This window comes from Halichoerus grypus, chromosome 11 (genome assembly GCF_964656455.1).
Source record: "Halichoerus grypus chromosome 11, mHalGry1.hap1.1, whole genome shotgun sequence".
NCBI classification, from domain to species: Eukaryota; Metazoa; Chordata; class Mammalia; order Carnivora; family Phocidae; genus Halichoerus; species Halichoerus grypus.
The window spans coordinates 101457558-101601736 of record NC_135722.1 but is presented as its reverse complement, the minus strand read 5'-3'; the positions used below and the strand labels follow the sequence as shown (position 1 = coordinate 101601736).

Here is a 144179-nt window from a genome sequence, read left to right as displayed (position 1 = left end):
ATGTATGATGACAGCCAGCAGGCTCATTCAGTGGTGGTGGAAGTGTAAATTAGTGTAACTCCTATGGAATTTAGCAATAGCTAACAAAATTAAAAATGCATGCACCCTTTTGATCCAGAAATTCTACTTCCAGAAATGTATCCTTATCCACTCCAGCATGAGTACAATAATGTTTGTAACATTACACTGTAACAGCAAAAGCCTGCACAGTAGGACAGTAGAAAAGACTTTAAAGAAAGTGCTTCTCTACTCATGAAAAATTGTAGCCAAAAAGTGAGGGTAGAAGCGCAATATAATGTTATAAAGTATATCTCCACTTACATAATAAAGAGATGGAGGGTATATGTGTTTTCTTGGACATACATAAGCTGTCTTAATAGAATGCCCAAGAAGCCAGTAACACTGGTCCCTGCCAGGAGAAAACCTAGCTACTTAAAGAGCAGTGGTTAAAAAAAAAAAAAAAAGACTTTTCCTTGTACCCGTTATCTTATATGTTCTGAATTTTGAACCATTTGAAGGCTGTACCTATTCCATAAATAGACTAAAACTGTTAATAATTATCCCACTTGTATTCATCCAGTGCTTTCTATGTGCAGTGCCCTTCAAAGATGTTGCAAGCCTTATCCCATATCACTCTCACGATAACCCTATAAAGTATCCCTCTTTCCACAGATGAGGGGTTCGAGGCATAGAGAGTTTAGATATCTTACCAAAAATCACAGAGCTGGAAAGCACCCAGCATCTGAGGCAGGACAGAATATCAGTATTTCTACTCGGGGAAACTCAGGAGTCCCAGCTGTTCGTCACTCAGAGACACATCCTGTTTGGACCACATCTATTTGTGGAGTGCCTGCCTACAAGGTGGATGGTGTATTAATATAGATGAACCGTGTCCACTCCAAGAAGTCCCCCCTTTCAGAAACACGTTCTATCTGGGCACCCACACTACAAAGCAATTCCCCGGGTTGGTGCTATACGTTTGTGCCCCCTGTGGACAGGTGCATGAATGGGGCTAGGGGAAGGAGGCATTAAGCCTCTTCCTCTTTGGCCCTCCTACTCCCCCTGCACCAAATCTCCCATCTGTGACTTCCTAAGCGCCTCTCCTATGTCTCCCTTGCTCCACATTCCAACTGCCTTGGACTCTGTCAGGCTGCCATCAAATCCTAACTGTGTTTTGGCACCTATCTCCTTATTCAGTGGGTAGCAGCCAGAATAATGTTTTCCCCTTTGTATTATATTCTACACAAGTAAATGTATTTATTACAGGAAATGATTTAAATGCCATTATGCAAAAAGAAGATGTCTTTCTAATGCTCTCCTTTGGTGTCAAAGGATTGGGGCTTGATAAAGTACATGAACTTTCACGTTCTAAGTTTTCTTGGCTCATTTCTTCCTTTTAGACGTGTCCCATAGACCCGACTATGTCCCATTTTCTGGTGGTGTCAAGGCATTTCTTACCCGTAGGCCTTGACATGCTCTATCTCCTCTTCAATTTTCTAGACTTGCCACATCAAATCCTATGTTACTTTCTTGAGCAGCTGACAACTGCTCTTCCAAAGGCCACATGGTAGACTGACATGGGTGGTCCCCGCTGGGCCACACTTCCTTAACGACTGAGCCACCTAGGCGCCCTTGGGCCACACTTCCTGATAGTTACCCCCTGGTGCAGTCCCCCCCCTCAGTGATGCTGGACTCAGTCATGCGACTTGCTAATGTCCCACTGGGGACATTAGCAAACATGATGCAAACAGAGGCTGGATTAGTGCTTGTACCCTGGGGCTTGTCCTCTTGGCACACCCCCTCTTGGAAGCTGCCTGCCATGCTGTAGAGAAGCTTGGAGTATACTATTGAAAGATGAGAGACCACGTAGATGAAGAATGACAGGTCATCTTGGACGTTCCAGCCCTATCCAGCTCCCAGCTGAATGCAGCCTCAGGAGCGATCTCAGCTACGTCTTGTAGAAGAGAGAAGAACCTCCCAGCTGAGCCCAGTCAACACATGGAACCACGAGAAGTAAGAAGGCACTGTTCATTTCAGCCACAACTTGTTCTGATAGCATTGGGGTGATTTTTCGAGCAGCAACAGGCCCATATGGAAACTCCCAGGCTCCCGACTCCAGGGATATAGCAATACAGCCTCCCTGGCAACCCTGGCAGGCCACGGCAGCTGCCCTCTATGCCAAGGTCATTGGCTGGAACCATTTGCTGGGTCATTCGCAGGCTGCCAGGACCCAAGTGAGAGAATTGGAGCCCCCGAATCAAAGCACAACCATCCAATAGAAACATGGAGAAGAACTGCATCTGTGTCTGAGTGTAAGCAGCCTTTTTCACAGAGGACAAAAGATTTGGCCTTGCTTGGTTGTGGCCTTCCTCTGGAACTTCCCCACAAGGACACCTGGCAGTGAAAATGCATGAAACTACAGCCTTCCAGGGCTCTCGATATTAGAAAAAACAAAGTTGTGTTCAGCACGACACCCTTCCGTGCAGAGACCCAAGGGGAACCCTGGGCTCTGGCCCCCTTCTCCCTTTGTCCAGCAGCCCTGTGTGCCGGGCACTGTGTAGAGACCCAGGATTTCAGCTTCTGGGCAAAAGGAGATGAACAGCCAACACAGAAAGAAGATAGCAAAGCAGGGAGTCCTGAAAAACAAGGAGCCTCAAGGGAAGGGGTGTCTCCTATGGATTTATATGCAGTATCCTCTCCTCCAAGACTAAGCTACATTCCTTTTTTATGCTTTGTGGCTCTTATTTCAATTATAATTAAATCATGATTAGTGCATCTTTCTTCCCCAATAGAAAGACAGATCCTTGAGAGCACAGATCATGTCTGTCTTACTCCACATGGTAACTACTTTGCCCAGCACACAGCACGGTGCACGGTAGGTACTCAGTAAGTGGCTGTGGGGCCAATGAACGAACAAACCCAGCGCTGTGCATACAGGGTTCTTAACCATGATGCCGACGACTGGGTCTCCCACCTCTGTGCCTCTGTACGGCTGTTTTAGTGCTGGAATTCCCTTTCTCTCCTTGTCCATCTGGCCTTTTTGCTAGCTCTGGAGAGATGAGCTAGTTCTAAGTCTCTGATCCTCAGTTTGCTCCTCCATGTATGGGGAAAAGCACCGTGTCTTGTGGAGAGGGTATAGGATGAGGTCAGACGACGCCTAAAAGTTCCTGACACCCAGTCAGGGCTCAGCGATGCTGGTTGGTTCTGACTTCAAGCCAAGATGCCCATGACCATTTCTCTGTGCCATGTTCTCCCCCCCCTGGTGCTGAGTAGCCAGAAGTTATCTTGAGAGTTACCCTTACCGGAAAGGAGCTGGGCAGTGATGAGAGCCCATAGGTGAGCAGAGGTATGTTTCTCAGACGTTAATGTGCATACATATTCCCTGGGGATCTTGTTAGAATGCATTCTAACTCAGTATGTCTGTGGAGGGAGGAGAGCTGAGATTTTGCATTTTCTAACAAGCACTCTGGTGTCAGGATGCTACTGATCCAGGGAGCACTCTTTGAGGGGCAAGAGGCTACAGTGCCAGTTACGGGAAGAGTGCAGAGAGAACCATGGGGCAGGGGGGTGGTCACTGGAAGTGGGGTAGCCATGGTTGAAGCTGCTCAGAGGAACCCGTCCCCCTTGCCAGTGGGTAGAGATCTGACATGAGTAGCTCTAGGGCGCCACTCTAGAGGCCAAACAACTGAACTGCAGAGAACGCCCTGAGCATTTCATTTCCCCCTGGCGGAAGGTGGGAGGGAGCTGGGAACCTTCTCCTGGGGAGTTTGCACATTTTCCCAGCTACAAGTCTCTGAGCCTCCACTCCTTGGCCCAGTACTACAGGGCAGTGGAGAAGAGCCCTAATCACAGATGGAGGCCAAAGGGCAAACGTTATTCTGATGAACTGGAAGTCCTCCCCAAGTCATGCCCTAGTTGGGAGCTGGTATTCTAGAAAAGGAACGGGAAACATGCCAGACTTTTCAAGGAGCTCAGTCAAGCCTGCTAGGACCTGTCAGTGGGTGTGTGGTACATTATTTGCTACCCAGCAGCCTGGGAGGAGAGAAATCAGAGGCCAACCCGGGCCAGAGGGGAGGAGGACTCCTCCTCTGGGCTCAGGAGAGGGGGAGCAAGCACTTTCCACGCATTATCCCCTTGCTTCCCAACCTTCCTGGGGGCCTCTGAGGACTCTCATCGCAGAGCAAACACATCCACAGACCTCCGCAGGAGAGAGCTGGTGCTTTGTGTCTGTTGATTAAAAAAATCATCACAGAGCCTACCAGGCATTCCAGGATGCTTTTCCCTGGATTCACGTCTTATTTGTGGTAAGAGCACCAATGTACATGGGAACAATGGTTGAACACATGGTTCAGTGTGTGGACAATGGACTCACTGTGCCCCTGGATACCAAGTGACCCTTTGCCACGCCCCTCCCACCCTGGTCTGCACGATCTCATTTAATTCTACTTGATCTCTTCTAGTTTTCGTAACTAGTCTTCGCAGGAGGTACTGCTGCCCCCACTTTATAGATGAGGAAGCTGAAGCTCTGAATGGTGAAATGAGTTGTCCAAGGTCACATGTCCAACAGAATCGCGGGCATATATATATATATTTATTTATTTATTTATTTATTTTTTACTTATTCACTTTTCAGATTCAAGTATCGTTAACTTAGAGGGTTCTACTAGTTTCAGGTAGAATCAGCTTTTAACCGGCGTCTTTGTGCCAAAAGCCCTACCTCCTTCCGCTATGACAAAGGTCGCCTTTAGCAGCAACTTCACACTGAATCACTCTGGCGCCCTCTGGAGGTCATTCCTCCATCCTGCCCCCTCGCAGAGGTCAGTTAGCTCAGACTGACACCCGCTGCTTTCCTTTTCTTTGGCGCAACGTCTGGCTCGGGGAGAAGACGCTTGGCTGAGTCTTATAAAAATCTGTCCAAGAATGGAAACACGTGGAGGGCTTCTCAGCGCCCTCCCACAGCAGCAAGAGAAAGGGAGGAGGTGACAGCCCCCTCCACCCCCACCCCGCCCCCTCGCGGGGCCCCAGCTGTCTGTCTACGTCAAATGTTCTGAGCAGAGGTTGGGGGCTTCAGCTCCCCACACAAAGAGAGTTCAGAGCTGTCAGTACCTTTCCCACAATACACTAGATGCTGAGGAGCAGGTGATAATTGTAGCCCTGTCACCCTTGTCACCTCTGAGCTGGCTGGGTTTTTTTTTTTTTTTTCCTTTCTTTCTAAAAACAAATGTTGTGCTGCTGGGAAATCAAAGTTGGAGTTTCAGTTGAGGAAATACCCATATGCAGACCGCTGCTCTTTCCGCAGTAACCCAGATAGCAAAACACTTCCTCCGAGATTTCTGGCTTGGCCTCCCCATCAGGGGAGAGAGGCCCAGCCTCTACCTGAGCGCTTCCCAGGGGATGAGCCAGTCCCACAGCCACCTGGGGTGTCAGAGCAACCCCCCCCCCCCCCCCGCAATGGAAAACTACCTTCACCTACTGATCTTCCTTCCGTGCTTTGGAGAAAACACACAAGAACTCTCCACCTTCCTCCCCACTGAGACCCTTCTCATCTCTGAGGGACTCTTTCATGCTCTGACCCTGTGCTCTCCTCTCCAACTTGGATGCTCCCTGCTCTTCTGACCCTTGCTGTGGAAGGACTCCACTGCTATTCCTCCCTGTCCTCAGGACACACTGCGGCGTAACTGTGAATGTCTGTGTTAAATGAGACTCAAACATCCCAGAAGCACGTACTCAGATTTTCACATTCAGATTCACACACACGAATGCAAACCGAAACAATCTCCCATAAGGAGCAGATGCAGGTGTCCGTAGTAATAAGATCCCAAGGTAATGGGGCATTTTACTTCGTGTCATGCACTGTGTGAAGTGTTTACCTGCATTATTTCATTTAGTCCTCGTACACCCTATGAGATGCCATCCCACCACTTTACAGGTAAGAAAAATACAGCTGAAAGATGATAGGGATCTATCTGAGTCTCAGAGCTAATGAAGTCTTGAGAAAACACTGGACTCCATGTCTGTTTATCTCCAAAACCAATGCGCTCACTACTCCTCTATATTGTTTTACGTAAAATTGCACATAAACTCCAATATAGTTCTTCTTAGAACCACACAGATTTGAATTATATAAACACGCACAGGTAGAGATCCAAGGGAGTTCCTTGCAAGTTGTCATATAGACAAATCAAAATTCCTGACCCAAAACATTCCCCACGGAAATATCATTTCCCAGCCTCAATTGCTTAATCAATCTTCTTTACAACTACATTTCATTGCAGGAACTATCCTTGCAGGAAAAAGCAGCAAACATTCAATACCTTCGTGGTTTGCCTCAGCAATTTAACCTCTTAGAAAGCAGGGGTTGGGGCCTGGGTGCAGCATCTATTTTGAACCTAATTCTGCTCCAACGAGGGTGAACTGCCTGGTGAAGGAACAGGGAGGAAAACCCTGAGCCATAATAGCCGGATCATCTCACAGGTCATGCTATTCATGCGGGGGAAGCTGGGCATGGTCTGACATGTACCTCAGACTTGATGAAGGCAGATTGCAAAAACCTTTGCAGGAAAGAGGCTGGTCCCATGACTTCACACGCTCCGGGAAGACAGCTCTGGAGGGATGACTTTCAAAAATGAAATTCTGACAATCCAATTGCAAATGACTCTGAATGGGAGAAATGCAGTTGTGCAGGATGAATACAAAGGAGTGACACAAACCCTTAAGTATAATGTCGGCAAGGCGCAAGCCAGCAGGAGCCAAGGATGATGGCAGAAAAGGCCTTCCTGGGTAGAGTCAGAGCCGTGAGAACAGAGAAGGGCTAGATCCACCTCTCAAGTGCTGGCTCTATGACCTTGGGGAATTTTCCGAACCTCAGTTTCCAGGCCCGTAAGATGGGAATAATAGTTCTTCTGCTGCAGGTGTGTTGTGAGGATTACAGGGAAAGGTGCATTAGAATCAGACAGACAAACAAAACCTAGCACCGAGGAAAGTTCTCAGAAAGAATCTGTTGTCAGGTCCCTCCTGTTGTCCTCGAACTAGTGGTTTAAAATGAACAAACGCAGCACTCTTCAGCCTGCACTGCCTCCGTCTTCTGTCCAGGACACGAGCCCTCAGCTTAGAACACCGAGGATGAATCCACGCAGCATGCAGATTGTTGAAATGAGGTCATGCCTCTTGACCCAGAATTCTATTCCATGGCTTGAGGATGACATGCACAGTGTTCCTTTGTTGTTGGGAACCCTCCAAGAGTCCCCTAGGATAAGGGACAAAAGGCATGCCTACCTGCCACATAGCAAGCACGCGACTGAAATTTGTTAATGTTGTTGCAAGGGGCAAGAAACAAGCAAATGCCTCGATCTTTCTAAAGGGCTGGAAGATGTGCCTGAGGTCCATGCCAGGATAAACTCCTGATATGCTCATCAAACAGGTGGCTTTCGTGTCTTCAGGAAAAGCTGCTGTGATCCCCAGCATGGGTCCATCAAGAACCAGTCACGCCTGACACACCTTGTTTTCTTTCCTGATAGTTGTTAGATGAACAGCCGGAAAGGGCAGTATCTTTGAGTGGGACTTGGATGATAATGCAGTCAGGGCCTTAGTAACTGATGGAGTGACCGCGTCCAAAGACAGCAGATTAGCTGGGTCAGTGCCAACCTGGAGTCCTGTTCTCACTGGCCAGGGAGAACACAGAGAGACGCTGATCAGGGCCAGTCCATGTGTCGGTGAGCAGCAGGGATCCAGCCCCATTGCACCAGCTGAATCCCGGGTCAAAAAAACCAGCATTGTTTCCATAAAATCTTTTCTTTCGTCAGACTCCAGAGTCACCTGAGCCAGAAGCTTCTCCCCCTCACTCATTCCCTGAATCCATCCACTTGCCAAATTCACAGGTTTTAACTCCTAAATCGTTCCCAGAATTTTTCTCTACTTTCAATCCCACTATCCTTGACCAAATGCAGGCCCTTGTCAGCCGAGGGTTTGGAATCTGGTCGGAGAGAGCCATGTTCAAATCCCAGGTGATGCGGGTGCCTATGTGATCTTGGGCAAGTTATTTCACCATTCAAAATTTCGGTTTCCTTGTAGGTAACACGAGGTTAATAATAATACCCACCTCAAGGGTTGTTGCAAGATTTCTGAGATGACCGCTTGCAGAGCGCCCAGCACTGTGCCTGGCATAGACTCGGCAAACCTCAGTTAATATTGCTGGACAGTTGTGATGACCTCCCAGCCGGTCTGTCTGTCACCAGCCCCACCTCCCCTGCATCATCTGTCTCTTATCAGAGGGGTGATCAGATCCAGAACCCGTCAGTGATTCTGCCCAGAGTAAACACCGTTATACACACGTGCACGCACACATGCTCAGGCACACACGGGCATGTCACACTCACACACACCACTCACACACTCATTGCCCCAGGACAAAGTCCCTGTCTGGTACATAAGCACCTTCTTGACTTTTCTAAGCTGCAATTATAACTGCCCACTGTTTTCCCCAGCACAGGAGGATGTTTCCCACCTTGAAGCTTTTGAGAAAGCCTTTCCCTCTGCCAGGAATACCCTTGCCCTCTGATCTATCCAGTGACCTTCAACTTGCCCATGAAAATCCAGGCAGGTGTCTGCCCTCTGTGGAGCCCTCCGGGACCCTTCGAGGTGCCCTACACTTTACACGCCTAGTAGAGACATCTAGGAGCCTTCCCACCCTCCCCTGCAAAATGCTGCTTAAAATAGCAACTCCTGGGGGTGTCTTCAAGAGAACTGAGGGAGACATAATACTGAGCACGCCCAGGAGAGTGGACCGCAAGGAGAATGCTGACAGGGCTCGAACCTTCCCCTTGAAGGTGGTGGGCGGAAGTGAGATGCTCACTGTCTGAGGGGAGAGAACGGGGACTTAGAACGTGAGCCCTAATAATGATAAATAACCAAGGAAGTGAGCAAGTCAGTTATTCTCTCCAGGCCCCTTCTTCCCGCAATGCATGTGGGCACCGTTTGGCCAGGAGTTATACCAATAGTCACACATCGTTTCTGGCAAGGGAGGAAGTCACTTTCTCGATCTCATGGATGCCCCGCATTCCAATAAGACAAAGATGATCACCCCACTCCTATCCCCAGCTCATGGGGGGGAGGAGAGAATGGGGCATGGCGGTTAGATGCTCCGATGGTGTCCCAGCCTGTCACCCACAGCACCTGCTTTCACTGAGGCTTAACCCACTTGCGTACTCTGCTTCCTGAGGACCCCGACAGCCGCATGGACCAGCCAGAGATGTGTGCTCACTGCTTGCCATGGCAGAGGGACACCCACCGGAGAGCCTGGGCCATCCCCAGCAGAGAAGCCTGGCCTCTCTCCTGCATGCCCAGGGAACATTCCATAGCTGTCTCTGCCCCAGGCTGCCAGGGCTTCTGCCTCCTTCATGCCCACGGACAAGACCAGGGCTTTGAAAACCACAGAAGGAATGAACGTCTTTCATTTCAGGGCCATGAGACCCAGTGCTGCCAGGCCAGGCACCAGCTTAGGCAAGGTAGGAAAAGAAATCAGACTTCATTCGAATGAAAAGCAGGGAAAGTCACCCGTTAACCCAGAGAGCGGACATACTGCAGACAGGGAGCACAGAGGCACGAGAGTGAGAGACTCCTCCAGAATAAACCATGGACACGTCTGCTGCTCAGGGCAGGACACCTGGGAGCCCGAGACTTGTTTCTGTAAAGCTACTATGCCCAGAGCAAAAGCCTGGGTATACCAGAGAGGCCAGGACAGCTCCAGAGGTGCCCGTGGCCGCCCAGAGCCAGGAGGCTCGTCCTGGGTCCTAACCCAGATCGGGGGCGGGGCAGCCGGCCAGACCCTCGGAATCTAGCAGTGAGCAGGGCCTACTGGCCTAACACCGCCTCCACGTGAGATCAGCCTGGGTGGGGGGGGTCAGCCAAGCCCACGAGGCTTTAGGTAACCTTGGGATACCTATTTGATGAACTTGACAGCTTTTGAAATATACTGAGTTTTCCATCTTTGCTCCGTCATTTTTCTTTGCAAACGTGTCAGCCCATATAGGCCAAGCTAAGGATAAAAACGTTTCTCCCTCTGGGTGAGCAAAGCCCCCATAGAGCCAGGTGAGGTCACGAAAGTCCAGCCAGAGATTGGTTCAATCGATGCTTCCTGAGCACCCACTGTTTGCCAAGCCCTGTTCCACGCACAAAGGAGAACCCGTAAGCAAAGCAGAAAGGGCCCCCGCTCTCACAGACCTAACGTCCGGAGGGAGGGAAGCAAACAGTACAGTGCTAAACAAATACTATAAAGTGAATTCAGAGTAATCAGGGCATCCAAGGGTGGCCGTGGGCACCTCTCTAAGGCGGGAAGGGGGTGCCTTTGAGCTGCGAGAATAGAAGAAGCCAGTGTTGTAAAGCCCTAGGGCGAAGGAACAGCAAACACAAAAGCCCCGAAATGGGCCCAGGCTTGGCCAGCTGGAGGAACAGTCAGAGGTGAGCGCGGTTGCACCTGGGGAACATGGGGCGCAGGGGCAGGATGCGAGGTGGGCAGGCCGGCTCGGCTGGCAAGCTGAGCCAGGGGGACCTCACCTCTCCGGTGTGCCCCAGTGCCTCGCTGGGTTTGTGGCTCGGAATGCGTGTGTAACAAACACTTGCCGAACGAGCAACCACGTGAGAGCCTGCTCCCGTCAATGATGAACAGAGCGAGGCAGATGAAAGTGATCGCAGGGGGCTTTCCCATGGTGGACCCCCTCCCACCCTCCAGGTCCACCCGTGCTCCCCCACATGGTTCTCCTGGCAGGGACCCACCACCAAAGAGGAAAGGGACAGACTAAAATGAGGGTCTTTGGGTTGGGAGGTCCTACAGCTGACTTCCGTCCCTCTTCTTTGCAGAAAACATGAGCGTCTGGGATGTGAAGACCAACCCCTATGTGGAAAAATGGGAATTTTCCATTTAAGCTACCAACCGGACCTACTTCCCCATAAAGTTGCATCTGGCACCCAGGGACTCCCAAGCCCTGTCGTTGTCTGGAACTTGTGATGAGTTTACCCCAAGGACCCAGGCTGGGCCTCGGGGCTTCTGGACTGCTGTTGCTGGTGACCAGTAGCTCCGCTGTGCGGAGGATTTTATTTTTTAAGGAGAGGTTTTTAAGCCTTGTTTCCATTTGTCTGGTGGCAGGACGGAGCTGAAGAGTTCAACTGGGATCGATAAACGTGTATCAGCCTGGCTAGCTAGTGCCAGCCACTGGCCTGGCCCGGGGATTTGAGGCCAAATGAGGAGCAATCTAGAGCAGAAGAGCCACATCAACAGGACACAAAAGCCCCATTAACACTATCTCACACTGATCGATAAATGCCTGGGGCTCTTCTCCTGCAGAGCCACGGAGTGGGATGTGAGTGAGGATTTCACTCCTGCTCTCCCACCCTGGCTTCTTGATCTTTTGTTTGTTTTCTTCCATGGCCAGAACACACAGACACTGAAGTCTGGAATTCTGGAAGCTTGTGGTTCCCAACAGGAGGATGGACCGAGGAAGCATTATGCTTGTTAATAACACCCTCCAAATCTCTGGTGCCTGTAAGACGGCGGGCCTCTGGGAGGTCAGTCTGTTCAAGCCAAATGCTTTTCAGGGACCAACCCAGCATCCATGATGATGCTTTTGGAAGAACGGAAATGGCCTGTTTCCCCCAAAGACTTAATGCAGGCGTGAGGGAGAGTGTAATTTGCTCAGCCTGTCTTCAACCATTGATGAAGCCTCAAGCAGATTCGTACAAACTCAAGGGGACTCACCCAGCTTTAGGGGTCTCAGCCATCTGTTCCTGCCTCCCGTGGTCCCATACAGTCTGTGATCCCAGAATTGGATCATCCAGCCAAACCTCACAAGCCTGCACCCACCATATGAAGGCCCCGGGGAAGCGCCCAGCCTCTCTTGGGATGACCATGGCATTCGGCACCCAGGGCTCCACCCTGGAACTCTCTCCCCCCTCCCCTTTCTGGCTCCCATAGATAGTGAACTTTTCTAGACCTCTGCTCCCCGCACTTGAACTGAAGTTTTCCTGATTTAAAAGCACCGCAAGTACAATAAATTCAATAATTCAACAATCAGCAGTTATTCATTCTCTGTCTGCCAAGGGCATTCTTCTAGGCACTTGGACTGATTTGAATAAATTAGACAAACTTTAGAGCGTGTGGAAATTACTGAAACTTACAAAGAAGAAAAAAATTAAAATATGATCCATTCGGCAATGATCTAGGAACAATGCGGTTAACATCTTGTAGCATATTCTTTTCCAGACATTTTTCTATATATTTTTAATACGGTTGAGATCGTAGTGTAAACCTAATTTTGTGTCATGACTAACTCAGTCCATTTGGACTGATAGGACAAAACACCATAGAAATACAGTTCTGGAGGCTGGAAGTCCTAGATCAAGGCACCAGTAGATTCAGGGTCAGGTGACAGCCCGCTTCCTGGTCTTCTTGCTGTGTCCTCACGTAGCAGGAGGGGCAAGGGGGCTCTGTGAGGTATAAGGCACTAATCTCATTCCTGAGGGCCCCACCCTCAGAACCTAATCACTCCCAAAGACCCCACCTCCTAATAGCAACACATTGGACACTAGGATTTCTTTTTTTTTTTTTTTAAGATTTTATTTATTTATTTGACAGAGACAGAGATAGCGAGAGCAGGAACACAAGCAGTGGGAGTGGGAGAGGGAGAAGCAGGCTTCCCCTTGAGGAGGGAGCCCGATGTGGGGCTCGATCCCAGGACCCTGGGATCGTGACCTGAGCCGAAGGCAGACGCTTAATGACTGAGCCACCCAGGCGCCCGACGCTAGGATTTCAACAAGTGAATTTAGGGGGAGGGAGACACAAATATTCAGTCCATCCTAGTGATTTTTAAATATAACGCTACGTCATGACCATTTTTTCTCTGTTAGGGTTGCCAAATTCAGCAAACAAAAAGCCAGGACATCCAGTTAAAATTAAACTGGAGACATAATGAATAAAGTTTTAGTATAAGTATGTCCCAAATACTGCATGGGACATGCTTAAACTACACAGTTATTATTCATTGTGTTTCTGAAATTAACATTTAACTGCTGTCCTGTATTTTTATCTGGCAACACTCTGTTTAAAAATTCACAAAACACTTTTTTTTTCTTTTGGCCTCATTTTTGCCATTAGCCTCCTTCCCTCCTTCTGCTCAGAATGTACCAATCTTGAACAGGTCACCTGCACCTGCCACAGAACCTGCTCCTGCCTAGACACCCATGCCCCATATTTGAGTGACTTCTTACTCACTGATCAAGAGGCCTCGCATCCACCCTATCTAAACACTCTCCGTCTCTTCCCATCCCTCTTATCCTGACTAGTTTTCTTCATGGTATTTATCCCCCACATAACATTATGTATTTGTTTATCACCTGGCTCCATCTATGAAGGTAAAAGATGCTTGAGAACAGGGACTTCATCTGTTTTGTTGGTTTTTCTTTCGTTTTCCTGCCATACCCCAGTGTGTAGAACAACACCCACTCAATAAATATATGTTAAGTGGATGGATACATGTGTATACGTGTGTGTATCTGGTTATGGATTCCATTCTATTGAACAATGGTTAACTCTTGAACCATTACCATATTGATTTAATTATTCTAGCTTCAGGAGTTTTTTGTTGTGATGGTTTTGGTTTTTAATATCTGATAGAGAGGCACCTGGATGGCTCAGTCATTAAGCGTCTGCCTTCGGCTCAGGTCATGATCCCAGGGTTCTGGGATCGAGCCCCGCATCGGGCTCCCCTGCTTCTCCCTCTCCCACTCCCCCTGCTTGTGTTCTCTCTCTTGCTATGTCTCTCTCTCTGTCAAATAAATAAGTAAAATCTTAAAAAAAAAAAAAAAATCTGATAGAGCCAGCCCTCTCACTAACCTTATTTTACACTTTTTATCCTTGGTCATTTTCAACTGATCGTTCTTCTATCTAAATTTAGAGGCATGAAAATGGCAAACGATTATAGAGCACTCGTTCTGTGCGTGATAAATGAGTAAGAAGTCACCTGAATATCAGGCTTGAGTATCCAGGCAAGAGGAGGCTCTGTGGCAGTTGCAGGTGACTTGTGTAAGCAACTAACCCCTGAGGCAGGTACTGTATTTATCCCCACTTTGCAGATGAGTAAACTGAGGCATAAGGAACTACTTCAAGGTCAGCAGACCTGATATTTGAAGCCAGGCTGGCTCCAGAGGCCATTCTCTGAACCACCATTCTGTGCCACCACAATGAATTGTTATTGTTCAGGTACAGTTAAGTCCAACAGATCTAGTTGTCTGATACCTGGTGCTGGGTGGTTAGGGCAGGGAGTTAGAGGCCCAGGTGTGATAAAGGAGGGGACTGGGGCTGTGGGCTCTGGGCTGGCTGGTTTGCATTGGAAAGACAGACTCACAAGCAATCTGTAGGAATAGGCTAACCCTGGGAGAGGCAGTCCCTCCCAGCTGGGCTCAGCAAGGCCCCAGATGTCAAAGCATCAGAATACAGAAAAGATGTGGTGAATACACACAGATGCCCCATTTGGTCAAATTCCACTCCTTTCCCCGTCTCTCACCACCTCCCCCAGAAGAAAACAACTCTTTGTCCTTCTGATTCACATTGTTTTAAATTTGCTTGGCACTTTAGGAAGAATGGCCTCTTTATGACAGTCTTCCTATCCAGGAACATAGTATACCTCTCCATTTATTCAAGTTCTTTTTATAAACTTTCAGTAAAGTTTTGTACTGTTATTTATATGAATCCTCACTCTTTTGTTATGGGTTCCAGATATTTTATGGGTCTTGTTGCTATAACAAACAGGATTTGTCTCTATATTTCCTAATTTGTTTTTACAGATATCTAGGAGCTACATGTTTTTACAGCTTTATTGAGAGGTAATTGAGATCTAATAAACTGCACATATTAAGGTGAGAATTTAATATGTTTGACCAATGTAGACACCCATGAAATGATCTCCACAATTAGGACAATGAACATATCTATTATCCCCCAAATTTCCTGATGCCTTTTTGCAATCTCTCCCTCCCAGCCCTCCACCCCACGAACAGGCAACCACTAGTCTGCTCGCTGTCCATTTTTGTACTGTATTTTCAGCTACTGAATTGTCATACTACTTTTCATAGTTTTTCAACTTATTCTGTAGAGTTTTCTAGTACACAAACAGATCACCGATACATGATAACAATTTTATTTCCTACTTTCCACGTTTACATCACCTAATTCTAGCCCCGGCATAGTATATCAGCAATTCCCAAAACAATGCCAAACCCCATCAGGGACTCTTGTCATTTCCGACTTTCATTGGAATGACTACAGTGTTGCGTCATTGTTGCAATGGTAAATCCATTGCAACCCGGAACCAGGCATCAAAACACAGACAGTGAGCTCTGTGACCAGGTGGCATCATCTTTCTAAGCCAGGATCCGTCCACACACTAGCCCTGTCTCCTGCCTGGTCAAGTCCAACCCACTTTAATGACTCCCTCCTCTGCAGCTGGTAGCATCTTGCTCACACTAGAGCAGGATCACTCTACCTGTCTTTCTCCACTACCAGACTGAAAACTAAAGCAGAAATTGTGTCTTTTTCGTCTTATTAAGCAAAAAGCCTCACAGATAGTAGATATTCACAAATGCTTATTAAATTAAACTGAAATACAGTAATGTTTACTTAAAAGCATGGCTCCCAAACCTGGGTCTACATTAGAATCACCTTAGCAAATTAGTGGAGGGGAAAGCAAAAAATATATATAAATATATATATTTTAAAACAGATTTTTTAAATTAGTAAATGAATAATTTTTTTAAAAGAATGTATTTTCCCATGTCCCATCCCATACCCCATAAATTGGAATCTCTCGCCTGGTCCTAAAACCCTGGAATTGTATTTTTAATAAGCTCCCTGATGATTCTTACCCAGCTAGCCTTGCACGGGCTGATGATCAGTTTGGAGAACCATTATCTTTAAGTAATAAAAACAAGCTGGGAGCAAAGATCCTTTATATTATAGTATGTTGATGCTAAAGGAATTCTAAAGAGCTAGTCCACTCCTGCATTGTGAAGTGGGCAAAACCTCCAAAAAGTAAAGTGCTTTGCCTAGCACGTTTTTGGTCACTCTGGCTCATCTCAGACAAAAGCTGGGACCCAGAGGGTCTGTCTCCACCTTCTCCCTTGACCTCCCCAGAATTCCATCTGGTCCTTGGCAGAAACGAATGTCTCGCCCCAGCCTATGTAGCAGTGAGCAGCAGGGACAACCAGGGAAAGCATGTTGAGAATAATTACTTGGGGAGGGATATGAGGACTATAAACCAAACCAAAATTTTCAGCCAAATGCTTGGATCTGAGTTCTGAAATAATTCAAACTCTTTAGATAGTTATAAACAAACACGAAGCCAGACAGCAGGCAATAATCCTCCGGGTCACCTCTGTTGGATGTATTATTTATAAGGTGGGAAATAAATTTTGTGCATTTTTTTCCTTCGTAGACATTCAATAAAAACTGCAAGGCAAACAAAGCAGTTCCTACCACTTGCTCTTCCAACACCATCAGGCGCCCATCACCCACTGACTCAGGTCCCTGGGTCCTCCCCGGGGAAGACATCTCCCAGGTCTGACCTCCACAGAAAGTGTGCCTGAGTACTGCTCAGCGGCAAAGCCCTCAGGCCAGGAGAGGATGTTGTGGACCATCTGGTGCAGCCCGGGGACTTTACAGAGAAGAAAAGTGAAGCTCAGAGAGGGAAAGCAATGTGCCAGCAGCCACCAGCATGGCGGGGCGAAGCTGAGACCAGGACAGTCTTGGGCTTCAGGTAGTGCTCTTGCCACTTTGAAAACTGCGTGGTAAATTTTGTGCACCTTATTCCTGGGGAAAAGTCTTTGTGTCTCATCAGATTTACAAAGAGGTCCATGCCCCTCACCTTCTGGAAGTGTCCAAGTCCCCACCGCCCCATGACCGCCCTCTCCTCTCTCACTGCTTCTATTCAGCCTCCATCGCCTATCTCCTGCCTTCGTGCAGCACCTTCCTGTATGTTGGCTGCCTCTGGCTGTGATCTGGGCTCTTTCTCCCATGCAAACCTACATCACTGCCCTGCCTATAGGACCACAGTATATCCCGGGAGGTCCTCCATAACCTGGCCCTTTTCTGGCTCCCCAGCCTCAAAACTCACTATTTTGCTGCTTTGCCCCTCCCCCCGACCCCACAGTTGAGGACGGGGGCCTCAGCAGGGAGATTTGAACTCCCATATCTTTGGCATGAAAGCATCATCTCTGGATGACAAAACAGTGTCCCACACCAGTGAGGAAGGTCCCTTCATCTCTGTCTTGACCCTCAATAGATACTTCTTAGGTGCTTCCTTAAACCCATGGAAGACCCACCCGCTCCTGCCGTAGACGCACGCTCCCTCTAGCAATGGGAGTCTGTTGGGATTCATCCTAGTACTTAGAATTCAACTCTCGTGTGTTAAGCATCAATTTTGCCCCAGCGAATGTGCCAAGTGCTCAGATAGGAGCAGAAATCAAACACAGCACCCAATTATTAGCTATCAGGGAAATGCAAATGAAAACAGTGGAAGACTCTTCACACCCACTGGGATGGCTGTAATAAAAAGGACAGTAAGTGTTGGTGAGGATGTAGACAAATCGGAGCCCTAATACACCTCTGTGAGGATGTAAAATGCTTTGGAAAACAGTCCGACAGTTCCTCAAATGATTAAATACAGTTACTCTCCGACCCAACAATCCCACTTCTGGGCATCTACTGAAGAAGAATGAAAACTCATGTCCACATAAACATGTGCACGTCACTGTTCTTAGCAGCATGATTCCTAATAACTGAAAAGCAGAAACAACCCAACGCCCAACAACCGACAAATCCACAAATAGATGGGCTGTTATCCACACAATGTAATGTTATTCAGCAATAAAAAAGGTGCGAAGCGTCGATACATGTGATAACATGAATGAAAAACATTACGCTGAGTGAAAGCAGCCAGACCCAAAGGGCACATATTGTGTCGTTCCATTGATATGAAATGTCTAGAATAGACGACTTTAAAGAAACGGGAAGTAGATGAACAGTGACCCAAGGCTGGGGGCTTGGGGTGGGTGGAAGTTTGTTGGGCAGAAATGAGTGGCTGCTTGCTAATAGGCTCGGGATTTCTTTGAGGGGAGTGATGAAAATATTCTAAAATTGGTTGTAATGATGGTTACACACCGTGAATGTACTAAAAACTCCCAAACTGTACACCTTAAATGGGTCAATGGGTGGCATGTAATTACTCTCCATAAAGTGGTTATAAAAACAGCCAAACACAGCTTCTGCTCTTCACATGAGACTTCTAGAGTAACCAACTTGCCCTGGTTTGCCTGGGACTTGTCCAGTTTTAGGACGGAAAGGCCCACATCCAGGGAAACCCCTCGGTCCCAGACAAACCAGGACGATAGGTCCCCCCCACCCCGGGATTGCCCCTACCCACCCGCCGTGGGGACGCCGGGGCAGAAGACAGGGCAAAGGCCCCACCTCCAGGTGCCGGTGCTCCAAAGTCAGATGTCGAAATGACACCTACATGGAAGGAGTTGGGAGGCTGAGCAGGTGCTCCTGAGCAGGGTGGGGGTGAATCCCAACAGACTCCCATTGCTAGAGGGAGCGTGCGTCTATGGCAGGAGCGGGTGGGTCTTCCATGGGTTTAAGGAAGCACCTAAGAAGTATCTATTGAGGGTCAAGACAGAGATGAAGGGACCTGGGCTGACAGAGCAGACCCCACAGGACACCGGTCACCCAAAGTGCTGTCAGCCCTTCCGAAGTGGCTCGGCACCTCTAACAGCTCAGCCAAGCTGCCTGTAAGGGAGGCTTTCCAGACAGCAGATCTGAGAGGCTTCACGGCGTTTGGTCTTTCTAAAGCACTCGTCATCAGCTCCCGTTTTTATGGCCCAATTTCAAATATGGCAAAGAGTCCAGCAACCCGAGTGCCTCTAACTGGGGCTGAAGGCTGATGAGGACAAGTGGACAGCCTCAGCCGGGAGAGAAGGCGTGGGCCAGAGGTCAGGGTAGGACGGACCTGAGCATGAACCCCAACCTGCTAGGATGGGAATCATTTTGCCAAGGGGAGGTTGCTCGCCTGTCACCCCTCAGCAAACAGACTGTTTCTCCGGCTAACCTCACACTGTCTTGCCGCGAGGAGCAAGCCGTTATCACAAGCACTTAAAAAACAGCTTGCAGTTTACTCTGCACACACGACAGCCAGAATTGTTTTAAAACGTAAGTCGGTGAATTTCACAGCCCTGCTCAAAACCTTCCTTAGGCTTCCTACCGCCTTTAGAATAGAACCTCAAGTCCTCCCCATGGCCCCTCGCGGCGCTGAAGGATCCAAACCCTGACTGCTCCTCCAACATCATGTCTGAGGCCCTCTCCTCCCTCCTTCTGCCCCCGACACCCTGGCCCATGTGCTCTCCTTCAAACAGCAAGCTTTTGCCTCAGGGCCTTTGCACATGCTGCCTCTTTGACTCAGGATATGATTCCCCCAGATATGCCTGTGTCTCTCTCCCTCACTCCCTTCAGGTCTTACTCCAATGTCACCCCCTTAAAGAGGACTTCCCGGAACATCCTATTAAATAAATAGCACCCTTCTGTTACTCTCTCTCTCTCTTTCCCCTGCATTATTTTTCTTCATTGCGTTTGTCATTACATTAAATACCTGTTTGGTTATCTGTCTCCCTCCCTCCGAAAGAGCTAAGGTCTATGAGAGCAGGGACGCTGTCTGTTTTTTTTACTGCTGTAACCCCAGGACCCAGAATAATGCCTGCGATGTGACAGGTGCTCAAATAACACTTATCGAATGACCAGTGTTACTCACTCTCCTTTATGAGGTGCTAATCAATCCACCTCCACTTCCCAGAGGAGGCAACAGAGCTGGAGAAAGATTATGGGACTAGTCCACAGTCATGGAACTAGTAAATGGCAGATCTAGAACATGAACCACAATCTCTCTGAAGCCAACCCTATGTTCTTTCAATGATACCGCGTTGCCTCGCTTCTGAAACAGTCCTTTGTGGAACTGCGTGGGCAGGGAGCTTAAAAAGAGCAGAGACTCCTCGGAGAAATAAGGAGCCTGCTGCCCTCGTGCCCCGCCCCCAGCTCGCAGCTGATGTTTCGTGAAACTGAGGCTGGGGCAACACCAGCTAGAAACATTTATCGATTCCAAAGCCAAGCGTGCACTAAGTGCGGTTATTAAGGCAATTGCATCCGAGAATCAAAGTCGCTGATGACAAGAAAAAGTTACAACAAATCTCAAGGTGACAGCGATTATCCTATGTGGGGCTTAAATCCTTCTGGGGACAAGGCTGGAAAGTAATGGAGAAATGACCAGACCATTAGTTTAAGTTCCACAGCCAAAGTCGATTCATGGCCTCACATGAAACTTGAAAGAAGTTCCAGAAAATCAGTGAGCTGTTTGTTACTAAATAGGGCCGTGAACATGGTGTGAGTGTTCCACAGAAGATTCAGAGCATCAGGAGTGTAAAGGTCTCAGAGTTCAGCCAGGCAAGAAAGGGCAAACTTGTTCTATGAAGGGGCAGGTAGTAACTATTTCAGGCTTGCGAGCTATATGTCTCAGCAGTTGCTCACCTGCCCTGGTGTAGCCCAAAAAGCAGGCACAGACAACATGTAAACAAAGGAGCATGGCTGGGTTCCAATAAAACTTTATTCACAAAAACAACGGTGGGCCAAATCTGGCCCTCAGGCTGTGCCGTTCGCCAAGTGCCAATCTAGACCAATTGGCTTCCGTGACAAATGCAGAAACTAAAACATGGAGAGACGAGGTGACTCTCACAGCCCTTTATGAATCAAGGAAAAGAGTTAGAAAGTCATTCCAGGGGCGCCTGGGTGGCTCAGTCGGTTAAGCATCCAACTCTTGGTTTCAGCTCAGGTCATGATCTCAGGGTCGTGAGATCGAGCCCCACGTCGGGCTCCATGCTCAGCATGGAGTCTACTTAAGATTCTCTCCCTCTCCCCTCCTTCCCCCTCTGCCTCTCGCCCCACCCTTGCTCACTCTTGCTCTCTCTAAAATAAATGAATAAATAAAATCTTTAAAAAAAGAAAGTCATTCCACATTCATTCAACAAATATTTATTGAGCATGTATTACATATCAGGCTATGTTAAACCTAGGAGAAGAAATGGTGAGGAAAACAGCAGAAGAGCTCCCTGCACCCCCTCCCCCAGACCTCACATTCCGATACAGGAGCAGACAGTAAAACAGATGCCTGGATGAGATCGTGTGGGACCACGACGAGGGTATGAACACGATAAACACAGCGTAATACGTCAGCAGACAGCTTGGCGCGTGGGGGTAGTTGAGGGAAAGGCAACTAAATTGGTCTCAAGGAAGACAGTTGAGCCCAGACCTAATAAATGGCCGCCCCTGGGAAGACCGCATCTATTAAGCCACCACCTTATATACACTCATTTCCTTCTTACAGCCCTGTGGTTACGGATGGGCAAACCGAGGCGAACGGGGCTGAGGAGCTTGCTCAGAGCGGCGTGCAAGGATTTCCAAGCCAGACCTGTCTGGCACCAAAGGCTGGACTCTTCCTTTCACAGAGGATGACTTAGGAATCCCGTAAGGAATCTTTAAGACATCCCAGTCTCACATGTGCGGTTTGGGGCCCGACTGTGTATTAAACGCAGATTTAATGTTAACACGTATTACGGCATCACAACCTGCTTGGATGACTTAATGCTGGAAATGACCATATTTTGCACTTGAACAATTAAACTGGCTCATTTTTAAAAACTTTTTTTCACGCTTTGTTTCTAAACAGGATAGAAGAGGTTTCTCGAGCTCTGCAAACAAAATCTTCTTGAATAATATGTATTCCCAACAAATGAAAAGCCAGAATGAAATGCATGCTTTCTTCTTCCTACTGGTTCCCGAAGTACTGGAGACGCTCAAAGTGCTCTGACGGAATTTTGATTAGCTCCATGCGGCTTGCTGACTTGATCAAGGAGGCCACAAGGCAAGTAATTCTCATGGTCTTCTGCAATTCCTGCTCGAGTGTTCCTTAGGCAGCCGTCTTCAGCCAGTGGTCCTGTTGGAGTCCACGCTACAAAGCATGACCACTGGTGGGATGGTTTCTCCGTGGGGGCGTGGGGGTGCTCATGCCCACCCGAGCAGCTGAAGGACGGGCCACTGCACATGCTCACTCCATCTGGACCCCACGCACCAACTGTTCCTTCTAGAGGGAAAAGGATGTTTAAGTCGTCATTCTGTTCGTTGACTGTCGTGAGCCAGAAATGGACACCGGGGCCTTTAATGCCCCCTCACCCAGGTGCGGGCCCAGACCCAGGGGGAGGCAAGTGAGGGAAGGGGGTCCCCGCCCTTGGGGCCCACCCTGTACTTGCAGGATCCTGGCAGTAGGGACCTCCTCCCATTTTGCACCCTACCCGCCTCACACCCTTCATCCTACTGCCTGCAAGCACACGTGCACACTCACACACACACACTCTCGTATGCACACACCCGTACACACTAACTCAACCTTGCCCCAAGTTAGGAAATACTGCACCTCACCCACCAGCTCCTGGAACCGCCCAAAGCAGACCTGCATTTCATCTGCCGCCCCGGGGGGTGGTTTTTGCCAAAGCTGCTGCTCAGCTTGTGGACCCCCCCATTCTGTGTCTTTCTGATATTGGGTCTGAGGTCCCTGCTTTTATGATACCTTGGGTTATAACAAAAAATGTTTTTCTTTTTCATGAAATTCTGGGGTTTTTTTTTTCTTTCTTCTTGCAGAAAGAAAAGGACGTTCGGAGGAAAACACAAACGGCAGACATCACTGATTGCTGAAACCCCCAAAGGCTGCAACCAGTTTCTGAGTTCTGGAGCCTGTAAGCCAGAAGGGATTCCCAGGGGTCCAGCGGTCCAGCCGGTCATGGCCGTGCAGGGGCCTCACCGGGCTGAGTGCGAGAAGACCCTCAGGCAGACGGAGCCAGACGACCTGGGGCTGCTGCCCACTTGTCACGGGATCCTGGCAAGTGTGGCCAATGTGCAGGAACTCATATCTACCCTCTGTCCTGTACAGGGGGCTCGGAAGACCTAAATAGAGTAATTTATGCAGCAGTACTTAAAAAAAAAGTCTTGGGGCACCAGGGTGGCTCAGTCAGTTAAGCATCCGACTCTTGATTTTGGCTCCGGTCATGATCTCAGGGTCGTGAGATTGAGCCCCACATCGGGCTCCTCGCTGGGCATGGAGCCTGCTTAAGATTGTCTCTCCCTTTCCCTCTGCCCACCTCCCCCCACTTCTCTCTCCCTCTCTAAATAAATAAATAAACAAACAAACAAATAAATAATTTAAAAAGTCTTGAATGACACAAAATGAAAGAAATAATTGAACATCTCTAGGAGTAGTAAAACTTTAGAAGCCCTTCACTACCATCCCAACATATAGCCAACCATGTGGAGAAAGTTTATCCTCACTCCTAATTAGCTTCTCCTACTGCACATTTTTTTTGTCTTCTGGAAGCAGATAAAACCATATTCCAATCCTGATATCACTGTTATTAGCTTTGTGACCTTAGACGAGTCACCTAACCTCTCTGAGCACCCGCATCCTTATCTGTAGAATAAGGATGTGATATCTACCTCGATGGGCGGTACCAGGGCTGAGTGAATCAGCGCAGGGTGCCCTGGATGTCTCAAGAAATCGTATCATTAAGAAACAGTTTTATTACAAAAACGAAACTTCAGAGTTACTAAAATCCATTTCATCCTCTTGTTCTTCTCTGGAATCAACACCCCTGTTGCTTCTAATTGTTCCCAATTCTCCAATCCCTGTCTTTTACACTAGGGATTCTTAAGCTCTTTGGGGGTTCTTGGCCTTATTGAGAATCTGATAAAAATTTCAGACCCTCTCCACCAAAAATTTGCACACAATTTCAAGAAGTTTAGGAACCTTCTGAAACCCATCCACATGCCCTCCCCCAGCCAGAAAGTCCATGGATCCTAGCTGGAAACCTCAGGTTTAAGAATTCCCTTACTGTACGCCTCCCCACTAACTTGTAGGCAGTGCTCCAGTGCTCTGGCAGGCTCTGGTTTCTGTGAGGGGCCTGCCTGCCCTCAGATACACATTTTCGGCAGGCCCCGGGATCTGGAGGAGCCTGGGCTTTGGGCAGAAATTACCAAGCTGAGGAGAAATGCACCTCAGCACAACCTGAGTCTGGCAGAACAAAGGCCCAATTACCAATCTCAGACTTTCAAAACGTCAGGCCAGCTTATAGAAAATCTTTCACAGTTAAGAGCACCAAAGGGACAAAGCTGAGTCAGAAGCAGGAAACACCGGGGCTGGCAAGAAGGCGCCCAGGGGCTCGCCATTACGGATCCCCTGACAAAATTGCAAATACCCGCATGGGCAGGTCTGGGAGCCCTCTTCATGTGCCAACGCTGCCCCCCCAACCCTTAATGGTAAGGTCCACGCCCCTTCTGCACACACGGCTCGAGGGCAGGCTCCTACCATCTCTGGCCATGACCACCGCAAACCTCGGTCACCTGGAGCCCCCAGTTAGCCATATTGTGAGTCCAGAGAGGGGCCCAGCGGAAGGGTCCCCTAGAACGACCCAGGAGAGGCGTCTGAAAGCAGACAGAGGCCTGGGTGGGCATCCAGCGTCTGCACTGCTTCCTTCACAAGCCTCGGAAGGTCGCTTCACCTTTCTGAGTCCGTATCCTCATCTATGGAGGCTGGATAATTCCCACCTCTGGGGGCTGTGTGCACATTTGGTGAGGGAGATTCTAGGAAGCCCTCCGTGCATGGTGTTATTCACTGGTATTTTTGCTCCTGTTAATACTGCCCACAGGCAAAGGGATTGCAGCAATCCTGCCATGGCACCAAACACGTGGTAAGAGCCCTACTGTGTGTAGTTGCAATAGGCAGTAAGACGCACGCAGGATCGAAAGGAGAAGAAACCACTTTCAGACCATTAGAATCTCTATTTACCACCAACTGTGGTGATGCTATTTGTCTTTGCAGATCTCCAAGGAACTCAGTCTTGCAGGGAATATTTGGCTGGTTGCTCTGTGGTTGGGAGAATACAACCAGCTTGGAGGGAAAATTCCACAGTTAGACTTTATGTTCATTCACACTGGCCTTTGCCCTAGTGAATACCAATTAGTGAGATTTGTCTCTAAGGGAAGAAACCCAATTGACTTACTGCCTGTGAGCCAGAAGCTTTAACAGCTGCTTTATTTAAGCTTTGCAATCCTGCTAGGTAGATGTCATGATCCTCTTCTATGAGAGGAGACATTTCGGCTTAAGGGAGGTCCAGGGAACATTCTTTTTGTTTACAAGGAGACTTCTGGGCTTTCAACACAAGCCACCACGATGCTCCACACAGCACTGCCTCAATCCACCTTCAGCCTGCAAAGCACTAGTGAGAACTGGGGTGAGCTCAGGCCGGTTCGAAGCAGCCTAGTGAGGGGACGGAGAGGAAGGAAGAGGGGGACACTCCTCTACCTCAGGGGTCCTGTTAAAGAGAAATTACATCAGACACTTCCTAAACATGGAAAGAAAGACTTGAATCTAGTTACTGCATGAGAGGGGAGAGGCTGAGCACCATTCCGAATCCGACAGGGCCTTCTGGGGACTTGTGACCAACAGGCAGGGCAAGAAGGAGGGTGGACAGTCACTAACAGGAATTTGGTGAGGTATCAAAGATGGAGGTGGTCGGGAGGAACTTGAGCACACATCAAGGGTCAGGGCCGGGGTAGGGGGTGGTGGTGGGGGGTTCCTCCCTGAACTGGCTAGGCAGGGTTCTTGCTAAAATTGCACTCAGCAGGCCAAAGACAGAGCCAAAAACAAGGCCTAGTTGAAAGAAGGCTTAGGAGAGCCCGGCTAGAGCTTGGTTGAGGAGAGAGTCCTTGTCGGTCCAATATGGCAGCCTGCAAAAATGGCCACCCTTCTCCATGCCTTCTCGGGTCTGGGCCTTCTGTAACGGGACTCTACAGCAACTCCCTTTAGGACATTGGCATCAATTGCCCCATCCTTTGAATCTGGGCTGGCCTTACGACCCGTTTCAGCCAAAAGATAATAGTGGAAGCCACAGAATGCCAGTTCTGAGGCTAGATCCTTCTTTCTCCTCTACAGAGCTGCCATGTGAACAAGCGTAGGTTGGACTTCCGGATAGCCGAGGAAATAAGGCCCAGCCCCCCACACACCCCGCTCCTTGCCCTGCAACATCCCCCAGAGGCCGAGCCACTCTCCTGGCCCTTGGCTGCCTGGAGACCCCAGCCCAAAGTGCTAACCCGGAGAATCATGAACTAAATCAATGATTATTGTTTTAAGCCACGAATTTGGGGGCTGTTATGAGGCAATAGATAATTGGTACAACTTCAAACATATCCACAAATTGGAATCATTTGAGGAGCTTTAAAAAATATAGTGGCCTGGGCTTACCCCTGCTCCCTGCAGAGCTTCTCGTTTCTTTGGCCCAGAGTTGACCTCAGCATGAAGAGCCTTACAGGCTCCCCAGGGGATCTCAGTGTGTGGCTCGGATTGAGCAGCACTGCCCTGGGTCCTCCGGCCTGGGCCGTCCAGGGGTGTGGAGGATACAAGGGAGGGACACAGGTCGCTAATGACTGGAGCCAGCACGAGAGCCAAAGGGCTATGGATCAGAAGCAGTGCTTCTCAAACCTTACTGTGCATACGAATCCCCGGAGGCTCGTGTGAAAATAGAGAGTCTGATTCAACAGATGTGGGGCAGGGCCTGAGAGTCTGCATTTCTAACCCACTCCCCGATGACGCCGACACTACTGTCCGTGAGCCATGCTTTAGCTGGTCTGGGAGAGCCTGCTGGGACTCGCTCCTTCCGATCACTCTTCAGATGCTTGGCAGCCACCTCTGAGCTGAGCCTTCTCACAGGTACTGCTGTGGTCTGGAGGAGAGCAACCTCCAAATAATGAGATTTGGGGCAGGCTGCCCCTCCCTGAGGCGCATAGGCAGGCCCTAGGGCTCTTCTTGGTTCTGTCAGACTCCCATGGAATCAATTCTAGGGTACAGGCCTCTGTCACATCCAAAGAAGGGCCCTGTATTCATCTGCTGGGGCTGCCATAACCCAGTACCACAGGCTGGATGGCTTACACAACAGAAATGTATTTCCCTGCAACAGCAGAGGCTGGAAGTCCAGGATCGAGGCGTCCGCAGGGCTGGCTTCTTCTGAGGCCTCTCCCCTTGGCTCACAGTGGCTGTTTTCTCTCTGTGTCCTCACCTGGTCTTCCCTCTGTACGTGTCTGTGTTCTGATCTCTTCTTACAAGGACACCAGTCATATTGTATTAGGACCCACACCAGTGACCTCATTGCAATTTAATTACCTCTTTAAAGACCCTATCTTCAAATATAGTCACAATTCTAGGGGTTAGGATTTCAACATATGAATTTGGGGGGGGAACCAAAATTCAGCCTCTAAGAGGTACCTAACTTTTCTCTTCCCTCCTGTGTGGAACCAGCAACATGGGCATCTTTAGCTGGCTCCAGTCCTGCCCGGCAGAGCCTAGGATGGGCGGCAGGTATGGGTTCTGAAGACTTTCAAGGGCAAATCAAGCCATGTTTGAAAGTGGGAGAAAGGCCAGTGTGGCCAGAGTGTGTATAAAATACCTGGAGAAAAATGGCATTTTCTTTCAGAACCACCATACGATAACGTGGATCTATAGTATGGAAATCTCAGTCTAAGCAAACCAAATGCCTGATGTCCTCAACTTGAACTGGGAAAATGGTCAAGGGATGATCAGAAAGCACCTGGGACCATACCAGGAAACCACAGAACAGTTTGGATCAGGACTCCTGGACAAACTTGGGGCTCTGCCTCCAAACATCTTACCGACCTGGTTAACCTCTGAGCCTCATCTCCTCCCATATAACATGAGGTTGGTTCCATCTCCTTCACAGGGTTTGGTGAAGATTAAGTGATGGGATGTATGTGACTAGAACCAGATTTATCGGCGTGTCAGTGGGCCAGTATTCCCAGGCTCCGTCCTTCTTTCTCCACCTCCTTGGCCCCCATCTACCTTGGAGAATTTTGCTCAGCGTTTCCTCAGCCCTGATCTTTCAGGAGAGCTGTTTCTGCCCACCCATGGTCTGGATTTTTGCACAGCCGTTAGGACAAACGGAGGGAGAGAGAGACTGCACCAGAGAGGGAGAAGGCAGGGCGACAGGTTCTCGCCCGTTGGGTCAGCCCCAGGCCTGTCCTCCACCACGGAGACCCGGCATACCGGGCAGAGGAGAAGTAAAACCCAATGTGAGAGAGGTTAAATCTATCTGCCTGGTAAAGATCTCAGGCCGAGGAGAGGCAAGGCAGGGGAAAGCAGCAGCAAAAACACTGACGTCTCGGGGAACATTCTGGAATATTTGCCAAGTGAGAGCTTCTAAGGGAGGCCACAGAGTGCGGGTGAAGGAAAGGGGAACATTGGCAGATTTTACTGTGGCTTGATTCTATCATTTGATGCTGTTTGAGAGATGCCAGTAAAGATTGGGATTCCTGTTTAATTACTTTTGCCTGCTAGAATTTGCTTTTTACAACGTGACTCAATGCAGAGACTGGAGAACATGAAGCCCTGGGTTTTATAGGGGAGAGATCTGTCCATATCGATATCCTATCCACCTGAACGTCTTCTCCTCTCCTTGTGCTCAGTTTATGCTACTTCATAAATAGCAGTTTATAACTGTTATAATTAGCCACTTGCCACATGCCCTGGGCCCAACATCCACATCCTTCTGAGAAATGACCCAATATTCTGGAAATCTCCCATCCCCCCATCTCCCCAGTCCTGGTCCTCCTCCAGACTCACCGATAGGAAGTCTGTTTCAGGATGACTGGAGGAAAGACCACCAGGGCTGGTTACCACCTGTCTGAACCTCCTGAAGAAACCAGGAACTATAGACTCGAGGACAGAGGATCACTCTAGCGCAGTAACTCTAAAGGATACGCCCCTGAGGACAGTGGAGCTGTTGGCGAATCCACAGATCCAAAGGCACGCCAAGCATGGCCCGTGGGCTAAAAAATATGTTATCACAAAGATAAGCTATTTTTGAAATGTATGTGCTGTACTAGATTCACAGTACTTTCTGCTATTCTTTTTTTTTTTAATATTTTTTTGGTTTATTTATTTATTTTAGAGGGAGAGAGAGAGTGCAAGCAGGGGGAGGGGCAGAGAGAGAGAGAGAATCCTCAAGCAGACTCCATGCCGAGCAGGGAGCCCCATGCAGGGCTCCATCCAGGCCCCTGAGATAATGACCTGAGCAGAAATCAAGAGTTGGCCGCTCAACCAACTAAGCCACCCAGGCACCCCTCTGCTATTGTTTATCTTCTCCATTAACGTCCACTTTCACACAACTTCTGTTGTGTGAAGAGAAGACCCTAAATATTTTTTTGATGTAAAATAGTTCTTATAACCAAAAAATGTTAGCAATCTCTGATTTAGAATCCTTTAAGGAAGGAGATGTGCCTTCTGTGGGTTCTGGAACTTTCCAGCCCTCACCTGGCAAATAGCACCTGAATTTTGTTCTGTGAGTTAATAACAAGCGTCTCTCCAGAGACTTACAGCACATTGAGGCCAAGTGGCGAAGCAGTGATGTCCCGAGGGAAGGAGACATCCCTGCCCGACCACCTTGCCGCGTCTCTGGGCATTTCCTCAGGGCTGGCCTCGTTCTAGTTCCAGCCCTGCCACCAACTAATATTGGTGTTGCCATGCACAGCTCATCTCTCCAGTCAGGGACTCAGTCTTGCGACTGAATCGTGAGGGGGTGTCCTTAGATGGTCTCAGAGGCCCCTTCCCGCATCGAGGTTCTTGTCAGCTCTGCACGGGTGGGCATGAGGAGGACAGGGCACTTTTCCAGGCTCAAGCCCACAAGGAAAGCACTCTCAAAGCAAAGTGTGAACAAGTGCAAAGTGGTGACCCAACCCTGATACGGGGCAAGCGTACTGAGGGGAGGCACTAAGAGAGCAGAGAGCGTGGGTGGTGGTGTCGCCAAGGAGGGCTTCCTGCGGGCAACGCCCTGGGTCCTAGAGCACTTGTCTGCTGAGGAGCAGGACAGAGAACTCTCTTGGTGCCAGACGGGCTCAGATTACATACGACGCACGTGAATTTAAGTTTTCACCCCAAAAGCCACATTATAAAAAATTCCTTCTTCTTTGCCATTATGCAAATCATCTTGGTACCTAGTGATTGCATTTGCATGTGAAGAGGGATGCTGTGTTTGTACCTAATGTATTTGCATGTGCATTTTAATTAATCCACTTGCTGGCGCTGGTGATTAGAGAGGTAGGTATGGAAGCAGGACTCTCTCCTGCTAATAGAATTTGGCACCTCCAGAGGAGGCTGAGTGCCGTCTGCCGGGGCTGTCTGGCCCCACCTGAGGATGGGGCAGAGCTGCAGAGAGCAGGTGAGCTCTTGGGGAGCTACCTTCTGTGCGGAGAAGAGCTCCCTCGCCTTCACACCACCGTGTTTTCACTTCCATCCGGTTTGGCCGAGGCCACGAGAAGCCATCACGCGGTCTGCATACTGGCAATAGGGCTCCTCTATTCGGAAGAAAGCCTCAGGGTGGTCAACTCTCCCCTTTGCTCTTTGCAGCTAGAGTTAACATGGTGTCTGATTTGCATCTAACATTTAAGCGTACTCATGAAGCTCCAGAAGCCAAAGCGCCGCCCGACAGCCCAGTCTCTGGTAACCCCTCCAGCAGCTTCAGAGGAACACGGCCTTTCACAGAACAGAACAGAACTTCCTAAAACACACTTTATCCAGCTACAAGGTGTTTTGCATACCGAGGAAGCAGGTGACTTCTCTGCTGGCTGTCCCCGGTGAGCGGGGGAGACTGGGCACAGTGGTGAGGGAGCCCTGGGACTGGGGGCGGGTTCCCCCAGTCCTGGCTGATCTCAGACTCAGAACTCTAAATGTCTTTTGCAGTTGATGATTTTTTTGTTTGTTGGTGTTTGTGTTTTTTCATTGCCTCAAGATCTGCATGTGGAAAGATGAATGAGACTGACCACCAGCTTGACGCCAGGGACTAGGCCTCAGGTTTTTTTTTTTTTTTTAAGATTTTATTTATTTATTTGAGAGGGGAGGAGCAGCAGAGGGAGAGGGAGAAGCAGGGAGCTGGATGAGGGGCTCAATCCCAGGACCCTGAGATCATGACCTGAGCAGATGGCAACCGCATAACCGACTGAGCCCCCCAGGAGTCCCTAGGCCTCAGTTCTTAAGGCCTCAGTTGTGTGAGTTCCCTTTCATCCATGAGGACCACCCAAGATTCCCTACCGGTGCACTTTTCCAGGAATTGGGGAAAACAGGGGAGCCGGATTTGGTGCTCCAAGTAAACAAACGCCAAAAGATTGTTAATATACATTTGATACATCTGGCGTGATAGCAAACAAGGCTAAATATATATTTGAAAAGAGACTCGAGCCAGCATTTTTTAAATAAGACAGAGTCCTAGCATACAAAGTATACGACTGCAAGAAGATTCAGAGATGGATAGACGATAGACAATAGATGATAGATAGATAGATAGATAGATAGATAGATAGATAGATAGATGATAGCCAATAGATAAGTAGATAGATAACAGATAGTTAATAGATTGATAATAGTCGATAGATAATAGGTAGATAACAGATAGTTAATAGATCAATGATAGTTTGATAATAGATTGATGATAGATGATAGATAGGTGATTGATAGATGATTTGAAAAGAAAGAGGCTCTTATTATTCGTTCAGAAGAATAAAGAGGGAGAGAAACAAACATTACAGTACCTGTCACGTGAGTATTTACATTTACCTGAGCTCTGGCTGGAGAATCCACAGCTCTGTCCTTGGTTCCCATATCAACTCAATCCACACTGAATCCCTTGGGCATCTCTCCCATTCGCCCAACTTTAAATCCCATCCCAGTGCTGTGCCTCCCAAATTGATGTCTCCAGCCCAGCTCACTCTTCTGAGCCCCAGACTCATAGCCAGCTGCCTTCCAACACCTCCCCTTGGGTGTCTAGTCGGCCTCCCAAGGTAACGTGTCCAAAACAGGACTTCTGATCCCACCCCACAAACCTACGCCAGGCCCACAGTCTCCCACATCTCATTCTTCCAATTGCTCAGGCCAAAAACTTTGGTACCACCCTTAACTGGCCTCACCCTCCCACACCCCACCCTGCCAGGAAATCCTATACAACCTGGCTTCCAACCCTATCCAGAGCCCAACCCCTCTCCAGCGACTCCACTACGGCACGTGGGCCAAGCCCCGTCATCTGTCACTTGGATTATTGCAGATGCTTCCAGCTGGCATCACTGTTTCCCCCCATATTCCTGTAGAGAATATTCTCAGCAGAACACCTGGAGTGGTCCTGCTAAACGTCAGCCGGCCCCCCGCCCTGCTCTTGCCGTAGCCCGTCTCTTACCGGCTCTGCAGGGCAGAAATTATGGTCCACGTTTCTGTGCGCCCAGAACCATCCTTGCGACGCAGTAGGCAATCAGAACATCCATGCTGGGTGAATAAACAGGTATTTCAGTGGGCAGGGAATGCCCCCAAGTGTTTTAGACACATTTTTGTATTTAATAACTCTATCCCTTTTTATCGACGAGAACACTGAGAGTCAGAAATTAAGTAGCTGGCCTAGGGTGTCACATTTGATAGGTCATAGGGTCAGAATTTGCAGAGAGGCCTGTCTGATTCCCGATGTCAGATAGCAAGCCCAGTTCCCGAACAAAAAGAGACTTTCCTCAGAAATTTCACACACCTTGGCGAGGGATGTGACCCAGTGCCCACAGCTCCATCCCAGGTGCATAACTAAAGGGACAGAGGGTCTCTCCTCTCCAAGGCGGGTCCGAGGGGTTTGGCTGTGGGTGGACATGGCCCTTTGGGTCTGCCCCTTCAACAGGTGAGCTACATCAGCTCAGGGCCCAGGAATGGGTCAAATGTGATATGAGCCCACCGTCACCAGGAGAGTCGCGGTGTGAGTAATGCCTAAACACTGCTCAGCTCTGTTCGATGAGGGATAAAGGAGGAGGGAGGGAAGAAGACTTTAAATGCCAGGGCCTCTGTCTCAGAACCCCAAACTTCTACCCCAGTGTGATTAAAAGAATCAAATTAAGGTTTATTCCAGACAGGAAAGTCACCACTATCTTGGCAGCTCCTAAAATAAGTAATTACTATGCTTCTAGCCCATGACACGATCTCCTTTGGCCTTCACAGCATCCCTAAAAAGGGATGGTCTTAGTGTCTCTATGGAAGTAGAAGGTCGGAAAGATTAAATAATATGCCTAAGAATAAGACATTAACAGATGGAAGGGCTGGGTTCAAACCCAGGTCTCTGAACCCCAAGTTCACATTGCATACATGACCCCACCTTTCAGGCAGTTCCAGGGATAACGAGCTAAATGCAGCAACAGGCTGGACACTAAGGCCCTCCAGACACTAAGCTCATTGAGGCAAGAGCAAGCCCAGACCTCACTCAAGGGGCCAAGGGGCCGGGGAGGCAGGTCAGGATGGGGTGGAGGGAAGATCTTCAGGACGTGCACAGCGAGAGCTGAGGGCTAAATTAGTACACTAGCCTTCTTGCACCTCCCTGGGAGGGGCCCGTCCTTGACCTTCAGCTTCCAGCCCACGCCATTGTTGGCTTCCAGCACATCGGTTACAACTGCTAACTGGCCAGTGCCCCAGGTGGGTACACACGCTGGGAGAGTCGGGGTGCTCATGTCAAGAGGTTTCGTGGAGAAGCAGCATCTGGGGAGGATCCTGAAGTATCGGTAGGATGTTTACAGGCCTTAATGGGTATGCAAGGGGGCAATTTCAGGCAGGAGCATGGATGCCAGGGGCAGGAAAGCCCGGGTATGTCCGCAGGAGGGTGAGTGGCCCCATGTGGCTAAATTGAGACCACGAGAGGAAAATAAGGGGACATAGGGGCCATAGTGCTCAAGGCCATGGGAGACCCCAGCTGCTTCTGGATAAGTGGGTGTTACGATCCAAGCCGTATTTTCTGGAGATGAACCTGGTGGCACCCAGTAAGGTGGGTTGGAAGGGAAGGAGCCAAGAGGCTTGACAGGACAGTGGCAGCAAGACACAGGAAAAGGAACGGATGTGACAGATACTTTGTTCCGTTCCTCAGAGGTTCCCAGCTCCCTCTTGCCTTAGGGGATCAGCACAGACATTTTTCTCTGCCTGGAACCTTCCACACGTGCCTCACCCTGCCTTGTCCCACCGATCACAATCTCTGCCTAGAAGTGGGTCCCCAACTTCCAAGACTAGTCCAGGCCCCCACTTTATACCCTCCTTTTACTTTTTTGCTACTGAGGTGCGAAGCTGTGGCTGTGGGCCATCCCGCCGGCCCTGGTCTGCGCCCCGCTGCCCCGCACGTGGGCCAGGCGGCCACGGCTCCCCCGGGCTGTGACACCAAAGACTCTGCTGGGCTCCCTCCTTGCTGCTTCCAGAGGCACGCGCTTTGGAGTTCCTTGGACGCCGGTACCACTTGGAGAGGTGCCACGTCCAGGGGATGGGGAGGGTGGCCGACTGGAAGCTGGGAGCATTGGGAGGGGGCACCTGCTCCCCCCCACGGACTCCTGGCTGCCTCCGGGGCAGCCCCTCGCCTGCCGAGCACAGCAGTCCCCGCAGGGCAGGCTCGCGGGAGTGTTTGTCACACCTCCGAAGTGATTGACTTCTAAGGAGAGGTTCGGCAGCTCAAGCAAGCGCTCCTGGCTCACAGTGTATTGTGAGTAAAAGAAAAGAAATAACAGGTACTCTTCAAGTGTGGGAGCTGAAAAAGATGCTAATTAAATGTCAGGGCTGGAGTTTAACCCACTTGAATCTGTGTTTCTATTCTGGAGTCGTTCTCCTTCTCCCTCCCAAAGCCGGCTCCGCAGCGCCGGGCCTGGCGTGCCAGCTCAACCCGGGAGCCCGTGTCAGGGCGAGGGCCGGGGCTGCTGGGGGCTGCTGGGGGCTGCTGGGGGCTGCCTGGCCTCGCAGGTCCTCCTCCTCACCCAGAACCCAAAACCAGCCATGCTGAGGGGCCACAGGGACCTGAGGAGCTGGTGAAAGCCACCAGGCAGCCCAGTCTTCTTCCTCACGTCCAGAGCAGAGCAAAGAAGGGGCCAGAGGGGAAGGACCATTTGTTGGGGTGGGGATGGGGGGGCACTTGTCTTAAATTCCGTGTGAAGAAGGGGATTTGAAGGCGGATGGCCCAGAGGCCCAGCCCACACACAGCTCTTTGTACTGTCCTTTTGCTTTCCTGTCCCCCTTCAAGGCCCCCCCGGAGAGAGCCCCGGCCCTGTGAAGGTTTTGCTAACGTGCTCTGGCTGGAGAGGCCAGCAGACAGGGCGCTCAGGGCTCCAGACCCGTGTGAAGGCCCTCGCCACTCCGGCAGGGCCCGGGGCGCTGGGGGCCTGCTCTCCTCCAGTCCGTCCCAGGAGCCCACATTACCCCTGCCACCACGTGGGAAGGAGGAGGAGGAGGTCCCCTCCCCATCCCCTGCCCCACCTGCGGCTTGCAAGGATAATAATAATAATCCCCATCCCCAACGCCGGCTCCCTCCTTAGCAGCTTTCAAAGTGCTTTTCCCAGTGCTGCTAATCATCATCACTGCCCTGTGAGGACAGATCCACATTCCTGCAGAGCAGCTAAGAAAACGGGGGCCCAGAGGGGATGTGACTTGCCTGAGTTCAAACAGCAGAAACTGGCGGAGCTGGGACTCCTTCTCCTCGGCTCTCTTTGGCCCAAGCCTCCAGAGCTTGGCCGTGTGGTGGGGGAACTTGCCCTCCGGCGACCCTGACACACTGGATTCTCCCAGCCCAGGCGGTCTGAGCCTCACACCAAGCACCTCTGCCCAGGCCTGCAAACCCCTCCTCCCACCAGAGAAGCTGGGCAGGCCCGCTGGGGGCTGAGCCCCCGGTTGAGAGTCAGAGAGAAGCTCAAGGAGTGAGCTCTTAAAAACCGAAATCCTTATTTTAATCATCCATTTTAACGCATGCTAACCACTTCTCTATTTTTTCCTCCTACCATCCAGAGGCACAGGAGGAGGGGAGGAGGGATAAGGATGAGGAGGAATGAATGAAAGGCGAACAAATCCCCCCGCTGGAAGCCGCCGCATAAACCGCTTATTATTAACAGAGGCCCCTAGAGAGGCTTGTTTTTAATATGGTTTGGATTAAGCAGAGAGAAGAAACATGGGCTCCCACACACACCTTGGTGTGATTAAATCAGCCCCGCAGGCAGCTGGCCTCCCCGCCCCACCCCCGGGGCCCCAGCCTCGGGCCATCAACGGGGCTGGGAAGGGGTCCAGCAGCCTCTGCACAGGGGCTTGGAGTCCAGACCACCTCGGAGCCCCCTGGAGGCCCAGCTCACTCATGTGTGACCAGGGACCCATCAGGCCACCTTCCAGAGCAGCCACCAATCATCACCACCCAGGGGTCCTCTCAAAATGGATGTTCTGTGTTCTCTGCAGACAAGAAAGAACACTTAACAGGAACCTAGTCCCTGCCACTCCACTAACTGGGTGAAATGACGCTTGCTCTGTCTGAAAGGGTTGGTCCGCCAGGCCCCTAAGGACCCATCCAGCTGTGACATTTCATCAGCCAGGAAGCAGGCATCTCTCAAACCCTACCCATCAGCTGCATGCGATGTGATGTCTCCCACCCCTCCCCGCCAGGTACCCGCAGGTGCCCAGCATTTCAGGGCATCTTACACACGTTCGTTAAATTAATAAATAAAGGACCTGAGCAGACTGAAAGTTCTTTGTGTTTAACTGGGCTTTATGCTTTTATTTCAACGCCTTCCCCCTTTGGGGTTCTCGGTGGATGTGGCATATCCTGGTTACTGAACAATCCAGTCCTAGAGAAGGGGATGAGGTGCCAGGTCAGAGGAGGGGTTAAATACATGGCTTGCATTTATATATATATATATATATATATAAAATCAGGGATGGTGCTTAAAAAACAACGGCATGGGCACTAAACCAATCAAAACAGATGTTCGCTCTGACATTCAGTGCCTTCTCACCAGTGAGGTTTGGATGCCTATAGCAACAAGCGTGACTGTAGACACGGGAGGTGTTTACTACGTGGCCTGAAGTGAAGGATCTTCTCAGGAGAAATCACAAGCCCTAGGAAATGGGTTCTGACATTGTCATTGCCCGTGGAGGTTACCATGTCTCTCATTATGCAAGACTGTATTCTCGTCCAGCAGGTGTTCATTCTCTAAAGCCCCCACCCCCATGGGAGCAGACACCTCCCACACCTTGGATGGAGGGCTTGGCCACGTGACTTGCTGTGGTCAATGGAACCTGAAGGGATGTGGCATACAGGTCCAAAGCTTCTAGAAGGGCTGTCCATGTATGGCAGCCTTCTTGAGCTTCTGCTCTCTACCATGAGAACAAAATGCCCCACAGTTTGGAGACTCCTTCAGCCTCATCCTGGGATGAGAAAATACATGGAACAGACCTGAATAAGGGTCAGAGCCCAGAGCCAAGCACAGCCAGGGCCAGCAGACCCACAGCAGACCTGCAGACCCAGAGGTGAGAACAAAATGCTAGTCGTTGTAAGCCATGAGGTTTAAGGGTTGTTATAATAGCAAAAGCTGACTCATGCCCATACGTCCCTGATTCTTGGCAGCTCCCATCCAAATGTGATCTGAATGTTATTGTTCAGGGCATCATGAAGTGGAGAAATCGATGGGCTTTGAAGTCAGAAAGACCTGAGTGCTAATTCTGGCTCTGTCACTTAGCTGTGTGATGTTAAGCGAGTGACTTTAGCTCTCGGAACCCCAATTCCTTCCTCCATAAAAGGAGACTGGCAGAAACCACCTCAGAGGATTGTTATCAGCATTACGTATGAAAAATGTGTGTGCATATGTGTTTGGAAGCACTTCCCCTCATGTCTATAAGTCTTAGTGTCTTCAGCTGTAACAAGTAGATACTGAGCCAGGTGATCTCTAAGAGCCAGGTACAAAGTGATTCATTCATCCATCCATCCATCCATCCATCCACCCACCTATCCATCCATCTAAGAGCTAGGCTCTGAGTAGCCTTTCCATGCAAGCACTGTGCTGAACCACAGGGACACAAAACTAACAAAGACAGATGTGGTCCCTAGCCTCACAGAACCCAGCTCGACCCTCTACCTCTAAGCTGAACTTACTACTAAAGCTAAGAGCTTACACCTCGTGAAGGACACAGACATCGGGCAGCTCCTTAGGTATTTAAATGTTCATACAGAGGGCTATGGAAGCATGCAACCGGGGACTTGACCTCGTCTGGAAGCAGGCAAGACTCCCTTGAAGAAGGGAGATTAGAGGTGAATACTGAGGGGTGACAGAAATCAACCAGGTGAAGGCAGGGGAGGGAAGAGCTTTGAGGCAGAGGGAACAGCATGTTCAAAATCCAGCATGGCTGGAAAAGAGAATGTGAAGAGGACAGGGGAGGCCGGATGCCGATCCTGCAGACCTTCAAGCCATGTTGAAGACGTTGGGCTTGCGTCCTAAGCAAACTTCAGGAGCCCTGATTCTAAGCCCTGATTGTAAGCCAAGCACAGCCAGGCTTGCTATTGGAAAAGATTCCTCTGAAACACTTAAAACAGAAGGATTCAGAAGGGATGGAAATGAAAGCTCAACATGGAGTTCTGAACAGACTTACCTCTGTTTCTCCCCTGATGTGAGTAAAAGGTGACAGTGAACAGATGAAAAAAGGCATAAAACCACAGTAAAGAGAACAGAAAGGAGATGAAAGCAGGCAAGAGATACAAACAGAATTTTGGAATTTAGGGGGAAAAATGGTGGAAGGAGCACAGAGAGACTTATCTGACGACAAACAGGGGGGCCTGACTTCCAGCACGGAGGGCCGCGGAGCGGAGAAGGCAGACACAAAGCTGCTTTCGTGCACAGGATCCCAGAAAGGCTCGGGAAGGGGAGGCACCAAGGAGCTCCCAGGCAGGGGGTGGCTGTGGCCGAAAACCGTGGCATCGGCCCAAAGTCTGTATAAGAAGCAGTCAGGCCCCTGACCCCACCATCGCCAGGCAGAAAGCAGGGTTAGGTTCTGGAGAGGGAGACGCAGACCCTGAAGGTAAACAGGACGGTCTGCATGTAAAGTGGTGAGACCCCCCTTCCCTGGCCCTCCTTCCCCACCTAGCTCCCACAGGTGGCCACCCCTATCCCACCACCCGGGGCAGGAGACAGACACACTCCTCTCTGCACAAACTGACTGGTCAAGAGAAACAATACTGTCATGGCAGAGGGAGCGGGGAGTCCTCATGAAGCAGCCTGCTCCCTGCCCAGTGACCTCCCACGGAAACCCACCATCGGGCCAGAACTTCCGGTCCACATTGTAATACCTCACTCTTAGCAATTAGCTGAAGACCAATATGAAGCACAGCACCGAACTAACAGAAAAACAGCTTCAAAGAAAGTGAATCGAGGTAGCAGAGAACATTCCCCGGTATTGTAGTTAATATCCTCACAGAGATGAAAGGAAGCTGTGGCATCCATGGAAATTAGAACAGGATGCAGAAAATTTTTTTTTAAAAGTGTTGTGGGGAGGAGATTTGGGAGACAAACATATATATTTAATAGCATGAATTTAAAAATTGAGAGAAAGATTAGAAGATAAAGATAAAAAACATTTTTTAGATAGAAGAATAACAAGATACAAAGAGTGAGGAAAGAGAGAAAAATTAGAGGATTTGTCCTGGAGATCAAGTATCCGATAATATGAGTTTTGGAAAGAGAGAAGAGAGAACAAAAGGGAGGAAGCTGTCCAAAAATATATTATCGTGCAACTTAACTTCCTAGAGCTGAAGGAGATGTTTCCACATAGTAAGGTCCAATCATCAAGAACCCAGCATAACTTGCCATGACGAACAGCGAGTGAGGTACAGAAGTGTTGAATCAGTATATTCTACACCTGAAACTAATATCACTCTGTGTGTTAACTATACCAGAATTAAAATAAAAAATAAAAATAAAACAATAAAAATAAAGAACCCAGCACGATGCAAGACAATGGATGGATCTCCAAGCACATTACTATAAAAACATCAGGATACTAGGTGTGAAGATGTGATCTAGAGGCATCCAGATTGGCAGGACGGGAGATGAGGAAGTTGGGGTCACATCCAAAGGATCCAGAATCAGAACAACTTCTCAGCAATACTGGAAGCTAGAACACAATGGTCCTTCAAACTCTAAGGGAAAATTACATCAAAGGCAGGATTCTCTATCTAGCCAGACTATCAATCACCTCTGGAGGTAGAATAAGGACACTTTCAGAGATGAAAATCTTCCAAAGTTTGATCGTCCATGCACCTTTTCTCAGAACACTGTTGGAAAATGGCTGTACCAAAATGAGAATAAACAAGAACGAAGCCAGAAGACAGGGGATCCGACACGGGAGAAAATGAGGGGGGTCCCCGGAGGGTGGTAGAGGGAGCCCCCAAAATGACAGTCTGGGCAGCAGGCTAAGGGGGTGACCATTCTGGATCAGAACACGGGGCCGGGGCCCTCCAGGAAGATATTAGTGGAGTTTTTAACACATTGAGACAAGAATTATACTCCCATCAGAGAGTTGGGGGTAAATTATTGATAAATACAGAGAAAACTATGCAAAAGAGCAAGGAAGTCAGTAGTAACTGTAGAAAAAAAACAGAAAGCTGTACAAGAAAGGAAATGTAGCTATGAGTCAATGCATGGCTCAACTCTAGCTAATATTGATATAGTCATAATAACATAAACATTACAGATTTATTTAGTTTCCAAAATTGTAATATAACTGTATTAGCAGAATTGAGAGGGGAAGTGGGGAAGAACAGAGTGAAGGAAATAAATCCACATTTTCCATTGCGGGAAGTCAATAGATCGTAGCTAAAACTTTAAGAAGTTTAAAAAAAAAAATAGCAATATGACTGTGTTATTTAGAAACATACAGAGGCACCTGGATGGCTCAGTCAGTTAAGTGTCTGACTCTTGATCTCAGCTCAGGTCTTGATCTCGGGGTTGTGAGTTCAAGCCCCACATTGGGCTCCACGCTGGGTGTGGAGACTACTTAAAAAAAAAAAAAGAAGGAAAGAAAAAGAAAAAAAAGGAATATAGAGACAATGCCAGAAAAGCTAAAAGGATTCAGAGTGATTGCCTGGTCTGAGTACAGAAGCTGTGGATAGAAAGGACTAGGGAATTTTGTAAATACGTATTTTAAAATATAAGCCCCATAGAATGTTTGCCATTTATGTCTATATATTTCTACATATTCCCATGTGTTCCCATAAAAAACCTAAATGAAAGGGAAAAAGCAACCCAATAAGTAGCTCCACTGAGCATCTCATAAATAGACACCTACAAATGGATAAAACAACTGAATGAATGCTCAAGAATGGGGGCGCCTGGGTGGCTCAGTCGGTTGAGCATCCAGCTCTTGATTTCGGCTTAGGTCATGACTTGGGGTCGTGGGGGTCAAGCCCCACATCTGGCTCCGCACTCAGGGGGAGTCTGCTTGAGATTCTCCCTCTCCCTCTCCCTCTCCACCTCCTCCTACTCGTGCTCTCTCTCTCTCAAATAAATAAATAAATCCTTTAAAAAAAGAATGTTCAAGTATTTGTTGCTTGGGATAGCTTTTGCAGTGACATTAGGACACATGGATACAAAAATTGTGGTATCTCAGCTTTCAGAAGGAGATAAAGATGATGTGCTCTGGAAAATTGGGATAAATGACTCAGAACATTATCTCTAATGATGGAGAAGAAAACTGTAATCTTGAAAACGCATGCAAAGCGTTTGAACAAAATGATTTCATAAAATAATGAGGGTGGAGGAAACTGCATTTCTAAATTAAGATTTTATATAAAGTATGAGTTTAAACATGCATATGCAAGTGAACTAATTGATAAATTAAGTTTGAAAAATCCTAAATAAAAATATGCAGGAATATGAAGAAAGGCAAGGGCAAAGGCACACCAGGCAAATGTATATTTGAAGTGGAAAGCAGGGTGAAGGTATTAAAACCAAACAAGTTCTCTTACAGAAAGGGTACAATTCCCCATGAAGGTCTAACAGTCCTGGATATCTGTGCACCGATAATATAATGTCAAAATTCATAAAATAAAACCCAAAACTACAAAGGAGAAATGGAAACTCGCCTGTATAATAATGCTCCCTATCTGCAAGGGTGTGGGGGCAATAAGGCCCCGGATACAATGCTGATGGAGAGGACATTCTATGAAGGGCAATTTGCAAAATTTATCAAATCACCAGGACACAGACATATCTTTGGCCCAGAAATTCTATTCCTATGAATTTACCCTATCGATAGAATTGCACATTGTGAGAGGCACCTACAAGAACAGCCACTGTAGCCTTATGGATAATGACAACATACTGAAAATCATCTGAATCCTGTCTACTCCAAGGGTGGTCAATGGACCAGAAGCAGCAGCATTCCCTGGGAGCTTGTCAAAAATGCAGAGTCTCAGGTCCCAGCCCAGAACTGCCGAGCCAGGGTCTGCACAAGATCACCAGATGATTCATATGTTCTTTCAAGTTTGAGAAACACTTGTCTGAATATCCACCAATAGGAAGCTGATGCAATAAATTATAGTGCATCCATAAAATGAAATTTTATATCCAATCATTAGAAAATAAAGAACAGGGGCGCCTGGGTGGCTCAGTTGGTTGAGCGACTGCCTTCGGCTCGGGTCATGATCCTGGAGTTCCTGGATCGAGTCCCTCATCGGGCTCCCTGCTCGGTGGGGAGTCTGCTTCTCCCTCTGACCCTCCCCCCTCTCATGTTCTCTCTCATTCTCTCTCTCTCAAATAAATAAATAAAATCTTAAAAAAAAAAAAAAAAAGAAAAGAAAGAACATTTCTTACGTGCTGAAGAACAGTCTACAAGATACACTGTTGAAATGGGGTGGGGGGGGTATCATGGGGCAGAACAGCAGGATAATATGCTACCATTTGTATGGGGAAAATTATTTTTAAAATGTATTACACAGCTACGACCTAATTGGTGACCTAATTGGTCACCCGGACTCTCTTCTTGCCCCAGTTAGGTTAGTATTTTTCCTCCTTCTCATTCCCTGGTGAGCATGGTCAGCACTGACTGTTCATTTTCGTCTTACTCAGCTCCTGGAGGAGACGGTTAAAGTTAGGAACTGGAAGGGAGTATCTCCATCATCCCCAGGCCCCATGGAAAAAAAACAACGCAACAAATTTTGAAAAAGAAACAGCGGCCCAAAGCAGCCCTGATCTTGCTCATATTTCATACACTTGTCTGATGCCCATGCAGGACTTAGAGATGGGATGGCTCCGTAGGCCAGAGCCCTCCCCAAACTCATCCCAAACTCATTCTCTCTCTCTCTCTCTCTCTCTCTCTCACACACACACACACACACACACACACACTTTTGGGCGTCCCCCACTGCCGGCCAACCAGTCCCAGACTGTTGTGCACCAGCCCCTCCCCACACCCAGACACACCACGTCCACACAGGAGGCCCAGTCGGAGCCCCTGCCAGGGCCCCAGAGACAGCTGCGTGTCAAAGTAGGCGTTTGTCACTTGCAAGTATCTGTTCCTGTGGTCAATAGTCATTTTGTAAGTGACGCACTAACAGCCCCTAAGAGCTGGCTCAGAGGCAGATATTGATTAGGGCTCAGCGTTCAGGCCCTCCCCACGTGGCTCATGGCTGAGCTCTGAAACCGGCGAGCAGCCCCCTGCAGATGGAAGGAGGGTAACAGGTGATTAATGGCACCATTTGCTTCCCCTTTTAGCCAAGTGATTGGTAGGAAGGAAAGGTAAAGTGGCCCGGCCATCATCCCTTCCAGGCCTGGTAATCGATGCCATGGACAAATCTGTGCCTGTTCCCCAGCAGCCCACATCTTGCCTGCCTATGAGTGACAAGAAACTTAATCTTGGGGGTCTGAGGAAGTGAGTTCCTGTAAACTTTTGGTCTCACAGATTCTATGAGCAAGGAACTTGGACAGGGAACAGCTTGAATGGCTTCTCTGTGCTCCATGATGTCTGGGGCCCCATCTGAGAAACTCAACCAGCTGGGGTTGGCACGAACAACCCTAGGGCTGGGATAAATCACTGGAGGCTTCTTCACTCTCATGTCCAGTACCTGGGCTGGGGTGACCGGAAGGCTGCGCCCGGCTAGGGCTACCAGCCAGGTGCCGGCCGGGGCTGCTTCACCTGGCACAGGTTGCCCCAGCATGCTAGCTGGGATCCAGAAGGGAGCAGCTCCAGAGGGAGTATCCAGAGACGGAATGTTCCGAGAGAACCGGGCAGAAGCTGTGTGCCCTCTGGTGACGGTGTCAGCAGCTCTTCCTCTGTGTTCTGTGGGCCAAAGCGGTCACAATCCCACACAGAGTCAAGGGGAGGGTACAGGGACACCGTCGGGAGAAGCTACAGAGACTTCCCGTATGCACTCTGCCCCTCACGTGCACGGTCTCCCCATTCTCAGCAGCCCCCACCGGAATGGCGCATTCGTGACCAAGGACGAACCTGCACCCATGCACCACGATCACCCGACGCCCACAGTTTACCTTAGGGCTCACTCTTGGTGTTGCACATTCTATGGGTTTGGACAAGTGTGTAACGACATGTATCCACCATTATAGCCTCATACAGAGTATTTTTCCTCTGTGTTCCACCTATTCATCCCAGCCCTGCCCCTATCCCCTGGCAATCACGGATCTTTTTACTGCCTCCAGAGGTAGGCCTTTTCCAGATGTCATAGAGTTGCAATCACACCGTATGTGGCCTTTTCAGATTTTGGCTTCTTTCATTTAGTAATATGCAATTAGGGTTCCTTCCTGTCTTTTCAATGGCCGGGTAGCTCATTTCTTTTTAGCACGGAATAATAAATATTTCATTGTCTGGATGGACCACAGTTTATTTATCCATTCACCTATTGAAGGTCATCAAGGTTGCTTCCAAGTTTGGACAATTGTGAATAAAGCTGCTATAAATGTACATGTGGGGGCGCCTGGGTGGCTCAGTCGTTAAGCGTCTGCCTTTGGCTCAGGTCATGATCCCAGGGTCCTGGGATCGAGCCCCGCATCAGGCTCCCTGCTTGGCAGGAAACCTCCTTCTCCCTCTCCCACTCCCCCTGCTTGTGTTTCTGCTCTCGCTATCTCTCTCTCTGTCAAATAAATAAATAAAATCTTTAAAAAAAAAATGTCCATGTGCAGGTTTTTGTGTGGTTATTTTTTCTTAACCACCTCACATGGGGTCTTCTAAAAAGGGCCCTTCTAGAACAGCTATATAAATTAGCTGATACTCTAAAAAATATAAGGCAGGGAACTAAAACATAAACTGAAGAGTTTAAAATAGTTGAATTAGACTGAACCTTTCCTTGAAGCATTCAGCTCTGGATATAAGCTTCTTTGTGGCTTCTAAGGCTACAGACTCAAGGAGACTCAGTTTATCCATCTGTAAAAGTGAAAATAGAACTTTCTCTTCCTACCTAGAAGTTGTTAAAATCACTGGGGGAAAATGCATTTGAAAGCATATTAACTACAGAGCACCGCCAGATGGGTGGCAATTATTGTGTGCTTCTTCTCATCAATCTCAGCAAAGGATTTGGTGTCAATGACATTTTAGCCAAGGGAATTCAAGAGGATGTTCGGTCTGAGTGGGCATGTGCTCCAGGGGCAGGGCAGGCCAAGCCAGGAGGGGATGGGACAGGCCTGTCATCAGGGCTCCTGGACTTTGATATCTGGAAGGCAAGAGCATCCCTTTTCTCTCTGAATTCCAGAATCTCAGAGGTAGATATGTTAGCTTCTAGTTTCCTGGTCCCAAGGGAAGAATTGGTCTTGGACCACAATCCCTTATGAGAGAAGAGGGTCAGGGCAGAGTTGGGATGTGGATAGAAATGGACCACTGGAGAACTTAGAGAGGAAAAGGAGATCAAATGGAGAGAGAGGATTCAAACTTTCAGGGAAATGTTATTAGGATTTTGGAGCACTGAGGGGGCTAACTCTGGTTTTTTGAGAGAGAAGACCAGCAAAGGTCATCTCCAGAACCATCCTCTGTGTACTTGGGAGGCTCACAAGTTGGCACCAGGCTGTCCATTCCTCCTTGTCCCAGTTCCCTCCGCATACAGCCTTCCCATGGCCAACCCGCCTAGTGACCTTGCCCTCAGCCGAAGCTTGGGGGTGAGTGGCAGGACACATGATCACACAGCAAGAAGGCTGAACCTTGACCTTGGGTGAGTCCTAAGGGGCTCTTGGGACTCAGTTTCCTCATAATCAAGATCCTTTCAACCTCTAAGATTTGATGAAACCAATCAATGGATGACCTTTCCTCCACTCAACAAACTGTTATTGATCATATTCAGTGTGGACTGGGTGCTGGGGCTTGATAGCAAACCAGAGACGGTTCAGTTAGGGAGAAACATCCCTCACCTCTCCCCACACTCCTGCCAGCCTCTAAAGGAAAAGCTTACGCACACATATGCTGTTGCTGATGTTCAATTACCTGAGCACGGAAGCCATTCGAGTGAGGTGGCTTGAATGCCTTAGTGGCCCACATGAGCAAACCCAAGCCTAAGCCTAGGATGCCTCAAGGGCCAGGGATGGAAAGTGAGGACCACTAATCATAAACAGCCAGCCGGGCCTTCCCAAATAACGCAACCACTTACGCTCTAACCGGTCAGTGTCCTTGCTTGGCTTCCGCATCTTCTCTATAAAAGTCTTGCCCCCGCTCAGGTCAGCGGAGCGCTCCTAACCACTTCCCATTTGGTGCCACCCAATTCCAATCAATTTTTGTTCATATCAACGCTTAAAGTTTTTAATATGCCTCAGTTTCTCTTTTAACTCTGGACAGGAGCAGCTGCTTCCTTCACACTTGTTTCCAGAAGAAGCCGTGACTATCTGCTGAGATTAGGCAAAGGGCCAAGTGCACGTGACCACGTGTCCACCCTTACGGAGCTGCCCGCTGCAGTTCAGGCACACAGTTCCTTCCTCTACTTAGTGAGGTCTCTACGGCCACAGCCCTGCCCCTGAGGCCAGCAGTTGTCCCGTTCTGCCACTGGGGGAAGGAAGGCGTAGAGGGCTCGTTTTGTCTTTGGGCCAAGTCACTCTCTGCAATCCAGCTTTATTAGCAATCATGAAAAGCCTAATAATAATAAAGAGCCCATCTGACTCTTGTGCTTATATCCCAACTCAAAACTCACAGCTAGAGGGCAGGAATCACCGGCATCCCATTCCTTCTCCCCCCACCCCCTCCCCTTCCCGAAGCCTTCATGCTCCTGGAATGCAGGCTGGCGGCCTGGAAAGCCAGACCAGCCACGGGCAGTTGGAATCCAGCACAGCCAATGGGATGTTAGGGACCAGCCCGCGCTGCTTGGGAATCCTCAAAAGGCTCTCCCAGCCCAGTCCTGCAGGCTGGAGAAGGCTTCCTGGAGGAAAAGATGCCCAAGAAACTGGAGGGGGAGCAGGAGTTCAGCCCGTGTCAAGGAGGAGGTGCAGGGGACATGGGACGGCTGTGTGGTGCCACTCACCGCAGGAAGGGTACCTGGAAAGAGCGGCGTGTACTGCATCTGGTTGTAGGATGGAGCAAGGATTTGACGAGGGCAATCTGGAGGCAGGGAGGCCAGTTAGGAGGCTGCCGCCCCCACCCGGGGGGAGGCTGATGGTGGTGTGTACACAGTAGTGGCCGCGGGGAGGGGAGGCCTGTGGAAGGATGTGACCCGGAGACTGATTTGGAGTGAGTTGAGGTGGGACAACTGGCAGGGTTCCAACCCTGGGGCATCTTCCAGGTGGGACCAGAGCTTGGAAAAGGAAGAGGAAGGGCAGAGGTGAAAGGAGAGGGAGGCTGGAGCCGCACCCTGATGGGGCAGGCGCGTTCCTCTCGCCTCTCCAGTGCTCCCCTAATTAATACGCCAGCCGGGGCCTGCCACTTCACCAGTGCACTCCGCTGATTTGCCCCTTGAGACAAAAGGAAATTGGAATTAAGAGGAGACAATGGAATTGCTGCAGGATTATTAACTTCAATGAAGTTAATGAAAGGAGTTGGGGAGGAGGGGCCTCAGGGGGACGGTGATTCAGGCTGGGCTCTGCCGCAGGACTGGCTGGGGAGGGCTATGGCTAGTAAAACTCTGCTCATCTGGGCTCCGGGGTCCCGGAGGTACACCAAGGTCGGAGCTTCTGTGGGTGGCAGGATCCCATGGGAAGGGGACAGGAGTTGGGATTGGGGGGAGGGTTGTCCCCGAGCAAAAGGAACACAGCAGAGTGACAGAGGGGGTGCAAGCGTGTGTGTGGGCGAGGTGAATCTCCCCTGAGCCCAGGGAAAGGGGGTCCAGGCACTGAGCAGCCCTAAGCACCTCTAGGCAGAGGCAAGGTCCAGCTGTCCACAGAGGGTCAGATCCCGGGGTTCAGCTCAGGTCCCTGAGGTTACAACACGAATGGAGAAAGTAAAAATAATTATAGCCCAAGCCCACAGAAGAGAATGGGCATCCGGGTCAGGGCACGTCTGCACAATGCACACACGTGCGCTATAAGCCCATGTGGTCACCAACCCACAGGTGACATAGACCCAAGCTGGAACGCACAGATGCACCCGTGTGCACTCACACTTGGACTCTCACCTGACCGTGGGAGGATCTAACGCTAATTTGGTAATAACGATGTCCTTTGCAAACCCATTCACATGCCAGCTCTTCTTCCTAATGGCCCGGGACTGGGTTTGTGTCCCCAAACATGGCTGATGTCCATCCTTCCCTGCCTTCTGTATCACTGGACCACTTGGAGGGGAGGCAGGGGGTATGGTCACTCCAGCAATGTTGCCAGGATGACAGGGCTCTGCTCCCTACAGCAAAGCCCCAATTTGTCCTCCCTGCTGAAATAAGGAGATGAGGTGCTCAGGAGGCAGATGCAGTTTCATTTCCAGGGTGGGTTTTTTTTTTTTCTTATATGCAGCTCATGAGTCACTAGATTAGCACCTTTCCAATTACTGGGAGGCAAAAAGCCTATTACCATATAAAACCTCCTGCAGAATGACGGCTCTATTCTTTTTGACGGCAACAGCCAGTCCCACAGAGACCTGCAGAGCTCAGCAAGCTGGGAGCCCAAGTTCCAGGCAACTTTTTGTCCTTGTTTCAAAAGTGAACTTTCAAGAACTCACATCACAGCCTCAGCAGCACCTCTCACTCTGAGCGAGACGTGCCGGGACAGCCCGACTGAGGGCACCGAGGAAGGGGAAGCAAGTACATCCCCAGAAGCTGCACACGGGGCCCAGGGTACCCTCGTATCCCTGTAGGGGTTGCAGCACGAAGAATCTGGCAGAGCTGAGGAAGACTGCATGCCTCAGAGAGTTTGCGGTTCTGGAATATGCTGGGAAGAATTGCTGGAGATCCTTTCTCTGGAGGCCTTTGCGACAAAGGCAGCCAGCCTCAGAGGGAGGTGGCCTGTCCAGATTGGGTCAGGTGAGCAACTGGAGATGTCAGACCTCAGTCAGGTTCAAGGGCTGCCGTACCATCTTAACGAGCCACACCATTGTGGGCCGTGGGCTGAGCCGGAAGCTGGAACTGAAATCATCATTAACTTGCTATGTGTCCTCACTAAGGGGCCTCTCGGAAGCCTTCATTTTCTCGATTGTAAAATGAGGATAAACTCCTTTCCAGCTCTAATGTTCTCTTGTCTCAGTGAAGGTTGTATCTGGATCCATTAAGACTGCTTGTACCATTTAGACAGCAGCTTCAGGGGGGACAGACCTCTTAACAGTTCAGGGAGCCTGCTCCTTCCCCATTATCTTAATGCCCACGTCCCCACCATCCTTCTTCCCACGGTCTACCCTGGACTCCTAGGATCTTTATGCAAGGTCCTATGCAGGTAGATTGAATGAATGATAGTAGCGATCAGCACCATTTGGTGAGCACTTCTTAAGAGCCAGGCCCTGCATATAGATTATCCCATTATCTCCTCCCATAACCCTGGAAGGAGGGGCTATCTCCATCTCACACACAAAGAAACTGAGCCTTAGGGAATTTAAGTCATTTGACCAGCAGGATTCAACCTCAGGTAGGGTTTGAATTAAACCTGTGCTCGTATCCAGAAGCTAGATCACCGACATACCAGTTGCAGGTCACAGCCTCCAAAAAGCCCCGATTGGCGGGCTGCCGATGACTGCAGCCTCCCTCAGGCTTTCTTCTGCCCCTCTAGAGCTACAGGTCATCAGGGTTTATTGGAGGTCAACCCCAAAAACACGGCCTCCCTCCCGGGGAGTAAGGGGCTTCCTGCATTGCAGGCTCCTGGAGCCCAGGGACACGCAGCCTCACCCAGATGCGTCCTCTGTGCAGGAAGGCAGGCCTGTGTGAGAAGATGGGCAGCACCTGACCCCGTGTCCACGCCCCTCCTTCTACCCCCCTCTCAAAGCTTAAAAGATTTGCAAAGTCAGCTCAGAAAGTTTAAAAGATAACAAAAGGACAGCCTGAGGCAGAAACACAACCAGGAGCCAGGAAAACTGGGAGGGTTTAGGGGCTGGTGGGACAAGTGAGCCCCAGACCTTTAGGGGTTCCAGTTTACCCCACTTTCCCTAATTTACGTGTTACAGCCTCGGTACCTGTCACTGTCCTTTTGCTTCGGGACTCGGTGTATGCCTCTTAACCTCTTCTGTACACTTCAGACAGGTTGCAGCTGGTTGTGCTTCTTTTTTTCTATTAATCCATAACCACATGCTATGCTGGAATCAGGGACCTCTACCTGGTTCCACTTTCACCAGTGATTTTTATGCTCTGTCTGAGTTTCTTACAAGCTCCAGGCTGGTGGGCCGATGTCTCTCTGCAGTTTGGGACAAACTCTCCCACCATTACTCTCCACACCAACATCAGAGTCATGCGAGGGAACAGTACGCCCTCAACGAAGAGACCAATTATTAAATTCTTATGTAGTGTCTTAGCAATGACATTCCTCTTTCCAGAGACACAAACAAAACCTCCAGGACGTACAACTGCCGTAGCTTTAGCATTTTTCAGAGCTAGCTTTCACTCAGACAAGAAGATCATTTATGATTATTGATATTCGCTTACTTTTTACAAATGGTCCAGCTCTAGAAACAGCCTCAGCACCTACACATTAATTGTTGGGCTGTGGTTTTTTGTTTTTTTGTGTTTTTTTTCTGCAAGCTACATCTTCTGTAGCTCCGTGGATGACAACTGCATAATTAGAATTGGCTGCCTTAATTAATCAATTAAAACATTTCATATTCCTCTACCTGTTCCTTTGAAGTCATTTGAGCTTAAATGTAACTCTATTGAAGAATAAAAGATCTCCATAAATATTGCAGTAAAAAACATGATTACACTTCAACTGCTCTGAGGATTTATTTGCATTAGTCAGGAAGTTCTCCTATGCTCGGCTTCCCAGCTTTTTCTTCAACCATTAATTAGCCAAATAACCATCTGGCTACTTGACAGGCCTCAGATTCTAGTTTCTTGGAAACCTTCATCGTCCAGCGAGACCGGCCAGGCCCGGAGAAGGAGCATTACCAACCTGTCCTGGAGGAATGGTACTGGTTCCTCTGTCCACAGTACCTGCGGTGAATGAACAGTAATCAATATAAAATAACCATGTAACGAGGATTCACAACTTACCAGGAACTGTGCTGAGTGCTCTATATACATGATCTAATCTATTTCTTGCATCAGTTCTGGAAGGAAGGTGTTATTATCCCAATTTGACTGGTGAGGAATCTGAGCACAGCAAGATTACATAAATTGCCCAAAGATACATCATGAGTAAACGGCAGAGATGGGATTCCAACCCACACTTGTCTCGTTCTAAAGTTTATTTATTTCACTTTGCCTTCCACTCTGTACCACTACATAGGCCTGTAATGGCCAGCATAATGAGTTGCACCATGGTCCTTCCCGAATGGTTTCAGGTCTCTGATGACCACCCCAATGGTTATTCTCCCGGGAAGGTACTCCCGTGAAAAGTATTCTCTAAGTCAAATGCATGGAGGCTGTTTGTGGCCCCACCCGGCCCTCGACAGCCATGCTGATCTCTTCTGGTCCATGGACCACACAATCTGGGAGTGTGAGAGCCGGGGGCGGGAGGGGGGTTACATATTCTGCAGTTAACATCCTCAGCTTGCATAGAAGGAAACTGAGGCTCAGAGAGGTTTAGGCTATTTGTCCAAGATCACACAGCCAGTTAAGGCCAGAGCAGGATGGGGTACCTGGATCTGACCATTTTGTTGAATAAATGGGGCCCTTCCCCTGCCACTCCAACCAAGCCTCTTTCCCTTTGACTGCATCACACCCCCCGAACAATTCATATGACCTCTTATTAAGTCCAGAAGGTCTATCCAGGCCTGAGATTGTGGGGCTTGGACTATTTCCAGTCTGCACAAAAGCACAGAGACAAGTTTCACTTGAGCCTTAGTGTAAAATAGAATTTTTTCTGCTGTCCCTTCATTAAGCTTCAAGGCGGGGGGGGAGGGGGGGTGCTTCCAGACCCATGATCAAATCTCTACCATCTCAGACTCTGTTCTGACACAAGACCCCCCTCCTCTCCGAATGTCTTAGAGGCCTTCCTCTGCCTCTTTTCTATCTCCGTGATGTCTTTTTAGGATGCGGTGGTCTGACAGCCTCACTGAGAAACCACAGAGATCTGCAGAGGCAGCTCCTACGGGGCACTCAGGATCTTCAAGCACCACAGTCCCCTGGAGGCCCCTCTGTTGGCAGCCAGGGGCCCTTTGTCCAAAGCAGGGCCTGGCCCTCTCTGCACAGGCCCGCTGAGCCCCAAATGTCCTCATCTACACCGTGAAGGACAACTCAATAATATGTGTAACTCTAGGGTCTAACACATAGGAAGCGCCAGTAAATGTTAGCCGTTATATTACCATTTTGTGATCTGGGAGCAAGTTTTGCCTGGAAAAGAGAAAAATGGGCAAGAGGTTAGAGGTAGGGCCTATGGGCAACACTGGGCCAGGCGCTCCCAGCCCAAGAGCAGCCCCTACGGGACAGAAGGCCCACACTCACCAGCCCAGCTTCACATTCCGAGTCCAGGGCCACAGTCCGGAGGCTGTGATCTCACTGAGGGCAGCAGGAGGTCCAGTGTAGGAACCCAGACCTCATCCACCCTACTGGGACTTTGTGCCTGTTACAAGCTGGATGGTATCCCTCCAAATTCATATGTTGAAGCCCTGACCTCCGGTACCTCAGAATGTGACTAAATTTGGAGATAGGGCCTTCAAAGTGGTAAATAAGGTAAAATGGGGCCATTAATGTCATTAGGCAGACCTTCATCCAACATGACTAGTGGCCTTATAAGAAGAGATTAGGACACACACAGAGACACGGGACATGTGCCCGCACCAGGAGATGACCCCGTGAAGGCACAGTGAGAAGGCAGCCACCCGCAGGCCCAGGAGGTAGGCCCCAGGAAAAACCAGCGCTGCCAACAACTTGATCTTGGACTTCAGCCTCCAGAACTGTGAGAAGATAAACTTCTGTTGTTTAAGCCCCGCAGCCTAGGGTCCTTTGTTATGGCGGCCCCAGGAGACAAGTACAGTGCCCTTCTGAAGAGAATGACTTGCTGAAGGCCTGGTATGGTTGAGACGCCAGCCAGGACCTCCACGTACCCCTTGCTGCTGGCCCCCTCCCCCTTTATTTATCTTGCCCTGCCCTTTAGGCAGAAAGCTCCAGGGCTCCTGAGGGAGTTGTGTGGGGGTGGAGAGAGGTCTGTGGAAAAAAGGACACAGAAGTTCAGCATCTCATTATGTAAGGGAGGTGCCGGGTCAGCTCCTGGGAGCTGAAGGGGTATCTGCAGCACACAGGTTGTCCATCCTGAGGCAGCAGACGTGGGACCAGGCCGATCAGGGAAGGGTGGTCTTCCGCCTGTCTTACCTTGCTCAGACCAGCTAAGTAGGGCCTGGGAGCAGAGGCCTCATTACTGCCTGCTTCCTCCTCTCCCAGGCCCCCATGCACCACAAAAGTGGAGAGACTAGAGCAGAAAGCTCCAACCTGGGAGACAGATGATCTAAATGCTCATCTGGTCTCTTCTATCTGATACTGACTGAGTCCTTTGATCCTCTGTCTTTATCTACTAAATAAAGTACCCCTCTCTGCCTTCTTAGCTTGGTGTGAGGGTAAGCATGATCTTACCTCTGCAATCGCATTCAGAGAGCTCACTTGCAAGGTCTCCTTGTCACTGAAGATTGTTGAAACTTGCGTTATCACTCTCAGCAGGACTCTACGGCTGGAAAACCAGAAGCATATAACCCCTGCACACACTTCAAGTACACAACTGGATACGTTTTGACATATGTGTGTACCAGGTGAAACCATCACCATAATCAAGACAACCAAGAAGCAGGCAGGGAAAGGACTCAGGGACTTGTGGCCTAGAGAGACTTGGCAGGCATTAAATGAAGTTGAGGTTGGATGTCAGGACCCAGGGACTGACTCTGGGTGGGCAGAGGGGTCTGTAGAGCCAAGAGATCTTTAAAGCCATCTGCTCCTCCCCAGCTCCCATCCCCAAGGAGCCCAGAGTTTTTGGAGAAGCGAGAGGTTTTATCTGGACTAGTCTCTGATGAAAATAATCATTATGACTCTAGGTTTTTAGGGAAAATTATCATGAAGAGGCCATGTTCTCAGTGATGTTCACCTTGGATGGGTTACAGGTGGTGGAGAAAGTCAGGCTGGTCTACGGGAGAACTGGAGGATTGGGTGATGGATGATTTATGGTCCTAAAGGCTGGGTCCAAGACCAGCTTGGGAGGCAGGTGCCATGCAATTCTGTTCTCCATCCAAAAATCTACCGAGGCCATCAGCCAAAAGCTTTGGAAGAGAGAAGGCACAGAGAGAACAGTAAATTAGGAAGAAGCTCGTTTCCCTGCTCGTTTCCCCAGCCAAGGGGAAAACTTCAGGAAGAAACAGTGAAATTCAACAAAGACAGAGCTTTCCTCAACCCCTTTCACCCCAAAGAAAAGCCATGTGCCTACCTCTCAAAACCTTTTCTCTGGAAGGGGAATGAGGGAGGGGGAAAGAGAGTCTAAGAGGACAACCATCCTAGGCTAATCTTTGTTTTTAACAGCGTCATTGAGGTCCAATGGAAGTATAACCCCTGCACACACTTCAAGTACACAACTGGATACGTTTTGACATATGTGTGTACCAGGTGAAACCATCACCATAATCAAGACAACAAACATTTCCATCGCACCCAAAGGTTTCCCTGGGCCCCTGTGTAATCCATCCACGTGCGTTGTTTTCACTGGGGGGCAACTGTGAAAATTGACACATAAAAGACACATAAAGCTGCTATGAACATCCACCAGAGTGTGCAAACGCAAGCCAATCTTTGACTACTGTTTGGCCAGGGAAGGGATGGTCTCTTTACCCGTGACAACTATATGTTTTCTAAGGCTTTAAATTCCTTAAGGTCTTTCAGCTTCTGACCTCATTAGATACTCAAAACAACACCGTCGTGTGTTCAATAAATGCCTATCTCCTCCATGAGATTCCATGGCCCGCGATGCTGGATGCACGTTTAAAAACCAGAAGCATGGCCAGAAAGAAGGCCCTCCAGCCCCACCGAGGGCTGTCTCCACCATTCTGCCCTCCCCCAGCTCTGCCCTGCCTTTTCCGGGTGTTTTCAAGATAATCCCTTACAAAGAGGCCCGCCTGAAACTCCTGCCTGCTCAGAAGCTGGCAGGCAATAACACGTCCAATGTGCCAAAGGGAAGTAGACTGATTCTACTTAACAGGAGAACTCCTTAGGCAAACCACAGGAAAGGTATTGGCCACAGATTTATCTAGGCTTGGGCAGAGGAAAGAGGCCTCCTTTCCAGGGTTTAAAAACAGCCCGAGGCATTACTTCTGCTGCTTCTGCCACAGCGCCCCTTGGCCTGAGCTGTCTGGAAGGTTCCCGCCCACACCAGGCAGCCCAGCACTGCACTTGGACCCTCGTGTGTCGGGGGGCAGAGGCGCCTGAGGGCACCGCATTTCCAGTCTCTGGCTGTCATCATAGCCAGCTGAATCTCCACAGATGCCAAAACTGGCTCCTGATTGAATTCAGGACTTTTATTTAATTCATTATCATTCATCTGAAAACTACCGCTTTCCTCAGACTCGGTGGTTAGCTGTTTCCTCCCTTCTGAGACTCCTGGCTTCCCCCCCCCCCCCCCCCCCCCCCCGTGCCCTGAAACTAGCACTAAAGAGCAAATCTCCTTCCAGGGAGACTCCTAGTTCAAGTTTCAAAGAGGATAAGGAAAAATGTCCAGGAGTCAAGGGAGAGAAAAGGCAATCCCAGATGGGAGAAAATCTTTGCAAATCTGATAAGGGTCTAGTGTCCTGAATATATAAAGAACTCTTACAAGTCAACAATAAAAAAAAATTAAAAATGAACAAAGAATGCGAATAGACATTAGTACATGTTTTCTTTAAACAGTATTTTTAAATTACTTTTAACTTTATAACAAGATTATCATCCTCTATCTAATCTTTTGAGATTTAAGTTTTTCACTTATATATATATATATATTTTAAAGATTTTATTTATTTATTTGAGAGAGAGAATGAGAGAGAGAGAGAGCACATGAGAGGGGGGAGGGTCAGAGGGAGAAGCAGACTCCCCACTGTGCAGGGAGCCGGATGCGGGACTTGATCTTGGGACTCCAGGATCATGACCTGAGCCGAAGGCAGTCGCTTAACCAACTGAGCCACCCAGGCGCCCAGTTTTTCACTTATATTGAGAAAGATTCATTCATATCAGTGTGTTGTTGGTAGTTAACATTATAATTTAATCCATAGGCATTGCTGTCCAAAACTTCCTGGCAAATTTTTAACAGCCAGCTCTCCAGACAACAAAATATATGCATTAAGTAAGTTCTGTTCATTAATTCAGACACGAGGGGCGCGCCCCCCCACACACATACACACCTGACAATTTCTCTGACCCCCAGCGGGGCTCCCTACCATTCGACTCAATTCTGACACTATCTACCCAGAAATTGCATTAGATCCTATAGGTTAAGAGCTGAGTCCCACAAGTCTGCCCTCTGCAGGTGATCAGCAGGCTACAGATTGGAGGTTCTAACAACCCCCTTCTATGGTTGACAGGTTAATGGCTCAGTCCTACAAGACTGCCCCCACCCCCACTACAGACACCATCTGCCAGTGCAGGCTGGCTGTTGCCTGTGCTTCTGGCCAATAGGCTATAAATCAGAGGTTCCAATGACTCCCTCCTTGGAGTCGATTAATTTGCTAGAGTGGCTCACAGAACTCAGAACATTTTACTTACTAGATTACCAGTTTATTATAAAAGGATAGAACTCAGGAATAGCCAGACAGAAAACACGCATAGGGCAAGGCATGGGGGAAGGGTGTGGAGCTTCCGTGTCCTCTCTGAGCGCACCCCTTCCCCCAGATCTCCACACGTTCACCACCCTGGAAGCTCTCTGAACCCTGTCCTTTTGAGTTTTATGGAGGCTCCATCACACAAGCATGGTTGATTAAATCATTGGCCACTGGCAACTGAGTGAACCTCCCTGGAGGTCAGGGGATGGGATTAAAAGTTCCATCCCTCTAATCACATGGTTGGTTCTCCTGGCAAGCAGGCACCCCACCCCCACACTCCCCCACACCCCATGCCCTGCTTTAGATATCTTCCAAAAGTCACCTCATTAACATAACAAAGAGCACCTCGGGCTGTTAGACATATTGAAGAGATTTTTTCGCTGTCTCTTTTTTTTTTTTTTTTTAAGATTTTATTTATTTATTTGACAGAGAGATAGCGAGAGCAGGAACACAAGGGAAGTGGGAGAGGGAGAAGCAGGCTTCCCGCAGAGCAGAGAGCCCAATGTGGGGCTCGATCCCAGGACCCTGGGATCATGACCTGAGCCGAAGGCAGACGCTTAACGACTGAGCCACCCAGGCGCCCCAAGTTTTTTTTGCTGTCTCTTATCCTAACTTTGCTTACTTGCTTATGGTGCCTTGGACATACTGAACTGCTGAATCTCCATGTAGTTAAGTGGTCGACGTCTCTTCATTTTGTCTCTTGGTTTTGTATCTTTCATAGAAGAGCCCTTCCCTTTGCCAACATTTGATTCCTCCTATAGACTTCACGGGTTCAAGTCTTTACTCTGCCTCTGGCGGGCTCACTTCTCCGACAGTGAGAGGACAAGTCAAGCACTTAGCACCATGCCTGCATCTGGTTAGCCATCGACATTTTAGATATTATTCTTTGTTATTAAAATAATTGCATAGGGATTTTTAAATACTTTTCTGTTTAATTCCTTGGGAATGGATTTCTATGTGTGGCATTAGATATGGGGTTGTGGTAGTTTCCTTAGGCCATTGTAACAAGTACCACAAACTGGGTTGCTTAAGAGAACAAAAATTTTATTCTCTCGCAGTTCTGGAAGACAGACGTCCAAAATCAAGGTGTCAGCAGGGCCATGCTCCCTCTGAGACTCTGGATGGAATCCTTCCTTGCCTCTTCCAGCTTCTGGTGGTAGCCGACCGCCCTGGGTGTGCAGCTGCCCCTCTCCATCTCTGCCTCCATCATCACATGGCCTTATCCCTGTGTGTCTCTGTCTCCACAGGCTGTGGCAGTTTCCCTCTTTTTATAAGGACACCAGGCATACTGGATTAGGACCCACCTTAATGACTTCACCTTAACTCGGTTACATCTGCAAACACTCTATTTCCAAATATGATCACTGTTATCAGTCAAGGTTCTCCAGAGAAAGAGAACCAAATTTGTCCATGTACAACATTATAGTTTATATAATGAAATAGAGAAAGAGAGAGAGAGATTGACTTATTTTTAAAAATTGGCTCAGGCAATTGTGGGGCTCGCAAGTCCAAAATCCGTACTGCAGCAGCAGGCTGGCAGGTTGGAGATTCAGGTGAGACTTGACGTCACAGTCTCAAGTCCCAAATCCATACAGCAGGCCAGCTAGAAACTCAGGCAGGATGTCCATGCCCCAGTCTTGAGGCAGAAATGGGGAGAATAAGCCCAGGCTGTGTGTGCCTCTCATGGTCCAGCTCCCTTCTTAACCCCAACTGGAGCAGCTCACACTGATGCCTGGGTCTTGGTCTCCTCCTGTTACAATCCAAGCCAAGATTCTGACACTCCCGGGGGGAAATGAGCTCACAGACAAAATCCACCAGCCATCTGAGAAGCATCACTGTAAAAGAAAGTTTGTTAACTGTACAACCAATACAGGATAAATTAGAACTATTGGAACAAACAGATTAATAATATAAAATAAGTATAATAAATAAAGAAGAGAAGGCGATGGTAAGATGAAGCAAGACAAAACAGTTATCAAAAAGAATCAAAAAGAAACACTGGCTATGAAAAGTTTAATCACTGGAACATAGCAGTCAATAGATGACACAAATAATAAAAAATGGATTCCATTGAACAGAGACAAGTGAGAGAGGTGATAGGTTGATGGATTCTCCAGGATGACATTGGGAAGGAAGAAAGATATAAGAGAATTAGAAGCTAATAAACAGGAAAATAAGCTAATAAAAATACCGGTGTCATCATCTGTATAATAGGAAGTCTTGAAGAAAAGAAAGAAAGAAATCTTAAAAAGGGTTGTGTTGAAGTAAAAATAACCAAGGGTTTTCTAGGATTAAAAAAAAGATGAAAAACACACAGGCTCATGGGGTGTCTAATGAGTAAGACACGAGAAAACTCATGCCTAGACACATTAGAAGAACATTTAAAAACACAAAGACAAAGGCAAAACTCTAAAGGCTGCCAAAGAAAAAGAGATGATCCTTCATGAAGGAAGGAGAATATCAACATCCCATTTCTGTTCAACAGTTACAACAGAGGCCAAAAGAAGACACATAATATTTTCAAAGTGTTAATGAACTTCAAACCAAGGATCTACATTCAACAGAACTAAAGATTTAAATATGCCATAAAAATAACCTCAGGCATAAAAGGCCCAAAGAAGTTAACACGTGAAACTCTCTTTGAAACAAAATTCTCTCTTACGGAAGGTACTCCAGTTGGAAGAGATAAATCCATGAGACCGCTGTGAGATAAAAATGAAATGAGAGTCGATAAATAACTTAGAAAAGTTAATTCTAATATTAAAAAGTAGAGGGAGAAAGAGAGATAAAGAGACTGAGAGAGAAAGAGAGAGAAAATATCAAAAATATTCATAACCACCTGGAAATAAACTCTGGGCAACACCAACACAACTAGTGAGCAGTGGATGAAAAATAGTTGTTGTAGAGGGTATCCAGTGCAAAGTGAGAGCATACTTATTTTGTTATAGAGAAACATATAAATACTGATAGAGAATTGATGAGAAAAAAATAAACATAAATATGATTTTTAATAAGTTTAATATAACCACCAAAAAGCATAAAAATAGAATTCAAGATTTTCAAACCAGCAGAAGAAAATCATATCCAATCAAAGACAAGAAAAGAAAAAAAGCAAAGAGAGAAAAGTAAAATATAGTAAGTATAAATTAGAAATAAGGAGTGAAATAAATACTAACATAAAATTAATTACATAATTTGTATTATGGATTGAATTGTGTCCCCACCTCCCAAAAGAGACACATTGAAGTTTTAAACCCCAGTACCTCAGAATGTATCCTTATTTGGACATAGGGTTGTTTCAGATGTAATCAGCTAAATGAAGATGAGGTCGGACTGGAATAGGGTGGGAACCTAATTCAGTATAACTGGTGTCCTTATAAGAACACAGCCATGAGAAGACAGAAAGGCAGGGAGAAGGCCATATGACAGAGACTGGAATTACCCAACAGCAAGCCAAGAAATGCCACAGATTGCCGGCAAACTACTAGAAGCTAGGAAGAGACAGAGAAGGATTCTCCTATACTTTTCAGAGGGAGTGTGGTCCTGCTGACGCCTTGATTTCAGGCCTCTGGCCACCAGAACCATGGGAGACTATACATCTCTGTTGTTTTAAGCACCAGTTTGTGGTATTTTGTTAATGGCAGCCCTAGGAAATTAATACAATTTGTAGATTAAACTCACCAATCAGAAGACAGAGACTCACAGATTGGGGTAGTTTTTATTGGATAAGTAATATTTAGCAATGTTTTCTAAAAAGAATATTCATAAACCAAAAGGTGACAGGAGAGCTACAAATAAAAGGACTGAAAGGGAAATGAGGCAATTTTGAACCAAATAAAACTGGGGACTGAATTTAATATCAAATAACTGAATTCAAAACAAAAGAAAAGTCATAAAGAGGGATGTTTTTTAAACAAAACAAAATCAGAAAGCTATAACAATTTTGAACATACATGTCCTTAAAGACACAGCTTCAAGATATAAAATGCAACCACATAACTATAGAGAAACACATAAAAATTATAATTAGAAACTTTTGTGCAACCATCTAAGAAATTGAGAGAATGAGCAGACAAATAATAAGCAATGACAGAGGATATTCAAATGACACGATTCACACACTTGAAATAATAATTATATGGGAAGGGAGAAGAACTTTACAAAACTGATAAACAAGTGGGAAAAACACATTTTTTTAAAGCACCCATTGAACATTTAAATAATTCATTATTTACCAGATCAGAAAGGAGCCTCAACACAGCCATCAAAAATCAACATTATACACAATATTATCTTAAGACAATGGATTAAAGTGATAAATTATCAACAAAATACATGTAAAGCCTTGTACACCTGGAAAGTAAATGGCATAATCCTCAATAACCCTTGGGTTAATAAGAAAATATAGAGAGATTGTAAAATACTTGGAAATGAATGATAATGAGAAAAGTGCATGACAGAATTTGAGGCAGCTAAAACAGCCTTAAGAATAAAATTTATAGCTCTGAACACATTTATCAGAAACAAATAACAATTAAAAACAAATGAGCTAAGGTTTTAACTCAAGAGTTTAGAGAATGAACAATAGAACAAATAAAAAAAAAAAATAAGAAGAAAGAAAAAAGTTCAGGGCAGAATTAAATAAACAAGTAGACCAAAGCAGTGGTAACAATTACAAAATAAATGAGAACCAAGCCAGAAGCTGGACCTTTGAAAAGATTGCTAAGATACACTAACCTCCATCAAAAGCTGATAAGGTGAAAAAAGACACGGGTCTACAAAATTCAGAATAAAAAAAGGAAAATACTTATAGACACCAAAGAGTTTAAAATAATCATCAAAGAGTACTATGGATAGCTATTCACTAGTAAAATAAAAGTAAAGGTAAAATATATTAAAAACATTAAAATATTTAAAATTTTAGAAAAATATAAAATATAAAACTGGCCCAAGAAAAATTAGGAACTTTGAGGGGTGCCTGGGTGGCTCAGTCGTTAAGCGTCTGCCTTCGGCTCAGGTCATGATCCCGGGGTCCTGGGATTGAGCGCCGCATCGGGCTCCCTGCTCAGCGGGAAGCCTGCTTCTCCCTTTCCCACTCCCCCTGCTTGTGTTCCCTCTCTCGCTGTGTCTCTCTCTGTCAAATAAATAAAATCTTAAAAAAAGAAAAATTAGGAACTTTGAACAAATCAGCAGCAAATAAAGAAACTGAAATGATTAACAAGAACAACAAAAAAATACCTACCCCTATCACTAGGAGGAAAAAAGGCCTTAGGCCAGCTGGTTTTACAGATGATAGCTGAAAAAAACAAGGTACTTCCATCTGGAACAATTTGCTTCAGAAAGTGGAGAAAGAGTAAAAGCTTCCCAACTTACCCTGTTAGATTAGTTTTGGATTAATTCCAAACCCTAATAAAAATAGAAGAAATAACAGAACAGGTCTTTTGCAGTTATAGATCCCAAAATCTTAAATAAAATATAAGCCAACCAAATTCAACAAAATATAAAAAAGTAATAGATCAAAATTAAATAAGGTTTATCCCCATAATGTAAAGATCATTTGACACCAGAAATCACTGGATATAATCCACACACTAGACTGAAGGAGAAAAATCAAATGATTTCTCAATAGATTAAAAAAAATTTGATTAGAATTCTGCATATATTTATGATAGAAACCCTCAGAAAAAATAAGAGGGAACTCCCGTAACTTAATAAAGGATCTATACCCAAAATATACAGCAAATAATATACTTAATGGAGAAGATTAGATTAGGCATGGTGTTCATTATCACCATTTCCGGGTATCCTGGCTAATGCTGCATAACAGCCCAACAATGAGAAGTTGTACGAATTGAATGGGAAGTGATAAAACTGCTATTATTTGCAAATTATATGCTCATTTATAAGGAATACCAAACTATAAAATCTAATAAGAGTTCAACAAGGAGGCTGGATACAAAATCAATCTACGAAAATTAGTAGCATTTCTGCAGACCTATAACAACTATCTAGAAATGGGGTGGGGGGGAAAGACGTGATTCACAGCAGTAATGAAATCTATAATGTAGCTAGGAAATAAGCTAATAAAGAATGCACATTCTTCTAAGGCATAAGTTTAAAATGCTATTAAATTTTTTAAAGCTTATTTAAAAAATGCAAAGAAGATGACTCAATGGAGAGCTCTATTTTTTCCCAAATTAATCTATAAAATCAATGCAATCCAATTAAAATGCCAGTTGAATTTTTGGAGGAACTTGACAAATAATTCTACACTTTATTTGGAAAAATAAGGATGTCAGCTAGCAAAAATCAACTTAAAAGCACAGTACTCCAAATCACTGGTCATTAGGGAAGAGCAAACAAAATCATAAAGAGATGCCAGGTGTCAGCCATTAGGATGGCTATCATAAAAACACCAGAAAACAACAGTGTTGGCCAGGATGTGGAGATATTGAAGCCCTGATGCATTTCTGGTGGAAATGTAAAATGTATAGCTGCTGTGGAAAACATTTTGGCAGTTCTTCAAAAAGTGAAATAGAGAATTACCATATGATCCCACCATTTCACTTCTAGGTATACACCCAAGAGAACTGAAAGAACAGATATTCGTACACCCATGTTTACTGCAACATTATTTATAATGGTAAAAAGGTGGAAACAACCCAGGTGTATATCACAAACAACTAAATGAAATGTGATAAGTGCATACAGTGGAATCTTAGCCATAAAATAGAAGCAAATTCTGACACATGCTAGAACACGGATGAACCTTAAAGACATCGTGCTAAGTGAAATAAGTCCATCACAAAATGACAAATACTGTATGATTCCACTTAGAGGGGGTTCCTAAAATAGGCAAATTTCTAGAGACAGAAAGTAGACAAGAAGTTACCAGGGCCTGGGGGGAAGAGGGAATGGGGAGTTATTGTTTAATGGGTGCAGAGTTTCTGTTTGGGATGATGAAAAAGTTCTGGAAATAGGCAGTGGTGATAATTACACAACACAAAAGGACTTCATGGCACAAAATCATACACTTAAAAATTGTTAAAATGGTAAATTTTACGTTATGCATATTTTACTACAATAAAAAATACAATAGAAAAAATGACCAATACACAACAGTAAAAGAAAATATAAAATCCATAGGATTAAATAAATGAAAACTCAGCTGATGTACATGATGATAAGTATAAAATATGGCTGGAAGATATTAAAGACCTGAATGTTTTGAGAGATACGGCAACATACCATTTTCCTGAATGTGGGAGTTCAATATTGCCAAGATGTCCAACTTTGCCAAGTAAATCTATAAATTCATTGCAATTCAGATTAAATTGTGCTGTTTCTGGAAACATGCTCACATATATACATACTTACACATTATGCACACCTTTGTATCTAGGTGTGTACAGAAACTCTAGAGAACAAAAGGAAAAAGATACTCTTACTCAGCCTATCATCTTAATCCAATCTGTCAAAATCCTTTTCCAGTTTGGGAATCAAAACAGAAACAAACAAAAACCTGCCCAAGGCTGACTAGAGGAGCAGAATCCATTTCACCGTGCATCTCTTTTCTGGAAAAAGAAGCCTCCTTCTATTGCCCAAAAGAAATGTCCTCAAGATACCAAAGTGGGCAGATCCGCCTTTGGTCCAATGGATACCCTATGAGTCTGTGGACAGACAAACCTCTGCTCCCTCATCTTAGGACGCTCTAAGAACAGAGTGAAGTGGTAAGAAATGGAACAGAGACCCTGCTAAACTTATTGGAAAGGCAGGAAGGACCTCTTTCCAAATGTCTATGTGGTAGAGGATCCATTCTCACACCTGGAGGGACCTAGACTCCCCTGCAGTCCTGGTAAACAGAATTTCGGGACAAGAGAAGCCCTGTACTGAGAGGAACCGCTCTGTGCTGAGTGACTGCTCCAGCCCGAGCAAAATCAGGAAAAGAAGGAAACTCAACTGCGCTCTATCTCCTAACACGTTTTCTCCTTGCTCTCCTCCGTCCTGCCATGCTGTGTCCTTCCCTCACTCATCCGCCCACTTAGCAAAGACTTGTGGAGCTCTTCCTGGGTGCCAGGCACTAGGTCAGGCTCAGGGCTCTGAGGAAAGCAAGGATTTAGGCACCGACCCAAAGCCCTGGGTGTGTAAACTGCGTCTTCTGCTAACTTCTTTCACGAGGATTTGTGTTTTAAGAGCCCTCGGAGAGAAGGCAATGTTTGACCCAAAAGTTATCACTTCTCTAATAGAGGATTTTAAGACATTGCTATCTACTGGGAAAGAGAAAATACTTTGGCCAGCAAAAACTTTTCCACTATTCCTCAAATCAACAATAGCTAGCATTGCAGCTCAGAACAGTGTTTCCCCAGGACATTTCCTCATTCCATTTTGTGGTGAAATTCCCTAGGTAGCAGTGATTTCCACCGTGGGACGTGCCAGAAAAGAATATGAAAGCTTCTAACTCTTTAGAACTATCACAGCCTATAAATTTCCTATCTTGTGTATAAGCTCTGTAACATATATAGTAGTACAAATGTACACGCATAGAATTCATGAATGAATACATAAGCAAAAACTGGAGTGTGTGCTCAAAAATGTATTACTGATCGGAAAGCATGAACAAAAATTGTGGATCCCTGATGTTACAAGCAGTCCAGTCTATTATACCTAAAACCCATTTTGGCAGGCACAGTCTTGGCAGGTGCCTGGGACATTAAGGTGTATGTCCCCAGAATAAGGCGCAGCTCAGTTAACTCTGGGTCATTTCATCCCAGTCCCACAGACAGAGGGAAATTCCGGTAGAACAATAAGGGAAATGAGGGAGTCAGAAACATAGACTGGAGGGAGAATTGGCTCTTCCAGGTCACTGGCTTGATCATGGGCAACATCCCAGGATCTAAAAATAGAAGAACCATCTGCAGTTTGCCTCCTGGAGCTGGGACTTGGACAAGCCCCAGGATAGGCCCTCATAGACTGGTGGCCATGATGACAGCAGATAATGGTCAGGAGCCAAAGCAAAGATGCTTCCAAAACCAGGACCCTCACGGTAAAACTAGAGAACCAGGAAGAGGCAGGGACATTAGCTCTGTAATCAGAAAGCTGGCTCTTGTTTCTGGTCCAGATTCTGGTAGCAGTGTAGGGAAGGGAAAGGAGAAGTCTGGAAGAGAAGTTCAGAAGTCAGATGGAGTCTTCATTCTTAAGTCTACATACCATATGATTCCAATTATTAGACATTCTGGAAAGGACAAAACTACAGAGATGGTAAAAATAAATAAATAAATAAATAAATAAATAAGTAGTTGCCAGTAGTTGGGGTGGGGAGGGATGAATAGGCCGAGCACAGAGGACTTTTAGGGCAATGAAAATGTTGTACATGATACTCTAATGATGGATATGTGTCATTATTATACATTTGTCCAAACCCACAGAATGTACACCACCAATTGTGATATGTCAGTGTAGGTTTATCAGTTGTAAAAAAAGGTACTCTCTGGTGAGGGATATTGATAATGGAGGATGCTCTGCATGAGTGGGGGTACCTTCCCCTCAATTCTGCCATGAACCTAAAACTGATCCAAAAAATAAAGTCTTAAAAAAATAAAGGCCCTTGTAGTCCTGAATTTGAATTGGAAGTATCAGTATTAACTAATGATACGGGTTTTTAAAAAAATTTTTTTCTAGGGGCGCCTGGGTGGCTCAGTCATTAAGCATCTGCCTTTGGCTCAGGTCATGGTCCCAGGGTCCTGGGATCGAATCCCGCATTGGGCTCCCTGCTCCACGGGAAGCCTGCTTCCCCTCTCCCACTCCCCCCTGCTTGTGTTCCTGCTCTTGCTATCTCTCTCTGTCAAATAAATAAATAAAATCTTTAAAAAAAAATATTTTCTAGCTTTGCCCACTGAAAAGACCTAAAAACGATGGCTAAGTCTATAGCAATGAGCACCCCTAGAACTAGATTATAATCTTGAAAGTCATTTCCCACTAAGATGAACCAGGGCTCCAAGGAGAAATAGTTGATTCTAGGTGTTAGACAGAAAATTTACAAGATGAGCTTAGGATATCTTATCATACCAGAAATCTATCAAAGACAACTGGGGCCATGTCTAGAACACTCAGGAGCCAAACTGAAGAGGCTCTAATGGGCCAAAGATGGAAAAATCTGAGCATCAGTAAGAGTAACTATAATTATTTAAACACATTAAATAGGTTTAAAGCCATGAGTTCACAATGCTACATTTTAAAAAAAAACCTCACAGGTTGATTATCTTTGGAGAATGCTAAGAAACCAACTCATTATCTGAAAACTGGCAAATAAAAAAAAGTCAAGGGGCGCCTGGATGGCTCAGTTATTAAGCATCTGCCTTCAGCTCAGGTCATGATCCCAAGGTCCTGGGGTCGAGCCCTATATTGGGCTCCCTGCTCAGTGGGAAGCCTGCTTCTCCCTCTCCCACTCCCCCTGCTTGAGTTCCCTCTCTTGCTGTGTCTCTCTCTGTCAAATAAATAAATAAAATCTTTAAAAATAAATAAATAAATAAATTTAAAAACTCAAGATCTATCTTACCTTTTTAAATCAACTATCTCAAGAAAAGCAAATAATTGAAAAGGGTAAGTTTCTTTTTCAGGTATATGGCAGCTAATGAATGAAAAAGGCATGCTAGAATTAGAATATCATGAATTTGCACCGTCCAGGGAGAGAATGGATCCCGCCCATGGTAGCTCCATCCAGTATGGTAGCCAGGAGCCACACGGGGCTCTTGAGCACTTGAAATGTGGCAAGTTTGAATTGGGATGTGCTTTAAGCATAAGATCCACACTGAATTTCAAAGACTTCATATTAAAAAAGAATGTAAAATAATTTTTAGAAATTTTTATACTGATTTCATGTTGAAATGATAATATTTGAAATATATTGAATTAAATAAAATATATTATTAAGATTAACTTTACCTGCTTCTTTTTACCTTTTTAATTATAGCTACTAGAAAATTTAAAATTACTTATTTGGCTTGAATTATATTTTATATATAACTGTATTTCATATATGATATATATATTATATTGGTAGGACAGATCGCAGCAATACCCCCCAATACAATAAGCACTAAGAATACAAAACAACAGCTAACCAGATGCTATATGCCTTCTGATAAAAGTATACATCACCTAGGATGTATCCTTACTTAAAAATATTGACCCTGGGGGCACCTGACTGGCTTGGTCGGTAGGGCATGAGACTCTTGATCTCAGGGCCATGAGTTCAAGCCCCACACTGGGTGTGGAGCCTACTTTAAAAAAAAAAAAAAAGCTGACTCTGAATCTGACAAAGACTTTATATTTAGCTACTAAATTCAGTAGATATAGGTGGCAGAGAGACAAGGTAAATGACACCATGAGCATGCAATCAACAAAATCCTGAAAATAGGAAACTAACTCTACAAACAAATTGCCCTGTTTGGACAACAGATAAATTGCAGAAGAGGGAAAAAGAGGAAGAGGAAACCAAGCAATGAAAAGAGATTTTAAAACATATCAACTAATTGCAAGGTGTGGACCTTATTTGGATCTTGATTTGAAAGAACCGTGATTATAAATAAATAAGGATACAGTAGGATTGATTCAAACACTAACTGGATATCTGGTTACATGAAGGAATTATTCATAATTTAGGTAATGGTATTACAGTTATTTTTACAGATTGCTCATCCTGTAAAGATACAAACAGAGTATTTATGAATAAAATGGTAACATCTCTAGGATTTGCTTGGAAACAATCTAGGGATGGAGCCATAGGAGTGGTGATATTATGAAATGAGACTGGCTATAAGTTAATTATTGGTAAAGCAAGATGATGGGCCTGTGGCTGCTTGTGATATTATTCTACTTTTGTATACGTTTGAAATTTCCCATAATAAAAAGATTTTTTTAAATGCTAAATGTGAGGGGTGCCTGGGTGGCTCAGTTGTTGGGCATCTGCCTTCGGCTCAGGTCATGATCCCAGGGTCCTAGGATCGAGCCCTGCATGGGGCTCCCTGCTCAGTGGGGAGTCTGCTTCTCCCTCTGCCTGCCACTCCCCCTGCTTGTGCACTCTCTCTGTCTGTCTCCCTGACAAATAAATAAATAAATAAAATCTTAAAAAAAAAAGAATGTAAAAAAATGCTAAATGTGATAGCACTCATTATTAAAAGTAGAAAATCAGAGGAAAAAAATCAATAAGTTTACCATTACCATAATTTAATATGAACAGGGTTAATGATTTATTGTACTTCCTTCCGTTTTTTTTCCTACATCGTTTACATGTATGCCTTTTTTCATTCGGTTTGCTTAATATTTTATTCATTCAGCAAATGGCTGTAGCTGGCAGTAAATATTTATTGAGTGAATGAATGAATTATATATTTTTTTTAAGATTTTTTATTTATTTATTTGAGAGAGAGAGCACATGAGATGGGGGAGGGTCAGAGGGAAAAGCAGACTCCCTGCTGAGCAGGGAGCCCGATGCGGGACTCGATCCAGGGACTCCAGGATCACGACCCGAGCTGAAGGCAGTCGCCCAACCAACTGAGCCACCCAGGCGCCCTGAATGAATTATATTTTTATGCTGCTACATGGTCAGTGCATCTGTCTTTAACAGCTGCCTGATGCTTCCTTAAGTGGATTACCTCATTTGCTCAAGTTCACGACAACAGTTAAGAGCTCAGTCTGTGAAGGCTGACCCGGGTTCAGATCTCAACATGTAACATCATAGCTATGTGACCTGGTGCAAGTTACTTTAACTCATCAAACATTACATTTTCATTTTCTAAAATCAGCATAACAATAGCACTTAACTCAAAAGTTTGCTGCAAGGAGAAAATTAACTAATAGATGTAAAGCACTTGGCCTAGAGCCTGAGAGATGATAAGCACTCAATGTTGTTAATAAAAAATGTTTCCTTTTGGGGCGCCTGGGTGGCTCAGTTGGTTAAGCGACTGCCTTCGGCTCAGGTCATGATCCTGGAGTCCCGGGATCGAGTCCCGCATTGGGCTCCCTGCTCAGCGGGGAGTCTGCTTCTCCCTCTGACCCTCCTCCCTCTCATGCTCTCTGTCTCTCATTGTCTATCTCGCAAATAAATAAAATCTTAAAAAAAAAAAAAAAAAAAATGTTTCCTTTTTCTCTCTTATTCATAACACCAAGGTAAATATCTATATGAATATAATTTCCCCTAAGTTCTGGATTATTTCCTTAGGCTAGAATCCTGGAAAAGAAATGACTAGATCAAACAAAATAAATGAGAACTTGTATGGCACTTGTCACACTTGCCAAATCGCCTTCCCAAAGCAGTGTACCAATTTTCAATGCCATGTGTCTCACCATCCTTGCCAACACTAGGTACCATTACTTTAACGTTAATTTAATAGAAGTCATCTATATTTTAGGAGTTTTGCTTTTTGCAAAGTGTCCAATTTGTAAGAACAGTTAATATGCATACAGTCAATATCATTGTGTTTGGGGGGTTTTACTTCGATTTCCTTTTGGGATAGGTGATTAGGTGACCCAGCTGTGAGAGGAAAACCCGAAGGAGGAATAGGTTTAGGAGGAAGCTTGTAATTTTAGATTTAAGCAAGTTGGGTTTGAGGCACCTGTGGGATTTCTAGATGGAAATGTCCAGGAGAGACTTGGAATTACACTTCTAGAGCTCAAGAGAGAAATCTGGGCTCCAGGTATAAAGTCTGAAGGTATCACCGGGAGCAGTGCAAACTGTGTGTCTAGATGAGATTCCCTAGAAAGTACATTTAGATTGAAGAGAAGCAAATGATAGAACAAACCCCTTACATTCATAACAAACACTTTTAAGCATTTGCAGAATTTCAGACTGCAGTTATCTTAAAAATTGAAGAGGGAGAGAGAAAGAGAGAGGGGTCAAACTCATAACCATGTTCCTTAAGGGGGACAGGGAACTGGGATGGAAAGAAATGAGCCTTCTCAGTAATGTTCTTGTGTGTGTGTGTGTGTGTGTGTGTGTGTGTGTGTGTAAGGAAAATATATCTTTGTATTACTTTCAAAATCAAAAATAAATTTTTTTAAATTGGACAAGTGGATTATAAAACCCACAGGGTTTTATACATGTGGGTCTTACAAACAAAGCAATAAGCTTATTGCATGTGGTCCCAGGAAAGGGGCTCCAGTGACTGCTCAGAAACACAGCACTCAGGAAATACAGTGCATGAAAGATTAATGGGACTCCCAGGCTGAAAGAGTTACAAAGCCCAAAGTTTCTGGACGTTTCAGTCAGAATCTGTCCCAGAACTCAAGACAGAATCCTGGGTTCTGGTGATGGACAAAGTTGACTCAGTTGCCTAAGTCCGGAAGGACCAGGCAACACCCTGTTCAGGCACGTGATGGGTTTTGTTTTTTTAATCTAGGGCCAGGATCAGAAATTCTTCTGCATGCCAACCTTATGAGAGCTTCGCTGCTAGCAAACGTGAGGGGAGAGAATAACCTCTGCTGCCAGCTCGGTGTCAGAGACTCAACCAAGACTTTCATTTAAATCTCGCATCATTGGATGCGGGTATTGTTCATGGCTCTTCACGGAGGAGGAATTGGAGCCTTGGAGCTTCCAGTTACTCACTCAAGTTCACAAAGCCAACAGATGACAGTGCTGGGATTCATACCCAAGTCTCACTAACTCCAGACGCTTATTTGTATACGTTAGGTTATGTCGTATCTCTGTTAGCAAGCACACAAGTACTGACACTGAACGTGACTCAAAAGTGAGTCAAGACGGCACCTGATTGGCTCAGTTGGTTAAGTGTCTGACTCTTGATTTCGGCTCAGGTCATGATCTCAGGGTCGTGGGATGGAGCCCCACATCAGGCTCCCTGCTGGGCACGTAGCCTGCTTGAGTTTCTCCCTCCCTCTCCCTCTGCTCCTCCCCACCTGCATGTGCACGTGCATGCGCGCGCACTCTTTCTTTCTCTCTCTCTCTAAAATAGGAAAGTGAGTTAAGAACATTCACAGTTATTTTTTCTATGTCAGTGATCTTTTAGAATGCCCTGTTTTATGTTTTATTTGGGTGCCTTGCTGCTCAGTGTTCTCCTTGGACCAGCACCATGGGCTTGACCTAGAAGCTTGCTAAAAATGCAGGCTCTTGGGGGCACCTGGGTGGCTCAGTCGTTAAGCGTCTGCCTTCGGCTCAGGTCATGATCCTAGGGTCCTGGGATTGAGCCCCGCGTCGGGCTCCCTGCTCCACGGGAAGCCTCCTTCTCCCTCTCCCACTCCCCCTGCTTGTGTTCCCTCTCTCGCTGTGTCTCTCTCTATCAAATAAATAAATAAAATCTTTAAAAAAAAAAAAAAAATGCAGGCTCTTGGCCCTGACTAAATCAGGATCTCCACTTGGACAAGGTACCCAGGCAATTCTTACACACACTGAAGTTAGCAGGCAGCTTTGGTGCATTGAAACCTGAAGAGTTCAAAATGACCCAACTGATTCACTCAATTGTAAACAACTAAATGTTAACTTATTCACTGATCCAAGCCTCTTAGCATAAATGCTCTGCCCCACTATTCTTCCTATTCTTTCTGTTTATGAATTTTGTGTTAGCTGATTAAATGTTTTAAAAGTTTGGCAAAAACCTAAAGGGAGACCTCATCGGGGTCTGTGGGCTGCAGATCGGAGAGGCAATTCAGGTTTCCGGCCTCCTATTTGAATCTCCAGGGAGTTCTATCTTCTAATGAAGATGCAGAAAGTGAAACCTTCCCACCCTAGTTCTCAAGGCTTCCAGATTCTCTGAGGGTGAGTCTGTCAGCCCCATTTTAGAAGCTGGTAGACCTCATCCAAATCTGTGTGCTCCTCACTATCTCCCAGATCCTTTGCCATAGACTGGCCAAGTGACAGAGTTCTGGTCAATAGGGTACAGGAGAAAGTGATGAGTGCCACTTCCAGACCTGGCCCCCAGCAAATCCCACACCAAATTCCATCTGAGAGCCTGGCAGCACCACAAAATACAAGGAGCCTGGCTGGGCCCAAGTCACTACTTGAAGGGCAGATGCCCAATAGCATAACCCAACCCCATTTATGTTGATGGGCCACTGAGATTCGAGGGTTGTTATAGCAGCTACCGTTATTTAGGATGGCTAGATAGCTCTCCTAACATATCATAGCCAGCTGGAATCCAGCCCAAGGAACCAAGAAGGTGAGATTTTCTGAATATTTGAGACAAGAGTAAGTGAAAGTAATTGCTTGTATATTAGTCAGAGTTACTCTAATGCACAGAATGGACTTCTGCCAGAAAAGAATGTTTAAGGCCACGCTGGCTTTTATACTGTGCTTAAATGAGTTTCTCAACTGGTAAATTAAAGTTCTGCATTACAATAGAGATGAAAATCATAACTGAAGTTAGAGAATTGCCAATGTAATACAACAAGTAATTATTTACAAGGGTTGGGGGGAGGGTAGTAATATATTCAGTACTTAGACACTTCCAGAAACAGCCAAAGATTCGTTTTTTTTTTTTTTTTTCACAAATGCTATTGTTGTTAGAATTAATGGCCCTATTTTATATACTTAACTGGATACAATTGTGCTAAGTTAGAAATCTTATCTCAAGTGGAATATAAAGTAAAAAGCAACCGTTTCTTGAAATAGCAAGAGTGAATATAAAAGGTACTTTTGAGACTTGGATATAGAAAATTACAAAAATCATAATTACATGGAAAGATATTTATTTCTAAGAAAGGAAACTAAATACATATTAGAAGTTGTTTGTGTTATATGAAATTAGATCAAGAGTTTCTGTCCGAATTCACTCTGATTTTTATCAACATTGACGTTATGGTTTGTTTTTTGTTTTTTTTTTTAAAGATTTTATTTATTTATTTGACAGAGAGAGAGAGATAGCGAGAGCACAAACACAAGCAGGGGGAGTGGGAGAGGGAAAAGCAGGCTTCCTGCCAAGCAGGGAGCCCGTTGTGGGACTCGATCCCAGGACCCTGGGATCATGACCTGAGCCGAAGGCAGACGCTTAACGACTGAGCCACCCAGGCGCCCAACATTGACGTTATGTTGAAGGCAATCTGTTAATGTTTTAGTAAGAGTCAAAATATTAAGTGGTTGTCAAAATTGTTTAGCTGTTTGCTTGTAGAATAATTTTTAAACAAAACGGGTTTGTTATCATTTGTTATTTTGTCATGCACCTGCGGACTCAGTGGAGCCCCCTTCAGGAGGGCCCGCGATGAGCAGTTTGGGCTTGATGGTTTTTAGGGCCAGGAATGACAGAAAGCAAAAGTATTTTTGGAGGATAAATCTTTTCATTGAGTGCAGGGTAGATGTATTGGAAAAAATTCAGTCCTTTCTTCCTGAGTAGGTAAAAACCCAGTCCTCCCTCCTGTGTGTCTCCTTCGCACCCACACAACTACCACACTCACAGTACTTCTGACCCCAGATATGTGGGGTGGGGGCGGTAGCGGGGGATGGGGGTGGTTCCCACAAAGCAATTCTCTGTACACCAGCTGAGTGTCCTACAATTTCACTCAATTCTGACACTATCTACCCAGAGACAGCATCAGATCCCACAGGTTAAGGGCTCCGTCCTACAAGACTGCTACTCACCCCACTTCAGATGCCAATCACAAGTTTAGGCTGTCATCTGTTCTTGCAATGGATCAGCTATAAATCAGAGGTTCCCCGGATCCCCCTCCTCAGATTCAATTAATTTGCTAGAGCAGCTCACAGAACTCAGAGAGACACCTCCTTATATTTTACCGCTTTATTAAAGGATATGACAAAGGATTCAGATGAACAGCCAGATGAAGAGATACATAGGGGGCTGAGAGGTCCTGAGAGCAGGAGCTTCTGTCCCTGTGGAGCTGGGGCGCCTCATTCTCCCAGCACGTGGATGTGTTCACCAAACTGGAAGCTCCCTGAACCCCATACTATCGGGATTTTTACAGAGACTTCCTCATGCAGGCACAATCAACTATTACCTTCATTTCCAGCCCCTCTCCCCTCCCTAGAGAATGGGGGACAGGGCTGAAAGTTCCAAGCCTCTAATCATGGCTTGGTCTTTCTGGTGACCAGCCCCCATCCAGGAGCCATCCAGGAGCCCACCCAAAGTCACTTCATTAGAACAAAAGATGCTCCTAGTGCTCTTATCACTTAGGAATTTAGAGGGGTTTGAGGGGCTCTGTGTCAGGAACCAGGGACAGAGATCGACATGTATATTTTCTATTATCTCACAGTAGATGGCGTGAAGAAGAAACTGGAGATGTCACTAAGGCCAGCTTCAGAGATATACAAGGATCCAGAGAGCATGAGGACGAGAACAATAGCAGTGGACTTGGAGAAAGACAGAGGAAAGAAATATGTTGGAAAAAAAAAAGACAGACAGGAAGTGATAGCGGGATAGAGGTAAAGAAGGAGACAAAATATTAAAGTCTTCAACCTGGGTGCCAGGGAGAAGGACAAGCCTGACCGGTGTTGGAAGGGGTTGCGGAATAGGAAGGAAGGTGGTGATGAGATGCTTTGTTCATAAAGGCTGGGATGGCAGGGAGGTCATTTTTGGTCGGAAAGCTATGTTAAAAATCTTATCTCAAGTGGAATATAAAGTAAAAGTGGGAGAAGTGGGAACATAAGCAATGTGTCTGTAAAACAAAGGCCTAGGCCAGCCTGAGAGAAGCTTCCTGGAGACACCTGGAAAGTATTCGTGAAAGAGCCCAGCACCTGGCATCAGGCAGCTCTGCCTCTGAATCCTGGCTCAGCCTTTGTGAGCTGTGTACGCTTAGGCAATTTACTTAACCTTTCTGAACTTCAGTTTCCCCCGCCATAAAATGCGATAAACAGCAGGTCACCAAACAGAAGCTATTCTTTTTTCTTGACCTGTAGGACTATTTCCCAAACTCATCTCAGATATAGCCATTCCTGGGATCACAGGGGAAATCATTTCTTAATCCCCTGTCCTTTGGCCCATCTGTAAAACAAGAATAATAGTGTTTACATCTGTGGTTCTTGAATGTTATGTATGCATCCAAGTCATCTATGGAATATTTTTAAAATATAGATTCCTGCGCTCTCATCCAAGAACTGCTGATTCAGCACTTCTGGGTAAGGATCCATCAGTATCTTTCTAGTCAAGAACAACTGATCCATGTTAAAACCTGCAGTGGCAATTGAACAAAACGATGGCTAGCAACCCACATAGCACAGTTCCTGGCATCCAGTGTTTGCTTATGATATGGCTCTGGTTGCAATGGTGAGATAGATGGTGATGTGAGTGGGAGTGGGATGGGCTGGGGTGGTGATGGGTGATGGTGATGGAGGGTGGGCCACGATGGTGATGGAAGTGGGGAGTGATCGTAGTGACTGGTGGGTGGGGGAATCCAGGTCCTTGGAGGTCCCTGATTCAGCAAGAAGATTCCGACTACCTCTGGTAGAGCATGAGCAACTCTACCATTGTTCCATTGGGAAGAAGTGTTCCTTCTGGCTTCCATCAGGGATTTCTTTCTGGACTGAATCAAAGAAGCAGCAGCTCTTTGGAAACCATATTCTTCTGTCTTGAGAGGTAAGAAATAAAACTGAAACCATGAACTGCAAAACTGTACTATGACTCGCAAAATAGATCAATTGTATGAAACCATGTCTTACGACACAAACTAAGATCAAAATATTTTAACACCAGCTCCTACAGACCCATGGGCTCCATAAGATCATGAAAATGATTTAATAATAATTCCATAAGAACTCAAGTTCCAGAGACAAGGCCACCGACAATTCGCTTATTTGCAAATTCTGACCAATCCTTGCCCAGACCTCTCTTACTAACTTCTCCCCTACAACCACCCTATCACAAGAGCCCACTAACTTCCCGCTCTTCAGCCACTACTGAGATTCTGTCAACATGATGCTCCCCCTCTCTCAGCATGTTGAATAAACCCCATGTTGCAAAAATCACTGTATTTCCCAGGGATTTTTATAAGGGGACTTCGACGAGGAAGGCAGAGACCATGGCCCTTTGCTCTTAGAATGTCAGGTCATTCTATTGAAACAGCCTGTCCAACATCTGGACTCACTGAAAATGGAAAATGGCTCACTGCGGAACAAACACTTTGAAGAATTCAGTGAGTTACTTACTCTCCGTCTGAATCAAACTTCCAGGATGTTGAAATAAATCCTTAAAGTTAAATTTATTTGAGTCTTTTCATACTCAGTTTGCAAAGGGATCTGGGGCCTGGAGGAACCATCAACAGGACACTTACCTCCCCACACTGGGAGCGCTCTGAGCACTTCTTGAAGAGAAAAAGGCCAGTGGAAAATCAGGGGCAACTTAGTTATATCTGCAGAGGCCATTTTTCTAACTAAGGACAAATTTGCAGGTTCCCAAGGACCCAGACATATTTTGGGGGCCACCATTCAACCCCCTATACCTCCTGACATACATTATAAAAGTAAGAGACGTCTGTCATCCATATAAACCTAGGTCTAAATGTATCCCTTAGAGCCCATCTTAAGAAGTCATTTTATTCTTCCCAGCAAAGTTCTTAATTTTACCTACTTAAGAAAACTTTCCAAGTTACCACCAGCAAAAAGGTGTCCTTATCTTTTCTAGAAAAGCCCAGAGCTTCAGAAGCCCAAATGTTAACAGGAAGCAACCCATTTCCTCATCCTGAAAGCCTTGTTCCCCTCCACCTGCCTGGCTGTTCTCCACCAAACCCCATGCTACTATCTGAGACTTGCTTGAAACCACCCTCATCCACCCCATTCGCAACCCCTCAGAGATTCAGTTAGCTTTCTGTTGCCTTCACTACATAGCTGTGAGCCGCTGCTCACTTCAATTCCCATACCACCACCCCCCTCCGTCCACCTCGGTATGGAGGGGGGGAAAGGCAGACAGTTTGATCTTGAAGGTCCCTAAATTCGAGCCACAGAGTTGAAGTTGTTTAGCTGGGAAACCACTGTCTCTCTTGCAAGACCCCCACTCGGCCTCACTTTCTTGCTCAGGGATATCTCATCTTCTTATTCCTACCTGCTGAGTTCTCCGCTCCCCTCTAAAGGACTCAGAGAAGAATTCTTAACTCCTTTACCCAGCTCCTGTTTCCTCACCAATAATTAACTTTATGATTATTTAATGAAGACACACAGGGCATTCTTAGCAAAGTACCACAAAAGCCTGATTCCAAATGTTATTATTTACCCATCACATTACCAGCCAGAAAGTGAGTATGATGACAAAGAACTTTCTATGGGTCTCTGTGCCTTCCCTGTTAGAGGTGGCCAATGGTTCTCAATCAAACACAAAATACTTGGTCATGCTTGATTAAAAAATATATATATGTGCACAATGTGTACACCAAACCAAAAGGACAGAGATAGAAAACAAGTCAACGACTGTTACTATTACAGCTTATATTTTTGCATTCAAAGCCACTGGTTCTTGTGCACTCAGATCACATCATGCCATAATACAATCCATACTGAATTTGGAAAAAAGACAAACCTGTGTGTGATATTTTTTCTACCAGACATCAAGCTCAAACACTAGACTGTTCAGTTCAAAATGAAGCACATGGTAATCCTGCTGCCTGTGGGGGCCGGGGGCCAAAACATAGCCGGTGTGATAGCCTGAAGAGCCTCAAGTCCAGGGGCAAGGCCAGCACTGCGGATTCCAGGGATCAATTGCTTCAAATGACTGCCATCCTAGGATTACCTGCCCTACCTCCCTCGTGGGCTGGCTTTGACATTTCCGCAGTGGACGATCACCTTAGTCTTCACCAGAAAAGCAACAGAGTTTTCTTTTCTGACTGTGCCCAGGGGAGCAGGTGCTTCACCCCCACTCCTGCAGGTCCATGAGCTGCAGAGCCAGCCCCGAGTTGTCTGCCCTGCTCAAAGCCTGGCCGGCAGAGCAACGCTAGGTAGGCCACAGGGCCACTCTCCCCTAAGAGCTGGCAGCAGAATTCAAAAGGTTTCAAAGACTGTAGGAAGTAGAAAAATATCAAATGGGGGAAAAATAATCCAGTGAGTTGTTCTGTGATAAGCCTGCCCTGAGGAGTCTCTGGGAGCCTTTATTCGGAAGCCTAGAAGCAACGCCTTCCCCAGGGCTGCTTGCTCTCACAAATACTGAGAGGCCAAACAAAAATACTCAATTTCAGAGCTTCTAGGAGCCCCTGACGAGGCTAGGGTTCTCTCCAGCGGCACAATGGTTCTGTGTAGGAGGAGCGATCGGAGGCCAACGGCAGAGGCAAGGGACACGAAATCTAAGAACCATCCCATGGCAAGTACAGCTGTTAATAGTCAGCACTGCTGGGCTCCCTCAAAAACCCAGATGGCTCCAGACTGGACAGGTTTTCATTCATTCGTTCATTCATTCGTTCAGCATCTAATGTGTGTCAGGGGCTACAGCAGTCCTTGCCCTAGCAGAACTGTTCCACAGGAAGATAAAAATACTATTTGGGATCATAAAACATCGAATCTGTTTCCTTGGAGACACACAAGTTGAGGTGTTGAGGTGCACAGAGACAGGAGGATGGTCTAATGCCGGAGGCAGGACTGGGTCCTGGAGGAAGTCATGTCTAACCTGAGAACTGCAGGTAGAGAAGGACCTCACGAGGAGAAGGGAGAGGTAGGGCATGGCGGATAGTGACAGTGACCATGGCCACATTTCGTGGCCAGAAGGTCTGTGGCTGGAGCAGAAAGGAAGGGAAGGGGGAGGCACTAAGTAAAATGAGCCACTTACTTAGAAACAACCTATTGTCAGGTTCCAACCGGAATCCAGAAACAACCAGAGACCTGCAACAGCGTTTTCCTATGCAATTCAGAGCTCCTAGAGGTTGGGCAGCTTTAAGAACTGCCCATGTGACTGGGTGGTGGATTATAGGTGCTTTAAGGAGTCTGGACAGGGGCACCTGGGTGGCTCAGTCGTTAAGCGTCTGCCTTCGGCTCAGGTCATGATCCCAGGGTCCTGGGATCGAGCCCCGCATCGGGCTCCCTGCTCAGCAGGAAGCCTGCTTCTCCCTCTCCCACTCCCCCTGCTTGTGTTCCCTCTCTCCCTGTGTCTCTCTCTGTCAAATAAATAAATAAAATCTTTAAAAAAAAAAAAAAAATAAGGAGTCTGGACATTCTCCCAAGGGTATCTGGATAGTCTTAAGTGAGTGGGGGCGAGAGGAACAAAATGGAGATGGGGAGCAAATGATATAATTAGATCTGCAATTTAGAATCGTTTCTCTTAGAAGGAGCACCTTGACCTTGGGCTCTTCATTATCTTTGATGTGCTCAGCACTGGTGTCACAGCAACTGGTAAAAAAATAAAAGTTAAAAAAAAAAAGCAGAAGATAGGAGACAGAAGATGGGAGGAGTCATTATGGGAGCCAGCATGAGGCCTGAAAGGTCCAAGGCTCTCTAGAATCCACTTCTGAAGGGAATGCCCTCACTCCCTCTCATGCCAGGAAGGAAAGGCCACCCGCCTTCCTGCACCCAGACGGGCTCCCTCCTACAGCCTGCCCACAGGCTGGGGCTTGGTTAAGCATTCCATTGTTTTCCAGCCAACCGCACCCCATCGCAGTAGGTTGAGTCTGTGTTTATATAAGATGCCCAGAGACCCTCTCCACCCTGCTGCACCACCATCAGTGCAATCCCAAGAGACCAGCCCCTCTCCCTTGCCCACAGTCAGCACACGTTCAGGGCGTGGCTTTTGGGGGTGCTCCGGGACATCCCTGGGGAGCACGTGGCCTGAACACTGAGCTGCCATCAGTGTTCAGGCTCCTTTCCCAAGGGGCCTGCCTGCTGCCCTGCTCTGCCAACAGGGACACTGTGAGTGGACCCTGTGAGGAGGTGGCTCCAGGCCAGGCCCCGCTTGGGGCCTTCTGGGCAACCTTCCACAGGTCTCAGTTCCAGCAGGGTTTCCCACTCCCATGACAAGAACCTGGAATTGGGGGTTTGGAATCATTTAGCCTGAAGGAGAGATGGAAAAGTTTGGAGGTGCATACAGTAGTGAGAGAAGAGTAAAGAATGGATCAAAACTCTTCAAACGAAGGGAAAATGAGCCACTTACTTAGAAACAACCTATTGTCAGGTTCCAACCGGAATCCAGAAACAACCAGAGACCTGCAACAGCGTTTTGCTATGCAATTCAGAGCTCCTAGAGGTTGGGCAGCTTTAAGACCTGCCTTATTTTAGGTGAAAATGGATGCTCAATAAGGCTCCAGAAACACATGTATAGATACAATGATAACTCACATTTGTATAGAGCTTTAGAGTTTGCAAAATTTTATCATCATCATATTGGGTCTTTTTCACAAATCAGATGAAGTAGAAAAGGAAGGTATTATCACTTGACAGATGAGGAGCTGGGAGGAGTTTAAACAAAACAGGTGTGGCAGAAAGGATGTGAGATTTGGGTCTGAAAAATCAGGATTCGAGCCCTGCCTCTCCATCAACCAAATCTGTAATAATAATGGTGTTTGTGTATTAATTCTTTTTTTTAAAAGATTTTATTTATTTATTTGACAGAGAGAGGCACAGCGAAAGAGGGAACACAAGCAGAGGGAGTGGGAGAGGGAGAAGCAGGCTTCCCGCGGAGCAGGGAGCCTGATGCGGGGCTCAATCCCAAGACCCTGAGATCATGACCTGAGCCGAAGGCAGACGCTTAACAACTGAGCCACTCAGGCACCCCTTGTGTATTAATTCTTACAAAAATGGCTGTATTTCCCTTATATCCAAGTTCCTGGGGAGGGGATGGGCACCTCACTGCTGCCCCCATGCATGGCCAACACGGGTCACCTTCTCTCCATGGCTCCCAACAGATTGTTGCTCTTTCAGTTAATGAACACAAAGTGCTTTGAGTAGAGCCTGGCCTACAGCAAGCAGTCTATGAATGTTAGCTGCTATTGTTTATCTCTTTGTCCCCAACACCCAGCACAGTGTCTGGCACATGCCGAGCACTCAATAATGCTGAGGGCATGACCGAAGGGCCTTCATTGTCCAGTGCAGGAGACAGACATATATACACATAATGACAATGCACTGAGGTGAGTGCCATGGAAGTTATGATAAGTGTGTGTTGGCAGGGAGTGCGAGGGGAAGCTGCTGGTCATGGGAGGAAGGGTGAGGGAAGGTGCACTGAGGAGGTGACCCATGAGGTGGGGCTTAAAGAAAGAGGGAGAGTGCATGCACTAGAAAGAGTGGAACACAGACATTTTCGCGGGGAGGTCAGTATGTAGAAAAGTCCCTAGTTATGATATAGCAACATGTGCTCAGAGAAGAGCAAATAATTCAGTCTGACTAGAAGGTAGAGTGTGAGGGGAATCATGGTGGAAGAGGCTGGAGCTGGTGGCCGGGGCCAGACGTGAAGAGCTTTGAATGTCAGGTTAAGGAATTTAGATTTTATTCTCTAGCAGTAATGGAGAGCCAGTGAAAGCTCTTTGAAGACAATAAATGAATAATTGTATTGTAGAAAGGCTGCTCTAGGGATAGTAGGCAGGATAGATTTGAAAGGAGTGAGACCAGAAGCAGAGGGACCAGTCAAGAAACCTTATCTTGATAGTCCAGATAAAATACAAGAAAAGTTTCAACTAAGGTTGGATCCTAATATAAGGTTGAATCCCTTGGATTTGTCAGGGGAAAAAAAAAGAAGGAGGCAAAGATGGTGCTGAGGTTTCAGACTTGAGTGACTGGGTAACTAGAGGCACCACTAACTGTGTTAGAAAACACTGGCCTGAGAGCACGTGAGGGTTTCCCATGTAGACACTCTGTGCTGGAGGTACTATCCCGGTGTGCCCAGTGAGCTGTGCAGCTAGTGCTTGAAACCAGAAGAGTCTGTGAAGAGCCTGAAGTACAGCCCACCCTGGAGCTGTAGGTTTGGGATTGTCAATGGACAGGTGATGGCTTGAGCCATGAAAAAGAATGTGTGATCAGTCAGGGAGGGAAGGTGACCTGGATTGGCATGGGAGCCATGGCCAGGTGCTCATTCTGCCCAAGAACTTGGAGATGAGGGAAATACAGACAGTTTTCTAAGAATTAAATAGTAATAAGCAGACAGCGGGTGTGAGGAGCTAACTATGGGAGCTAACCAAGATGTCTATTGTCAAGCACCCCAAGAATTGAGAAGGCCTAAAACACTGATCAGAACAACCTGGTGTCACCTCCTTCCCTTGGACCTTGTCTATAGCTATGAGGCCTGGGCTTGCTGCAGGATACCAGCCTGAAGACAAGTCAGTGTGCCAACAGCATCTCAAAGAAACCGAGCAAGAGCCACCACGTTCCACCCCTAGCCTTTTTCAGTTACCTGATCAAATAAACCTCTTTTACTGCTTTCAGTTTATTTGAGTTGGGTTTCCTGATACTTCAGTCAAAAGCATCCTAAGCTGGTATCTTGGTGAGCTTGGAAGCATGGCAAGAGCAGGTAATGAATGGGTCCCAATGGGGACACAACTGTCTGGGGACCAGGGGACTCAAGTCTAAGGGACAGACCATGGTTTCCCAGGCTCATTGTCTACACGGGTCTAGATTTTTGGCTTCCCATTTTCAGAACTCTGGACTCATCAGGGATACAGTTTCTGTGGCTCTTTCTTAAGAGTGAAGAAGCATCTTTCCATTCAGACCCCAGTAAACTTGCCCCTGGGTCTCACTGCACCAAGTGGGTCACAGCCTTTCCTGAACGAATCCTGAGGCCAGGACTCACATTGGCCTGGATTCCTAAAGCCGAGAGAATGCAGTTATTCTTAGGGCCAATAGGCCCAACCTTGGAGCGGAGGGTGGGGGCAGCCTCCGTTCCAGCACATGGGGGTAGACAAAGGTTGGGAACCTGAACAAAACTGGGATAATTACCAAATGAAAGGGAAGCGGATGTCAGGGAGGCAACTAAGACTTCCACTAGACGAACCAAATTTACCAACTTTGAATACAAGCTGGTTTCCTAGTTAGACCTCCCTGAGGAGAAAATAAAAACACTGCCCATACAAATATCAGGGCCCAAGTTTTATTTCATATTAGTAAGGTTGCTTTCATTTTCAAGCAGCAGCTATAACAGATAAACCCAGAAATCTCAATGGTTTAATACAGTCAAAGGTTTTCTTGCTCAAACTCTAAACAGCAGCCAGAATGATAGGAGTGTCCTGCTCTAGAGAGGGCAGTGTCCCTGCCTTCGTCAAAGTGACTCTGAAGGTCATCCGTGACGTCAGCATTCAGCCAGAAGAAGGTGGAAGACAAAGTGGAGGATCGAGAGGGAAGTACTATGGGCCATGCTTCTGTCCATGGTTACATGCCCCACATGACTGCAGGGAAGTCTGGGGAAGGTGCTCCAACCATGTGCCCCAGAGGGAGGGGAAATGGATGTGTAAGCAGCGGCCAGTCTGTGCCCTGGCTACCTTCCCTGCTACCACCCAACCTTACCCCACCTGCTCCCTCCACCCCATTTCAATTGCCAAAGAGAGAAAAAAGAACAGGAGAGAGGATGGAACGCTGGAGAAAAATAACATGTAATCTGTGAGCCAAGTAGAAAAAGAAGCAATGAAGAAGACAGAGAAGGGAAATCCAAGAACTGAAGACAAATACCAGGAATGTGGACACATACAGTTCAAAGAAAGGAATGCCAAAAGGGAAACAAGAACCCTTAATCTGTCTTCATGCCTCAAGATGTTTCAGAGGATTGAATGAGCTGGGAAAGTGGAAGCGTTTTCAAGGTGGTAAATGCTGTAGTCATGAAGACATGACTTCTGATACCCTATGGGTTTCTTGTCCCCGTCAGAAGTCCAGCCTGCTGGCAACATTCGCAGCCCCTGGGATTGCCAGTCCCACCCTGCTCCCTCACTTTCTGCACTCCCAGCAGATCTCCAGCCAGGAAGATTGGACAGCGACTCCCTATGACCTGAAAAAATGCCCCCATGATTCCACAACCTCAGGTAGAGCTTCCATCTAAACCCCCAAGAGGTCATGAGGGCTCGCCTCCCCAAGTTACAATGTCCCTGGGCCCCTTGCTCACACTGGACTGGGACTGGACTACACTTGTACTGGAAGAGGAGAAAGAGAGAGAGAATAAATACAAGACATCTCTTGTACAGGCAGCAGGATGGGAGGGTAGGAGGAGTGTTTCAAAAGCTTTTCTAAATTTAATTATATGTCATTTTCTAATTGTACTTCATAATTGTGTAATTATCCCCAAGTATTTTTCTTTAAGTAATAGAACTCATAATTACATGCTAATTGAAATGTGTAATCTCATCATTAGGATATGTAAATACATAATAGTGTGAAGATAGGTAATTAAAATTCCAGGGATGACTCTGCCATAAAAACCTGTAACATGTTCCCACTTCTGTCCCAGGATTCTCTGCTCCAACAGGCTTTGAAATTCCACCTGGACGGGAGAGATAAGCCCCAGGATCCAGGAAACATGGAATGAGACTGTGCATTTACCAACAAACACAGGCCATCAGGCAGTGAGATCGCCTGCCTGCCTCTGCACAATCCTAAATGCCCAAAATTCCTCTCCAGGATTTCCTGCTTTCACACTCTTCCCCAGCAGGAAGGAAGCCTAGACTTTCAGAACAGCTAAGTATGGGCTCTCTGATAACTCTACCCTGCCTGAATGCAGAGCTCAGGGAGGGCTAGATTGGCCATGACACCAGAACCAAGTGATGCACAAAAGGAAGAATATATATCCGCCACCCCCCCCCCCGACCGTATTAGTCAGGGTTCTCCAGAGAAACAGAGCCAGTAGGATCTACATAGGCATATTTAAGAGGAGATTTATTCTAGGAAGTGGCTAATGTGGTTATGGAGACCGAGAAGTCCCATGATCTGCTGTGTGCAACCTGGAGAAGTAGGAAAGCCAGTGGCATAATTCAGTGCAAATCTGAAGGCCTGTGCAGTGAGAGCTGAAAGTAAAAGTCCTGGTCTGAGTCTGAACACCTGAGAACCAGGAGCGCTGATGTCCAAGGGCAGGAGAAGATGCATGTTTCAGTTCAAGTAAAGAGAGTGAATCTACCCTTCCTCCACCCTTTTTTCTATTCAAGCCCTCAACAGACAGAATGATGCCCACTCATGTTGGTGAGGGTAATTTTCCTTACTCAGTCTACCAATTCAAATGCTAATCTCTTCTGTAGACACCCTCACAGACACACCTGGAAGAAATGTTTTACCAGCTGTCTGGGCATCCCTTAGCCCCGTCAAGTTGACACATAAAATTAATCATCACACATCCCCTATCCCCTAAACTCCTAAGCTCTGTGATACCCCAAACCAATCACAGATCAAAATCTGAGATTTCCTCCATGGGTAGAAGCTGCCCCTTTAGGGCAGCCCACTAATCAGGATCACACTGTGAGAGGTTTCAGCCAGCTGGACAGCCCCAAGAGGAAGGCAGAGAACCAGGGACACAGACCAGAAACAACCTGGTCAATGTGAGATGACACTCGTGGCTTCCCTTATAGGGTGGCAGGTGTCTCATGGAGTAAATTCAAGAGCTAAGGAAGCACAGATAAGGAGGGACATTTACTCAGACATAGGCAATGGGGAGGATGTGAGGACAGGTTTCCTGGAGGAAATGATATCTCAACTCAAGCCTGAAGGGTGAGTGGAAGATGAACCTGGTAGAGGAGTCAAAGTAAAGAGGTGTGAGGTAGGGGTGACAACATGTACCACAGCTGGGAGATGAAAATGTGGCCAGTTTAACTGGGTATAGAGCATGAACCAGAGGGTCAGGAAAGGCCAGAGAGGAGACAGGGCTGGGCTGAAGAGTCCTGTAACCTTCATTAAAGTTTGGACTCTCCAAAGATAATGTTATTGACTAATTTGGAAAAAGTGTAAGGCTGGAAGGAGGGAAAGATGGACAAATTGAAGGACTGATGGAGTGATGGTCTGAAGGAGAGCTACAAGCTAGCCTCCACGAAGGCTGTGGTGTTTGGTTCTCCTGATTGCCTAGTCCCATGAGACCAGTGGCAAAGAGGAGCCTAAACCCCTAAACCTGGTGCTCTCTCCAGTCTGTGAGCTCATCCTGAGGACATGGAGAGGTTCCCTTTGTCCATCCAACACTTCTTACCAGCTCTAGTCACTTCATATAGACACACACACTCCAAGTGCCCCACAACACACAACAGCACTAAAGGCCCTTGACCTCCAAATCCCAGAGGAAAGACCTCTTCAAATTAACATACTTAAAGAGAATTTCTTAACACCAGATATACAGATTGATATTTTTTTCCCATCATCATATTAAAAAATGAGGATTTCAAACAAGCCACTATGAGATTCAGGGTGTGACCCTCAGAAATCTCAGAGGTACATGGATCTATAGCCCAGATGTGACAGGGCACACACTTTCCTGGGAAGTGGGTCACACACTTGCCTCCTGAGTACAGGGCCTGTTGAAGTGTGGCTTGAGTGACAGAGAAGAGGAGGGAGGGTGGCTCTCTGCAGGGAACCCAGTGGAACCCTTTGGTGACAGCTTTGGTGTAGGAGGGAAGAGGAGGGGAGATTAATGTCAGAAATTGGAGAGAAGGTAAGTGGAGCCCCTACTTGTGTGTATTTTAAGCATTTTCTCTGTATACCAGTCAGATGAGGGTTGAATTATGACTTGACTCAGTGTCCCCAGATGCCAGCAATCTGTTACAAGACCCCTTCTAATCACTTACACTGAAGAATACTTATTACATGTCCTTTTTTCTTTCTTCTGAGATGTCGTTTGATTAACATGAAGAAGTCAGCCCATGTGCACACAGAAATCCCCATGCCGATGTTGGTGGCCTTGTTCCACCATGATGTGCTAGAAGGCTGGGGATAAGGCATGCGAACAGAGGGATCCTCAGTACCCATCCCTGTGCTACTCTTGAGAGGATAATGGGGACTTTCTCCCTAATATTTTCTTGGAAGCCTGGAATCTCTACAGTCACTGAGGCCTCAAATGCCAGTCCTGGCCAGATGGCTTAAACCCCATCCCATTTATTCAGAAAAGTAACAGTTGCCTTGGCTTAGACATATTCTTTATGAAAGTTTCTATAATTGGCTGCCTCAGAGATACACACAATGGGGCTTACATTAGTAACAATATAGCAGCGTATTAAACTAAATTACATTTCAAAAGCCATTATCTACCTCAGAAGTCTTTTGCAATAGGTCTGGAAGATGAGGCTGGATGGTTCCCAGCTGAGTCATTACCCAGGGCCTCTCTGGCGAAATCAGTGGGTGGGAGGGCAGGAGCAGATGGGACAGAGGGAGTCACCGGCCACCTGAAAATGGAGCCGAGATCCTTGGACATGTCTTGTGGCCTGAGACCCTGTCGTCTAGCTGTGGTCCTCTGTCTTGGGTTGTTCGTCTCAGCACCCCTATGCCAGAAGCCGTGGCTGTGACAGATGGGGCATGGACTCCCGCGTCACACAGGTATGAATTCAAGTCCTGGCTTTGCTGCCATGAGTTGAGGGATGTAGAGAATTTTACTTTACCTCTCTGAAGTTCGGTTTATTTCAGTAAAATAAAAATAGACACACAAATCATCAGACTGTTGTGAAGATTAAATTGGACAGTGTCATTAAGTACCTGACACATGATAGGTAAGCAACAATGGTCTTTTCTGGCCTCCACTGGACATAAAATATATCCTACACTCAGGGCTCTTTCCTTGCCCCAGAAATTATCTCTGTCCCATTGGCTGGCTCATCTCCCTCTTATCCACCCTAATAAGAAAATGGCTGGTATTTACTGAGCAGTTACTAACAAGGAATCTATAAATGTTGAGTGATAAATTTGGAGGGCTGGGGGGAGTGGTCAGCGAATGATGTCCTAGAGTCTCATAAATGAAGCCATTCATCATCTAGTAGATGATGAGATAAAGGGGTTGAGTGAGGGGGTGAGTGAGACTATGGAGTGGAAGAGATTGAAGATTCCAGAAGCCATGCACCAACCACTATTCCATACTGACTGTCTTTAAAAGTTTAGAGACGGTTGGAGAGAGGACATGCAAATACAAACCAGGTGCAGCCACAGCATTATGAGGTTATGATTAGCTGGGGGACCATAGAGCACTGTGTGCGGCCAATGCTAGTTCAGATGGCCAATATTCAGCAATGCAAAGACTAGAGGAAACAAATCTGAGAAAATAGCATGAGGACTCAATTATTGTGAAGCTCTTCTATCTTTGTTCTGGTTCTCCCAAGAAGCTAAGTATAGAATCAGAAATGTGGATTTTAATCCCAACTATTCTGTTGTTATTGTTGTTGTTGTTTTTTATTTAGAGAGAGAGAGAGAGAGAGCATGAGCAGGGAAAGGGGCGGGGGAGAGAGAGAGAGAGAATCTCAAGCAGACTCTATGCCCAGCACGGAGCCCAACACCAGGCTCGATCTCACAACCCTGAGATCATGACCTGAGCCAAAATCAAGAGTTGGACACTTAGCCGACTGAGCCCCCCAGGGGCCCCCAGCTCTTCTGTTTAAAAGTTGGTAACATTGGACACATCACAACCCTTCTGAGCCTTAGTTTTCTCAACTGTAAAATGTGGATAAGAATATTGGTTTGGGTTCCAAGATTAAAGAAGAAAGTGATTGGTGAACGGTATATAGATCAATGATTCCCAGGCCTGCCTGAGTACTAAAAGTACCTAGAATGAAGGCTGAAACTATAGATTTCTGGGGTGACACAGCTCTGATTAGCAAGGGCAGGGCAGGGAACATGTTTTCTGACTGGTGCTCCCTTTGACTGAACCTAGCCAGAAGCTGGCCACCACGGAAGGTGGGTGAGGCACCTTGTGGGAGTGTTTCGCCTGGCACATACAAACAAGGGGACAAACAGTATAATTCGCACTCTCCCCTTCTCAAAACCTGGCTGCCTACTGCCTACTAACCTGAGCCTCATCTCCCTAGCTGAACACTCCAGTCTTTCCAGACTCTTCTTCCACTCACTGCTCCCATACTTGAGTCTGAAATGGAAGTCAGGTGGTATCACTTGTTTTCTAGTGCTTTTCATCTTCTCATGCCATCCCACCTGCTAGAATGTTCTCCCCAGCCCCAGCTCTTTTTTCAGAGATCCTGCTCGGCCTTAATTTAAAGTCTGTCCTGAGCTCTGTCTCCTCCATCACAACATCTCTGATCACCTCCAGGCAGAAGGATTCTTCTTTCCTTCTGCTACTATGAATTTCATGTGTGGGTCTTGTAGGACTCATCACACACCATCCCACACCACACCAGCCAGCCATCCCCACCATTCCTTGTGGTGAAGTCATCTGTGTCTATCACTTCCCCTGTGTGATTAAAAGCCCCTGGAGGGTAGAAACTGTATCTTATCTGTCTGCATTCCCTAGTTCTCAACACTGTCCTGCTCAAGGTGTCTCGCCTTCCTTCCCCTAGCTCACGGATTCCTATGCCTTCTTTAAGATCCAATCAAATGCTAACCCCTCTATCCATAGGGCTGGGGAAATGTATACCGGGCTCCGTACCCCACCTAGGGAGGCAGGGCTGTGTTAGGAGCACACACTTTCAAATCTGAGTTCAAACCCCAAAACTCTATCAAGTCAAAAACTGTGTAACACTGAGAAATTTATTTAACCTCTCTAAGCCTGTTTCTTCATGGTACATTTTATAGCAAATGAGTTAATATATGTAAAGCATTTAGCACAGTGCTGGGCATATATATTCGATGCTGAATTAGTGTTAGCTTAATACTAATACTTCACTCTAAGCTCCCTGAAGACAGGAGTCTTGATCTTTGTCTGTGTCTTGATCTTTGTTTCCTTGGTGCCTACACAATGCCTGGTATATGGTAGGTGTTCAGTATATGTCCGTGGGCTGCATGAATGAATTTGCATTTAATATTCAATAAATACTGAATTAATGTATTGATTGTTGGTTGGTTATTGGTTGGTTGGTTGATTGGTTGGCTGATTGGATGGATGAATAGAGGTATGGATGGTCCAATAGTAGGTACTTTATTGCTGATTGGTTGCATGAATAAGTAAATCAGTAGCTATTCAATGTATGTTGGCTGGTTAGTTCATTGCTTAAAACAAATGAATGAACAAGGAAATGAATGAATAATAGGTATTTAATAAGAAGGTTGGTTGTTTGCATGGTTGAATTAACAAACAGATTTTCCACAAATAGCAGATGTTCCATAAATGTTGGCTGGTTGAGTGAGTGAACAAACCTCCCTAAAATATAACAACAGCCTGGAGCCAAAGCCAGAGAGGCCACAGCTAGAGGACTGGAGGGGGAGATGGGGGATAGAGCCTGTCCCCATCAACTGCCTCAGAGGTGGTTCCCTTCCACCTACCATTTCTGAAGCTCTCCCCTCCACCCCACAGCTGTTTCTGCATATGGCCTGGGGCTGCAGTGTATAGATGGGAACCTGGGGGTGGGGAGAGGACTGGAGATGGGCCACCCCAACCCTCTTCTCCCTACTCAGCCAAGGACCAGCCTGCACAGGCCCCAGAGGCCCCCAGTGCTAGACTCCCTGCCTCACACCTGGAGGGGCGGGGCTGCACCTCTGAGCACAGTAGGAGTGAATTCAGTATTACCTCAGCTCCCCAGGGGCAGGGATTTTGGCCAACTGGCTCACACATCCTTGGCCCCATTCCTTGGCCCTGCTTTTCCCCTGAGGCAGCCCCAGCCGTTCAAGTCTCTAGTTAATGAATTATTTTGCAACACGTCCGGAGATGCATGAACTAGAAATCTTACGCATGTTGGAGGATTTTGCCATTTCCATTAAATATGCCATTCATTTGGTGGGTAATTAAATGTGCAATAATGGGCTCTAATTTCCATTTTAAATGACTTCCTAGGAGCAGCAGAAAGGGAGATGCAGGGTGTAATTTTCTGGAAGAGCCTCCCCCCCAACCCTAAAGCTTTTTCGCATGTAGAATAAGGGAGAATTCAGTAAAATAAAATTGGTTTTGATCCTGTTCCACCTGTGAGTCATCTGCAATTACCCCTGTTGGGGAAAGAGACAAGAACCTACAACACCATAACAAACCCCCCCACCCCAAAGCCCCTGGGGAGCCTGGGGACAGCCTGAAGGGGGGAGGTGCTGAGCAGCAACAGTAGCTGAGGCGTGGTGAGGAGGGAGCGTCTCTGCAGACCCCAGACCTTCCTCCTCCGCTGCAGACTTCCCACACCATACAAGTGTGCTATCTGTGAGCACACACAGGCTTGTGCGCACACACAGCACAGGGTTGGCCTTCTAACCCTAGACGCACCTCTGAGCCAGCTGCAGGGAGGTGGCCAAGAAGCAGGAGGTAAGCAATGGCGTCCACACAAGGAATGAAAAGAGCCAGGCATGAAAAACCCCCTCACCAGGAAGCAGCATGAGCTTTGAAGTCAGAAACATCTGGGTTCAAATTCAAGCTCCACCACTTGCTGTGAGAATACAGTTGAGTTACTTCACCTCTCTGAGCCCGATTGTTCATCTGTAAGATGGGAGTAGTCAAACCCAACCAAGAAGATAATTGTAATAATCAAAGGCTAAACCAGGGATGGAGGCCCATGGTAGCAAGCTCTCAATAAATCACATTCCCTCCTGCCCTTCTCCCCCTCAGCTGGCATAGAGGGCCAGGCACTCACCCTCTGAGAGGTGCCCTGATTCCTCCCTGCTCTACAGCATCATCCCTTGGACCAGCTTGCACTGGTCCCGTTCCTGCCCCTCCCTTGATCCCATGTCCAGGACAGCCCCAGCATTCCCGGGGAAATGGGCCTTTCAGCCTTTCCCAAGGCAGGACTGAAGTTGCAGAGAGGCTAAAGAGGCCTGAAGGAACGGGGCTCCTGATGCAAACACAAAGGTGGCACAAGGCACGAGGCAGGGCTGCAAAGGCCAAAACCGGGCCAGTGGTTTTCTAGCATGGTCTATAGTGAGTTCACAGCCTTCCTGGCCAGCCCCCAGAGGCGGTCCTCCCTCAGTGAATCTTCGGAGGCTGATGCCTGGAGGCCTGGAGCCAGGCTGTCCTGAGTTTGGAGGGCCCACCAGAGGGGCTGTCCCTGACTGGGTCTCTCCTCAGCTTGGCAGCGCCGTAAGCGTGGATGAGGGTGCCGGGACGGGGCTGAGGGCACCAACTCATGCCATCTCCCTGCTCCTCTGGCTGGTCCACACTCTGGCCATCTGGAAAGGGGATCAAGTACATAACTCTGAGGACACAAGCCAGGTTATCTCAGGATCTCAGTCCAGGAGATGGACTGCATAATGGCCTGGCTAGAAATAGACTTGGGGTAGAGGTAGAGTGAAGACAAAATGAAAAAAAAAATCTGGTTGACTCAAAGCAGAGGTTCCACTCAAATAAAAAAGGAGATATGGATGAACGTGTGCTGGGAGGGGGCGTGGAGTCATTTCTGAGGTGAGAGCAGACACTAGAACTGAAAGGGACCCCGAAGACAGTTACCCAACTACAGGGCCTGAGCCCCATTCAGTGAGGTGAAGGGGGCGGCCCATATCTCCCTCAAGCCCTTCAGGGTTTGCCCCAAAGTTCTTCCATTCACTGATTCTTCCCAGCTCTCACTCTTTGCTTACTCAATTACTCAACTATTCTTTCTGTACTGTCAACTTTACACAAAGCAGACTCTTCCTATGACAAACATCATGGGTTTTAGAAGCAGGCAGACCTGGGTTGAGTCCCTGTTCTGTTTTTATGACTTTGGTTCAGTTACTTGAGGTCCCTGGGTCTCAGTTCGTACATCTCTGGAACAGGATCGTCGTGCAGAGGAGAGGAGGAAGTACCTATGAAGCACTTACCATGACGGCAGGCACACAGTTCTGTGTGAACTAAAAGATTAGTCATTGCTGTTACTATGAACACAATATGCTAAGATGCTGAGATGCTCAAAACACGATTATCCCCTTGGAAAATCAGCACCTAAGATACACCATATAAAATCATGTCCCCAAGGAAAAGAGTGTTCTGTTCTTCTTATTGCCTATAGCACGCATGATAAGGTTTTACACATAATAGGAATTCAGTAGCTATTTGATAAATGGAGTTAAATTCCTTAGGGATCAAGGATGAGCCATTTGGTGACAGTTGATAGAGAATATGACTTTATACGGGGGCATTGGACTGGAGAGGTGGCCATTTTAGTTTCAGCATTGACGGAGACCCAAGTTTAGACAAGCCATGAAGTCTACACGTGGACAGTCTCCCGAGGTTGTCTTTATGGTGTTTCATTTGAATTTTTCTTAACGATATAGGACATAAAACATTACATGTAAGCTGTCAGGCATTAGCATTACAACATTCATCTCTTCTCTTTTGTGCAACATTTAATCCTTCCTGGAGAAATGCTGATGTGCAAAGCAATCATCTGGGGCAGGTACTGAGGGGGAGCCAGGCAGAATTCATAAAATCATAGGGCGGGACACAAATCTGGAGGCTCCTCCCACAATACGAGACCATGAGGGCAGAAGGGACTTAAAAGATCACCTTCATCCTTCCTGCTCATCTGACAGATGAGATCACAAGGTCCAAGGAGGCTCCGTGTTGTGGCCAAGGCCACTGGCTGGCTAGTGACAGGGCTGGGACAGAGTATAGTCTCTTGACTCCACTTCGACGATCTTTCCGCTACACCTGGCTGCCGTGTTCCCTGAACATGAACTCATCAGAGACAAGCAGATGACTGCTTTCCTTCCCCAGGAGGCCAGAGGGACGTCAAGAGCCTCACTTAGCAAGACAGAGCCAAACGCAGCTCCTTATGAGAAAGAAGGCAATGCAGTGGGGCATGGCTGCACTCAAACAAACCCCTGCTCTTCCTAACCCCCCAGCCACCACTCTCTCCACTGGCTTTCAAAGGGATGGATGCTGTGAAGCAACTTTACATGTGCAACTAAGCCAGCTGCTCAGGAGACTTAATCCTAGACACAGAACGACTGTGAAAACAATCTGAGGAATATTCAAGTGAGTCACAGTGCAGTTGCCACATGTAAAAAAAAAGGAGGATGGGGCCTGAGAGATGGCCCCCAGGGAGGGCTAATGGCCACCGGGGCCAGGCTCTCCCAAGGTCACGAAAACCTTCAGAGCCCCCATGTGCCCTCTCTTCCCAGCCCCGGCCCACCAGGAAGACGCAGGAGAGCGAGGGGCAGCAGCAGACGTGGACACACTGGGGGCCTTTGGGGCATGGAGGACACTGAAGGGCCTGGGAGCTACGTGTGGACCCAGCACCTGCCTGCCCACCCGCGCAGGGTCCCATTCCACACACAGTCCGTGCCTTGTTCTTCCCGATAGCTTTTGCAAAGTCTCGAGTGAGGATTAAGGGACCTCCTTCACCATTTGATAAGGCTTTCATTTCCCTGGCAACTTTATAGAATATTTCTATCATGTCCATTCTTTACTTAGGTATTTGTGACCTTTCAGATGTGGGTGGCTCTGAGCACCATTTCACAGATGGAAAATTGAAGTCTGAATCAGTGAGGGGGACTTGCCCTGGATTACAGGGTAGCCAGAAAAGCCAGGAATCCAGTAGGTCTTTTGCCCTGTACTCCTTCCGTCACATCAGGTGCCTCTCTGCCCTGAGCTGTTCCACAAGAATAGCATTTAAAAGTGGTGGCTCAGTGGGTTAAGACTCTTGATTTCAGTTCAGATCATGATCTCAGGGTCCTGAGATGGAGCTCAGAGACTCAGGGAAAGGAGAAACTAGGGCAGACGGTGTCTGAGACACTTGGTGGAAGTGGAGCCCAGCAACAGGCCTTGAAGAAAGGTGAGAATCTGGCTGGGTGAAGGGCGCAGGAGCTGGGTCTTCCCCACATGAAATCCAGAACAAGGGAGATGGAAGCCAGGTGGATTTATCAAGCAACTATTACGTGTTTATCACAGCTATTATGCCAGATGCTGTCACATCCGTCACAGCTCATTCCACAGAAAAGAGAAGCAGCACAATGTGAGGGCACGGGGACAGGGGAGAGATCAGACTACAGCAGAGGGCCCGAGTAGGAGAGGAGTAGAATGAGAGGCAGGGTCAGAGGAGTTCAGGTTAGGGCGGACCTTGCATGTGGGGCTGGGAAACCACCCCTAACTTCCCACGTGCTTGCCACAGCACTGTTTCGCGATTGCTCCGTAACGTGAGCTAAGCCAGGAGCAGCCTGAGAGCAGAGACCGTTCCCTACATCTCTGCAGTGGTTCCCAGACATCAGCATGCCTCAGAGGCACCTGAGGGCTTATTCAAACACCGATGTAAGGCCCTGCTCCCAGTGTCTGATTCAGTAGGTCTGGGTTAGGCCTGAGAATGTGCATTTCTAAGCTCCCAGTCTCACAGATGGCCCTCGTGATGCTTGCTTCACCAGGCGGTTTCCTCCCACATTGAACAGAGCTGGCTTGTGTGACCAATAGGCTATTGTGGAAGCAGTGATGTGTGACTTCCAGACGAGGTTACAAAAGACACTGTAGCTGGCCGCTTCTCTCTCAGACTGTTCCGGCCACCATGATGTGAGGACACGCAAGCAACCTTGAGGAGACGTGCACAGGGCTTGGAACCGAAGCCTCCCACCAGCAACCAACACCCACGTGCCAGCCACGTGAATGGGCCACCTCGGAGGCAGGTCCTCCGGTCCCACCCAAGCCTCCTGACTGCAGCCCCAGCAGCGTCATGATAGGCCCGGAGCCAGAAGCTACAGAAACTATGAGGAATCGTAGATGGCTATTGTTGGTTTGCGCCACGAAGTTCTGGGGCCGTGTGCTAGGCCGCCGTAGTAACTACGCACCAGACGGTGCGGACGCGGCTGCCCAGAGACCACACTTTGAGAACGACTGCGCTATTTTAACCATTGTACCTAGCACCTAGCATGTGCCTGGCAGACGGGATGCACTCAGTAAATGTTTTTTTAATTAATTAGTGAGTCAGTGGATGGGTGACCGAATGGATGAAGGTGAATGACTCACAGCTACAAATATCGGGGAGCCATGGAGTGGGGGAATGTTAGGACGTCAGAGATATTTGGGGATATTTGCTGAGAATGGTCTGTGGAACTGTGGCTTGCCGGGTGGGGGGGGGGGGCCTGATGGCAAAATTGCCAGCTTAGGGTGCAGTGTGCACTCTAGGTTCCAATGTCTCTGTCCAGGGACTTGCAGGCAAGGGAGCGTAGGCCTGGGGACTGCTCTCTCCAGTTCTCCTTCTGGCCTGCAGAAGACCTGCCAGGACATCTGCACCCCCCTGCCTTTTTATCCCCATCAGGGATCTTTCATCCCTCTCCCTGCTCTCCTTTGTCAGCCCCTCTGCTCCCCTTCTGCCCGTCCCCTCTTCTACTCCTCCAACAGCTTCACCTTCCTCTACAAGCCTGCAGGGGAAATATTCTGCTGCTGGCCCCATGATGATTCTGCCTCCTCCCAGCCTAAGATGTTTTCTCCCTTCAACATTATTCCCATAAAGCAGTTCACAGCACAAAGCCACAAATATTTCCCAAGCACCAGCTGCCTATGCCAGCCAGCACTAGACTGAGCATCTAGAGACAAGTAAGACTCATTTACATGTGAAAGACTTCTAGTAAAGACTTCAAAGTACTCAAGACCAGCAACTCTGTTTCGGCTCAAATCCCTCTGTGCCAAACTCCAACCTCCCCGCACCACCCCCCCCCTTCCACCATTGCTATCTCTTTGGGGCTGGTGTGGGGATGGGGTCTGTGACCACCAGCCTAAGCTAGGCACCACCTCACTCAGTGGCAGAAACAGGCAGAAAAGTGTTAAACAAGGGCACCTCTATCAGAGGGGACCTCTCGTCACAACCCTAGCGCAAGACAAATTCTCTGCTCCTCTAGATATCTGATTACTGCATTTGCAACTAGCCTGGAGTCTCGGAAGAAAGCTGACTTTACTCTGATACTTCACCAGCTCTCTCTCTCTTGCTCTATTGGTTTCAGTCACTCTGCCAGGGCTTCAGACTTGTTTGTCTTCCCTTGCATTTTGGCTCAGGGTGTTTGCGTAGCAATACTCAGGATTCAGTCGGGATTTCTGAAAAACACTGTATCTGATATGCTACAGAAGATTGGGGGTGTCTGGCTCCCTTCTGAGCAGAGCTTGGGATGCTGAGCCGTTTATTTTTAGCATTGTTATGGTCAGGGTAAGTGAGCCCGTCCAAGCCCCCTTCTCTCCTGTGGGTCTCAGAGATCACTTTCCAGGATGCCCAGAGCCTCTAAGAATAGTGGAGTAAGCTTCAGGGGAGGGAGCTGAGCCCAGCCTCAACTTCCAGCCTGTCCCAAGCCTTCCCCATAGGAGCTCTGGAGTTATTTGATGATACAAGTAAACCTGTCCACATGAGGAAGCAGCCCACAGGGTCCCACAAAGGATACAGACCACCCATGTCAACTCAGGCAGTGCCCATCGTAGGAACGTTTCAGCCCTGCCTATTCAGGCTCTCAGAGTCTGACTTCCGGCCCCTTCCCTGAGGCTGCTTTCTGTCATGAAAGCCCCTCACACCTAGCAAGTCCAAATCAGAACGTTTGATCTTCCCCCTCTATCTGCTCACATTCATTAAGATCGCCACCAAGCAGAAAGTCTTACGTATTGGGAAGCTAACCAGCTCCCGGTGGGTAAAAGCTTTCCAAATCCCTAATGTTCATGTGAAACCTCAAATGCCATCATTGTCAACCCATCCGTTGCTTCCCTCAACTGGCAGGCTCACTCTGTGCATTTTTGTTAATGTCTGCGAAATATCAAATCTGAATAACCATAGTTTTTTCTGTCAATATATCTCATAAGTAAAATGGCGTTCTGTGAAAAAAGTGGCTAGTTCAGCTTGCAACTCAGTCATACGAGTGTTTTTCCTAAACACACCCACTGTCTTTCAGTGTGTAGCAGAAGGGCTCTATGGATGCTCCACACATACTTAAAATTTTAAGACATACATACCTTGTCTCAAAAGTCAAGGTTTAATAAAATCAGTACTCTACTGCTTCATCAAAGATACTCTTTAGTGAAACTGAGTTTTTTTTTTTGCAAATGTGAGTACGTGGTCGTGAAAAATATGGTGAGAAACCACTACAACGGTTTGGTGGCATTGCCCTGACCTGTGCCAAGGCACCAGCAGCTTTATCCACCACTGTTTTTGAAGTGTCAACACTACGGAAAGGGCGAATGAAATCTTAGTATTATCACGAAAAGAGTTTTAACCATACAGATCCCCTGAAGGAGTCTCAGACCCCAGGGGTCCTCAGACCATACTCTGAGTACTACTGGGCTAGAGCAAAAGTGATTAGCTAGGACAACCAGATTCCCTCTCTGAAATCGTTTAAACCAAGAAACACTTAACCGTCAAGGTAGCTGGCAGGGAGAAGTGAATTTGAGAATAGTAGCACCCTAAGATCAGAGCCAGCAGGGCCCTGTCCTGGGCAGGCCTCACACCTCAAGGGGGCCAGTACCTCCTCTCTCATGCCTAAGACCTGTGGTGAGGGAGGCTAGCAGTGTCATCTAGATGGAGTACCCCAAGCCTGGACTAGGACTTGCAAAGGCCCTGTTCTCTGTTTCTTCCCTTTGGGGACCTCACAGACCTTCTACCTCATATGTGGGATTAACAGATTCCCTGACAGCTCTAGACTCAGAACAATGTGGTTGTCACAGGCCCTCATAGGTGGGTCCTGGTTCCAGGAGGGCAGCCTGGTAAGAGGATTGCTTCTGTTAGTCAAAATGCAGTATTTCTTTCATGGGATTACAGAAGGTTAGGTGATCAGGATGGTATCATCATATTTCTTTTGGTGACATTCACTCCTGTCAGACACAAGATGAGTTTGGGGCTTCAGCCTACCAAAGGTCCATCACCAATCCTTGGGCTCATGTGTCAGCTCTCATCCATCTGTGTTCATCCATGGTACTCTCTTCAGTCTACAGCACCCAAGGACAGTGGGGCCACCCATGCTCCCCCACCATTAGCATCTCTGCTTTCTGCAAGCTCCATACCACATGTCACACCATCCTCTGGGAAAGGCTGGGCCATCTCCTCCAACGGCTTTAGAGATAATGGTTCCACCATGCCAATAGGCCCTTCTTATCAATGTCTTCTCTTGATTCTGGTGGATGTGGTGACATCATATTCTTTTAGGTTAGTCTTCAACCATCCAAGACAAGAGACTTTCCATCTTCCTCCACCTGTGTGTCCTTCATCTATCCTCTCTGCAGGTGGCAGTGTATAGAACACTGGAGTGGAGTCAACGCTGAAAGAGATCATATTCTAAAGCACCTGAAGAAGTCAAAAGAAGACATGATTGGGAATGTCTTAAATTCACCTTCATTTTTTAAGGATACTTGTGCTGGATATAAACTTCTTGGCTGGCAATCTCTCTTTCAAGACTCTGGACATGGAATCCCACTGCCTTCTGACCTCCATGGGTTCTCATGAGAAGTCAGCTGTTAACCCCATGGAGATCCCTTGTAAATGATGAGTCACTTCTCTCTTGCCGCTTTCAAGATTCTGTCTTAGGCTTTTGATCATTTGACTATAATGCATCTAGGTGTGAATCTCTTGGAGATTGTCCTTCTTGGAGTTTGTCAGACTTTTGTATGGATAGATTAATGTTTTTAATCAAATTTGTTTTTAGCCATTATTCCTTTAGATTTTCTCTCTGTCTCTTGCTCTCATTCCTCTCCTCTGGGACTCCCATTATGTAAATGTTGGTGACTTGATGGTGTCCCACAGGTCTGAACTCTGAGTTGGATCAAATAAAGACAAGCCTTGAGAATGGTTCTCTTCCAGGGAGCTTCCATATGACTCAAACAATAACACTTCTTTGGGCATAGGGTATTTTGGAGAGTCCGAACCCATTCTGCCCTCTTCTGTGGCTACTAAGATGCTGCTTTTCACAGAAAACGTAGTTTGTGAGGCTGCTGGTTTCCGAGATTACTGTGGTGCTGGGGAGAGGGGGATGGGAATAGGACAAGATAAAATACTACAAAAACATGGTGTTCTTGCTGACATTTGGCCACTTCTTGAGTAAATTATCCTCAAATTGTTGTATATCTTAGTTATATTCCAGAATTCTAGAACAGTTGATTTTGACTATTTTTGCCAGCGTTCTCATTGCTTTTATGAAGAAGATTTTTGGAGGTCCCTCCTCCAACATTCTAGAAGTGCTTTAAACTGAACACCCTGGTAGTAGCCCTATTTGAAAGAATCTCAATGAGGTAGAACATGAGCCGTGGCTCAAGCCAAAGTTATAAGGAAACAGAAACTGAATAAGATGAGGAAGAGCAAACAGAAGCTATAAAGTGGATGAAAAATATAGAGTATCAGGGAGGCATGTTAGTTGGTAGAAAGAAGAATGAGGAGTAGATACACAGAGTTGCTGAGTCACTTAGTGGCCAAACATTAGAGGAAACGCACACAAATTTCTGCTGCTGATGTCCCTTCAGACACCTTGAAATCAGAACCACCCACCTGTTTCTGCTCTTCCTGAGATCTGTTCAGCCTCTCTCGGGATCTTTAAAATAAAGTCCCTATAAAATGAAGTAATTCGAGTGAGTAGCAATTCCTTCTAACCAAAAGAGGCTAATAAAACAGCCAGACAGAAATCCTGGGCACAGATTTCAGCACATGCAATGGCACAGCCAAGTCATAAAACAGCCTGGAATGTTTGAAAAGATAGAAAACGAGAGCCAGAAAAGAGGAAAAAGCTGAGAAGCAGGAGAAAAGAAATAGTCAATATTCAGAAGGACAAGGATTGTATTTTGTAGTGGTTAAAGGAGATGCTAGAGGAAGCTGGAAAATGTTTGGTCTGGTGATTTCTGTGAGGAGAGGGCAGTGCACAGCTTTATACCCTGGATTTCCAGGAGTATGCCAGGATTTGCTACTCCCTAAGTTGGGTTAATACCCAGAGAATCCAGACCGAAAGGACCTGTTCTTCAAAGCAGAAATTCTCAAAATGTGCTGCCAGGACCAGCAGCATCAGCACCACCTGGGAATTTGTTAGAGATGCAAATTCTCAAGCCCCACCCCATCCTACAGAATCAGAAACTGCATTTAACAATCCCTCCAGGTGATTCTGATACATGCTAAAGAACCACAGGTCTGCAGGCTGAGAGAGGTCTCTGCTTGGACCTAGTGGGGAAAAGTCCAGGTAGAATTAGAGAGACACACATGTCTGGAACTTGACAAGGTGAGACATTCACCCTCTATGAGCCCACCTGCATACAGCTAAGCCTGAGGAAGCCTCACTCCTGGTCACAGGACTCTGTGCATCTCCATCACTGGCTTAGGGTGGAAGTGTGGAAGAAGGAGATAGAGAGGGGAGCATTGCATGTGGTAAGGGCAATGAACTTGAGCCCCTCAGTGAGTGGAAGGATCCAGAATATCCTAGATCCAGACCTATCTTAGCATTATTGTAGGTTCCCACCTTGGTTTTCTAGCTGATCAGAGCTGCACTGTGCTGATTTCAACATAAACTCAAGATTGTAGAAGCAGGAGAGTGAGCTGTCCTCCCCCAGGCTATGTCCCTTATTCCCTTAACCTGGGACTAGAATGTTCAGGATTGACTTGGTCAATTCTGAGACAGTTCCACCTCTACTCCTACCTCAATGGTAGGCCTACGTGCCAAACCAGCTCACTCCTCAGCCTTCAGCAGCTTTGATCACATAGTTTATCGATCCTCAACATTAGAATCAATAGGGGAGCTTTCAAAAAAAGTTTTAAGTCTGAGCCCCAGCCCAGAGCAATTAAATCAGAATTTCTGAAATGGGCCTATCTCTGGTATTTTTCGGGTGATTTTTATTTTTTAGGGTGATTGCTGTGGTGAGTCTAACACACAGCCAGGGTTGAGAGGAACCACTGATGACTGTGGTTCCCCTGCAAATCCCATCCTCCTGTCGTGAAGGAAGAGCCCCACGTGGCAGGGGCACGGCAGCCATGACAGAACACACCAAAAGCTGCAGGTGGCTGCGTACCGCAAAGGAGCCAAGAGATGGAGCGAGGGAAGTGAGACTAGAGAAGTGGGAGGACCTGGATTTTGCTGGAGTGTGTGTACCCAACTCAGGAGTTCCGATGTTATCCTGAGGACACTGGAGAGCTGTAGACAGACCTGGGCCAGGAAAGTGTATACCTGGAAAAATCACAAGGTGGTGGAGGTGTAGCATGAGGACCAAGTGAAGGGAGCCGGTACTGAACCGTGTAGTTCATATGTCTGGCTCAGCGCCTGATACAAAGGAAGTGTCCCAAAAGCACTGGTTCCCTCCCTGCTCTTTTCAACTAGGAGCAGTGGTCTGGCCACATGGAAAGAGACGACACGCTCATTCTCAGAGCCGCGGTTAGGTTGGAACCAGCTCCTTGCTCATGGAGAGGGCCGAGCTCAGCACGCTCTCTCTGAGTTGACACCTGGAGGTGTGTGGATTGTGAGTAGGGGTATGAGATCTCTGAACATGAAGCTCAGACTAACCCCAGGGATGCGTACAGCACACTGGAACCCGAGCAGAGGGTCACGTGGCAATCATGACTTGTGTTCACTTGGGTGCGCAGGGCCACCAGGAGTCCGGGAAGGCTGCTGAACTTCCCAGTGGTGATCCCACAAGGTCAAGCAGCTCCCCTGAACTTCTCTGTTCCCCTCACTAGTCCTTTTGCTCTCTGTGCTCCAAGAACTCATTTAAATCCTTCCTTGATGTGATTTTCATTCTCTGCTGTGAACACCAGAGATAACAAGCTCTCTTAGCAGGAGATTCCTTTTGTTCATCCTGAAATAAACTCTTTCCAAATTCAGCTTTGAGACCCAGCCAACAGGTCACCTGCCACCCTGACCATGACCTGCTTCTAGTGTGTGCTGCTCCTGCCAATGCATGCAGCCCTGACTGACGTGTCTTCATTTATTCAGTCTGCTCAGCTTGGCATTTGTTCTCTAGAAAATCCAGCCTGGCCTCTCAGGACCTTGTCTTAATAGACTGGTTTTGCAGTGGCTGCCCCCACCCTGCTGTTTCCTATCAATTTAGCCGCTTTGCCAGGTCACTTTCATTACAATCTCCTCTTAAGCTTCTCAACCTCTCACCTTCAGTGGAGGCTTAATGGGCTGCTTCTCTTTACTTGGAAGGACCAATGCCAGAAAAGGGTGGACCTGAGGAGGACCTGGGAGCCAGGACCACCCCTCACCCAAATTCTCAGCATCCCACCACCCTCTCTGTACTGGGTCTGTCCCACCCAGTAACTTGGTATCTTGGATCCTGCAATTAACAGGGAGACGGAGGCTGCCTGGCTCACAGACCCCCTAGGACAGTTTCCTGACTCCATGATACCTGATGCTTCAGGATAGGGCCCAAGCTCATCTCCAAAGAATATATTTCAACAAAGTTCACACATATGTTAAGTCCCTTTCCCCACCTATACTGCATATTGCACAATTTCTGCGAAAAGCCCATCCTGAACATCGGGAGAAGAAACTTTGTTCAGGATGCCTGGGTGGCTCAGTCAGTTAAGCGTCGGACAAATGCAATGTTCATTCCAATTAAAAGGTATTTGAGCTCAGGGGTCTAATGCAAACTCTCACCTTGAAGAGGACAAGACAGCACAGTGATTGGTATGCAGGCTCTGGGGACAGACTATGGATTCAAAGCCCAGCTCTGCCACCTACTAGCTCTCTGACCTTGGGCAAGCCACTTCACCTCTTTGTGCCTCAGTGGGGATAATGATAGTGATCATCTCATAGGATTGTTGCAAAGGTGAAGAGTGTCAATACACATAAGGTGCGTGAACCGTGCCTAGTACACAGCAGCTGTTCAGTAAAAGGAGCTGGTACCAGTTTCCTCTTGGGGGGCTTCTGTGCTTTGGGGAAGTTCCATAAGTGTACACGGGTAGAAGTTTCCAAACGGACATGAGGTCTTTCGATAAACTGACATTTCACTCGGGTTCTCCCAATGCCCACAAATCACAGATCAGACAAGTACCGAAATTATACAGATGTCACGTGCTGTCCAAAGGAAAGACGAGCCCAATGTACCCACCCCACCTTCCCGCTCTGCCAGTTGTGAGAGAAGCGCCTGTCAGCATCCAGCTGAAGAAATGGGTATTAATGTAACCCTAACTGTTCAACCTTGGCCATGGGAGGACCAGCTGCTGTCACCCGGTAAATGACCAACACAAATAAGACACGTAATACCCTTCACTCAGAGGAGGAATAATCTCGTATGTCTTCAGTTTCCATTTGTGGCTTGGGGTTTCTCAAATAATTTATTTAAATCTCATTTAAAACATATTTTAGCCATCTAAACCATAATTAAAATGCATTATATACCCAATTTTGGTACTTGGGGACCACCAGCCCTTTAACCTAGCTTACAAAATCAATTCATTTTTATACAGGCCTCTGAATGCAGTTTTCCTCTTTTAATTAAAGCGTGTCCTGAGACTGCAAGTCAAGCTGTGCAAAACCCGTTGCTATTACCAACAACCTCACCGAGTAAGTCAGGATTCCTCAGTGCTATGCAGCCAAAACCCAAATCCGGAAATAAACTGGATCTGTTATATTCACTAATATAACTCTGTGACTGATGCATAGCCCCTAACTTCAACTTCTTATACTCATCAAAATGACATCACTGTTCACACTGATTGATTTCATACTAAGTAGGTATTGCCAATTTGGAATTATAAAATAAATGCATGCTAATAAAACACTGCTTTGTGTCACATATTTAAGAGCTCCAAATGAAGATTTTTGATCTTTAAAGCAGTTTGAAACCTTACCCTAATGGTTAGTGCCCCTCAAAGCCCACCTGCATGTCTCTTCCAGAATAATCTCTCCATTTTACACATATACCCTCATTATATATGACTGTGACTCTCTCCTGCTTCAGCAGTCTCAGAGGCTCCCTCCCCACTTCCCATGAGACAAACTGAGGACTCCTTGGCTTGACTGCCACATATTCACTGGTATCAGACCCTGTTCTGGGTCTGCAATCAAGGAACAACTAACACAGAACCACTTGCTGTTTCCCAAGAAATATCAGGTATTTCTGTACTGCTGTTCCCTTGGTCCCAAAGGCTCTTGTTCTCTCTTCCCCTCCTAGCCGTATCCCCACCCCCAGCCCAGTTCAGTTCCCACATTCATCAGTCAAGGCCCAACTCAAGCAGAGTCTCTTCACCCAGGCTCATGCCTTATTCAATGCTCCCGTAGCATCTTACACCTGGCCCTGTACTGAAATGGTTGGTGTACATCTCTGAGCTCCCTGTCTGACTAGGAGTTTCTGCTGAAATAGTGAGATATTAATCTCTACATTCTGGCATACAACAGGCAGGTAACAAAAATGAAGGGAAGGCGGATGGGGAGACGGGAGAACGGAGGACACAGGGAGGGAGGAGGGGGTGGGCAGAGGTCAGCAGGACAGATCAGGGAGGACTGGATCCTTCGTGGTGACCATCCCGACAAGGCAGACACAAAACTAAACACGGCCTCTCGTGCCACGCTGCCCACCTCCTAGAAGTGTGCAAGACCTTCCAGATTAAGCTATTTTCCGGACTATTCTCATTACGTGCTCTTTCAAGATAATAAAGACAGACAATTTGGCAGGGCACTGTGGGGGCTGCAGGGCTTAATCTTTTCTACTAAAAACATGATTCAACCAAGGCTTGCCTTCTCGTGAATCAGAGGCAGCATTTTGTTTTGGGCTTTCTAGTCTGCACAAATATGTTGGTATGGAAACCACATTTCTGAGGTTATGATCGAAACATCATTTGCCTCCACTGGCTTTCTTAAAACCTTACATGCTGATAGTAGGTGGGAAATTTCTACATTTACCACATCAGTTCTTTCTGGCAACAAGCATCTATCCATAAATGGTTGTAAATTAATTGTAGCAAACTCTTTCAAAATAGTTCGTATTTGTGCTCTTTCAGCAAATAACAAATATAACCAGTTTTTAGTGCTCGTCCGCAACCAGATCGTGAACCCCTTGAAGACAATGCTATTTTATTCAGTTCTGGGTGCTCCGGGCTTAAACGGGGCATGACACCAAGGAGAGATCCAGTAAATGGGGTTTGACTAGATAAACATGACAGCTGGCAGATGTGCCAACACAGATCGGAAGCCATAACCTTTTCCATATGCCTAGCTCTATGCAATAGCCAAAGCCTTCTTGGTATTTAATTTGACTTGGTCTTCCCATCTACTCCATGGGTTATGCAGGAAATATGTTATTAGTCCCATCACATAGAGGAGAAAACAGGAACTCAGCAAAGTCCAGAGACAGCTGGGCTCAATAACAAACGACAAAGACCAGATCAGAACCCAGACTCCGGGCTCCTGGGACCAGCACTCTTCTCTCCCCGCCGACCTGGCCTCCCCTAAATGCCTCCCACACATGATGCAACAGATACCCAAGCCACAGGCTCCACATCGGGCTATGAGACCCTGAGCTTGCTCCTGTATTTATTCTCCTGTTTTAGGAGTGTCTTCTACAGTGATTTAGTTTGATATTAAGCGGCGAGGGCTGCCGTAACAGAATACCACAGACTGCGTGGCTTAAAAAACAGAAATCTATTTCTCACAGTTCTGAAGCCTGAAGTCCAAGACCAAGGTGCCATCAAGGTCAGTTTCTGGTGAGAACACTCCTCCTGGCTTGCAGATGACCACCTTCTCACTGCATCCTCATATGGCCTCTTCTCTGTGCTTGTGAGGGAAGAGAGAACGCTGGTGTCTCTTCCTTTTCTTATAAGGACACCAGCGAAGACCTCATTTAACCTTAATTTACCTCCCAAAGGCCCTGTCTCCAAATACAGTCACACTGGGGATTGGGGCTTCAACACATGCATTCAAGAAGACAATCTGTCCATACCAGCTTAATCCAGATCTCTCCTAAATACATACGGATTGTATCCTGGCTCCTCCCCCACAGACCTTTCCTGACCCTACACATCCATTTTTCTAATTAGCTTTGACTCACCGTCATTTTAATGAATTCTGTTCTGTTAGAGAGTTCTGGAATACAATCCATTTGTACACTAGAGTTTTTCCCTGTGTTTATCTCAGTTCATTTCTGAGCGGCCACATGAGTGGGACTCCTAATGACTCGTTCCACTTCTCCACTAAGCATGAGTGCAGGGACTGCCAGAGGAGCTGGGCTGATGTGGAGGTCCCTGGAAGGTGGCCAGGAGCGCTTTATCGTACTTCAGAGGAGTGGGGGCACACGGGAGAGGGCGGTCTACTTCTGCCATCTCACCTTGGTCTCACTTGAGGGGATGAAATAAATTTCAGCTGCCACAGAGACCAGAAAGAGAAGCCGGCCCTGCTCTGGGCTGCTCACTTTGTAAGACCCTGTCCTGTAGGGCCAGCACCGGATGAGGCAGGAGCCCCCCATCCTTGTGTGATCCTGAGAGCCATGCCTCACTTGCCTCACCCTAGGCCTGACCCTGCTGTCGTGGCCCTTTTTGACCACTCCCTCCCTCAAGGGAGAAGCGCACAGGGCTGAGGTAATGTGCCCACTCAGAGCCCATGTGCCCCCTTCTAGGCCCTAGAATTCAAGTGGCTCTGAGGCTGCACAGGCCTCTTTCCCTGAGGGCAGACCCCCTTGGTGGGCACAGCCCTAGGCAGGAGGAATGCCCACATGACTGTCCACAAGGCTCTGTGTAGGAGGGGCTGGACCAGGAAGTAGGAAGGAAAGGTGGCCACATGCTGGCTCTCCCCAGCCCACCACGCTCCAGGAAAGAATCCAAGGATTTGAATCTGGTCTTCCACATCTTTAAGAAGGTTTATTTGGTCATGGCAAGACATTTTTAATTTAATTATTTGCTAGTTTGAGGTCTTACTTTTAACTCTTTAGACAGGTGGTATATGGCCTTCCACCCACACTCCTGCCCTAAGCCCCACAAATGTTAAAGTGGACCAGGCAGAAGCAGTCTTGAGAGGCTGACTTAAGATTCAGAAGCCCCTGTAGGGAAATGACCACACACACACACACACACACACACACACACACACACACATACAAACAGGCAACTACAGGTCTTTGTTTCTTGTATATGACCATTATGATGGTCATTGTGCTCATTACCAGGACCATGAATGATTACTTCCTAGTAATTTATGATCATGCCTGCCAGGGTAAAGTGTTGAGGTGGTGTGTGAGTGTGTGTGTGTGTGTGTGTGTGTTTGTGTGTGTGTGTGTGTGTGTGTGTAGTGGGGAGGGAGAAGCTAAAGGTGGGGGCCCTGTACATGGAAACTGGCCAGAATTAGATCCACGTCTTCAGGGTTAGGGGAGAACTTCTGTAGAGCCTCACACACAAGTATACACACAAATACACACACAGACCGCCCAGATACACACAAACATATAAACCCATGCAGACATACACAGACACACACAGGCACACAGGGACACACAATATGGATCATATCACTTCCCAGGGGCCACCCCAGCCCCTCAGACTTTGCTCTCTTCTGCTACCTCCCACCACCAGTTTGACCCCATTAGGACTGACTATATAAAAAATTGTCCATCTTTTGTTGGCCCCAGAAACAGTACAGTGTCGCCAAGATATGGGTTGTATTGCCTTGGACATGCATGTGGGGGTGACATGGGACCCTGTCCAAGGCTGCTCTCAGCTGAAAAGTTCCAAGTCCCAGCCCCAGCCCCAGGCCCACCAAGCCCCAGACCGGGCTAGGCCATGATAAAAGTCATTTCTGGATTGTGCTCATTACCAGGGCCATGAGGGGTCCTCACTGGCAGCACACCCTTTAGGTCCACCGTGTGCCCCAGGGTGTAGAGATTCTTGGACCCAAGCTGCTTGCTCCGGGTTCACGCAGGCAAGAATGTGGGAGCAGGGAGGGGACACTCTGGCCCCTGGTGGTTGGAGAGTTGGCCTAGATAGCCCCTCACAGCCTGGCCTGCAGCTCCACCCAGGGTCCTTGCAGAAAGACTGCCAAGAGTCTTTCTCCCTGAGTCCCAGCATCGCCCCCACCTGCTCCAGCCCCTCCTCGCCCAGATCCGCTGTGCAAACACAGGGCCACTGCCAACGGTGGGAACAGTAAATCTTCCCTCACTCTTTTATTCATGCCCTCACCTCTGCAGACAGTGCTGAGGAAAAACAAACCCCACAGAATCCCTGCGGGCTCCAGCAGCCTGGAAGTCTCTTCTTTGCTCTTCTCCGATCCCCTCCGGATGGCAGAGGCTGGAGAAGAGGCCCACCCAGCTCCCAGGGGGACAGCACCCCCTTCTCCTCCTCCCGAGTGGGCTCAGTGAGCACCACGTGCTGAGCCCTGTACCAGCTCTGGGGAGCAGAAATCGGTGAGACCTGGGGAAACGGGGAAATCAATATTATGGCTTCCAGGAGCAGCACTGTATCTACCTCACCTTCCTAGCCTCCCCCAAATTCTGGGCCTGGGAGCGCCAGGCTAGCGAGGTGAGGTTGCTGCCCGGGCTGCCATCTGAGGACCCGCCACAGGAAAGGAGCTGGCGCAGCAGGGCCAAGGCAGCGTCTGCAAAACAGCCCAGACCTCGAGAACTCCCAGGAACCTTCTCTTCCTCCACTTCTGGGTCACCAGGGCAGGTTTCTTTTAAGCCCAGTCAGACTGAAGGAGGACTGGAGGAGGCCGAGGGGCACTGGGTTTTACAGAAAGCCTTTTATACAGTAGACTTAGCGTGACCCACTGTCCTGGTTTGCCCAGACAGCGGTTTCTGGGGACATAGGGCTTTCGGTGTTAAAACCAGGACCATCATAGGCAAACTGGGAAGGTAGGGTCACCCTGAGGGGCCGTGGGAAAGGATTCTCCCTCCGTGAGCCTGGTAACATGGCCAGGGACAGAGGACAGTTTGGACCACAGCTGCCTGTTAATGGTTCTGCTAACCAAACCCTTTCCTCACCCCTCCTCCTCATGCACAGGGAGAGGCTGGGGAGCAGAGGGGGTCCTGAGGCCAGCTTAGGAGCTGTCAAGAGAAAGGGGGCAGAAGGAAAGTGTCCGTGGTCTTTGTGGGAGGGAGGAAATTCCCTCACCGTCTTTAGGAGCTGGGGCCCATGAGGCCCTACACGGAGCCTCGAATGTCAGGAAGGAGCTGGGGAGCACTTGAAACACTGCCAGGTCACGGGGCTCTACCTGTCCTGGAAACCTTCACCCTGATACAAATGCCAGACAGACGGACATGGGGAAAAATGGCTTTAAAATTGTGTGCCTGGGGCACCTGGGTGGCTCAGATGGTTGGGCATCTGCCTTCGGCTCAGGTCATGATCTCAGGGTCCTGGGATCGAGCCCTGCATCAGGCTCCCTGCTCTGCGGGAAGCCTGCTTCTCCCTCTCCCACTCCTCCTGCTTGTGTTCCCTCTCTCGCTGTGTCTCTCTCTGTCAAATAAATAAATAAAATCTTTAAAAAAAATAAAATAAAACTGTGTGCCTGGTGTGGTCCCCACCCCCGCCAGGACCCAGAGGGCAAGCCTCAAGGGAGAAGCAGCTGTGAGTGCTGTCCTGGTGTGGGCCTGAGGAGCCAGAACACGCTTGGTCCTTTACATCTGGCCCAGCACCACGCTATGGTGCTCTCCACAGTGGGGCAGATGTCTCTGGAGGTAACAGAGGCTTGAGTTAAAGCTGAGAGGGCAGATCCCGTGGAGACTACCTGGCCCAGACTCCCTGTTTGACAGGTGGAAGACCAAGTTCAAGTGAGGCTGAGTCACTCGCTCAGGGCAGCACTCTCTTAAGTGGTTGGAGGCCCAGATTGGGACTCTACCCCATCAGATGCCAAAGCCAAAGATTCCTTGGAAGGGAGGAGGCTCAGAAGGTAAGCCCAGCCCCCGTGAAAGCCCCTGCTTTCCTAGAGCTCACACGCTGCTCTGAGAGAGGCACACGAGTGGAAGATCAGCGTCTTCTGGAGCCAGAATCGCTCTCTCCATTCTGTCTGAGTCCCCAGCTTGGTCTGCTCCAGCACCAAGTCCAGACGGAAACCTTCCAGTAGATTCCCTGGGACTGCTCTGTCCCTGGGGCCCCCGGAGTGCTGTAAGTCTACACAGGGTGCCTGGCTGCTCCACATCTCACTTTCCAGGTCTTGGAATATGTAAGAAAGATCAGCCTTGCCCTCAGGAGCAGGACGCTACTCCCCATCTGCTACTAGGAACCTTCTAGAGGTGGTGGTATTTAAGACAGTTTAAGCAGCCATTAACAACGCTGGGCTCCAATCGGTTAGCAGGAAGCAGAGTCCCGAGGGGGAGGCATACCCCAAGTGCATTCTGACGTGTCTGAGTAGAGAGGTGGGGGGCGGGGGAGGGGAATCCGGACGAGGGATGCCGGGAGAGGCTGAATGGTGGCAGCGGGTGTAGCTGGGCTCTCTCTTGAGTAGCCGGGAGGGTCCTCAGTGCATGGCCAGGAGAGGGCAGAGCACAGAAAACAATGGGGAGACTGGGGAAAATCATCTCCCAGCAGCTCCTGTACCAGCTTTTAGCACTGATAGCATTTCCAGGTTTGTCCTATTACGGGTGAGCCCAGCACTTCCAAAAGTAAAAGGTCTAACAAGGAGAGAGAGCCTGCACCCCCACTGTACCCTCCAGACCCCAAAAGCACGGAGAAGGAGTAGACGAGAGAAGGAGGAAACCCTGGGCATGGCAGCCAGGAGCGACCTGCTTGGGAAGTCCCAGGGGGCTCGCCAGCTCTGCCCCGCCAGGTGGGACACGGAATCCTTGGGCAGGAGAGACGGGTTTCCTGCACAGAAATGCCCTGACTTATTCCACGATAGGCCCCCGGAGCTCCCTTAGCAATCGCTGCCTCGCCATGTAGCCCCGTGCCTGGCTGGCTACTGTAATTTATGCAAATAAGCCTCATCGCTCCAATAAGGCAGTCAGGCTTCTCTACCTCTGCAGTCCCTACAGAGCTCAACGCAGCTGGGCACCCAGCTGGTCCCCATTAAAATCCTTCTGGACCTGAATCTTCCCACCTTTCCTTGCCCCCAGCTCTACCCCTGCACTCCGGCAGCTGGCCCCCACCCCAGCACGCCTCCTCACTTTCCTAAGAGCTGGATTGGCAGGTGCTAACAAAGGAAGGGCAGGTGGGAGCCTCTGAGTCTGCAGATCCGACTGGCAAAAGATACTAGGAGCTTGTGTAGGTAAACAGGGAACCACTATTAGCAAATTCTCTAATTAGGGTTCTCTTTATCGTCCTCCTGTGGAAGATACTCATTTGTGAATCTCACGGAGAACTGGCAATCTGTAAGAATATTGCCTAAGAAGGGTCTCTGGCAGGAGCCACTTAATTTCCCAGGTTTTGCTTTACCTCACCTATAAAAAGCAGGGATGGCAATGCATTCGTGTAGGCAGGCAACTCAACTAGGTGTTAAAGCACCTTCCAAGTCTACACTTCTGTGCAACACTGGACCATCTCGTCATCCATGTGCAAAACACCAATGGGGATGAGTAAAAAGCCCCAGGGTTCCCTGGCACTTACTCGTGGCGGGTCTTGGGGAGATACTTAATCTTTCTGAACTGATTTTCTTGCCTGTAAAATGGGCACAGTGATCATAATATCTTCACTGCGTAGCTATTATGAGATCTAAGTGAGATACACATGAACAGCGTCAATAAACTAATATCCAAATGTTACTGATTATTAACCGGCTCTAATGACTATGATAAATAAAAACCTCCCTTTAAATAAGCCAATGCTGGGCGCCTGGGTGGCTCAGTTGGTTAAGCGACTGCCTTCGGCTCAGGTCATGATCCTGGAGTCCCTGGATCGAGTCCCGCATCGGGCTCCCTGCTCGGCAGGGAGTCTGCTTCTCCCTCTGACCCTCCCCCCTCTCATGTGCTCTCTCTCATTCTCTCTCTCTCTCAAATAAATAAATAAAATCTTTAAAAAAATAAATAAATAAATAAATAAGCCAATGCTCCTGGGTGACATGGGAAACACCACGAAGATCACAGTTGATGGATTTGCTGGTAACTCTTCCCTGCCCAGGGGGATAAGCTGTCCTGAAACTCCCTCTGGGGATGGGGGCTTACCAGAGTCAGGGAGTAAATGCTCGAGCTCAGGGAAGGGGCTGCAGGTCTACGAACACAGGGTGAGGCTATTTGCCACCCGCCCCAGCCTCTCCCATGCTGCTTCTGGGGTTTGAGAGCAGACTCCCAGCAACCTCCTCCCAGGTGACAGAGCGACAGTTAATTGAGGCCCTTATGTTTTAGTGCACTTCATGGAAAGGGAGCAGACCCTCCAGGAATGAATATTCATTTGTACCACCCCTCAAAAAAAAAAAAAATGCTGATAAACTCACGAAAAAGTTGTGTCGTGCTAATTGCATTTCCTTGGGTAAGCTCCATAAAAAATTCATTGCAGTTTTTAGAAACAAGATGCCAAGTGCATTTTAATTGCTAGAGAGGAGAGAGTTGGGGAGAAGCTGAACCAGGAAAATGCTAACTGGGCATAAACTCAGAAAGAAATCTCCCCAAGATGGAAGGCCCAGAGCTGAGACAGCAGCTCAGGAGACACGGGTCTTGGGAAGCCAGAACCTCCTAAGAGAGCGCTAACGTAACCGCACTCAGGCCTGTGGAAGCAGCCCACCCAAGCAGCCACGGCTGTGTGCTGCAGATCGCGCTGTGTGGATTTAAGAGATGTAAAGAATTAAATAAGTGAATGCCAAAATTCTAGAGAGATGAGCAGGAGTCTGTTCCAGAGCTTTAAGAAATATGTATAGAAGGAAAATTTTAATTCTATCCCTTAGCGTGTGTGTGTGTGTGTGTGTGTGTGTGAGAGAGAGAGAGAGAGAGAGAGAGAGAGAAAGAGAGTATGAGAGGGAGGGAGTGTATACGTGTGTATGAGAGAGAGACAGAGACAGAGAGACAGAAAGAGAGACTGAGAATGAGCGGCAGACCGAGACCATACATCACTTCACTTTAATAACAGCGCTCCTTGGACCAGTTCACTGATTGTCATTTTTAAACCAACGCCCTATCCCAGCGCCAACCAGAGCACTTCTTACAGGGCCCCCCGCCCCAGCAGGGCCAGCCAGAGCCAGGCGGGAATAGGCAGTAGGTGAGAATGACTGCAGAGTCAGGAGGATCCTTGACTCCATGGACCTGGCCCTGCCTTGAGCCAGGGGCTCCTCTAGAGAGGCACCTGCCCTACCTGAGAGCACTTGGAGAGAGTTGGTCGCAGGGCATCCCCGAGCATCCTCCCAAAAGATGCGCACAAAAAGATGGTGGGGCTGGGGGGGGGAGGGGAGAGGGCAGAAGGGCAGGCACCTAGCTGCTGCCAGCCACCTCTTCCTCTCTCACTCCTTCCCCATACCCCCCAGCTCCCCCATCTTCCCAGCCCAGCCCCACCCGCTCTCCTGTTACTGAGGCTCTCTGGTGAGAAAGAAGGGCTCAAAATCAGGGCCCTGGGAGGGGAGAGGCCCTCCCTGGAGGCTGGCCCGTGGGTGGTGACTGTCTTGTGTGGTAGGAGGTCCGTGCCTTCTGCATCTGAGGCTGCCGCTTCTCCATCTAGTGGACCTGCCAGAGACCCAGGAAGCACGAGGCTGTAGGCAGGACCAGGGAGGGAGTCCTGGGCTGACAGAGGAAGGAGCCAGACCCACAGCATGGCCCAACCACCTACCAGCCCAGTAACGTTCATTTTAGTAAATCACTTCACCATTTGGAACCTTGATTTCTACTTCTATCAAATGCAGCTAAAAATATCTGCTTCTCGAGGTTTTCTGTAAGGCTTGAATGAGAGGGCGGGTGCATATGTCCCCTGTAAACTCTAAAATTTATTACCCACCACCTGTGTCTGTGCCCAGCCCCACAGAAAGATGCTTTTCTTCATCACGCCCTGCATTTGTAAAGTTCTTTACACACATAACCTGTTTCCGTACACATTCTCTTACTCGGCCCTCCCAGTGAACGGATGAAGTTGAGGGCCTTGCCCAGTGTCGCACAAGAATTAATCCCTTGCTGAACGCAAACCGCTAAATGCCGAGCTCTCTCCATAGTGCAGGGAATGCAGGCACTCTTAACTGCCTTAGAAACCAGGAGCAAACACTCATATGAATAACACGCGGAGCACTCTCTGCAGGCCTAGCTAGCACTGGGCAGCTCGCTGCTCCTCGTAGTCTTACATCATTCACTCATCACAGGATCACTCCCCACAGGTAGCCGTGGTGCTATTACCAGGAAACTGAAGCTTGCCAAGGTTAGGAATTTGCCAAAGCTCACAGAGTAAATGGCGGATCTGGGCTACACATCCAGGTCTACTCCTACCTAGTTAACACTTAAATCCAGAGAAATCCAATGGATTCAGTGTTACAAGCATCACTTCCTCCTCCCCATCCTCCAGCCCCAAGCAGGGCCCAGGCCTAAGAGGTGAGGGTCACAGTTTCCAAGGGTTGGGTCCTTTACAAACCCGACTGCCCCACCCCTGCCCCCACACTCACCCTTGCAGTGTCATGGATCCAGTCCAGGAACTCAGCAACCTTGGCGTAGACGCCTGGGTGATTGGGCTCTGCACAGCCACGGCCCCAGCTGACCACCCCCACCAAGTGCCAGGTGCCCACGTCCAGGCACACCAGGGGGCCCCCGCTATCACCCTGAGGGCACAGAGACACCGAGAAAGAGGCCGTTAGCCCTTCCTGGTGAAGGGAGCTGAGCCTCCGTTCCCTGCCCCTGCTGCTTCCAGCATGGGATCTCCGCTTGCCTCACTCCTCCCTAAATCCTTAGCACACTACTCGACTTGCCTAGGCACCCCTCCTCCTAGAGTGGCTGCTCAGAGCAGGGGCCAAGCCCCCACAGGTCCCCCCGTTCCCACCCTCCACTACAGTCCCCTCCCATGCTGTACCTGGCACGCGTCAGCCCTCCCGTCCATGTAGCCAGCACACAGCATGCGGGGGGTGAGTGCCCCACTATACACGCAAGAGCTATTGCAGAGCTGGGTGCTGAGCAGGGGCACCAGCGTGTCCTGGAGCGTATCTGAGCTGTGGGCTGCAGCAGGTACACGTGCAGATGGAGGGACACAGAGCCAGGCCGCGGGGCACAAAGCAAGGCCAGGAAGACACAGCAGCAAGAGGGAAGGTGGTTAGAGGCCCTGGAGACATGACACCCAAAGAGGGGAGCCCAAGGTGGGAGCTGCGGACCCTGGGAAGGAGGCACGGGTCCGTCAGACGTAAGAGTGATACGCGCCCCCAATGCTGAGGCCACAGCACTCCTGGGATGGAGTGGCTTCAGGGGAAACTCAGGGAACGTTCTCCCAGAAAGACCCAGGCCAGGGAGACCAGGGCTCCTAGGTCTGGCCAACAGTGATACCAGAGTAAAAGGGGGCTGGCACCGCCATTTGGCCGGGGGAGGTGGAGGTGGGAGAGAGAGGGGCCTCATCTTGGGGACAATGTCCCCCCATCCCCCCACCCCTATTTTCCCCAGGGCCCTGGGAGCTGACTCACTGTGTCTGGGGTCGGTGTGGCCCCAGCCAGACACCCAGCACCGCGAGCCCCTTGGAAAATCTTGCTTCTCGGCTGGCAGGCACACAGCACCCACGTTATCTGTGGAGAAGCGGGTGGTCCTGGGCCCCACTCGGGCTCAGCTTCCCTTCCCCACCACCTCACCCTCAGCCTGGGGGAAGAACCAGGACTGGAAGGTCCTCCTCACTCCCTCTCCCACAGTCCTGGCCCCCCGCCTCCGCCAGCCAGGCCTCCCGTAAGGCTGTGTAGGCCGCGCACTGTACCACATCGGCAGGGAGGTCACCGCTGACCCGGAGGACAACGTATACACTGCCGCGTGCATGGTGCCTTCTGGGTTGGGCAAGGGACGCGCTGCACACCCCTGGGCCTGGGCACTGAGGAGAATGGGAATTTCTTCTGGGCCTTTGTGCCCAACTTCTCCTAATGAGGACTCATTTTGGATTTTCCTTAGGGTGTTTGATCCCTCTTGGGGCATTGTTTCCAAAAGTGTGTGGCAAGTCCTACGGGCTCAGGCCCCAAACTTGTCCTACAGTAGCACATAGACATGCCATTAAATAAGCACTGATGTACACGGGGAAAGAGAATTCCCTTCTTAGGGCTCTTTCCGTCCCTCCAAGTGCATCCAGGACAAAAATTCCACCCAGTGCCTGCCGACCTCCACCTAAACACAAACAGCAGGCCTGGGCGCAGCGGATCTGCGGAGGGCAGCTAGCTGGGACTTCAACGCTGTCTTGTTTCCGCTCGGTATTTTTACGGTTGTTACCTATTCGCTACAAGTAATATGGGTTCTCCAGTTAGGTCATAACTCAAAGTTCCCCTTTCAAATGTACTTAAGTCACTCTAGAAATACTAACTGCTGAGCCACAGTTCAGAGGGTACACATACGTGGTAAAATTTGTGAAGGGCATGGAGCAACAACTGTGATTTGGGAAACCCAAGGCTACAGGTGACGGGAGGGAGGAGCGCAGAGCGTGCGTGAGCGTGTGTGCACGCGTACTTGTGTGAAGACTGCATGAGCCAGTGTGTGCACGTGTGAGCGCGTGTGTGTGTTTGTCGGTGAGCATGCAGGCACACGTGCATGCTGGGGCGGGGGGTGGGGGTTGCTTTCAAGAGCAGCTGCTGTGGAGAAGCCGGACCCCGGAGTCAGGACACCAGGCTCTGGAACGGTTTGCTGTGTGATCTTGCAGAGAGTCACTTTCCTCACTAAACGTCATTGTCCTTCCCTCTTTATACCTGCCTCATCTACCTGTCAGGGCTCTTACAAGGACTGAAGGAAAGACATTTGGGAAAATAAAGCTTATTAACTGTAACATGTCACATGGTGGCTGGGACCTGGGGCCAGCCTGGGGTGAGGGGTGGAGCAGCCCGTTGGTAGATGGAGCAACAAGGAAGCTCTGCTGGGGACGTTGAGGCAAGTCCCACTTGCAGCCCAGCTATGCAAAGGGCCAGAAACTTTGTCCCCAAAAGAGCCTCCCCAAGAGTTGGTGCAAGCTTAGGTCCAGGTGATGCCAAAGGTCACTGTGGTCACCAAATGAGCTGAATGTGTTAGGGTTTACGGCCCTGGGAGGGAACCTCAGAAATGAGCTCTCCCCTGAGCCCCCCCCAGCCCCCCAGGGCCTGCCTCGCTCACCACAGCGCGCAGCTTGCTCGCCCCCGGCCAGCGCCTCACCTGAGAAGTTGAGCGGCGTCCGGAGCCGCAGGAGGGCGATGTCATAGTCGTGATTCTGGGTGCTGTAGAGAGGGTGAGGGATGATCCTCTCCACCATAGCCCCCTGGTGGGGCCTGACGGCACTGTGCCTGACCAGCCCCACATGGACCCGCCAGCTGGACAGGCGGGATAGCCTAAAACTGCACATAGGAGCCATGTTGAGCCCAGGGAAGGACGGGGCAGAAGAGGCTGACCTAAGTGAGGTGGCAGGTGGGGGAAGCTGGCCAGAGAAGCCATTCATGGATGCCCCCATCACCAGGCTGGGAGCTCCCAGAACCCAGGACCGTGCCTCTTAGTATCCCTGCAGCAGCTGCCAAGATACTAGGCATGCAGTAGGTGCTTAATAAATGCTCTACACCAGCAGAGAAGGAAGACACTGTGGGTGATCTGCAACTCCCTTCCCCTCTGTCCTGAATAATGCTCCTCCATGTTTTATAACAAACATCAAAGGGGCTTGTGTGATATCCTAACTGCAAGTCAGAAAAACTTCTATGAGTCCCGTCTCTCCACCTACTACCTGTGATCGTGGGGAAGTCACCTCACCTCTCCCAGCCTCAGTCTCCGAGCAGTACGCTATCTGCCCTGCCCGCCACCAAAAGGAGAGGTCCAAAGACCTCATTCACTCATCATTCATTCCTACACTGCTCCAAGCAGTATTTATGAAGCACCTATTATCTGCCAGGACTGTTCTAGGCCAGGGGGACATGGCAGTGGGAAAATCAACAAAGAGACTCAGTGGTAAACAAGACTGAGAGTCTCTGTTCCCATGGAGCTTCCAGTCTAAAGGGGAAGAAAGACATTAAACAAATAATTACATGGAAGGTGATTTAATTACAGTTGTGATGAACATTAAGAAGCACAGAGTGCTGTGAATGGGAAAGCCTTCGAAAACCTTCAAAACTGAGCAAATACAAAGAACCAATCTTTGTGCTATTGCTGCTATTCGTACAGAGCTGTTCTTGGTGCGGAACGGGGAGAACTGCACAGTCCGTGCCTCTCAGAATGGACGCGGGGAGGCAGACAGTCCGACGTGGACATGTTATACGGGACATACCAAGGGCCAAACAGAAAAGGCCGCTGAGGCGCTCTCCTCGCCAGCAGCCCTGAGACTTGCCTGTGCACACAGTGAGCGGCTGTCACCACCCAGCGCGGGGCTAGCACGGAGCCCCCGCACGTGTGCCGGGAGCCCAGGGCCACACTGGCCTGCCAGGGCCAGCGCCCAGGAGCCACGGCCTGCCCGCCGACTATCCGGGAGGCCAGGGGCCCGGCCCCACACTCTGCAGACAGAGAAGCACAGGGGAGATGGTGAGCCAGAAGACAGTGGGAGCCAGCATGGTCCTCACCTCGGGGAGTGTGGCCCAGTGTGGATAGCTCTCATTTATTACTCCTGGCCTTAAGCTTGGGGGAGAGGACGGTCGCAGTGCCAATTACACATCGGGGGGTGGCTGCCCCATCAGGCTGCAAGCTCACTGAGAGCTGCGACCACACCTACAGTGTCCGTGGAGCCCCAGCACCTACGAAAAGCCTGTCCCACAGGAGGGATCAAAATGTTGGTGTGTGGATGGATGCATGGAAGAGGAAAGAGGAAGAGATGCATAGATGATTGGGGGTGGGGGGGTCAGATGATCGAATTTCCACAGATTGTCTCCCATGTGGCCCCCAGTTTGTCCCCTTCCTTAGTCTCCTGAAGGTGCTAACCGGTTAGCAGCCAACAGAAATCCCTTTGGGGCGCTCTAGATGAAAGGGGGCAGGAGCTTCGGAATTCATGTCAGGTAATGCCAGGAAGTGAAGCAAGGAGATGACCCGCCCGGATCAGGGGCTGGTAGGGGACAGGACAGAGGCTTGGACAGGGCTCTGTTGGGGCAGAAGGGGACCAGCAGGCAGAGGGGCAGGTGGGCAAGGAACCCCACCCCAGACCAAGCTGAGTCTCTCTGTGGGGCTCACCACACTCAGGACAGGGGGGAGACTCCTTCTTCCCACTGCCACCTTTCCGGATATGCCTGGACATGACTCACCAGAGCATCTGAGGGAAACGATCTGGCCAGAAGTACAGCTGTTCCTACAAAACAGAGGTGGCAGCAAGAAGCAGGGCAGGGGCCCACCCAAGGCCATGGAGGCCAGGGACAGTTGTCTGGTGGAGACAGAAGAGGCCTCCGGTGAAGCCCCCCATCTGTGTCCTGCCTCCATCCAAGCCCCTAGGCCCCTCCTCATTAACAGGTCTCTAGGACAGCAATGCTACCCTGTCCCATCACCCCAGAGCACCAGCAGGAGGTCATGGCCCTTGAGGGTTGTCTTGCGCAGGGCCCAAATCCAGTATTTGTAGATGGGAAGTCCAGCTGGGCCCGCTAAGGGCCCCTGAATGAACCTGTGTTCAGTAGATGGATAAGGGAATGAATGAAGAATAGCACACTTCACCCCATGCCCCTCCAGGGCTTACTCTGTTCTCTCTCTCCAGCCCCTTCCTTGCTCTCCTCTCCCCCTCCTCCTTCCTAGCAAAACCTCAATTCCTGCTGGACCAAAGTCCTCTTCTCTCTCCTACTCATCTCTGGCCCCAGCGGCCCAATGCCTTGATCCCTCTCGTGTCCCAAACCCACAGGGCTCTGGCTCTCCTGGCAGAGTCAGTCCCCACTCACGTGAACTGAGTTTGTGATTTCTGACTGGGAACTGTTCCTCTGTGTCCTATCTCACATGGCCAATGTCCTCACCACCACGCTCCCATGACCCGAAGATTTTTGCTAAACTGTTCACCAGAAGTAAGGGATCCCACTCAACCTCCTCAGAAGCCCTACCTGGGCAGCCACACGTCCTCCAGGAGGCCTTCCAGTCTGGGAGGGAGCTGAGCAAACCCCCGGGAGCTGTTGAGCTTGATGTCAGACAGGTTCACTCCCTTGTGGTGAGTGAGTCTTGGTGGAAGAGGGGAACAGAACAGGAGGAAACCGGTTTACTGCAGCACGGGAAATGGTACATAATCATGACCACGATGTGCATGAGATACCATCCTCCCAGTGGTACGGTCACAGAGCAAGACTTTGACAATGACCTTTTCTGGGATTCATATTTGTTAAAAAGCAGGGATGCTCAAAGGAGAGAAATGAGCTGGGGCCCCACCATGCCCAGAGGCCAGGACACGGCCAAAATGACCTCCTGCCAGTTCCTGAGCACTTTGATGGGGACAGGCAGATAGAGGTCTCCGACTCCCCTTTCTCCACCACCACCGGCCCTCCACCTTCCCCGGGCCCCAAGCCTGGCCCCAGTTACCTGAGATGCCCAAGGCTCTGGCAGATCCGCACCCCCAGGGCAGAGCTCCAGCCCTCGTGGCAGACCAGGAGCCAGTCTGGCCGTGCCCTCACTTGTACTTCCAGCAAGAAGTCCTCAGTGTTTATTCTGAAAGATACTGAAGGCACGGCATGGAAGTCACATCCTACGTGCTGTAGGGTGGAGGGGCAGGTTGGGCAGGGGGAGCTGGACCTGGCCATGTGGGGACCTGAAGAGGCCTCAAGACAGCATCCGGGTCACACAGTGTCAGGCTCCCTGTCCCCCAGGGCATCAGGCCAGTTCTGAGAACAAAATAGCCCCTATTTATAGTGCTGCATTCCAGTTTGGTGTTTAACCAAGTGCTTTTAAACGTGCTCTGTCACTCATTGTCACAGCAACCCTGTGGGGTGAGTATGACCATCCTCCCATGCTGCAGAGGGAAAACTAAGGCATGGAGGTTAAGCGACCCGCCCCCTATCACAGAGTCTGCACATGATGGATCCAGGACTTAAGTCCGGGTCTCCCAGTGTCGTATCTTGAGGTAATACTAGTGATGGTTACCACTGAGCATCTGCTTTCTCCAGGCTCTGTGCTAGGCTCTTTTATACATTAGCTCGTACTATTCTTACAACTTTATGTAATAAATAGTTGCATCTCCATTTTGTAGAGAAGGAAACGGAAGTTCGGAGAAGCAGCGTTGCCCAAGGTCATACAGCTAGCAAAAGCACGCTCCACGTTGACTGTAACTCCTATGACCGGTTCCAGCCCCTGCCCGGGCACCTGATCTCCTGATCCTTGACTCATGTTTGGCAGGGAGAGGACAATGAGAAGGCGGTGGGGTGGGGGGTGGGCAATGTGGAGTGGGTGGGGACCCCTGCTGGCTCCACCCCGGCTCCCCACACGCACCGGTTCCCCCTTCCCCATCCTGCTGGCTCACTCGGCCTCCAATGGCAAGTTGCCACCCCTCCTCCAGCCTGGGCTCCTGGCCTTGCCCCAGCTAGGGATCAAGACAGTCCCCAGGGAGTGCTGAGAGCTCCAAATCTGAGATGGACTTTTCAAGGCTGGACCACGTCGCTCCCTTCCCACCAGAGGAGGAGACCCAGATGCTGGCAGTGACGTCAGGGCCCTTCATTCTGGTCCTCTTGTCCCTGGCCAGAAGTGGGGGTCCCAGAGCTTTGAAGGGGCTCAGGGCCGGGGGGGGTGCAGTCCGTAGGCTTGGGGGGGTGGCCCACCTGCTCTGGGAAGCATGGGGTGTAGGGCTTCCTCACCGCTGGCCTCGGAGCAGCTCAAAGGGATCTCCTCATCCTGCAAGGTTCCGGCAGCGGGCTGAGAGGCCACTGGCCACAGATACAGCACTTCAGAGGACAAGGACAGGGAGAGGGTCACAGACAAGAGGCCAGGAGAAGGGAGGGATTCCCACATGAGAGGGCCAAGGGGCAGAACAAGACCCCTGCAACAGAGGGAGACAAAAGCAGCTGCCTGGGGACTCCCCCTCGGCCACCCAGCCTCAGGCGGGCCCCCACCTAACACACTGGGGAGAGGCTCAGCACACACTCTCTCTCCCTGTCCCTGTCTCTCTCCCTCTGACTGGGAAAGACTTCTAGAGAAAGTTCGACTTGGGCCTCCCTGGGTCATCCACTCAAGTACCTTCCACTTCCCACGGTAGGACTAAAGCATTCTGCACGCAGAGCCTAAGTCCCTCCCTTCTCCCTGCTGTCAGTTCAGAGTAGATAAGACAGGTCCCGGCTGCCTTCTACATCTGCTTGTCTCTTCCCGCAAGGACGCCCCGGGCCCTGTTCTTTGGCCCTCCCCGGAGCGCTGAAGGGTCCCAGCACTGACCGAGAAGCCAGGAGCCGACGCTCACACCAGCCAGCAGCACCAGGGCTCCCAGCCCCGCACAGCAGCACCACCCCGAGCACCGGCGCCCTGCCCGAGAGCCTGCGGGACAGGGCAGAGGAGTCTGTGTGCCCTGCTCCTGCCTGCCAGCCTCACTCTGCCCGAGGCCCCACCATGGGGCCAGGCAGCCACGGGGCTGTGGCAGGAGTCTGCCCCACTGCACCTGCCACCCTCCCCCCCCCATCCCCACTGAGGCCCCCAGAGCCCACCCAACCCCCAAACTGGAAACAGAGCAAAAGCAGGTCTGGGATAAACAGTGAGGCAGCCTCTCGCCATCAGCCATTGGGGGCTCTCTCAAGAAGGATCTGGGAGATGTAGGAGGATTACCCAGTCGCTGTCCCCACCCTGTCATTCCCCTATAGCCCAGTCTGGCCTACTGGGTTGCTGCTGGGCCTCGGGCCTCCGCAGTGGGTCTCTTAGCTTTGCTTTGAAGATCCCAGGTCCTGGGCCCTCCTCTGCATCCTGAGCCTCCATGTGGGGTTGGCCATCCGGCATCAGGCTCTGGGGAAATAACTGTCGGTCACTCAGGATCCCCACACCAAAGGGAGAAGATCAGCCCACTATAAGACCCCACTCTCTAACCTCAGCTGTGCATTCACTGCCTTTTTTTTTTTCATCTTGGAGACTCTGTGTGTTCCTACTGATGCCCCTCCAGGCCCACTCTGCTCTCCTGGAAACCCTAACCCCACCCACCTTATTCTCACACAGCCAGTAAGCACCAGAGTGGGTATTCAAACCCAGACTGGGCCAACTCAGAAGCCCACACTCCTCACCACTCCCTTCCCTGGCCTCCCACAACCATCAAGGGCATCTGCTGAATCTCTCAACATCCCTCCTCAGGCCTCTAGATCCCAGCCTTCTTCATTCTCTCCTGTCTCAGACGAAGTCCCCCTGCCCAATGCACCATCCATTCATTTATCCAGTAAATAAGATTTATCCCAAGTGGCTGGGCCACAGTGGGGGACACTATAGGGAGTTCAAAATAAATCAACATGGAATACTCCCTAACTGCCCCAGAGAATTTGCAGTCGGGTCCTGATATGTTAAAAAAAAAAAAAAAAAAAAAAAAGACAGAACATGTTAAGTGACAGAAGAAAGAAGGAGAGGTTACTTCTCACTGGGAGATCAAAACAGGCTTCCTAGAAAAGGCAGCCTGAGACAGTCCCTCATAGATGAATAGGGCTTGAACGGACATATATGGGCATTGGGTATTCCAGGCAGTTGAAGAGGCAAAGGCATGGGGGTGGGAAAGCATAGAGCAGAGGACGCTATATGTTTGCCTGATGCTCATGAGCCATGAAGAAGAGTAATGGAAAATAAGATCTTGGAAGAAATACCGGACCAGCAGTTCAAAGCTAGGTCTGCAGCCTACTATGTGAACTTAACTCAACACCTCTCTAAACTTCAATTTTCTCATTTGGGAAATAAGAGTGATAACCACTACTACCCAACAAGTCAGCTCCCTCCTCTAGCATCTTATCTCCACTCAGTGTCCAAGCCAGAGCAATCCTCCTACAATTCAAACATGAGAAGGGTCACCCCATTTTTAAAGTATCCAATGAATCTTCCTACTCTTTAAGAAAAATCCAAAGTCCTATGGCACGGCCCACAAAATCCTCTGTGCCCTCACCCTTCCTCACCTCTCCATCCACACCTGCCAGCATGATTCCCTCCACAGTGGAACTCGGTCATAGTAACACACATGCCAGTCCTCTGGGCCTTAACGTGCTCTCGTTCCACAGAAACTTTGCATCTGCTGTCCTTTCCCCCATGTAGCTGACTCCTAAGACACAGCTTAGATGTCACTTCTCCAAGAAGCTGTCTTCAATCTATAAGGCACCTGTTGTGTCCCTATATTGTGCTCATTTACTTCTCTTTCCCTCTGCCCTTCCTCACTGGTCTAGGCTCCGAGAGCCTAGCTCAGGGCCTGCCACGAAGTGGGAATTCAGTTAATGTACGTTAAGGAGGAAGGCAGGCGGGGAGATCACAAAAGATTATATGATCAAAAGGGTTTTATAAATTATAAAGTTCAATGCAAATGCTAAGTATAATAATAAGAAGAAATATGTAAAAGCAATGGATCCTTTCTTCAAGGAACTCAGGATCCAGTAAAACAGACAAGACCCCTTAAAACTTAAAATGACTCCAGGGGGGCCTGGGTGGCTCAGTCAGTTAAGCATATGACTCTTGATTTCATCTCAGGTCATGATCTCAGGGTTCTGAGATCGAGCCCTGCATTGGGCTCCACAATGAGCATGGAGCCTGCTTAAGATTCTTTCTTTCGGGCACCTGGGTGGTTCAGTTGGTTAAGTGTCTGCCTTCAGCTCAGGTCATAATCTCAGGGTCCTGGGATGGAGTCCCGCATCGGGCTTCCCTGCTCAGTGGGGAATCTGCTTCTCCCTCTCCCTCTGACACTCCCCCTGCTTGTGCTCTCTCTCTCTCTGTCAAATAAATAAATAAAATCTTTTTTTTTTTTTTTTTTTTTTTTTAAAGATTTTATTTATTTATTTGACAGAGAGAGAGATAGCGAGAGCAGGAACACAAGCAGGGGGAATGGGAGAGGGAGAAGCAGGCTTCTTGCCGAGCAGGGAGCCCGATGTGGGACTCGATCCCAGGACCCTGGGATCATGACCTGAGCCGAAGGCAGACGCTTAACGACTGAGCCACCCAGGCGCCCTAAATAAATAAAATCTTAAAAAAAAAAAAGATTCTCTCTCTCCCTCTCCCTCAGCCCCTCCCTGCCACCTCCTCACCCGCAAGTGTACATGCACTCTCTCTCTCTCTCTTAAAAAAAAAAGTTAGTATGACTCGTCTCCTCTGAAGATTACAGCTTATCCTGTCAACACCTAGAGTTGTACCCAATGATCATAAAAACCTGAAACACTGACTCCAAGACAATGTTGGCTTAGATGGGATTTCCATGTGTCACATGGAATGTTCTTGTCACATTCCTCAGTCCTGCCTTTGTGTTCCATTGAACTTCGTGCTCCTGACCCTCAGGCTAGGAGAAAAAAAGGCCTTTGAAGACTCGCCCAGATCAGTCACTTCTAAATCACCCTGGAAATCATTCTGTTGGACCCGTGAACACCCTTGCCAGTTCAGCTCACAAGCAGGGCAGCAGCCCAAACTTCCGTATGAAGCAAGACACCACCCCTACTCCCCATCCCCTACACCAGTTACAGCCCAGGATCTATCTATAGGGCTGGTCCTCCCACCAACAATAGGGAGAAACATGGGGTCTTGCCTTGCCCCTTACCATATACACTCTTTCTTAGGTCTAGAAATGAGGCTCCAGGGCACAAGCAATGAGACTGGAGAACCACAGGCTTGGAAGAGTCAGTCAAGCACCCATAAAAAAGCAGAGAAGTGGCAACAGCATTTGGGGTTTGGGTTTCTTCTCTGGGAACATGGTTTCTCTTGAACTGATGTCCTTCTGAGCAAAGAGGCAATGCTTGGTCTAGAGAGAATTCCAGGGCATACCCAGGCTTTTCTCCTGTCTCAGTATCGAGGGAGCTCAGCTTTCAGCTCAGCTTCTGGACTAACTGGCCTCACCCCAGGAGTTGCTCTACCTCCAAATCCATGTGTTTGAGCTCATGCAGTAGTCTGCAACGATGGTCTGTAATGGTTCAGGATCTCCTGGTCCTCCTTCTGAGTAGGAGTTCAATGTAATAGTGATTTGCTAAACACTGTCTATGTGCAAAGCACTTGGATAGGTCTATGGGGGACAGGAGAGGAGAACAGAAGTCAGTCCCTGGGGGAAAAAATAGGAGGTTGGCCACACAGGGCCCCCTCTAGGATCTAGCCTAGAAGCCCAAGGGTGGGGGCAGGGAGAGAGAAAGAGAGAGAGGCCAGGTCAGGGATGGCACAGATGTATGTAGAGTCTTACCATTCGGCTCAGCGGCACCGAAGTAAACCCTCGGGGTCTCTAGGCAGGGTTCTGCTCCTGTTCTTGGATCAGCATTGATTAAATAGCTCAGCCAGCTTGGTTGGAGGGTGAGGTCTCCCTAGTTCACATACGCCCCTCCCTTTATCCCTTCATTCTCCCCCCGCCCCCCACACACACAGACATGAATCAGAGAGACAATAAATCTGCTCAGAAACCATGAATAGACCTCTTGTTGCAGGAAAGGGGGCCAAGGGCTGGGCTGGGCAGCTTCAGCCCCTCCCATCTGCTAACTAGAAGCTTAGAAACAGAGAAAAAGGTTACAGGGAGGAGGTGAGGCCAGATACAGTGGCTTAGCAACCAGGTCCCTTGTGCCAAACAGTGTGCCCCATGCATGCTAGCACAATTCCCCCTTCCTGCTGACAGGGACTGATATTAGCATTTGTGGAAATGTTTCTGAGCCCTCTGGATTACATCTCATCTCTGTGTGGGTTGGCTTTCCCAGCAGTCTGGGGCTGTCACCATGTTGGAACTGGGATGATAATGAGGAATTTTTGTCATTTCTCTCCTCAGGGCTATGCTGGGGAAATGGGGCCTCTCCACCCAGCTTTCTTGGGGGCCAGTTACTACAGGAGCCCTCAGCGCTATCTTGCTTCAAACTACAAGGTGGCCCAGCTGAGCCCAGGGTGGGTTGAACACACCTGGGAACCACATCTCTTCAGCGAGGCAGAACAGGCGCCAGGGAAGAAGAAGGCTTGTGTGGTTTCCCCTCCTCCAAATGCTTCTCACGGATCCCTCAGATGGAATGGTTAAGAATATGGGCTTTAGAAGTCAGGCCTTCATCTAACTCCATTCTGCCACTTCCCTTACTTAGCCTCACGTGAAAAATGAGGATAATAGTACCCATCTCATAGAATTGGTGCTGGAAATGAATGAGATATTGAATATAAAGCTCCTAGCCCGGTATCTAGCATAGAATGTACTCAGTAAATATTGGCTGCTATCATTATTATTACTGTTGAACCTCATCCACACAGGCTTTATTTTTGCCTTCTACTTCCCTCATGCACTCAGTCAACTCTGAGCTTGTGGTAATCACACAGAGCTCCCCACACTTTAATACTATGAAGACGCAGAAGTCAGCTATGAATCCTAAAAGCAAGAGGAGAGAACTGGTGGCTGGAGCTGAGAATCCCCTGGCTAGGCTCTGAGATCTCCTAAAACAAATACCCCCTCAGCCTACAAATACGCATACTTACCGTGTGTCCGGAACTAGTTTGGGCGTGGAGAATGAATAAGTCACCAGCTAGGAAACTGGAGGCTGAGACAAGACACAGGAACAGATATCAATAACTATTATTTGTGAAAAGTGAAATAACAGGGGCATAAACACAGAGGTATAGGAAGATAAAGAAAGAGCTGACTCCTTTGCCCAGAGGACACAGAAAAAGCTTCACAGGAGAGGAGACATTTGAGCTGTGTTTTGAGAAATGAGAAGGCAATCACATAGAAGGGCATTCTAAATATATTGCAGCTGATGTCAGTGAAAATGCCAGAGTAAAGACCTCTGAAAAGTCTCTTCTCCATAAAAGCAAGGAGAAAACTGACGAAATTTTGTCAGAATCAAATTTTTAAAAGTCTGGAAATTAACCAGAGGCTTACAGCAATATGGAAACTGTTTATTCAAGAAAAACGACGCAATCTTGGTAAGAACAGTGAGCTTTGTGGCATTTTAATTTGTTGTTATTCCATCACCCTCTTTCTTAGAAACCAATATCCCACAGTCACAAGGAAAAACAGCAGCCTGGCAGCCACAGGTAGAACAGGGTTGGGGTTCCTTCAAAGACTCATTTCCAGAGAGCTGTCATTGTTTGAACTCTCTGGAAGATCCCTTTTGTGAGACTGTCTTAATTTGACTGGATTCTGAGCTTGCCAGTATGAACAGCTTTTTCTCTAAGGAGGTTTGTTGAAAATAATCAAAGACAGTTGTTGGACTTTACGGCTGCCTAAGGCAATGGATAAGAGTTGGGGCAAATAATCAGCTAATCAAAAACCTTAAAATAAAAAGCTAGGGAATGGGGCGCCTGGGTGGCTCAGTTGGTTAAGCGACTGCCTTCGGCTCAGGTCATGATCCTGGAGTCCCTGGATCGAGTCCCGCATCGGGCTCCCTGCTCGGCAGGGAGTCTGCTTCTCCCTCTGACCCTCCCCCCTCTCATGTACTCGCTCTCTCTCATTCTCTCTCTCTCAAATAAATAATAAATAAAATCTTTAAAAAAAAAAAAGCTAGGGAATGAGGTGTCCATAGGGACTTTGAAAGGCTCTGAAATATTCCAGAGAATCTAGAAAGTAAGCACATGAACAGGAATGTGCACATACCCAGGACTGTGTACATACTTAGAAAAGACTTCAAGAAGGTCCTAAGCTCTCATTTCTGGCTAAGCTCAATGCCCTGAAAAAGCAGGAAATGAAGGCTAGGGCACAGCTGTAAACTTCCCGGCTGAGTGTTGAAGGCATGCCCCAACATGTCCATAGAGCCCCTCTACAAAGACTGAGAGACTTACTGGTTCTAGGCATCGGAGGCAAATCTCTGTCCAATCTTTCACTGACCAGTAAGCAAACTGAGCAGAGACTTCAGTGGCCACACACGACAAAGAATATAGACATTACAGAATTCATCCAGAAAAGTCACTAAACAAACAGCAACAACAATAAACACTAGGGAATGGGGACAATCTGATTTCCAGAATTGATGTATTATATTATTTAAAACCCAGTTTTTAGTAAGAAATTGTGAGGCACACACAAAAAAATAAGAAAGTATGGCCCATATACAGTGGGGAAAAAAGGAATCAATAAAGGGTTCTGAAAAAAAAATAAATAAATAAATAAATAAATAAATAAATAAATAAAGGGTTCTGGTTCAAGGTGACGACATACAACAACAAATTAAAATGCCACAAAGCTCCTGAATTCAATTCTTTCCACAGACACATCAAATCTACAGTTACGCACAGAGCGATCCTCTCTGAAAGAAATCCAGAAACTAGCTGAGTGACTCTTCCAGTAGGGCAAACGAGGAAATGTCCACACCAAAACTGGCAGGAAGGTTTGAGACACACTCTTGCCGTAAACTCCACCCATGGCACAGCAACATATAATCAGGAGGGAACTCACAATTCTCACATTCTCCCTGAGGAGGGAAGTGTTTGGACTCCACATCTTGCACTCCAACTTTTAAGACTTCCACCTGAAGGACAGGCTCCCAAAACGCCTAGTTCTGAAAGTGAATGGAGCTTGCATGCATGATAACCACCATAAGGCCTGAACACCTTATTCATCTTATAATTCATATAAGTTATAACATGGTGACTATAGTTTATGACACTGCAATGTATAATTAAAATTTGCTAAGAGTATATAACTTAAATGCTCTCACCAAAAAGTAAGTAAATAAATATGTGGGGTGATAGATGTGTTAATGAACTAGATGAGAAGAGCCCTTTCACAACGCACATAGACATCAAATCATTAAGATATACACTTTAATTTTACAATCACAATTTTGTCAATCATAAACCTCCATAAAGCTGGAAAAAAAAAAGAGTGTGTTTTAGATTAAACTGGGACTGGCCTCTTTCTGGCCATCCTTCTCTGTTTTGCTACCTAGGAAGACTCTCTTCTTTTTCTCTCTGGACTCCTTCCATTCCAGGTGAGCTATCCTGAGTACCCTGGCCGTTTCCCTGGCAGGGAGAGAATACCAACCTCCAGGGAAAGGCAGCAGGGGCCTATAGTACAAACTTTAAGGAGTCACTCACTAGCAAGCGGAGTGTCAGTACTTGAATACCCTAAGGGTGATGCCTCCTTAAATTTTGTGCCGTAGGGGGCACTATCTGAAGCCAACTGAAGCAGGACCCCTCTGCATGAAGGCCCTGGGATCTCTATTTTTACCATGGTGACTCATACGTAGCCTCATCCTAGTCCGGACCCTGCTCCCCTACCTTCTTCCCCCTGACAACTCCCTGACTCCCAGGACCAGGATAAGCCTCGACTCACGAACCTTGAAATTTTGCTTTCTCTCCTCCTTCAGTCACTATTCTCAAAAACAAGAAGGGCCTTTCTCAGCTGTCCTTCGGGCAGATCACACTGTTATATTTCTCTTCTATGCAAATGGAAATACCTGAGTTCAAGTTATACAGAATTCTCAGACTTATAAAGTTTGTTGAAAGAATCTACCATTTATGCCGCAGGAAGTTGGAGGCCATCCAAACCCAGGCCTCCCAACATCTGGTCCGGGGTTTTCTCCCACTCCTACCACACATACACACCCCACAAGTCATGTATTCACAGAACATGCAGGCTCAGAGAGAAGTTCCACCTATGGACCACTGCTCTAGCCAATGCCTACTGAGTTCCGTCCTGCTCATGATGCTCCCTTCCTGTCTGCCGGTAGATGACAGCTTCAGCCCTTCTTTGTGGATTTAAGCCTGCCCATGACCTTCCCTTCCTGACTGCCTGCCCTACAGATTTCAGACTTGCTTAGATAGCCCCCATAATCATTCACCCTTTCTCTCCCAGAGAAAGGGAGTTTGGTGCTCTCAGTGGAGGTCGTGAAAGCATGCGTGGGATGAGATGCAGGATCAAGATTCTGAACAGCTCTATATATCCCCTCAGTGCCATCCCATTCCTCTCTTTAGCTTCATCTCTGCCAAGAACACATCTCTCACTCTCAGACTCTATCTGTTGCATGGTCCATCGGTATATACAATATCCCCAGGTCCCCTCAAACAAGTCCTAGCCCCTCCCAGTTGGGTTCAGACCATCCCACTGGGGTTAATTCAAGCCATCAGACCCTCTAATGCCATCCCACAGCCTAATGAGACCCAACCACATACCTCCTTCCAACCAGCCCTCTGGAGAGTGGTTTTCTCAGTGAAGAAATTAATGATTCCTAAGTCTAATAAAAGAGAAGCTTTAATGAGTGAAAACTGGGAAAATGCGAGATCCAGTTAACTTATTCCAGACCATTACTGCGTCTTAATAGGCAGTGAAGAAACCCTGACTGTCTGTTGCCATTTTGCTTGCTTGTAATACAAAGAAATGGATAAAAGTGTATTTAGAAGGAAAAGAATAGCTATGTGGTCTCATGTGGTAATCAGTTGCTTATTCATTAGCATACTGCTGTCTGAGTACTCTCTTCTGTCTTATTCTGACCAAAATCTAAAATAGGGGATGCCTAAGCAAGTGTGGAGGGCACCCTCCTCTGAAGGGCCTAGAGATGGCCCCCACTCCATCTTCTCCTTTCCCTCCCCCTTCTTCTCCCCAGCAAGACCTCACTGGCAAGAAGTTTGACTCTTCCTTGGCAAATAGAAATCTTGAATATCTTGGGGTCATCTTTGCCTGCTCCCAACTCCTGACCTTCCACCCAGTCATTCAAATAGGACAGCTCTCAAATCTACCCCTTCTTCCAGCACCCTAAACATCCACCAGCATCCTCCCCAGAATTACTGTAACAGCTGCCCAAATGATCTCCTGCCTCTAGTCTATTCCATTCTAATCAGTATGTGAATCTTCACTCCTCCTTCACTGCTCAGCTATCAATATAGAGGGATAAAATAAGTGAAAATGGACCCTCCTCTTTTGTACCCTGCTGCCAAAGTAATATTTCCTAGAGCAAAACTAAAAATATTTAAAAACCTTCCAGGGATGCCTGGGGGGCTCAGTCGGTTAAGCGGCCGCCTTCGGCTCAGGTCATGATCCTGGGGTCCTGGGATCGAGTCCCGCGTCGGGCTCCTTGCTCAGCGGGGAGCCTGCTTCTCCCTCTGCCTGCCACTCCCCCTGCTTGTGCTCTCTCTCTCTCTCTGACAAATAAATAAAGAAAATCTTAAAAAAAAAAACAACCTTCCATAGCTCACCGTAACTCCCATGATAAAAGCATTGATTCATTTGCTCATTCATTCATTCAACAAGTGTTTTGTAAGTTCCTACCAAGTGCCAGGTACTTTCCTAGATTCTGGAGTTACATCAGCGAATAAGTCAGGTACAGCCCCTGCCCTCGAGGAGCTCAGAGGCTTGTTCTATCCAGCCAACGATTAGAATGCGATCTCTGATGGGGGAAGAACAGGGTGTAATGGGTGCACCTAACTTGCACCCAGGGTGTCCTTAGCATGGTACAGGTTTTTTCCCAAGTTTACCCAACATACTTTTCTAGCCTCGTTGTTTTTCCTCCCCTTTACCCTCCCTCCCATAAGCCAGTCACTGGTTGTTTCTAGAATATCCCCAGAATAAACCATTGCACCTTTGTTCATGTTGCTCCTCATTCCTGAAATGCCCTTCCTCCTTTAACTAATTAATTATTTTAGCCCATCAGTCAGCCAATATGCATTCATTGAGAGTGTACTATGTGTCAGGCAGTGTGCAAACACTGAAGATGACAATGCTGAGCAAAACCAGACAGAATTTGTGCCCTAAAGAGCTTACCATTTAGTGGGAGGAGACACACATGAATCAAAGGACCACATAACATGCACACTTACAGTTCTGAAAAAAGTACTATGAGAGAGAGGTACAAGGTACTAATGAAAGCATGTAACTCTCAGAGACATGACTGAGTCTGAAGACTCAGGAAAGACATCTCCAAGGAAGAGATGATTCAGATGGGATCTGGGAGAGGTGAGAGTGCTCCAGGCAAAGACAACGGGCAAATTCCCTGTGGCAGAAGAGAGTCTGCTGACACCAAGGGACTAAACGAAGTGAAAGCCAGATAGCAGAAAGGAGATGATGGGAGTGGAAGCTGGAACAGTGGGTGGACCAGATTAGGCAGAGCCTTTAGAGCTAAGGTAAATGTCGGTCCTTATCCCCAGAACCAGAAATAAAATAAAATAAAGATTTTATTTATTTATTTGAGAAAAAGAGAGAGGAAGAGAGAGCATGAGCGGGGGGGGGGGGGGTGCAGAGGGAGAAGGAGAAGCAGACTGCCCACTGAGCAGGATGCCCAACGCAGGGCTGATCCCAAGACCGGATCATGACCTGAGCCAAAGGCAGACGCTTAACCGACTGAGCCACCCAGGAGCCCCATGACAACCATTTTTAAAAAGCAGCTCAGGGACATAATAAGCCTGCCACCATCCTTTAAGACCCAAGTTAAATGTCCCTCTACCTTCCCCCAACAGCCCCCGCACTAGTAGCTCATGAATCACACTCATGTGGGACATGGTTGAGGGCTAATTGGTGGTAAGTCCTCAAGACCAGGGACACCGTCCCTTCATCTTTGTCCTTTCAGCTGCACACAGTGTCTGGCACGTGGTAAGTGCCCAGTAAAGTTTTGTTGAAGCAATCAATCAAGATGTGCCAGTCTGTTTTATACCTCTCCTCCACCATCCTGTCCAGTCAGGAAAGTTCTACCCGCCACTCCCCACCCCCACCTTAGTTCAGACTCCTACTATCTCTTGCTTTTTAAACAATCTCCCTGCCTTCCTTCTCAACCCCACACAACCCATCTTCCATGTGGCTACCACTGTTCCTCCCTAAACAAAGGTCTAACAAGGCCACTCTGCTCCTTATATAAACCTTCACTGACTCCCCATTCCCCTTGGGGTCAAATTCAAATTCTTTAGTCTAACTATTCAATGCACATCATGATCTAATCTCAAACTAATCTTTTCAGCCTCGTGTTGCATTGCATCCTTTCTCCTCCTGTACTCTATATTCCAACTACAGTCAAAGTCCTAGAATATTCCTCAAGTAGACCTTCACTCCCACTCTTCACTTAGACTGTGCTCACAACCTAGAATGTCCTTCACTCATTTTTCATAAGGAGAAAATTGCAGGTGCTTCACGATATAGTTCAACTGCCAACCCATCACCAAACATCTCGCCTAATCCCCCAAATCCAGAATTAGCAGCTTCTTTTTGTACAGGAGTACCTTGGAGATATTGCTGGTTCAGGTCTAGGCCATAGCAATAAAGCAAATGTCACAATAAAGTGAGTCAAGTGAATTTTTTGGTTTCCCGGTGCATATAAAAGTTATATTCACACTCTATTGTAGTCCATTAAGTGTGCAATGATAGCAGTATGTCTAAAAAATAATGCACATACCTTCATTAAAAAAATATTGCTAAAAAATGTTATCAACTGAGCTTTCAGCAAGCTATAATCACTGATCATAGATCACCCTAACAAATATAATAATAATGAAAAAGTTTGAAATATTGCAAGAATTACCAAAATGTGACACCGAAACACTAAGTGAGCAAATGCTGTTGGAAAAATGGTGTCATTTTTGACTCGCTCGATGGGGGGTCGCCACAAACCTTTAATTTGTAAAAAACAAAACAAAACAAAACACAGTATCTGCAAATCACAATAAAGCGAAGTGCAATAAAACAAGGTATGCCTGCATAGAGTTATTCCTAGCACTTTACCCAGTAACCAGCACATCATAGTCCTCAAATTAAAATAAAAATTAGCCCCCTTCTGTCCTGCCCTGAACTCCCCCTGCATCAGCCACCGTGGCAGCCATAAAAAGTGGGAAGGACAGACAAAGCGGCTGGCTCTCTCCCCCCCACACAGGAGCACGCATTCCCAAGAGGCTAGGGAAACAAGGCCTCCCTTGTTCAAATATTCAGACAAAAAGTTACCCAAGTTGTATTCTAGGAAATGATTTCTAAGCCTACAAAGATCCATCCATTGTTTCTGGATGATTTCTCAATCTCATAAAATATGAAGTTTGTAATTTACATACTATAAATAAAATACCGCCCCCCCCAAATTGCTCATTTTGTTAAGCAACGACTTTTTTTCAAACTTTGTTTAAAAGCCATTTTCTTTGGGAGCCATTCAAATTTCTACCTGAAGACTTACGCTTGTGGAATACTCAGCCAGATCTGGACTGTGGGAAGAATTCCCCACATGGTGAGTGGCGGTGTGTGTCACTACTGGACATAAAGGACGTTTTTCATCTGCTTTAATTGAGACAAAAAGGAGTAGCGAAAAATATCAATCATGGGGTTGATTAAAAATAACTTCCCAGGGCGCCTGGGTGGCTCAGATGGTTAAGCATCTGCCTTCAGCTCAGGTCATGATCCCAGGGTCCTGGGATCGAGTCCCACATCAGGCTCCCTGCTCGGAAGGGGGCCTGCTTCTTCCTCTCCCTCTGCTGCTCCCCCTGCTTGTGCTCTTTCGCTCTCTCTGTCAAATAAATAAATAAAGTCTTTAAAAAAAAAAAAAATAACTTCCCAAACATCTGCTCTAGTTCAGCAATAGCCATCTGACACTTTAAATCAATGTTTAACGACTGATCAGACTGTGACTCAGAGAAACTAAGTCCCTCTCTCCATGTGCAACCTGCTCGGACACCCGCTTTGTCACCCACCGATCTTTCCTTTCTTCTCCAAGGTTGGCCTTCATCAGTCATCCGAAGCCCCTTCCTGCCTGACTGCAAGCTGTGCAGGGTGGGTGGGGCACCACCCAGGGTTCTCTGCTTCCTCGGCTCTAGTCCAGCCCCGACACAACACATACAGAACGCAGACCGCATCATGACCTGGGAAATACCCTGTACAGTAAATACAACGTAACCAAAGTGAGAGTCTTCATTTTCACGTTGGCTTGTGTAGGGGCAGCTCCTTTAAGTTTATTCTCTCTTCGCGACCATCCTGGAAGGTGGGCAAGACAGGGACTTCTCCATTTGGTAAGTGATCACACTTAGAGAGCAGAGGAGCTAAATGGTTTGCCCAAGTTCACATGGCTGGGCCAAGTGATGCGAGCAAGAAGAAAATCGTGTCTTCTGATTTTGCGTCCAGAGCTGTCTCCCCGTCTCCAGGGCTGCCCTGCCCCTCACAGATCGGGGAAGGCCAGTGAGAGACTGACAAGGTCAGGGCCCCTCGGAGCAAGAGGCAAGTCTGAGACTGGGGCTGAGGTGCGGGAGACAGGGAGAGGTTTGAGGAACCGTGTCAGCTTGAATGGGGGGAGAAGGATGGAAGCAGCTGACAAATCCAGCATGAACCCAGGCAGGTTCCGCAGTGGAGGAGATTTTCGGGAAGCCTTTAAGTTATGGGCGAACTGACTTGCTATATGGCAAGAGGAGGAAAGAGGGGAATGAAACTGTGGGGTCTTGCCTTTTTGTTCTGGTTCCCATTTAATTTTAAAAGATACATCCAGGGTAGAGAGCCCCAAATGCCCCTTCAGCTTCCCTTGCTTTTGCTGCCAGAACAGGAGCAAAGTTCCTAGGGCCCGGGGCTGCATCGGGGCTGCGTGGAATCAACAATGAGCTCTGCCAGTCTCGTCTCTGTCCTCTGCCAGTCTGTGAACCAGGGTTACAAAGCAGCTGTCACTGTAACTTGACTAATTAAATTAGAGCCCACTGAATGCCTTATTGACCTGAAACTCACTCCAGCGAGCAGGCCCACTTAAAAGGTGACTATGCTCATGGCTGTTAGTTAACAGATTAAATAAAACAGACACAGACAGTGATGGGCAATAGGAAAAGTCCTGTCAACAAAGTGCAAGGAGCTCAGCTGCCAGAGTGTGTGACCTGTGGATGTGTCTCATGCTAGGGGGTGAATTGTGGGTCCCCCCTTACCCAAATACATATGTTGAAGTCTTAACTCAGAATGTGACCTTCCTTAGAGATAGGGTCTTTACAGAGGTAATCAAGATAAAAGAAGGTCATTAAGATGGGCCCTAATCCAATATGACTGGTGTCCTTAAAAATGGGGGAAATTTGAACAAAGACACATAGAGGGAAGATGATACAAAGAGACACAGACAGAAGATGGCCATCTGCAAGCCAAGGGGAGAGGACTGGGACAGGTCCTGCCCTCTCAGCCCTCAATATGTACCAGTCCAGCCAACACCTTGATTTTGGATTTCCAGCCTCCAGAACTGTGACAATGCATTTCTACTGTTTAAGCCACCCCATTTCTGGTACTCTGTTATAGCAGCTCTGGCCAACTAATACATCTGGAGACATCTGAGAGGCAGGAAGACCCCTGAGTGAGAAGGACTTTTCATGAGAACACTAAAAAGAACACCAGCTCTGGACTCAAACAAACCTGGGCTGGGCCCCTGACTTTGTATTACCCACTGTGTGTCCTTAGGCAAGACTTAACCTCTCCGTGCCTTGATTCCTCTCTGTAGAATTGGGATAATAATATCTTCCTCAAAGGAGCGGTTTTAGGATTAAATGTGAAAACACAGTCTTTGGCTTATCCAGACCCAGGTTGCACGCGGCCCCTCAGCAATTAGGCACAGTCGCCAATGTAAATTCTGACCACACAGCAAATACTGATGGGAGCGATCATGAGTCACTTTTGTAAAATTACTACAAAGTGCACATGACCCTGATTATTACCACGCCCCCTACGGGATTCTGTGAACGTTATGATGAATGCTTCCCGTCTCGGTTCCTTCTGCCCCACTGAATTTATTGCACACTTGCTCTTTCTCTCTGTCCCTCTGACTAAAGACTTCAGCTTTCCGCTCCTTAGTCCCCCTCTTTCATTTCTCCTGCCAGACTTGGAACAGAAGGGGAGTCTGCTCGGCAGCCCCCAAGGCCTCTCTCCCTCATCACTCCCTCTCATGCTCATTTCTGGAGACAGACATATAGACGTTGAAAAAAAATTTTGTTGTTGTTGTTGCCTGCTTTAAAAAAACAGAACAAAACAAAAACCTTGTTACTTAAATCCTCCCACCTCCACCCAAAGATAATCATCATTGTAATAAAACTGAATGGAAAACCACTTCTGGTAGTAGTAGTAATAATAATAATAATAAGCTCATATAATAAAGCCCTATTTGTCCGGAATAGTTGGCAAATTGACTGTTTGGGTTAACTGCTTATTCTATTTAAAAGTTGCCCAATCAAAGTTGAAGACCAACTTTCAAAGAACTAGAACGTAAATCACATATGCTAAACTCCAAGTGCACTAGGATGGTTTGATCTTTGCCAGTCCAGAAGCCTTGCAGAATTTGGCAATGTTTCAGGGACTCTGTCAGGCCTTCAGTTAATGCTGAGGACTCCTGATAACAAGAACTGAAGGTAATTTGTGTCTCTCGGTGGTATAAATTGTAAAAATACAGGTTTTTAAACCTATACGTAAATACAAATATCCACACACAGCCTAGGGAAGAAGTCCCCCTGGAACCCAAAATCAACCCTTGCCCATGTTAGAGGCCTCACGGGTTATTTACAAGGACACTCCAGCTCACACGGCAAAGGTGCCCCTTTCTCTCTTTATGTGGGCCACCATGTCACATATTGTGTGGGGCTGACGTCAAATCACTCCTTGATTATCCATTAAGCTTACTCTGCCCGGCTCCATATCAAGAAAGGTATTAGACACCATTTTTGCCCTCACAGGAGTTCCAGTTTAGTTGAGGAACTGCCTACATAATTAAACTCTATATTGTGTGCATTGAACACTGATGTTAATGGGTCTATGATCCCTGTGCTGTGTGTTTGACATAGATTATCTCAATCTTCTTAGCGAGCCCATGAGCTCAGTCACATTATTATCCCCACTTTACAAACGAAGATTCTGAGTCAGAGAGATCTATAGCTTGTGCAAGGTCACAGAGCTAAAGAAATGCAGACTTGGGTTAACCCAGGTCAGTGTGACCCCACAGCCACCCTCCAACTGTGCTGCTTCTGCCCTTCCTTCCTCCCGAGTCCAGCCAGACCAGCTGGTCCCCAAGAAGATCGGCCAAATGACCAGAATGAAGTCCCTTTCAGTCTTTCTTCCCTTCCTTTTTATCCCTGTGTACTCATCCACAGTTCCCACTAATCTTCCCCAAGATAAGATGAAACAAAAAAACAGAAAAACTAAGACTAGAGGCTTTCTCAGGAGTTCCTTTCTTCTACTGTAAAGCAAACTCCAAGGCAAAATATAGTTCAGTGCAAATTTAAAAAGGTGTTTACTATCTTTGCTTCATGGAAGAATAATACTGTTTTCTTAATGAGACTGTGAGTTTGCCTTTATGAAAAGAAAACTGCTTCTCCTCTAACCGAACCGCTCTTTCCTTCTCACTGCTTTGCTGGCAGAAATTACGAAGAGACAAACAAAAGCCAGAAAGTTAAGATTCTATGGAGTCCTCAGGGACCCCGAGTGAAGTGGTTATAGCTTGATAAAGTGAATGTGAAGCAACCAGGCACAGGAGGTAAAGGGAAACAGAAAAAGAATCAGAAGCGTGAAGCACCTGGGTGGCTCAGTTGGTTACGCGTCTGCCTTCGGCTCAGGTCATGGTCCCAGGGTCCTGGGATTGAGCCCCACATTGGCTCTCTGCTCCGCAGGGAGCCTGCTTCTCCCTCTGCCTGCCGCTCTGCTGCTTATACTCTCTCTCTCTGCCAAATAAATAAAATCTTTAAAAAAAAAAAAAGTAATATTGCCGTGTGCACGTACTACAGCGCCACCCAGCTAGATGGACAAGGCGGCTGGTTTCTTCTAAATGAACCAACGAAGTTGATACAGAGCTGTAGGGGATTTCAGCACTCTGTAAGCCCACGAGAAGTCCCACTCCGCTAAAAACCAGTGTTAACTAGTAGCCTTGCTAATAATTGCTTTCAGAAAGTCAAAGAAGCAAAAAGGGGAACTTTTTATCCAAAATACCCATTAGAGAACAATTGCGAATTTCACCACAGGCAAGGAAGAAATGATGTGGCCTAGACACGGGCCCCGGCTTTAGGAAAGCATATTTCAAAGACCACAGAAGCATACTTCATGGCCGTAGACTTTAAAAGAAAGACATCATACTATGGATGAAAGTGGGGGCAGGGGAAGTTCAAAACTGAAAATCTGACAATATTAAAAAATACGCTGCTTTCATACAAAAACAGCAGTGTGGCTGCAAATGGAAACCAGCGATGAGTTCTACAAAACAACAACAAAAACAGCAAAAAATAAAGGGGCCCTTCATATGCTAAAATAGCAGAATGGTCGGGACAGAGGAAAATCGTGTCAGGAAGATCAAAGCCCAGAATGAGCTGAAGTTTAAGAAAAACATTATCTCAAGGAATCTGGGGAGGGAGTGTAGTTGGCGAAGGAGAGGAGCAGAAAGAGCTTGGCTCTGCTGGGAGCCAAAAGGGTGACATTAAAAACCAACAGAAAGCAAGCTGAACAACTCCAACACAGTTGTGCTTCCATATCCCTCAGCAAGGAGAATTCTCTTTGGCCTGGAAAGGATAGAATAAAAACATAGTCAGCAGGAAAATGAAGCCCGAGGTGGGTGAAAAGACAGAAAAAGAAAAACTGGGCTTGAAATAAGCTCACAATTCTAGCCTCAGATGAATTCTATCCCATGGGACTTATGGGACTTAATACAAGAAACTGCACATGTAATCACAAACCTGTGCTATTTGTGAGCATGAGCAGGTACCCCGACTTTGAAAAAGGGGACAAAAGATCTACTGGTCCTTCAGACCAATGTAGTCGAAGTTAATTTTACAAAAGGTCCTAGGACACATTACTAAACAGATGGTTGGTGAACAACAAGTCCTAATTTTTTAGTTTTAAGTAATAATAATGTAGATACAGATCTGGCAAACTACCTAGACTTTGCATTTAGGAACAGAGCTTGGTATTGAAATGCAATGAAATTGATAACAGGGTTAATCTGACATACTTAATGTTATGCAAAATTTTTATCATCCTGCATGTTAATCAAGCATAAATGGAGCCCTTCATGCAAATGAAAACAATTACTGTTCTTTTAAAGCAGCATTTCTAAAGTCAGAGAAATGGGAATGGGAGACAGAAGCCAGGTAGCGGCTACTTCACACCCCATACCACTCCCCACCCCCAGACAGACCTTAGGAAAAGGGGCTGCCCAGCCTTAAACCAAGCCAGTCCCAGATGCCAGCCAACAGCCAGCCCTCGGACCCACCAGCTGGAGCTGGGTCACCATGTCTACTGGATTCTCTGTGAAGGAAACCCAGGAAAACCTGGTTTTAAGACGGCAGAGCTCATCCTCTGATGAAACAATCAGCAAGAGGAAAATCTTTACTGGGCACCTTTAGAACACCCAGAAACTATGGGATTGGGGTAGCTAGAGCAAGTGGTTGGGGCAGAGAGGACTCGCAGGGGAAGTGGTGGGATGAGTCAGCTGTCAAGTGTGATTTGGTGTTTGTGAGCTCACACCCGGTGTTCAGGGAACGGGAGTTAGAGTGGAACAGGATGAGCCTGCGTGGAGAAGTAAGGTTGGGAAAACAGGGAGGGAGGCCAGCAGAGAGAGGGGGAATGATGAGAGCTGAAAGAATGATGCAAACAGACAAAGCTTCAAAGGAAACAAAATTCAGACTTTACACAGGAATGAGCCTGGGTTTGAAATGATACGCTGTCTGGCATTTGCTTCAACATCCAGTGTGTTTGTGGGAGCAAGGAGGACGGAGCAGGGGTACAGATGATCACAGTTGTTATATTGCCTGTATGATCATAAATGTTGAAGATGGGGGGAACACAAGCAGGGGGAGTGGGAGAGGGAGACGGATGCGGGGCTCGGTCCCTGGACCCTGGGATCATGACCTGAGCCAAAGGCAGATGCTTAACAACTGAGCCACCCAGGTGCCCCTATTTTCTATACTTTTATATATGCTTCCCCCCACCAACCCTTTCTTTTGAAGCTACTAAAGCTTTCCTATGTACTCAGAGTTAAAAAGGAACAAAATAAAACAAAATCCTTATGATGGCGTACACAATCGTACCTTCTCCTGTTACTTCTCTAACCTCCCTTCCTCCTACTCTCTCCCTCACTCTCTGCTATTCCTTGAGTTCACGAGGCACACTCCCCCCATCCTAGGGTTTTGCAAGGGCTGGTCTCTCTGCTCAGAATTACCCGCACCCAGGTAGCCACATAGCTTGCTCTCCTTCTCAAGGAGATGTACTCTGACTATCCTATTTAGAATGACAGCTCCCTCCCCTTTTCTCCTTTCTCTGGAACTCTGGTGGAGTTCACATTTATCACTCTACATT

The 144179-nt window shown here is 47.8% G+C and overlaps 1 protein-coding gene across 7 annotated transcripts; it reads right to left on the bottom strand.

The window, feature by feature from the left end:
* Window positions 1-57703: 57703 nt before the first annotated feature.
* On the bottom strand, window positions 57704-128359 carry TMPRSS5 (transmembrane serine protease 5). Of its 7 annotated transcripts, XM_078058989.1 has the most exons (13): window positions 128223-128359; window positions 124714-124837; window positions 124280-124378; window positions 123673-123795; window positions 122444-122579; window positions 121975-122088; window positions 121201-121244; window positions 120300-120462; window positions 119147-119325; window positions 117460-117558; window positions 116862-117004; window positions 116461-116613; window positions 114990-115566 (listed from the first exon to the last, which is right to left on the bottom strand). In XM_078058989.1, the coding sequence occupies exons 1-13, from the start codon at window positions 128223-128225 to the stop codon at window positions 115384-115386; spliced, it is 1563 nt and encodes a 520-aa protein (XP_077915115.1). In that variant the 5' UTR covers window positions 128226-128359; the 3' UTR covers window positions 114990-115383. The 7 variants fall into 7 exon arrangements, with proteins under 7 accessions (XP_077915113.1, XP_077915111.1, XP_077915115.1 ...); XM_078058987.1 differs by lacking the exons at window positions 114990-115566; window positions 120300-120462; window positions 121201-121244 and adding an exon at window positions 57704-59116; XM_078058985.1 differs by lacking the exons at window positions 114990-115566; window positions 120300-120462; window positions 121201-121244 and adding an exon at window positions 107109-107754.
* Window positions 128360-144179: the final 15820 nt, after the last annotated feature.

Coding starts and splice junctions, on each gene's coding strand:
- TMPRSS5 (XM_078058989.1), bottom strand. Junction 117,559..119,146: donor GACGCCGCTCAACTTCTCAG/GTGAGGCGCTGG, acceptor GCTTCTCCACAG/ATAACGTGGGTGCTGTGTGC. Junction 116,614..116,861: donor GGAGGGCTGACGCGTGCCAG/GTACAGCATGGG, acceptor CTGTGCCCTCAG/GGTGATAGCGGGGGCCCCCT.